This window comes from Uloborus diversus, chromosome 4, assembly GCF_026930045.1.
Source record: "Uloborus diversus isolate 005 chromosome 4, Udiv.v.3.1, whole genome shotgun sequence".
Classification (NCBI taxonomy): Eukaryota; Metazoa; Arthropoda; class Arachnida; order Araneae; family Uloboridae; genus Uloborus; species Uloborus diversus.
Genome location: NC_072734.1, coordinates 7,259,853 through 7,386,128, shown reverse-complemented (window position 1 = coordinate 7,386,128; position 126,276 = coordinate 7,259,853). Strand labels below are relative to the sequence as shown.

The 126,276-nt window shown below is 33.2% G+C and overlaps 2 protein-coding genes and 1 long non-coding RNA gene across 3 annotated transcripts; 2 read left to right on the top strand and 1 right to left on the bottom strand.

Annotated features, from left to right (window-relative positions):
- Nucleotides 1-4,903: 4,903 nt before the first annotated feature.
- LOC129219783 (mitochondrial carnitine/acylcarnitine carrier protein-like) lies at nucleotides 4,904-65,058 on the bottom strand. The gene is made up of 9 exons (XM_054854083.1): nucleotides 64,892-65,058; nucleotides 62,598-62,690; nucleotides 60,274-60,401; nucleotides 53,365-53,455; nucleotides 50,301-50,427; nucleotides 17,321-17,393; nucleotides 14,296-14,405; nucleotides 11,240-11,364; nucleotides 4,904-5,261 (listed from the first exon to the last, which is right to left on the bottom strand). Exons 1-9 carry the CDS (start codon nucleotides 64,991-64,993, stop codon nucleotides 5,199-5,201), a joined length of 912 nt encoding a protein of 303 aa, XP_054710058.1. The 5' UTR covers nucleotides 64,994-65,058; the 3' UTR covers nucleotides 4,904-5,198.
- Nucleotides 18,616-38,629, top strand: LOC129219782 (carboxypeptidase N subunit 2-like). The gene is made up of 2 exons (XM_054854082.1): nucleotides 18,616-18,755; nucleotides 36,871-38,629. Exons 1-2 carry the CDS (start codon nucleotides 18,696-18,698, stop codon nucleotides 38,317-38,319), a joined length of 1,509 nt encoding a protein of 502 aa, XP_054710057.1. The 5' UTR covers nucleotides 18,616-18,695; the 3' UTR covers nucleotides 38,320-38,629.
- A 24,197-nt stretch (nucleotides 65,059-89,255) lies between the features above and the next one.
- On the top strand, nucleotides 89,256-96,909 carry LOC129220161 (uncharacterized). Its single transcript, XR_008580453.1, has 3 exons — nucleotides 89,256-89,310; nucleotides 92,960-93,012; nucleotides 96,799-96,909. It is a non-coding gene; the product is annotated as an uncharacterized LOC129220161 (long non-coding RNA).
- Nucleotides 96,910-126,276: the final 29,367 nt, after the last annotated feature.

Genomic DNA, 126,276 nt, shown 5'->3' with positions numbered 1-126,276 from the left:
GTTTGGTGGCGTTTTCGACAAAACACAACTTAAGCTATCTTTGCTGTTAGCGATATTTAGGAGCTCTTTTTCCAACAAACATTTTTGAAGCCATTTTTGATGACTTTAACGAGGAAATTGTTTGTGATCAAAGTAAAATAAAAAAAAAAAAAAAAACCGCTTTTTATGTATGTTATAGCCAAGTTAAGGGAGAAGGTTTTGTTTGGAACCACTAGAGATCCGGGGAGCGGGAGGGGGGGGGGGAGCTATAAAGAACTCTCCTCCAAAAGTTTTCCAAAATTGAAGGCCTTTAAATGCAACTTTAGGTATCCTTTAGTGCTTTGGTCTTGTCAAGAGGGACCTCTAGAGCGACTAGAATTTATTTTCTAAAGGAAGTGGTTTTTTAGAAGGTAGGCAGCTGTAAGTTAGATGATAAGCAGATACTCGGCATTACCATCTGCACATGTGTCTACAGTAATTTGCAATTTTTTTTTGCATTAAAACGTAGGTAATTCGTTCCTTTAATCATTCATTTAATATCATCTGGTTCCACAAAGGAGCTGTCAATAAAAATCGCATTTTTTCAGCATATTTAATCCCCCTCCCCTTTTGTCACAACCTTACTCCTTCCTCTCCCTTTGTTACACGTCACGCTGCATTACATAAATATTCGAAAAAAATCTTTTATTTTATCCAAAACGAGTGATGACACTTCTTGTTCCCTCCTTCCAAGTTGTCAGAAATTCACAATTTCATGCATCCTCCTCCTCCCTGAAAGCAGGACATCATTTGTGAATGATTCCTAGTTGGTTTTACTGAAAGATTAACCGATGTTTTAAAAATATTTAGCATTTTTATTTTCATGGGACAAAAAGGCTCATAGTCGCCAAATTTTTATCACTGTGTGTTGTGCAATGCAACAACTTGATTATCTCAATTACTGTCGCAGGAACACTACACCAACACATATTGCTAATTCTTAAGTGAGATTATATCCATGTAAGGACTGATATGACCAAACTCTTACCTCCCAGAAGGTAAATTCCAGCTGGGTTAGTTTGTGGCACCTTTTGGAAAATCACCCAAATCTTTTCAGCACTATGAAAGGGAAACATAGAAAGAAGTTTAAACCTTAGAGCAGGAACTAGTAAAGGAAGGGAGCAAGTCCAAACATTGGCTTGGTAAAAGCTCACCCAAAGATCTCAAGTCACGTGACTCAACAACGACGAAAGGTTTGCACGTTCTGCGTGAAACAAGCGAAAGAAATCCGATTTCTTCCAATGCTTTGCTTTAAAAATCTATCACGCAACTTGGGACCTTGGCTTCAAGTCTTCACTTCCTCCATTTTATCTCTTCTCAATGGTATAAACGCTGCGAAAAAAAAACTTTTTGAGATAAGGATCAAAATAACAAAAGAATTTTGCTTAGATCTGAAGTAGTTTTTTTTAAATGAATTTTTGTACCAGAACAAGACTTTACAATACCTTAGAGCAGGAATTAGTAAATGGAGGGAGGAAGTCCAATCATTTGCTTAGCAAAAGCAGAGGCAAATGACCCCAAATCACGTGACTCAACAATGACAAATGTTTGACACATTTTGTGTGAAACTAGTGAAAAAAAACCCCGATTTTGATTTTAACTTACAGTTTTTTTTGCACTAATGAATGTGTATGCAAGTATAAATCCAATGCTTTGCTTTAAAATCTATCAGATGACTCAGGATCTTTGCTTCACAAATGAGTCTTCACTCTCTCCAGTTTATCTCTTCTCTATGTACAATACCCCATATATGGAGGCAAATTTGGTAAAGATTCAGTTTTAACCAGGGCTGCGAGTCGGAGGGAATTTTAGAGCCTTCAACTTACAACTCCTTTACTCCAAAATCAGTCCAACTCTGACTCTGCAAGGATCGGTGGGGAGGGGGGGGGGACTTTAGGGGGAAATGATCCATTCTGACGCTTGAAATTTAAAACCTTTGACTCCAGACTCCTGTACCCTAAAATCGGTCCAACTCGGACTCTTGTGCGGATTCAGACTCCAAAGCCCTGGTTTAACTAAATTTGTCTCAAGAACACACCCACACACAAACAGAGATTCTTTAAATGATTCCTATTTAACATATATGGCCGGTTTAGTTTTTAACTACTGCACTCCAACATTTAACTGTATTAAGACAAAACACATATTTCAAGTTTAAAGAAACAATTTAATTGAACAAAACATGTCATATAAAATCCATTTCAACAATAAATTTTCCAAATTTATTACTTTGATTGCCATAAGAAATATTAGTACAATTTAAATAATGAAAAATTACAGCTGCAGTTAAAAATTTGATGGAAAACTGGCATCAACTCCTTACAACTAATTTTGTGAAAACTTTCGAAGTCTAAGTAATCTATTAATGATAGTTACTATTGGTTCTATCGATGACAGTTATTTATGAATTGCAATTATGAAAACGTCGATGAAATTCCAAACGCATCAGAAAAATATATTACATTATTTATAAATGAAAGATTAAATTCATATGCAATGCAATCTATTACCTCCTGCAGTTAACTATAAAGACACTAAATACCTCGCTTAAGTTTAAGTGCAACCTATATTCATTATACTTCTTTGCACTATGAAACACTATAACCACAATGGAACTTACCCAAAGTTCACTTAACTTTTCATGTCTGAGTATTTTGATTCTGTATTTAGTGTTAGTAGTGTTAAGGAAACACATTTTATTTAATGATCCATGGATTTAATATACAGGGTGTTCCATTTTAACCTGCAAGGCCTTTATTTTCCCAACCGTTAGTCTTAGCTGCATACTTCCAATTGCAAAAATGTTCAAAATCAGATGCAGAGTTAAGGTATTGAAAGTTTGAAGCAAAAATAAAAATGAGTCAAAAAATACGAAATTTAACTTTTTATACAGGCCCTAGGTACTTTAACTAATATCTAGAGAAATAATCTCCGTTGAAAGATAATATAACACAAAAAACTTGACACTTGTGTGACCAGAACTCAAGGAGATATTCCAGTTTAAAGTGTTAAGGGACCATATAGAAGATGAGATTGAAACTTATCGCTCTTTCAGAAGAATGACAGGTCGTCAAAGTAAGAAAAACAATGTATTTATATTTTTCATTGCTATTCAAAAACAAATGCAAACGTTATGCGGCGATACACAAAAACAGAAATACTCGCACACAAAAACCTTGAATAATTTGAAAACTCACCCTCTATGCACACATGTTATTTTAAACACTTGTTAATCACTATATTTTCCCTCAAAAGGTGTTATTGATGGGGAGAGAAAAGTGATGTAATCCACAAAACACTGCGTTCCATATCTCGGTGAATATTGGTCGTACTAATTTCAAACTTTTTGTGTTGGAATTATTTTTCAATGGAGAATATTTCCCTAAATATAAGTTAGGGGACCTGGGGCCCGTATAAAAAGTTAATTTTTGCATTTTTGACGCATTTTTATTTTTACTTCAAACTTTCAATATCTTAACCCTGCATCTGATTTTGAACATTTTTGCAATTGGAAGTGTGCATCTAGGACTAACGGTTGCGAAAATAAAGGTCTTGCAGGTTAAAACGGAACACCCTGTATAAGATGAACATACGTAGGGCTTATAACAGCCTCACAACTGTGTTAAAACTTTTGAGAAAAGTGCTACATAAAAAGAGAATCAGTTTTTAACCCATTCTTTGATGAGGAGATATGGGGCTTAATATCGGAAAGATATGATTAAAAAGAAATTATGTACCAAATGAATCGTTCATCATTTCTTTACAACATTTCTCAGTTAAACACATTCAAAATACCTCTTTTTTTACACAAAGAGTTTTCAAGCCGAAAAAATGCATGTGTTAATGGATGCCACAGAACTGATTTTTTTTTTTTTTTCAGCTACAGTAACCTTAGTGAGTTAATATTCAGTGACATCATGCAAATACTGTTCGTTCTTTGAGCGACACAGATAAATCTTAAGATATTGCACATAAAAAGAAAATCACACATAAAATGCAAGAAACGTTTAAATGTATAATTATGAAATTTAAATTATTAAAATCCACATTGCATAAAGACCAACATTATTATTTTAGCTCTAAATTGAGATGGACATATTGTATTTTGAGTAGGCGTGGAAAAGACGAGCTTACAAGTTTTTCTGATACCAAAAATAAAATGTAAGAATGGTTGAAAATAATGTTTAATTAAAAACTATTGATGTCAAATTGGCCGAATCACATAGTTTATAGAATGAAAAAATTGAAAAAAGTAAATATTTATTAAATTTATTTTATAGGATATACTGTTAATACTAAAACAGAGAACAATCACGAAAACTTCGAAAACATATGAAAAATGAGTTATTGTGAAGAAATAAGGAAGAAATTGAAATTATGAAATAAAACAAATTCTCTGAAGAAAGAAAGATGGATTTTGTCACTACTCACTACTGAAGCAATATGGAGGGGGGGGGGGGGGGGGGTTGAGAGAAAAACATAGTTAGTGAGAAAAATTTATATTATAGTCACAAAAATAACAGGACATGCATAACAATGTTCATTCAAAACGTATTTGAAGGGAAAATAAAATAAATAATAAAATATTAATTTGAGCTCATAAATAAAGAATTTTAGTTCTTAAAAGAATAACAATTACTGCAAAAATACAAATCATGGAAAACCTGAGAATTAAACATGGTATTAAAAGGGCCATTCCACGGAAAACAGCCATTTTGTCCTGCATGTGATACGTCATATATGCCATTAAAAACAATAGTTAAAAATATTAATGAACAAATTTATTCTGCTTAACAAATTAAAAATTTATGTGTGATATCTTGAACAAAAAACTTAGTCTGGTACCCTTTAAAATTATTACTTTTTAAGTGAAATATATGAACCGTCACATGCGGGATAAGCGGTTGACTTTTTCGTGGAATGGCCCAAAACCAATACCTTGCGTAAAAAGCTACACAGTGTATTTCAATGAAATTAAATAATACATTTCAGATTTAACATAATTTATCCTATTTCTTATCATATCATTATTAAAACAAGTCATTAAAATCTTATAAAATGTTTAAACTAAATAAGTGCAAAAATATATACATTTCTATATTTTTGTAAAGAAGGCACTATGCACAATGTTTGCACTTAAGAAGCATCACCATTTATTTATCTCTAATCTTGGGGTTACGTTAAAGATTAGGAGCGGTCCAATTCAGAAACTTCATTGTGACTTCATATCCCATGAAGCAAGCCTATGAAAAAAAAATATTCAGGATTTTAGGAAAAATACAAATAAAATTAAAAAAGCAACACGTAACTTGAAATCTACAAGTTAGACATCTGTAACATTCAATCTACAACCATTTACATGCAATATACCAACATCTCATCAGTATGGAATACTCTATAACCGAGATGGAGGCAGATGTCGTCTCATCAAAGCTGAGATCACTTTCAATCTGGTGACTAAAATGGATTTAATGCTCCAGCAAGAGTCCGCAAGTAATGGTGCCATTCAATTCGTGAAATAAAGGCAAACTCTTAGGATATAAGCAGTAATTTACTACCCTTAAACCAGGGCTAAGGCAGAACTACATGCAATGTACGGACAGTATGGCCATGACATCTAGAGACTGCAGTTTCGTCATTGTTATGGACTCATCAGTCTGAAATATTCAATAACCAAGCTGGAGGCAGATGCTCTCATATTGAAGCTGAAATTATCTTCAATTTAGAGCTCCAGCAAGAACTCCCCTTAGTCCTGGATTAAGGGCGGTAACTTATTGATACCATTCGGTTGAGATAATTTTTTAGGAAAGAACAAAGCCAGAATATGAATTTCAATCGAGTGATGAGGATGTCAAAAAGTGATGAATGCAGTTCTTTAGTCAATAAACATCTGGTCATACTTTCTAATACATTTGATATTTTTATACAGAAAATTAGGTTTTAATTATAATGATTCCATTGTACAGTCCCCTTTACCATTGCCGATGCTTGGTAAACAACAAAAATCAACCATTTTATATAAATGGTGCTAGCAAAGTTGTAAAGCAGCGAAGAAAACTTGTTTCTTCACTGCCTGATTTTAGCAACCCTGATTTTCCTTAATCCCAATTGTTTTTGAAGTAGATTCACTCCAAAACGAATTCCAACAATAATAGGTATACTAGGTATACTAGATTGTATTTGTAGTTGTACTATTCGAAATCCGCAATCTTCTCATAAATAAATTGTCCTGACAAATAATAGTGGTTTTTCCTTCAGTAAGAAAGTTAAGGTAGTGTTAGAACATTATAATACGAAAAAGGACAAAACATCTAAGATAAATAACTGAGAAAATATGTAGATTTTAATACTTATGTAGTTTTAAGAGTATTAGTGCAAAAATGCCTATGCAAGAGATAATTAGAAACATCAATATCCTATTAACTTTGTCTTATTTTCCTTTCTTAGTGTTAAACTCTCATCATACCTTTCTGAAGTTATGATGTTTTTAAAGTTTTCACGACAAGGGGCTGTCCACAAATATCAAACTTTTTTTCACGATATTTGACCCCTCTGTCACAAAATGTCACACTTTACCCCCCCCCCCCCCCCCCCCCCCATTGTCACACACGTTATATTTCACTAACACATTCTTGTAAAAAGGTCTGATGTCACACCAACGCAATACCAATATACCAAATGCCGGTATTTCGAGCAATTTTGCAATTTGGAAATACCAGTATTTACTGAAGCAAAATGCCAGTATATTTGGTATTAGCTGAAAATAATAAATAAGCTTCAATTGAAGAATTTTTAGTTTAACTTATTAAATATCAACTTATATTTTAAACTAGCTGACCCAGCCACACGTGTTGCTGTGGCTAAGGTTTTTGTTGTATTTCATTGTATTAAATTATTAAAAGGGGTAACGGTAGGAGAACACCAGTCATGGGGACCGTTTTTTTTTTCTTTTTTTACATAGATGCTAGTTGTGAAAGAACATGGTTGTTGATATTCATTGCCTTTCCCTCTGTGACATAAGTGATAGACATCGGTAAACGATATTTGTCCGCGTTCTCATTCCTAATGTAATGTAATATAAAATTTACTTTATTCAAATTAGATTAACTTCTCAACTCTTTCGGCACATGTAAAGTTTCAGTTTTAGGTTGGCATCCTTTGATGCCCAATCATATGCAAATGAGGCAAGTATAAATAGTGAACGATTCCAATCGTTCTCTCTTCTTTTGTGTTCGTCAGCCTCTTGTGAGTTAGGTCCGATAGGTGTTGGGGAGTTGCGAACTCCGCCTCCACTTATGGCCAGGGTTTATTCTTATGAACTTATTTTTGTTAGTTTATTTATTTTAGTTACTATGAACCAATAAATTTTTGGTAAGATTTTAACAAGTTTCCAATGTTCATTTCTTCACATTAACATTTGATTCTGCACCTTCCACTGTGTGATATTATCTCTGCTTGTATAAGCATGTAACATTGTTGACTGACTTACGAAATTTAGCCCTTCGGCTTTTCGTTTAAACATCGTAAGTTATCAATAAGTCGCTGTAGACGCTCAGTGCCTGTTTGCGAGGTTCTAGCATTTGTTCGGCAAGTGTCAAGGATCGTTTCCTCGCGCGAGCTGGTGAGGTTCTGTCATTCTTATCAGCAAGACGTCGCGAACAGTCAATGTTCGATTCTCTAGCTTTCGACTGTAAAGCATACTGCCTCAGACTTGCAAAGGCGATTGACATTTTCTTCTGAGGATTCTCTAAGACGACGTATTTTGGCTCTCCTCGCCGTGGACGTATGCTTCGTAAGTTGAGATCTTCCTCTTTTAGGCTTTGTTACCGCATCAAAAAACGTTTGTAAGACAATGTATTTTGGCTCTCCTCGCCATGGACAAATATTTCATAAGCTGAGATCTTCCTCTTTTACGCAGTTACAAAATAAACACAAATTTACAAAATAAACACAAATGTTGCCAAATTGCAAAAAAAAAAAAAAACTAGGCTAAAAATAAAAGTAGTTATTAATCTCTGGTTTAAAAAAACCTTTAATGTATTGTTCTTCAGAAAAATAAATACAATTATTGCCAAACAACTATTTAAAATTAAAACAAATTACAAAATTAAACCCATGAAAAAGTGCAAAATAAAGGTTTTTCAAAATTTCATAAAAAAAATACAAAAATCGCTCTATCTGAAAAATTGTTTTTTTTTCATCATAGTTAAAACAAAATTTCCTACAATTTAGTATAAAATTTTTTTATCTGGCTCAATTGGTTCGGGGTCTGTTGGGTAAAAAGCACTAAAAATCACATAAAACATAAAATCACTTTTTTAAACTAATTGTTTTTGAAATAAATTACACCCTATTATAATTCTTGATAATGTAGCTCTCTAATGGTGAAAAAATGGTTAAAATCGGTCCAGTAATTTTAGAGCCTACACAATACAAACACACAAACAAATCTTTTTTTCTTTATAATAGTAGTATAGATGTACATTTCTTTTTCCCATGCTACAGAACCAAAATCAATCAAATTGATGTAAAAATTTGGCTTCAAAAGCACTAACTAGTATAATATCATTAAACAAAAAGTAGCGGAAAGATTGCAAAATGATACTTTCATTACTAGATGGTGAGATTAATCGCATTTTTGTGCGTTTTTTTTTTCCCTTTTCTATTTTCCTGATCACTCATTTTCCCTTTTGTGAAAGCTAATTTCGAGTGTAATTTTAAATGTATTTGCTCCATTAGTAATTTATTCCAACCATCAATTGCAGTAATACCTTATGATATTTTCTTTAAATATTTGTCTCAACTGTACTGAATTTCGGCAAAAAAACTTGTTCTTGTTAATAATGGTAATTTATGTAATAATGGTAATTTAAATAACTAATGGTATTTTTTTTTTGTCACTGGTATTGGTTTGTTATCATATCTCGATTTATACTTGGCAAGATAATATTTAGGAATTATATAGTGCTTTGAAAGCTTTCATAGATGATACGCATAATCATTTAACACATATTTTCAGATATTTACATAATTATAAATTGTAAAGAATTTTGAAAAGAACGCGAAAACAAATAAGAGGAAATAATTTCTAAGATCAAATTTCGTCAAGTTTATCGTAAATTTCAAAACAAAGATCTAATAATAAAAATTAAGCGCAAAACTCTCCTGCTCAAGAGAAAATTATTTTAATATTGGAAAAGCATCGTCTCTCGGAAAAAACCCAAAAAACAACTAGCTATAAATAAAAAACCACACAGACATAAAAGGATTTTTTCAAAAATAACACGCAAGAGACAGTCTTATTTGAAGATGACGCACTTGTTAACAGTACCACCGACCTGCGTGAATTTGGAAAGAGAATTCAACTGTTGTAAGGTTGAGCAGTAAATGAGTTCCAGGCTTAGAGACAATTCAGAAGAAGCATTATTTGTTTTACTCTTATTGTATTTTGTCATGACATTTGTTCCTTCTTTTTATATTTGTTCACAATATGTTTTCATAAATAATACAATTTTTGTGCAAAATTATGAAATATGGCAACAAAGCAATATCCTTTTAAGCATTTTTTGAGAAATTTCAAATACCGGTATTAATACCGTTATTCCGGTATCATGTTTTAAAAATACTGAATACTAGTATTGAATTTTTGCTCCGGTATTGCAATCGCTACACACAAAATCACTATTTCACAATATCCCTTTCCTTTCAAAACGTGACATCATTTGTAAACAGCTTCCAAGCCAGGTTGGCAAAGTTTTGGACACTTCGGTAAAAACTACATTAAATACCATGGTTTTTACTGTCCTATCAAAAACTCAGAGGTCCAAAACTACATTTTTAGAGAAACTATTTTGTAAGAAAGTATCAAAAACAGAACAAAAGTTGTTAAAGTTATGTTTTATGCTGAATATTTATTCAATGGGAACGCTCAAGTATAAATATACAGCATAACTTGGATTTAATGATACCCAAATTAATGATTTCCTCAATATATGTAAAGATTTGACCGCATTGAATGTCCATGCTACTTGATTTAACGGTACCCTTGATTTAACAATAATGTTTTCCAGTCCATTGACAATCGTTAAATCGAGCTTATACTGTATTTTAATATACAATAAATGACGATTTTTTGTAGTTACAGAATGTATTAGATTAAAAATATGCATTAAAAAAAAAAGAAAAAAGAAATTGCTCTCAAGTTTTAAAATAAATGTGCATATATTTAATCATCAATAATTGGACTTTAATTTACGATTAAAAAAGAATTTTCCTAAAAACATCATGTAAAACTTATATGCAAAAATAATATTACACATTTAATAACATTCCTTTGTGTTATAAATGGAACTGAAATTCCTTGTCTTGGTAGTGGTGTGAATTTTCTTTCATAACTCTACCAACTGTTACAAAAGGTTTATGTAATAGAGTTATTGGCAATTTTTTTAAGTCAAATATTTTTTAAATGAACATTTTGGAGAAAATTATCAAATACTCTTTAATTAAAACTTGTTAATATTTATGCATTACAAATTTTGCAGTAAATATGAATCAATTTGATTACACTTCTTTAGCTTTAGCATACTTTTGGACGGTTTAAGATACTTTCTGACACTTTTAGACAGTAAAAATTACTTGTCCCTCCTAAATCAGTTTTGGACAGTCCAAAAACCCAACCCTGCCTCAAGACATGCATACTTCCCAACTCTACTGGTTTTTCTGGGATTTGCCTAGTATTTGCGCACTTCTCCGAACTTCCTGATTTTTCTGAAACACATCCAGGTCTTATGAACCTCAGAAAAATTACTCTATTTAGGGAATTTTGAAATGTTGAAAACCCCTGAATTATTATATTTGGCAAAATTGTCTCTCTCTTTTTATCCACAATCCTTATTTTTATTAATTTAACTGTTGTTCTTTTGTTTCAAGTTTCAAATAACTTTCCTTGATTTACATGACATAAAGAGCTTGCATATGATTGTACTTTGGTAGATAGCAAAAAATTCTTATTTTCCCCAAAATAACAATGAATGATTTTGTTATCGTGGTTCACCATAAACATCCACTGGATTTCGTTCTTGGAATGTTAGGAGGTATGCATGTTTAAAAATTTAGATGCAATGGGCACTAAAATACGCAAATAAACCATGCAATTCAAAATGTTGCTTGAAAATTTAAAGATTGTGATGACAACATAAAATATATCAATAGATATACTCACAGCATTTGCAGGAAAAGCTCTTAGCATCACAGGTGTAGCCCCCTTGTACAGTGCTCTTATACCTTCTTCTTTCATAGTGTGCTTAAATACATCTCTAATGCCGTTCGGGTAAGTGCCTTCAGGCGCTGTTAAAAAAATAAAATATATATATATATATAATGATTAATAATAAACAAGTTGAATACTATTCTGCAAAATGTTGAAAAATTTTCGTGTTTCACTTTTTTTTTTTTTTTTTTTGAGCAATCGCGATTGCTTATTGCTTTCATTTGACTGTTTTTGGCGTGCTATCGTTTTATTTTCCCACCAGCACCCTCCGCAGCATCGCCGTCGACCGGCTCCTCACGATGCTGCTCCTCTAGCGAAAGCCGTCTCCAGGTTGCATCCATGTCCTACACACACAGGCATACATACACACGCCTACACACACACACACACACACAAACACATACACGAATACACCTACACACATACACCTACACATACACCTACACATACACAAACACACACACAAGCACATACACACACGCATACATACAGACACCTACACAAACACATACATATACACAACTACCCACACATTCATGCCTGCACACAGACACAAACACATATGCCTACACACACACATACACACACACAAACACATACACGAATACACCTACACACATACACCTACACATACACAAACACACAAGCACATACACACACGCATACATACAGACACCTACACAAACATACATATACACAACTACCCATACATTCATGCCTGCACACAGACACAAACACATATGCCTACACACACATACATATACCCCGCCCCCACGCACACAAATACTCACTCATACACACAACTACCAACACTCATGCCTACACACAGACACAAACACACATACCTACACACAAACACACAGGCCTACATACACACACACACTCGTGATTGCGAAAAACATAATTTGAATTCAAGATGTCGAAATTCAAATTAATGTCTTTCTTTTTTTTTTTTTTTTTTTTTTTTGCATTTTTGTCATCTATTGCACTTCAGCTTTATTGTACAAACTTGCTTATTTGGTTTCACTGCAAAAAAATGCGCTGCCCCAAAAATTATCACCCACTGAGTTAAAGCAAATTTCATTTGATAGTGAGAATTAGTTGTTAGAAGATACAAGAAAGCCGGGTACTCCAATCAACTCAAATCATGGTAAGATTAGTATGAGAGTTTAAAACTACATCCCTTTAACTTTTTTTTTTTAAATCCTAAGTAAGTACTCACACAGTTGAAGCAAAAACATATATTAATGTAACTCTGAACAAATATAATAAGGCTAAAATTGCTCAACGCATAATATCTCAGTGGATGGCACAGGCTGATTAAAAAGGATGGCAATGTCGATGGAGACTTTTCACACATCAAGTTAAAGAATGACTTTGATGTCAAATTAAAGATGAGTTGAATAACTTGTAATAAATTAATTCCATGAGTTCAATGAATTTTTCTCAACAAATCAAATTTATCAGTGAAACTGATTCGAAATGAACACATTTGTTTATCCTTTTACTTAGAACAAACTAATAAAAGCTAATCGAGAAGAAAATAGTAATTAATAAATATAAGAGATGCTTTTTTTAACCGTAAGTCCACATTTCAGCTGATTTATAAGAGGGGACATGAATCAGTTATTTAAATTTATTGAAATGAAAGATGTTACAGGGCTGAAGTTTAACACTGAAAACAGGACAAGGGGTCATTGTTTTAAACTATTTAAATCTCAGGCTAACTTGAAAATTAGGAAAAACTACTACTTTAGTAGGGTTGTGGGCACTTGGAATAGCTTACCAGAAGAGGCGGTAATGAGCAAGGAGGTGGATAGCTTTAAGAGGGTCATTGATCTTCATTGGGGACTAATTAATTGACTAGGACCAGCCCAGCTGGGCCCAGAGCCTGTTGCTGGTCGTCATATTTGTATTATTGAATTACATTTATTTTAAAATGATAATATAATACTATTATGTTAAGCAGCAAATTATGTCATTCTACACAAACAGAAAGTAACCATAGAGTGCAGCTACAGGCACATTGTTATCAAAATAACACTGTTTCCATGCATTGTATGAACTTGCCAGTGTGTTTATAAAATATCCCAACAAATACTGCCATGTATGAGTTGTAGCATTCACAACAATAAAAAAAATCTCCCTTTGCAAGCCATCTTCTTCAAATTTGAACTAGACATTACATTAAACTGCAATCTCAGAACTCAACTGAAGAACTCAGTTAATTTTAATTTTAGCACTAGGCAGGGGGTGCCACAGGGGGGGGGGATTACAGCGCAAGTTGCGCCATCAGCATTTATGGGGGGGGAGGATTTTTTTAATTTTTTTACATTAAACTGATTTATTTTTAATTTGAATAATTTATTTTATTTATTCTGTTTATATTCAATTCAATTTATTTATTTAGTTTGTATGTGTGTGTATGTGGTATGTCATAGGGGCAGAGCACAGAACTTTTCTAATAAAATTATAATTTTAATAATACTTAAACGCAAAAAAAAAATAATAAAAAAAATAAATAAATAAATAAAAATATTTAAAAAAATAAATATTAAAAAAAAACTAAAAAATTAAAAAAAAGGGTTGAGAAAATGGGGGGGGGGATTTGAGCCATTGAACTTCGGGGGGGGGGGATGAGCACCCCTGGCACTAGGAGCATTTAAAAATTTTGGATTCAGAAAATATTTGCTCTAACATAACAGCTATTTCAATGCTTTTTTTTTTATAGAACCAAACCTTCCGCATACTTGAAACTTCCTGAAAGTGCTTAAGTTCAACATATGACATCATCATTTGTCAAAGAATTGCCCATGATCTGTGCCTTTTCCCTAGGTCAGGCTCTAGTTTGGCCTAAAGGATAATTCAGGGCTGATTGTATCCAGATTTACAGAAGTTCTACTCAAGCAATTTTTGTCAAAACTACTTATTGCATAACTTTGGAGCATTACTGCATGTGTAAAAAGTGTGAGGTGTACAGAAATATAGTCACGCATAAAAGGACATACCTGTCTGTAAACGAGATTTCAAAACATCTGCTGGTATAGCAACACTCCAGTTGAAAATACCAGCCATTCCACCAGCAAAAAGAGTTCTCCATACACTGATTTCACTTCGACTGAAAAATAAAATTTTAAAAAGTTACATCAGATTTTTTTTTAAATTGAAAATAACTCACAATTGCATATTTAACATTATTTAAACAGTAAATATAATAATGGCGCTTGTTGTACAGAAAAATGAAAGCATACCATAACCCATAAGAAAATCAACCTTTTAATAATCAAGTTGAAGTACCTACACATTTTAATTAAATTATAAATGAATTTTCCTTTTTATGCCAATTTTGAAGCAAGTGATAGGATTGGAGAACTTATTTCAGTTTTAAAATATTTATCTTAATCCTTATTGAGAGCCTGGCTGCCCTAATTTAGTTGTATAGAACCAACTTTAAGTAAAAGAGGTGAAACAAGAAATCAAGCCATAAATATTTAAATAAAATGTAGGTGGTTGAATTAATGGTATTGTTGCACTTGTGGAGTTATTTAATGCAAGGTAGACACACCATCAGTGACCAGTAATTCAATAGTGGTCACTTCAAGGTTTAAATTTGTAAAAAAAAAAAAAAACAAGCTGATGTGTGCATCACATAACTTCCTTTTTACACCAATTTAAAGTTATTTCCCCATTATTGGCAATTTTAATGTGATTCAATAGTTAACTCTTTAAATATCTCCAACAGTGGCCAAATTGCAACCAGATTAAAAAAAAAAAAAAAACGCCAAATTTGTCACCAAGTTGGCGACAAAACTTGGCGACCAAAAGACTGGCGATATATCGCCAAGTGTTCGCCAAATTGTAACACCACTTGTGTTTACATCAAAATTAACAATGATTTTCCCCCAAATAGGGGCAAAAGACCCCCTTAAAAACACCTGAATGCAACCAAAAGGGGAGGTGCACAACTAGACCCCAGTAGGAGTCTAGGTACCAAATTTCTATTTTTTAGGACATACCGTTCTTGAGTTATGCGACATACATCCACACTTACGTACATACAGACGTCACGAGAAAACTCTTTGTAACTAACTCGTGAATCGTCAAAATGGATATTTTGCGTGTTTATACGTTCTTAGGCACTTATCTACGTGTGGTCGAGTCGAAAAAACATCAACATTTATTCGGGGGTGAGCAAAATAAAAATTAAAGTCGATTTTTGAGTGAAATTTTTTTTGCGAATACAACACTTCCTTTTTTGTAAAAGGAAGTAAAAAAGGTTCCAGGTCTCCCAATGGATTCACAAGTGCATCAAATGTACAGGAAGTAATGCCTCCTGCACATTTAAACCCACTGGGAAACGTGGAATCCTTTTTTTTAACCCTTGAAGTGGGCACTACTGATACTGAAGCACTATCAAGCACCGGCCACTACTGGTGTGTTTACCTTATGTATTTCACAAGACTATTCACACTGTTGGACCCCCCACGCTAGTCAAAATGTAAGTAGGAAATTGGTTTTACTTTCAGAATTCACTGAAGGTTCAAGGATATTTTCAAACATCTTGAGGAACAAGTAAAGCAAAAATTGCTTGATGAAAATTACAAGCAAAGCAGATGTATATGTGCACAGATCTAGAGGGGTTTGTCATGACCTCCACCATCACCTGTTAAGGGACCAAATGTGGCCTAAAACTATATTTTGGGCGTTTTCATTTTAAAATCTTTGAACCAGACTCCTCATTTTTGCTCGAATACTGCGCTTAGACTTCCTATCTTTCCAATAATGACCCCTCTAAAACCAAGAGCTGAATCCACAATTGGATGTATGAGAAGGTAGATGACCCTTTGGAGAATCTTGAATCAAAAAACCAAAACAGAATCGGAACATTTCACAACGTTATAAATGCAGTGGAGTCAAGTTTGGCAAAGAGATCTTCAGTTTGTAACGATTGAAGTTTTTTTCTTCATACATCGAAGCTACTACAAAATAGATTCAACAAGAAAGATTGTTTTATGTCAAGCAATTATGAAGATCTTAACAGAAATTTTGTAATGTGAACTCAAGCATTTCCACCAATATGTTAGAAATAGTCAAGTGCAAGGTTCAACAGAGAAAACACATCAAAAAACTTCTTTGGTAGACTTGAAATTTCAAATTTTTAGCTAGTTGCCAGTGGCGGGTCAATACTTCTAGTTTAGTAGTCACTTTTCTTATCATTAGCAGTCACTTTATCAAAAATTATTATTTATTTATTTATTTATTTATTATTATTATTTTTTTTTTTTGTGAAAACAAAAAGGCAAGCAGGGGAAGAAAATATTGGTAAAGTAGTGTGAATGTACTGCAATTTATTTTAGTCACTACTCCCCCCCCCCCCCAAGTTTACACACCCTCAAGTTTGTATTTGCTAGTTCATGAGAGAGGTGGGGTTAGACAATGGAATAAATGATAGTTTTTCTTATACATTAGCGATAAGAAGTACTGTGTGAGCAATTGGAATTGCTTTTACTTTACTGAGTGCAAAAAAAAAAAAAAAAATGATTTGTTTCAAAAAAAAAAAAAAAGTTTTTAAAAAGTGATCCGTTGGTTATTTTATTTACTTGCCACAGTAAGATGCTTAGTTAACAGGTGGCAACTGGCCTTTAGGTAATTTTAGCAATATTTAAAAAAAATTCCTGCTTTCAATCCATTGATAGAACAGTCTTTCTGTTTCCTTAAAAGAATTAAGAATTGTTTTTAATGCTTTGGAACAGAGTAAACTTAAAAATCAATCATATTATCAATTGAAAGTGATGTAACCAATCGTGACTTTACTGACATAATTAATAATTTTGCTGCAAGAAAGTTTGAAAATAAAGTGTTCAAATAAACATAGTAACCATCTGTGTGTAAGATTTACCTTGTTAAATATCAATAAATGTATACATTAACTAAATATTCTGTATAAAAAGACTGTACGTTTGGTGTAAAAAAAGGGCAAATTTCAATATTTGAGAAGTCCACAAACATTCCTTCTCTTATCAAAATACTTACTCTTTTCCAGCTGGCGTTAACACCCTCTGTAACCATTCATACGACATGAAATACATTCCACTGGCAGGTACATCTGAAAAAATACATAAATTATGAAATTCTCAAGAAATTTAGAAGCTCAAAAAATTTAGGGGACATTACCTAAACAAGGTTGAGGTAAGATAAATTCAGTGAAATTTCATCCAAGATAAAATGAACCAGTAGAAGATTTATTTATATTTATTTTATTATATTATATTTATTTTTCAACATAACTGCAGTGATAAGCAATATTTCAAGAGGATACAGTAGAACCTCCATTAAGGGACACCTCCGAACAAGGGACACCTCTATTTAAGGGACATTTTTTTTGGTCCCAGTTCCTTTGAATAGGAACTTCCTTGTATTTACCTCTAATTAAGGGACACTCTGCTTAAGGGACTTTCACAGGAAAAAAAAAACAAAAACAAAAAACAAGAAATAATGCATAAGCACATAAGAAATAGTGAATTTACTGGAATTCAAGTTTCAATTTTCCTCTAAAAATTAATTGAGGCACGTTTTACATAAACATATGTGAAGGAAACAATTAATGTATTGTAAAAAAATAGCTTAAGACAATGTCCCCTTATCCTGCTTTCTGTAAAAAAATATTAAACCCACTAACAACTGAATATTTCTTTCATTTTGATAAATTTATACAACTGAATGATGTTTCCTGTGGCTCTCTTTTGCTCCAGGCTATACATATTAAGTCTTTTAAGTCTGGTATCATAATCTAAACTCTGAAAGTCTTCTTACTAGCATAGTAGCCCTCCTTTGATCCGTTTTTAATCAAGAAATATCTTTCTTGAGATAAAGATATCAAAATTCAGCAACATACTCCAAATTAGATCTCACCAAACTCCTGTATAAAGGCAGAAAAACCTTAGAATTGTTTGAAATAGATCTATTCATGAACCTAGGCATTCTATTGGCTTTGATACTTGCTATGCTGCACTGTTGACTAAACTTGAAGTTCTGATTTATTTCTTTTTCATAATCAGGTGAAAAAATAATCACAAATTGGTATGATAATAACATTATGAAATTTCACCAACTCCTCAAATAAACAAACCTATTCTTATATCAAAGGAGGAAATGTAGTAGTTGAGCAGAGAGGAGTGTAGTACTCATAAGAAAAAATAGCAAGTCAATAAAGGAAGCTGTAGTATTTGATCTTCGAACCACAGGAAACAGGAAGTCGCTATATCCGTTGATTTTTACGAGTGGACAGAGCAGAAAATGGTCTCAGGCAAGGGTCAAGAAATTAGAAATGGGGAATGTGATGCCATCAAAGATATGACTTCTGTACATGGAATAGGTCTATAGCAGACACAGATTCAATAAGAGCATCATGATATTTTTAGTGTTATTTAGTGTGTTGCTTGGAGTATGGAACTGTAGGTCACAAATGGTAAAGTACAATTTTGTCTTGTAGTGTGAAATAAAAAGATAAATTTACATTAGAAGTTAACTTATTTTATTACTATTATTATTATTATTATTATTTGATAAACTGGAACATCACTTTTAAATTAGTAACTTGGGTATCTGAAAATAATATGATTTGAATTCAATTAAAATTATCAATTATTAGAGAATTTATTATTGTATTATATGATAAACTAAGAAAATACCTTTAAATTAATAAGCTATTAATATAAAAATTAAAATGATTTTGAATATAACCTAAACAATTGTATAATAAAAATATTTTAAGGCCAGCATCAATTGAGATTCAAACTAAAAGATTGGCAGTAAAATGTTCCTGATAAATTTCCCATGAAAATAATGTTTCTTATTCCTACTTCATGCATTCATTTCTTAATTTAATTAAAATGAATTGTATGAGAACACATAAACCTCCACATAAGGGATGATTAACCTTACTTTTATTGTAAGAAGGAAGTTTTAATATTACTTTTATTACTAAAAATAAAACTTATATTACTTACAAACATTACTTACTTTTATTACTAAAAATAAAATTAAAATGTGCATTGAAGAACATTGTTTAATGATTTTTGATGCCAAACTGAAAATATTTGTTTTCGTAGTTATGAAAATTAATGTGATTTCGATTTAGTTACGGGGAAAAATTGTTCCAATAAAACTGTTCAGTAATATTAAGCAGGTCAATATTTAAGCAAGTTACATAGCTAGGTTATGCATTCATTAACAAGCTCTTTGCAGTTTTTATTAGTTGCATTAATGTTGAAACATAATGTTTCAAATTCAATATGAATTTGATAATGTTTAAGATTTTTTTATCTGATATGAGTAGGACATTATTTTATCATCAAGGCAAGTTTCAAATGTTTAACATTTTTAAGGTAATTGTAGATATATATTATTTGAAAATCAGGCAAAAACGGTCTTCTATTATAATGATAAAAGTTTCATAGTAAATTACGCTACTTGAAAATATTTTGTCGTTCTTTGAATTCTACGATGATTGAATAAGATATTGTTTACAATTGAAAAAAAAAATCAACAGGAATGATTTCTAATTTCCCCATTAACGCAAGAAAAAAATCCAAAAACATAAAATTATCCTTCATACATTTTTCAAAGGACTGACCTGAAACAACCTATAATTGAAATATCGAAAAATAACTTTGATTTTTATAATTTTATCTCTATTAAAGTAATTTTTTTGCAAATACAAGTTTTAAGGGTTCAAATCAAGTTTTTTTTGATAATATAAATTATTATGCATTAGTTTAAAACTTAAAATATACCTTTTAAGCAAGGGTGCCAACCTAAGGGAGATCGTGGCGCAGACTGCGTCATTGAAATTTTTAGGAATATCTCTTTTGTTGGAGGACTCTTGCTTTTGGGGATTTTGTAGTATTGGGGATGTATCCTTGCTCTTGGGGGGGGGGAGGCATCTCTGTTTTAAGTTCAAAATAGCTCACAAATCTTCAGTATCTACACACTGGGACCAGAGCATGTTGCTGGTCGTCACATTTGTATTTGTATTGATGTAAATATAACAGCATTATTCTCTCTATATACATGGTGCTCTATATACCCTATCTATGGACATCACTCAATCATTATGCAGCATTTACTTTTTTCAGTTTCTTCCTCATTGACATTTTCAAATACTGTCAGCCCCGCTTAATCCAATATTGTCGGTTCTAAGAAATATTTGATTAAGCGGGAAAATTTTCTTTAAATTCCTAAATTAACAACATTTGTCTTAAAATGGAATAATTAACGTTATTGGCAAAAAGGTTTTTGAAATAAGCTAATACAAAATAATAATAATTTAATAATTAGTACATACATTACAAGTATGTATGAAAATTATAAAAAGTAACGTACAAATTGAGGTATGAAATCTTTGTTTTGGAACTTTTTTTCAGGGCATTATTTTTTGAAAAATTCCATAATAGTTAATTGCTTGCTCAAGGTCTTTTGGAAACACATTTTCCGATTCCCTTTTCCCCTTACCCGTCTACGGTGTTTCACATTTAATATTCATTAATTTATTGTTGTCTATCATTTTTTTTTTTTGTAATGGCAAAGACAAATGATATTTGATAGAATGGTGGAAATGTTTTGATGGAATATGAATGTTGTTTTTCTTGCCCATTGGCGAAAACTATTTACGTTAAAATTGTTCTTGCTTAATTTATTTCTAATTTATTCAAAAGTTTTCTCAGCAAAAATATTTGTGAAAGCTGATCACTATTATTCGATTATCCCGGGAAATTATTTGTTTAAGTAGGGACGTTTAACATTGCGTCTATGGGGAAACATTCTGTTCTGGGAAGTTTTACTCGTAAAAAGGGGGGGGGATTCATTTATCCGTTACCGATTAAACGGGGCTGACAATATAAATTAAATGACTTTGTAGTTTATAGATTACCATGTTGTACATTCATTGAATTGGACTTTAGTTTTTTTTAATTACTGAATCGTCAGATTAAATTAATTAAATTTTAATGAAACTTGAGACTTTCCATTGTTGACATTCTCGTAACTTACTCTCATTCATTATTTTTCCAAAATAAGGAGCCTCACTTTGTGCAATTTCTAGAATTCTGCATAGCTTATTTGCTTCAATATTCATTAAATACATACATTATCTACTATCTCAGTGATTGTGAGGGCTCTTTCTGACACAAAAAGAAAACATATGAGGCATTCAAAAATTATTGAAGTTTTTAAACAGACCTAATTTAAGCATTCTATTTTGTTGTCGTACATTAAATTCATTTCTAAACAATAAATATTTCATAAAATAGTTTTATTACATCAATCTACTTCCATTCGCATTACTTTTTAGTATTTAATTGATTCACCCCTCTATAACGTTTTCCCACCTCTTACATTTTTTCTCTTCAGTACTACAAAACGTTAAATCAGGATTCAACTGTATATTTATCTCATTACTTTGTTTCACTGATAAATTCATGAAATAAAATTTTTATTTTACTTAATTTGTTTTCAAATAAGCAGCATTTATTTATACTTAAGTTTTATATGGAATTTTAACATGCTTTAAATTTCCATTTTACTAACTCATTATATTTAAATATTATTAAATTAAGAAGAAGTTTCTAGATAAGGAAAATTAATAGCAGCATTTTCCTATTAAACCAGCAATACTATTTACTGCTCAACTATTTTAAGAAGACGATCATTTTTAGAGGCAAACATTGCAAATCTGTTAAGTTGATAGTATGGATTGGGGTTAGTAACAAATGGATGCCTATGCACATTATGCAAGAGTATTCAACTTAAAATATAAATTCTTTCAAAAACAAAAATTTGAAAAACATTGCAGACACATGTTTTGGGGTTACAAGGAACCAGTTTTAGATTAGGAAGCAGTGGCGCAGCCAGAAAGTTTTTCTGGGTGGGGTTTCAAAATCGAAATTTGTTGCTTTCTTTCCCATTCATTTACAATGCGTAATTATTCAATATCAAAGAATTTTTACAGATTAGTAATTATTCATTCTAAGTAACTTCTTAAAACAATTAATAATTCGTATTGATGTCACTATGAAACGAAGAAAGTGGGGAAAACCACAGAATACTTATATTTAGTTTTACTTTAATCTTATATTTATTCTTTGTGTGTTTTTCGCAAGATCATTTAAAAGCTCCTCCTCAAATACATTCATGTATTTTTGAATGTCAAATGCTAGCCAATAACGGTTTCGATCTTTCGATGAGAATTGGTTAAGAGCCTCAGAAAATCGGGTGCGGTAGGCTTCCTCTCTCTAGATGTCCCTAAAAAGCATTTGTGCAGAGATGGAAGTGCTGAGGGACCATGATACCCTGTAGAGCTTTATTTATAGCACCATTTTAGCTATCTTATACCAGTCGGGATGTGGGGTGCTCATCATGAAATACAACTTTTATATTTAAGAATTGAAAAGTAATTTCTGACTGCTTTCAGATTATTAAAAGCAGTAAGATATATTGTTGAAACCTCTTCCGCTTGGAAAAGCTCAAATACTCTGATTTTTCCCTTGATTTTAAAGGAGGATATAAATGTGCTTGTGTTCTGGGAGGGGTTTTAACCGGCTGCGCCACTGTTAGGAAGCAAGCATAACATACAACCATAAGCTTGTATCTTTTTGCACTGTAAAAGGGGTTTCTTGAAAGCTCAAAACATATGTTCATAATTTATTTTTGCACATTTGTGTTTTTATAGCAGCGTTGCTTATATTTTAAAGCATAACAGCCTTTATTTTACATTTAATTAACTCTTGAGGGAATTACATATAATTAAAAAATATTAATAACAAATCATAACTAGAAATGGAAATAAAATTATGTATTGCTTTTTGGATGTCGAAAGTTTGGTTTATATAGTTTTATGGCACAGCATCTGTACTGAATCAAAAAAATATATATAACTTTTAGAAAAAACGATTGTAGTAAATTTCTCTGGAAAAAAAATGTAAAAATATATGAGTAAAGATAATGCAAGATGTTTTAAACTGTTCTTTCTTCATTTTGTGACTTGTTCAAATAGGTCACAAGTAGCTCCCAGCTTTGAGGGAGAAAATATTTAATTTTCCTTATTTTTAATTTAGTTATTTATTTCAATTTTACTTTTTTTTTTTGAACTTTAATCTATTATTTATTTATTATTATTTTATTTTTGATTTTATTAATTTTTATTTTTTTGACAGGCACTTTTTTATATCTTCATTTATAAGGGAAAAAATATATAAATATATTTTTTTCCTTTTCTTTCACTTGTTCTTTTTTATTTATTTATTTACTTATTTATTTTTATTTTTTTTTGTATATAGTGTTAGCTAATGTTTCATAATCATTTTATTTTTACTTACATAATTAAGTAATTTTACTTGAAACTGTTTCTGAAATAACTCTACTAGTGATTGTTAATTTATTTCAGTTTAATTTAGTTACTAGTTTTCACTTGGATTTTAAGACTTAATTTTAACTTATGCCATTTAAGATTAGATTATATAAATATTAACTTATTTAGATTGCTTGTAATGTAGTTTTGGTTAGGTATTGCCACTTTGTCAATCTGATAGTTTACATAAATGTAAGGATTGTTATAACTACTCTCCAACCCCTTCCAGAAGGCAAAATTTGGCTGCGCTATAATTAGCACATTTTTTCAAATTTAAAAACTAGTAGATCACTAAATGCATGATACAAAGTTACAACAAATGTTTCATCACTTTTCATAAAAAGTTTTTGATTGCAATAAATCACATCAATTCATTTTTTACTTCTTTTATTTTGTCTTACTAATTGAATTTATTATATTACTATTAAATTCTATTGTTATTCAGATTTGTTTCAATAACAATGGCATTATGTAGCATTTGTTAATGTATTAATTAGCTATTTTGCAAATTTCTTTGACTATCTTCTTTTTCTTTTCTTTCTTTCTTTTTTTTAAAATAACTTAGGAATCAGCAGGGTTCCCAACACATTTTAGCCATAGAAAAGGGTAAAAGAGGACCACTTTGAATCAAAAAGGGGACCAAAGGGGACCAGTTAGGATTAAAAAGAGGACCTAGGGAGGACCATTCATAGTTAAACCCAGGGAAGCACCAAAAGGCAAATTAGCTGCCTGGCACTAAATACATGAAGATAATTCGTTAATTAACCACAATAATGATTTTTAATGATAAATCCTTATCACCTTCTGCACAACTGAATTTTCTGTGCATTCAATTATATTATTTACACAAACATTTGGATGGAGGGGGGGGGGGTGACAAGCAAGCATGTAACTAACCATCTTACAGAGTAACTTTAATTGTAAAAATAAATTTCCTACTAATTAACAGGTAAAAACTGGCTAATTAAAAATAATCACCTAAGTGACCGATGAATTAGTGCATACCTAATAAAAACTTTTTAGATAGTTATTACAGTAAACATCATAGCACCTAGTAGTTTACAAAAATGACATATACATATGAGAGTTTATGACCAAACACCAAAGCAGGAGGTAATTTCTGGCTACACTACTAACTAAGTTCAAAAATATTAGAGGATTTCAAATCATTTATTAGTATGCTAAGTATCCAAATCATTTCTTCATATGTATGTATTAGTCATTCGGGCACCAAAAAATATTGTAATGTCTTCATGTATGTATAAAAATTAGTGAGAAAGAAAATTTTTTATTAAAGTCACCACACCCAAAAATATACAAATGCTGCTCAAGCAATAAATACACTGAATGTAAACTTGAGTCTGCTTTTACTGGATAACTTAATGTAATAAATAAATGTGTAATTTCAGATTCATAGAGATATATTTTCAAATTGAAAACTCATTATGAGTATTTTAAAAAAAATAAGGATACAAAGTTTTAGTTTTTAAAATAATATAATTTGAGGTAACACATGTCAAAACAGCTTCCAATTTTCAAAAATATTAAAATAATTACATGATACAAAAGGATCGAAATATTGAACACGAGAATAAAATTTTCGCGAAGTATGTTCACTGTTGGCATAATTTCCTTAACAAATATTCTCTAAAACTAAAAATGACTAAAATTGAACATAAAATATGCTAGTCTAGGATAGTATATGTAAAAATAACATTCGATTGTGCAAAATATCAAAATATGTTCAAGATGCAAAAAGATTGAAATCTTAAACACAAGAAGCAATTTTTCGCGAAGTTCGGGAAAGTCCAATGCTGCTATGGTTCTAAAAATAAGAAAGTTTATTATCTATTAAAATTAAACAAAAAATAAGCTAATCTATGGTAGCGTATGTCAAAATAACTTCCGACTGCCAAAAATATCAAAATATTAACAAGATGCAAAAAGATAGAAATCTCAAACACGACAAGCAATTTTCCGCGAAGTGCGAGTAAGTTCAACGTTGCCATGGTTTCGAGAAAAAAAGTAGTTTATTATCTTTTAAAATTAAACAAAAAATAAGCTAATCTATGGTGGAGTGTATCAAAATAACTTCCTATTGCCAAAAATATCAAAATATGTACAAGATGCAAAGATTGAAATCTTAAAACACAAAAAGCAATTCTTAGTGAAGTTCGAGTTCGTGCAATGCTGCTATGGTTCCAAAAATAAGAAAATTTATTATCTATTAAAATTAATCAAAAAATAAGCAAATCTATGGTGGTGTATGTCAAAATAACTTCCGACTGCCAAAAATATCAAAATATTAACAAGATGCAAAAAGATTGAAATCTCAAACACGATAAGCAATTTTCCGCGAAGTGCGAGTAAGTTCAATGTTGCCATGGTTTTGGGAAAAAAGTAGTTTATTATCTATTAAAATTAAACAAAAAATAAGCCAATCTATTATGGAGTGTGTCAAAATAACTTCCGATTGACAAAAATATCAAATTATTTACAAGATGCAAAAAGATTGAAATCTCAAACACGACAAGCACTTTCCGCGAAGTGTGAGAAATTTCAATGTTACTATGGTTCCAAAAATAAAAAAGTTAATTGTCTATTGAAATTAACCAAAAAATAAGCTAATCTAAGGAGGTATAATGTTAAAATAACTTCCGATTTCCAAAAATATCAAAATATTTACAAGATGCAAAGAGATTGAAATCTCAAAACCCAGCAAGCAATTTTCGGCGAAGTCCAAGAAAGTTTGATGTTACCATGGTTCCGAAAAAAAAAGTAGTTTAATATCTATCGGAATTAAACATAAAATAAGCTAATCTACGTTAATGAATGTTAAAATAACTTCTGACTGTCAAAAACATCAAAATATTAACAAGATGCAAAAAGATTGAACTCGCAAACGCAGGAAGTAATTTTTCGCGATGCTACATATCGAACACAAGTTCAGAAATTAACACTGATAAAACATGCTTGATTTTTTTCAAGGTTTTTTCAAGGGCGTACGAACTTGTGAGAAATTTCGGTAGCAAAATGCTTTGATTTGACGTCATAACTCCTCCTCCAAACCTTTCCATTTGCTAGATTTCCATGTTACAGCGGTTGAAGGAGGAGTAATGACGTCAATCTGAAGCGAAATAATACCAGAAAGTCAGGTTCAATAGAAAGACGGCGCGGCGGCCGCGTGTTCGGGCGTAACAAACGTCAGCACACAATATCTTTTAATGTAATGAAAATTTTTAAAATCTGATTTTTGAGTAAAAACAATATAAAAGCGGACTAAACGGACCAAAATGTTAAAAAGCGGTCTAAAGCGGACTTTACCATAAAAAACGAACTTTGGCGGGAAAAGCGGACCATTTGGGAGCCATGAATAAGCAAGCAGAATGAATTCAAGAAAAAGTCCAAATCCTTTTCACCTTCATTATAAAGCACAGCTTGGAATTAATGGTGGAACACATGAGACTATAAAAGTGCAAAGCAGACAAATTTAATATAATTAACCTCTTTACTGTGGGAACTTCTTCGCCAAAAAAGGTCATTTTATGCGTAAACATTTTGAAGAGAAATGTTCACTTCCCAGCAATGCATTTGGTTCCGGGACCTCCTGGGTTGCTACTTCTTTCGTTTTACAAAGGAGCTTCTGCTTGATCAATCAAGCCATTATGGGGATCCAGCGTGCGATAGTTTCTAAAGAGTGGGAGGGGACGCTGTCCCTAAGGTGCAAGGGGTAGGTTGAGGATGACAGCTGGAATGTATTCATTTGGCTTTCTCTTTTCTTAGGCTTGTTCTGAAAACCATTTTGAAATTCTCCTAGCTTCAAAAGGACCTCTAAGCATTTTACAACGAAATTTCAAAATATTTACTTATGTTCAGACAGACGTTATATTTTCTGTAAATTCTAGTCAACTAGTTTAGTTATTGAAATTTGCTGTTCAACTTTTAAAACTGCGCAATTAAATCAATTTAATTTAAAAATTTAAAAAATAAGAAAAAAAAAATTGATGGAAGTTGAAATAACTTTCCCTTACCACAAACTTTAACATTAAGTTCTTTATAATCTATGGACAATTAGATTGCTTATTAAAACTGCGAAGCTTAGTATTTGCTACATGATTATATACTATGATAAGCAATGTTATTTTATTTTTTTTACAAACTAACGGTTTATAGTTTATCTGCATAAATTTTTATATGGTAGCCAAAAGCTGGGGCATTAACTTTCATTACGTATGGCTTGAGTCAAACCCATTTACTTGGGTGTGCTAGTGTTTCCTTGGCTCCAACCAACTTAAAACCAAAGTTTTCTAGCAATGAAATTAAGACTGAAACATTTATAATTTATCATGTTCTATATTAATAATTTCAAGCCGGTAAAAAATTCAACAGCAATTTTATTTTTGTTAAACGATAAACTTGAATGCTTCGTATATGTTATATTGTCATTCGGAACCGACGTCTACAACAAATTTACAATTGAAGAAGAGTCTGTTTACAAAATGTAACTGTAGATGGGGCAAACCTAACCTGGCAGCATTTTGAAGGCTGAGCAGATCCTAATGACAACATCACGACGCTGTCAGGTTAGGTTTACCTCAACTGTAACTGAAATCAAAATCATATGCAGGATCCGACTAAAATATGGGGAGATAGGCGTAGATAGACCTTGATGCCCCCCCCCCCGCAAGATTTTTTAAAAAATTCACCATAGAGCTTATTTTTCTGAACGTACTCCCTTATACCGCACTGCACCGCGGGGTTGCGGGGGTGCCATGTGCGCCATTGGCTAAATCAAAATCGTAGCCCCTTGGGAGCATTTCAAAAGCAGGAGCCGTAGGCTACGTCCCAGTTCCCCAGATTGTAATTCTGATTACGCCAGTGACTAACTACTATGATACCAACCGTATTTTCGGGATTAAGCGCCGCGGCGCATACAAGAAAAAAAGTTTCAAAAATGTGGATGCGGCGCATATAATGGGAGCGGCGGGTATAGTGTTTTTTTTTTTTTTCCCCGATCAAGTTTTAAAAAAAATCCGAGTTTGCAAAAAAGTTGAACATTTTACCAATAGATGGCGCCACACTTTTCCCTTTCGTTTTGCGAAATGAGCGACAAGCAAAGCAAAGAGGGGTAGCCATAGGGGAGGTGAGTCAGCGATTGCTGGTGTTGCACCATAGAGAGAAACGCTAAACCACGTGAGCGCTGAATGACGTGAGCGGCGAGGAAGCCTCATCGAAGCGAAGGGGGACGGAGGGTCAAGGAAAGGAGCTTGTTAGCAAGACTAGCAGGGGAGGGGGGTGGAACTTCCAGTTTTCTAAAGGGGAATCACCCCTTTCAACAAAGTGGGTTGCTCGGGGTGGTCAAGTGACCTACTAATTGAAAACTTGTTTCTCCGTCTCCCATCCCCAATTTTATTCACTCACATCGTCGCTTTTGCTGTCGTTCGTGCGTTCTTTTCTTTCTTAAAGTTTTTACATCGAGTTTCATCTGAAATGGCTCCTACTAAACGACTTAAGAGTTACACTGCAGCTTTCAAGTTGGAAGTTATCGCTAAGGCTGAAGCGATCGGAAATCGTCCTGCTGCCCGGGAATTCGGAATTGATGAAAGATGTGTTCGGCGTTGGAGGTCCGAAAAATCAACGATCGAAGCGATGCCGAAGACAAAACGTGCCCGACGAGGAAGATCAGCTCACTGGCCGGATTTAGAACGGGACCTGAAGAAGTGGGTAGTGGAGCAGAGAGCTAAAGGAATTTCCGTTTCGACTGTCCGGATTCGAATAGAAGCCAGGTGCATCGCTGCTAATTTGAATATTTCCAACTTCAAAGGCAACGCGAATTGGTGCTTCAGATTCATGAAGCGGAATCATTTGTCCGTCAGGCAGCGAACAACTGTGGGGCAGAGTCTTCCAGCTGATTGGATGGAGCAGAAAAAAAAGTTTTTAGACTACGTCGAGAAGCTGAAGAAAGAAAACAACTTTCAGCCTCATCAGCTTATCAACATGGACGAAGTCCCTTTGACTTTCGACTGCCCTCCCAACAGGACTGTCACATCTACCGGTGAGAAGAGCGTCGCCATTACAACCACGGGGCATGAAAAAACATCATTCACGTGTGTTTTGGCTTGCACGGCTAGCGGAGAGAAGCTGAAGCCTATGCTGATTTTTAAGCGGAAAACGGTCCCGAAGGAGTCTTTCCCGTCCACCGTTGTCATCCGCTGCAACGAGAAGGGGTGGATGAATGAGGCCCTGATGTCAGACTGGTTTAACGAAGTTTGGAGAAAAAGGAAAGGCGCTTTTTTCCAACCAAGTGGAATGTTGATTATGGACTCCATGGCGGCGCACAAGACCGACCCTGTGAAGGAAGCGGCGCGGCAATGTTTGGCGTCCCTGGCCATCATACCAGGTGGGCTTACAAAAAAGTTGCAGCCCTTGGATTTGGCCCCCAATCACAGTTTTAAGAGCCACATGCGTCAACAATGGGAGTCCTGGATGGTGAACGGACTGCACGAATACACGAAAGGCGGCAACCTGAAGAAAGCGTCGTTCGCGGAAGTGGCGAAGTGGGTAGCTGCAGCTTGGAATGCGGTAAAGCCGAGCACCATAATTTCCGGCTTCACCGAGGCGGAGATCATTCCCCGAGTCCCGGATGTTGCTGCGGAGGACGATGGCTCCGATGACGAGGAAAACAGCCCGGAGCTCGATGCAGACTTTCTAGGACTATTTGCGTCCGACAGCGAGGACAGCGATTTCGAAGGATTTTGAATCGCCGATCCATAGTGGATGCGACCCACTGAAAAAAGCGTGCTTATAGTGGCGCCGACCACTTAAAAAAACGTGGAGCGCCATGAGGAGAAGGGTCCGCGTCCCGCGCTCTGGATAACCAACCAATGTCTCCTCCCAAAGTACGAAAATTTTAATTATAGTAATAATAATATAGTTATGTTAATTATATTCTTTTAAATTTTATTTTCATTTTATTGCAAGTTTCTGAACGTCTAAATTGCGCTTTTAAGTTGCGTTAAGTTGGATGCGGCGCTTATAGCGGGCGCGGCGCTTATAATGGGTGCGGCGCGTACATTAATTTTTTTTTCCGGCGACGATAATTTTCGATGCGGCGCTTATACTGGGTGCGGCGCTTAATCCCGAAAATACGGTAAGCACCAAATTGATTTTTCTTTCAACCTTTTTTGACCCGCGGGCCGGCAACATCTTTTTAAAAGAACTCCCGGACCGGTCAGTTTTTTTTCTCTTCTTTATTTATTTATTTTTTTTAATATGAAAAAAAAAAGAAATTAACTCGCAGAACCTGAAAAATCTGCTAAAAAAACTTTTGGACCGGAGAATCCCCCCCTTCCCCCCCCCCCATCTTTTCTTCTTATTTTTCGTTTTTTTTTCTCAAAAAAAGTGTAAATACTAGACTTGCGGATTGTTGTGGAAAAAGTTAGTGGGCAGCTGAGTTTTTTTTTTTTTTGTTTTTTTTGTTTTTTTACTACATATTAAAGATTTGTTGCAAAACATTTCATAGCAAAGGTTGTAGATAGCTAATTGTTGTAACAACTATCCATAAGTAAGTGAACATTTGAGAAAAATCAGACAATTTTGAAAATTAATCACCAAATTCATGCAAAAACCGTTACATAGGATATTATTAGACTTTTATATTTATTTCTTTATTTGTTTTCGAATAAAGAATTTTTAATTTGTTTACTTCATAGCTGCGTCGCCCGGGCTTCACTCGGTCTACCTCGAAAATAAAAGTAATGTCAAACGATCAGGCTAAAAAATATAAAAAATCTGCAAAATTTCCTGACGAATCGAGGAAAAGTAACCAAAATAGAAAATTTTTAAATTTCCCAATTATTGAAAAAGCCACAAAACAAAACGCAGAATTTTATTTGTTCATATTCGAGAAAAAAAAAAAAAAAAAAACTGCAAGAGATCCCTCTTCTCAATGATTTTCTTCACGCTACTAATTTTAATTTAAATCATTGTTCAACAATGACCGTAAGCAGCAATGAATTTCAAATTGAAGGCTTGCCTACATTTTAGATTAAAATTAGTTAAAAACAGTTGTACACTCACGTTCTAATCACCTTGAGACATTGGAACAAATGATGCAGAAAAATCAGAGGTTTCCATGGATATTTTATTCTAATTTTGGTGAGCATTATTTTGCCCTCATATTATAGAAAAAAGCCATTTTGGGATCTTATTATTTGAATTCAAACGGTTCGGTTCTTTTTTTGGCGTTCGAAAACCCCCTTACGTTCTTTCGTGGGTGCTCAATTAAATCCCTGCCAAATTGTTCGAGATCCGACGTAAACTGTGGATTTGTATAGGGAGCCATACACACACACATATATATATTGAATGTTTTATTTATATAGATTTTAAATCGAGGACAAGCAAAAACCCCTGAGGACCGGCAAATTTTCCTTCGGACGGTACCGGTTTACACAACCACCAAGAGAGAATCGCTGTTCTAAACTTATAAACAATATAAGCAGGAGAGGGGAGGGCCCCCAAATAAAGATGGTGACTAGCGACTCAAGTATCGTTGTCGGATCGTGGTAGTACGTATTCTTTCGGCGGAGATGGGGGGGGGGGTATTTTGCTATTGCGATACAGCCTATTACAAAAAAAGAAGAAATCCCGTTGGGCATTAACACTAAACCCTCTTGCTATCTCTCTTCGTACTGTCATGTTTTTTGATACGCAACTTTTCTACAATGATACGATTTTTAAACTGTTAATAAAATGCTTGGAAATAATGATGATTAATAGCAAATCCGGGAACATAAATGTGCTTGATTTGTGGCAGAGGACTTTGACCTGGGTTCCGTGGAGGGTTTCCACAAGTGAGAAAGAAATTGGAATGTCTAAAAATAGATTTTTGTTCCGTTCAAATGTATTCATTTATCTTCATTCAGTTAATCATCGCTAAAGAAAAAATGTAATAAAATAACTTTTCTTTTTTATTTGTGAAAGGCCGCAGATAATCCACCCACGAATAATCGGAGTTTACTGTACTGAAACATATTGGGCTCGCAGTATTTATCAGGTTGCAGACTTGTAGATTTCAACTATTATTCCTGATGTAAAAAAATGCTTTGAAAAAAACAAAAAAACAGTTACAGGAGATCAGAAGATTCTTCTTCATCAGAATAAATACTATAATCAGAGCTGTCGTTGCTCGAATAATCTGCGTCTGACATCATGAAGCATATAAGTATTCTCTAAGAAGAAAATGTTCTAAATTCATCGAGAATGTTCAACAAAGAATGAAGTCCTTCTCGTTGTAGATACATCAATGTAGCTACTGTGAAGTGCGCATGCTCAGCCATTATACAATTTATCAGTCAGACAATGCACCCATGAAAAGCAAGAGCAAAGAATTAATCCCCTTTCAAAAGAAAACCTGAACTATTGTAGACGAATCAACATGGGAATTTGTGCTTGAACGAGCAATTAGAATCTAGTTTCTGTGGTTAGAATTAGTATTCGAAAAAGCTCTGGGTTGTGTTTGTATATGTTTAAACTAATGCATATATAATATACGTGTATATATAAGTAAGAGGGGAAAGCATACATTTTAGTATTCTTATCCTTTCTTCTTTCAAACTATTGAACTTTATTCTTATTTCTTAATTTTTCATATTCATGGCTAAACGTCCCAAATGACGGTGAAAATTTGATCATGATAAAAACTAAATTGCTTGAAATCGGTTGAAGTCTTTTATTCGCATCGCATTCTAAGCCTTTCTGAATAGATATCTTTTTAAGGTGCAAACAGCTCACACACTCGTGTTGTATTTTCTACCTTGTCACTCTATAATAGTAAAAGTGACGCGATGTGATAACTTACTTTTTAAATCTTATTTTTTTTTTAAGGAAAAACAGGAAGAGAGAACATATTGATTAGAAGGAAAACTACTAGCCTCAACTTGGGTTTTGGGACCACAAAAAGCAACAGCATAAGTAAAGGTGGTTTTGAACGAGTTTACATTACAATATGCATTATTTTTACAATAGAAATCCAAATATTTCGAGGGGGGGGGGCAGCATCTCTTTCCCTTAAATTACATCATTGCAGATTGATACATTTAATTAATTCACGTTTTGCCGCGATTTTACATTTTTTTTTTTTTTTTTTTGCACTACGTTTAGTTTACACAAACTAAAACGCCGCACAAGTTTAGATTCAGCTGACTCTTTGTAATAAAATAAAAACGTCCTACTAGATTCTCTCTCTGTTTAAATATTTTTATAATCGACTAGTATGGGGGACAACTGCTCCCTTTTCTTTCAAAAGAAAAGGTTCTTATTATTTTATAAAAATTAAAAAATGTAGCATCGAATTGAAAGAAGTACTATATGACCCGGACATTTTAAGAGAAGGTCAGTTAGTCAATAATGACGTTAAAATTAAATTTTAGAAAAGGTCACTTGTGAGGCACCACCTACCTCCCCCCCCCCCCCCCCCGTATCTCCAACTTTTTTGCGCACCAGCTGCTTATGTTCTCTCTAATTATATCTTTATCTCTCGCACTCCTGCAAGGAAAGTGACACAACTCAAAATTGGAGAAAAACGTACTAGATATTTATTTTAAATCTAAATTTATTGCTCTTTTTTTGCCAACAAAACTCGCACAATACTTCTGGCATATGTCGAGTTTCTCGGATAGGGAAAGAATTTTCGACCCCGCAATGCGATATAATTTCAAGTCGTCAGGATGCATCCTACCCCTCCTAGGAGCTCTGAAACATTCAACTAAAACACCCTGAATATATTATAATTCATCATGTTCCTGTGTAGTTTTTTCCGGTCGAGCTTTACTTAGGTGTATGAGAAGCGTTTTGCAATTTCACCTTAAAATAATTAATATTTTCCTTTGAAAACATTTGCATAAAAGGTGCAATATGTAACATTTTTCTTTTTTAAATAAAAACTTGAAGCACTTGGTGATTTATAAGTTTAACAACGTTTAAAACAGCACTCATTTGCAGAAAAATGTCGCAGAAATAAGGGGATTGCAGTGAAGAGGAGGAGTGCATTGAGAAACTTGTAATATAGGAAGATGTGAGCTTTGGATATTATGAGTTAATCAGGACATCCAATAAAGTTCATACCTAAGTTTAAAAAAATTTTGCTATGAAAAAGGTCTTCCCCTTTTCCCGAAACATGTGACTGAAGTTTTTGGTAAACTTGTGCTGCTTCCAAAGTTGTTGATTTTCCCCCCATTTACTTTTTAATTAAGATATTTATTTATTTCATAATAGGAAATTTATTAAGAACTTGACGGAAAGGCATTCTGTAGAGAAAAAGAAAAGCGCAGAACAGATATACGTATAGCAAGTTAGAATTTTATCTTGAGAGGGGTTTGTCGTAACAGTTCGTAAATAAATATACTTCTGAAGACTTGAATTGCAAATATCAGTCCAACTTTAGGAATAATTTTAAGTGATAAGTGTTGTAGACATCTCGAATGTTTAGGGGAGTACTCTGAACACATTGAATTTGCTCTAAAAACCCTTCATACTTCCTTTACAAGAGTTGATAAAGCAAAAGGGCTTCGTGATGGTATTACATACTTCATAAAAAATAATTTAATTAATGGAAAAGTATGCATTTTATACCAATAAGCTCGTACCTTTTTTGCTTTGAAAAACGGGCGGCTTGTAACTCCAAAACAGATGTCGGCATTGTTTTTTTTTTTGGGGGGGGGGGGGACTTTGCATTTTTTTAAAACCAAAATGGTGCTTATATTTCATTATTTTAAATCGCTTGTAAACATGTTCTTTTTTTTGCACATGTTTTTGCAAATACTAAAATTTAATTTTACGGAACTGTGTTGTGTGACAAGAAAATTTTCCTCTCAATTCTGGATTTAGCGCAAAAAATCGAAAAGAATTAATCATCAAAAAATAAGATACATGACATAACCCACATTATTAGATTAAGTTTATATTTCATCGGACAATGGTGTCACTTAGAGTTCCCACCTTAGAGTCGCTAGTGCCATGAACTTTCATTTTATAAGAGAGATTAAATTTATGATATTTTTGAAAAAGTATCATTAACAGATTATTTATAATTGAACAGATTAATTAAGATTTTATGCTGGCACGCTAGTTATACTTTTATATTTATTTCAGACTAAGATTTCTAATCCAGATCTTTTTGTATTTGATAATTAATTATAATAAAAATTTCATTTTCAGCATTTTGCTAGAATATTAGTACCTAATTTCAATCTAAAAATACACAATTTCTGAGTACACATCCATTTCAAGCAGCGTTAGGATGAACTTACTCATAGCTCTGGAACACGTGCGCCTGTCCAGTGAGCGGAAATAAATTAGATCGACAACTGACTCTCCACCTACTCGCGGTTGCTCCTTTTTCGGAATTTATCTTAAGACACCCGCGGTTAGTTGCTTCGAGTACTGCAGGAAAGTCTACTGCCCCTACTCAAGGGGCTCGGGCTACACAGTTAAAGGCACATAAACCTCACCCCGAGCTCAGCTCGGGCTACGCAGTTAAGAGGTTAAGTGGTCCATAGAACCAATTAAGTTTTACTCTGATGCTCTTATACTCAAAGAAAAGATTTAATAGTCTTGAGAATGCAATAGCTCTTAGTGGGCTTATTTAAAAACAATAATAACATGTTAATTCACACAAAGCTTTATTTTAAAATTAATTTGAAAAAAATACCCCTTTTGTAACATATAAATATATTTGATTTAAAATTTTCAAATATTTTTAAAATTTTGAAAAGAATGAACAAGCGAACGAGTAAAGTGTGCATGTACATTGACCACTGACATTTTTTTGAGTTATAAGCCGTTCAGATAGGTTTGATTGTATTTTTTTTTTATTTTTTTAAATTCCAATTCTTCTTCTTATTTTTTTTTCCTGTTTTAATAATTTAAAAGAAATTCACTCATACTTTGATAAAATGTATAATCCAAAGAAAATCTGAAAAAATATATTTCAGACTGTTTTTAGTCGTAGTTTGAAAAATTAATTTTTTTGTAGTTAACGACACCTTTGTTTCAGTGTAGCGATTGCAATCTGCTTGCAGCACTCATATTTTCCAATGCTTTATTGTCTGAATATTTTTCATTTATTGCTCTCATGCTACAGTTCCTATACACTATAAAAAAATTTCAATTCCAGATCTTGAATGACATGTCCTGGATCAATACCTGTCCATCTGAATGTGAATGTCAATACTCACAATCATCACAAATGTTTTTGTCCAAATGGAAAACGGAAAACAATGATGAGCACCTAATCAAGAGCGCAGTGTGTGTTTTTAATAATCACAACATCAAATTCACATACAGACTTTCTGACGACATTGAATCAATCACATTTCTTCAAGAAAACGACACACAAACAATCTTCACCAACGACATACTGAAGCATTTCCAGAAAGTTCAAAGCATTGATTTGCAAGGATCGCTCAATAGTGCAACAGTTCACATCACGAATAGTGCGTTTCACAACCTAGAACACCTGAAGTTTTTGGCACTCCAAAGAGTGGACATGACAGGAGCACAAAAGGCTTTTGCAAAGCTGTCAGAGTTGGAAGTCCTATACGTTATCCATTGCACAATTGGATATCTGAAATGGGAAATGCTGGATGGCCTACTGAAACTCAAAGAACTTTATCTACTACAAAGCGGAATCAAAGAGCTGTATGGATTTGCATTCTATGGAACACCGGAACTAAGGCGACTGTTTCTGTCACACAACGATCTGCTGTCAGTTGATGCTGACGCATTTGTTGGTCTGCTGAAGTTAGAATATCTAGATTTGAGCAATAACCAAATTGATCATTTATCGGGTTTAACCTTCCCACCTCTGCCACATCTACAATGGTTAGAACTGAAGCACAATCCGATAAAAGTCATATTCCCCCACTGCTTCCAATTCCTCAATGGAACTCAACATCTAACCTTAGGGCACAAACAGCAGCCAGTTCATCTGATGAAATTCAGTTTCCGTGGTCTGTATTCTCTTAAGTTTCTACACATTCCCAACATAGACAATGACATACTGATAGAACACATGTTTTATGACTTGCGTGCACTGATGCACTTAAACTTGCAAGGAAGAATAAAAATCATAAATAACAGAGCATTCAACGGAGCGCACAAGTTGTTGAAGAAATTAATCTTGCACAACTGCCAACTGCAAAAATTGTATAAAGATTCATTTCATGGCTTAGAAGTTTTGCAGGTTTTAGATTTATCTTTAAACCATTTGCAGAGTTTGGAAGAGGAAACATTTAGACACCTAAAATCCATCCGATATATTCTGTTGCATAATAACAAATTGAAGCAAATGCCGAGTGAACTATTCTTTGAAAACCATCAACTGCAAGCTATTTCTTTACATGGAAACCCTTGGAATTGTTCATGCAACATGAAAGAATGGAAAGAAAACATCGTTATGTCGAATTATATAGAGCCAATTGCTGAAAACTGCACAAATCAATACAACTGCACTGAGGAAATGGTACCCATAACTGATATAAACACATCACCTGTCTGTGAAAATCCAGTTATTTACAAAGGAGAAGAGTTATTCACAGTTCTAAAAAGTTTAAACTGTCCATGAAAATGAAAAATAAATTTCAAACAGTTTTGAACAATGTAAAGTGTTAGATAAACAAATGCTTTGGTAATTGTAATAGTACATGGCAATATACTTGTTCTATGTTTTTCAGTCTAAGTAAAACAATAACCTTCAGGGAAGTGAAGACAACCTTAATAAAGCTAAGGTCAATGAATCAAAAAAAGTACCTTTCCTTATTTCAGTAACAAACAAATCTAACAATGTCTTACATAACTAACAAGTAATCCTCCCCAAATGTCACTCACCGATCGGAATAAAATATTGCACTCACATAAAATACGTAAAAATGTTAAACCTGTGGCTTTTCTTTTTTTTTTTTTTCTGGCAATAAACACTTTTAACGGTGGGAAAAGCACCCTTAAATATTGGTTTACTGAGATAATAGAAAGTGCAATATACTACATGATTCTTTTATTTTAAAGTTTAACAGTAAAATTCAAGTAACAAATAAAAATTTCAAAAAATTATATTTTATAACAAGAAAACAAACAAAAGTTGAAGTATTTCAGAATGTTTCTGAAAAATTTTTTGACCCAGAGAGAAGGTTTAATCTAAAAAATAGAATTTACAGAAAATCGTAAAGCATGCAAACTTAAGTTTGTTTTTCATATTGTAAAATAACATTTTTTTCTTTTGAATACTTAATCATTCTTAGCTTTTTGTAATTAAAATTTAAAACATAAGAACATATTGCATCCTCTAATATTCAAACAACGAAATTTTTAGGGGTGAATCTCATTGGTCTAAAAGTGTCTATTACTGATTTATATATATAAAAAAAAAAAACAAGAGTTTAATATTTCAAAGTGTACTATCCAAAGTTTTATTCCAAATAATTTAGTGACCTTTGGGTATGGTCACTTGTAAATGAAAGGGACGACCATTATGACATCACTTTTTAATATTTATATACATGTAATCAACAAATTATAAATTTTGTGCTTATATAATAAAATGTAACATAAAAGACTTTTTTTTTGGTTGTTTGTTTTTAACGACATGTTACTACAAACTAATTTAACTAATGCATGTTTAATAACACAATTAGGATTCCCTCACCCTGCCCCCCCCCCTCCCAAAAAAAAAGTTACACCTAATGTCACAAAAAATTCCTTACCAAAACATTATTTAAATTATAAAGTTTTTTTTTTACAAACCTAAAATGAAGCGTAGCACTAAAGTGAGTTTTTATTTTCATTAACAGTAATAGGAGTACATGAAATACACCGCCAGCTCAGTCATTTCCAGCCGAGGACTGCAGTTTCGTGCATATTAGCACTCATCAGCCTAGCATAGGAAAGTGACTGAGCTGGAGATAGAAAACCTCTTAAGCAAGCCAAGAGTGCCTAACAAACTGGTAGCTAATATAGACTTAGCGCAGACCAGACAAGTGACCGAAGCAATTGTTCAGTTCAACTCGAGGATTGAAGGCAAGGCATGGTATATTCAGTAAATTAGTGTATTTCATGTATTTCTGCTTTAGCCCTGGCTATTGGGCGTAATTGGCCTTCTATCCTCGAGTTGAACCGAGCCATTGCTTCGGTCACACGTCTGGTCTGCGCTAATTCTACATTAGCTACCAGTTTGTTAGGCACTCTTGGCTTGCTTAAGAGGTTTTCCATCTCCAGCTCAGTCACTTTCCTATGCCGGGCTGATGAGTGCTAATAAGCACGAAACTGCAGTCCTCGGCTGGAAATGACTGAGCTGGCGGTGTATTTCAGGTATTTCTGCCTTAGCCCTGGCTATTGGGCAGTAATTTACTGAGTAATAGGAGTATAACATTCCTGATAAACAAAGGGCAGACCTTTCCCCAGGCTTGGGCAGGAGGGCACCATGCCCAACTTGCCCTTTGATTCTTAGGACACGCCCAACTTGCTGTTTTATCGTTTTATCAGTAAAATGGCGCCCTGATTGCCTTTTTGCTCATGAACTGGCACCCTTCGGATTTAAGATTGTTTTACTAGGAAAAGGAAGGGAGCCAGTGTCTCCTCCCCTTGTTTTCCTACAATGACTTTCTTTTAAGTGAAAATAGTGAACATCCGCCCCTCCCCTTCTCCTCCCAGCTTGGATTGCCATTGAGCTGACAATTAGAAAAGCATGTCTTCCATTATCAGTTACCACAAGGAATAAAAAGTGGCCTGGGCATTGTAGAGACTAAACAATGTTCTTCTAAGGGCTTTTCACTTTGGGAACACTACTGATAAGCCACTGCTGAATTCCCAGAATCACTTCTTTACTCCTTGCCTCTGGGTTTTCATCCCCTTTTATTCAATAATGGGAGGTTGTTTACAATAGTTTCCAGCGAAGAATACTGGCTGTCATCCTTCCTCCTTATCGCTTCATGACAAGGGAAGTCTTTATCCAATCGACATGAGTTTTAATATAATTCTAACTTTTCTCTCCTAGCCAGATAAACCTTAAGTTAGCGCTGCATTCTTTCATTCAAATTCATGTTTTTGATAGTGCTTTTCCATTTTGAATTAGAATTAAGCAGGTGCAGTGGAGCTCCACAAGTTGAATGACCTAAAATCCGCAAACGTCCAAAATCCGCGTCATTTTTTACCTTTTTTTTGTGCTACGAGTTTAATTTTAATTTTATGTTTATTTCAGTCTGAAAAATCTAAATCGCGATTATTTTCTGAAACAGTTGATTATTTGCTGAAACAGTTGTTTTAGCGGATAATTTGTGGAAAATACGTTCTGTTTGATTATTATACATTATACGCACACCAAACATTTTTTGGTCAAAAAATATGTTTGTATTTTTGCTCAATTTTCTTCATATTGTGTACTACTGAAAAAATAAGAAATATCGAAAACCGAAAGCAGTTGCTAAAAGGTTGCTGCAGATTAACAGCAAAACGTTAATATTTCGCAGGACACTTAGCATCAAAGAAACGCAAAAATATAACAAAAATACAAAGAACCACATTTGCCATGTAAAAGTCAAATGTTGATGATTTTGGACATTTCAATTGAAAACAAATCACTTAACTATTGAAAATAAATATCAAGTGCTTTCAAACTGGTGCTGTTTATTGGTGTTTATTTTCTTATGTCGGTGGTTAACTCCAAGAGCAGTTATTACTTTTGGATTTAAAAGTCTTTTAAGTTACAGCTATATAGCTGAAAGAATTAGTTATCATATTTTTTTAAAAATTATTATAAACCATTCAAATGTCCTATCTGTATAAAACGTTTTCTTTGCTTCGGTTCGCAACAGACTTGGAATGAAAGCATTTAAAGTGTGTTTTGCTCCCACTGAGGCACTATTATCTTTAAATTGGAGTAAAAAGTCATGTGATGTGTGCGGAAGTCAGCTCATTAAAAAACAGCACCCTTCTCTTTTTTAATCCTCCGGGAAGCTCTGCAAATGGAAACACAACACGGATAAAATTATTTTTAAAGAAAAAAAAATACAGTCGGACCTCCATATATTGAACTTCCACATATCAAAATTTTCTATATATCGAAATTCCAGTACGTTTCCATGTTCATTACATAGAAAAATTGTTTCTACATATCGAAAAAATCTCTATATATCAAAGTTTTTCTCGAGACATTCGTAGATTTTTTTTTCCACTTTAGACTGTTTGTCTCATGAAAAATGAAGGTTAGGAGAGAATATTATGTTCACTAAAGGTTGCTATGAAAGTGATATGGAATCTGGGGCTGAGAGGTGTGTAGATAGGTCGTTGTTCCGTTCTGGAGTTCTTAAATTCTGTCAAGTTCATTTCAAATCTTATTACCAGTAACACTGTAAAATCAGTTTCAAGTTATCCCTTTTGTCTGTTGATTATCATTTTTAGTGTTTTAACTTCAGTAAAAATCATTCAGGTTAAGTAGATTGTGGTTTTTTTCTTTTTCTCTCGATCACATTGTCAAAAAGAAAATACCCTAATGTTGCGGATCAAGTTGAATTGACGAAAAATGAAGATGTGTGAAGATGCAAAAGTGTCTGTTAAATTTTTAATTCTTAACTTTTAATTTGGTGCTCGTATAAATTAGAAATTGGGTTTCATACACGAAAATTAGCTTTAACTTTAATGTTTTAGGAGATTTTTATAATAAAAACAGATTGTTTCTATATATCGAATTTTTTTCCGGCAATTTGCTACTTCGATATATGGAGGTCTGACTGTATTAATATTGTACAGCAAAACAAAATACTAAATTAAGCATAACAATAGTAGCAATTTGAGTTAGAGGAAGTCTTTTAAAATTGTCATCCCTCAGTATTTGAGTTTTAATTTCAGCATTAATTCTAAATTTCAGTTCATTCAGATACAAAAATCATTGATTAACCGTTTACCCGCCAATGTTCCAAAAATGGAACATCATATTTAACTGAAAATTTTCCCAAGAAATAACGTTAAAATAAAAAAGTTTTTTTTAACACAGTTTAATCTTATTTCAAAGTAATTTTTGATTTCCTAATTAATTGTTTATATATTTTCAATTATTTATTGCGATTTTTCAAAGATGGGTGTTTTTTTAGCTTTTTGCAACTTTTTCTTATAAAATTTACCAAAAATTGGCTTTTTCAGAAAATGTGATGATATTTATCATAGTTGTGAAAAATACTTCAATGTATGATTTTAAAATGCTTGTAGAAATGTACAATGATATTTCCAAAAGATGTACCCCTTCAAAATAGCATGTTCCAATTTTGGAACATTGGCGCTTTTAGGGAGTCAAATTTCCAAGAAGTAAATCGTTCGACTTCAAAGGGGAAATTTCATTTTTCGTAATATATGTTTCTTTTTTCTTCTCATTTTCAATGTACTCTGATGTAGGTGTTGGCAAAACCAAGTAAGTTTATGTTTTGACAGGATATGAAGTTTCGTTAGCAAAGAAAATAAAAACAGTCTGCTGTTTGACGGACTATATGGCTCCGCATCCACACCTGCTCGGACAGCTGCATTGTCACGTGATAATAAAAAATAATATTAGTGAGAGTTTTATTCTTCATATTTTAAATGCAGTTCAATAATTCGCTAGCTTTGTTTTCAAGCGAAACAAAATTCTGTTTGACGTATACCAACTGTTCATAACTGTTAAAAAATGTCTACAAGATTTCTTACTGTAGAACAAGCTGTGGCTTATTTAGAGACATTGTCAGATTTGGATTTGTCAGATGTAGATATATGCCAATTACCCCCTGATGAACCAGGCAATATCACTGAGGAAGAAGACATTCTAGAAGACGAGTTACAACCTATTACACCAATTGATGTATGTTTACAGGTGGACATTTTTTTCGCCAACTCTCGTGAAAATTTAACAAAAAAATCGGAGGAAGAACAAAGTCTGAAATCATTAGATAATAAAAGTAAAAAGCGAATGAAAACGGAAAAAAAGAAAAAGTTGGAATTATCAGGAAATAAAAGTAGAAAAAGAATGAAAATGGATTTAACTTGGGAGAAGAAAGCTAATTTTCCGAAACTGATTTCGTCAGAAAGTATTGAACCACTTCGACACGCATTTCCGAATATGGTGGATTTATCTCCAATTGATTTATTTTTTAAAATTTTACCTTTGCAGTATGTTGAACACTTAGCAAATATGACAAACTTGTATGCATTGCAAAAAGGAGAATCAATAGATGTTGACAGAGATGAAATCCTACAATTTTTTGGTTTGCTGCTATTGAGTGGGTACCATTCCGTTCCTTCTGAGGATATGTATTGGAGCAGTGCAGAAGATACATCTGTGCCAATTGTACCAACAATTATGCCTCAAAATCGTTTTCGAAAAATAAAAAACAACTTTCATTTGATGGACAACCATGAATTAAAACAAAATGACAAACTTGGAAAAGTATACCCTATTTACGAAGAATTGTGTAAAAACCTTCAACAATTTGGTGTATTTCATGAAAAATTGAGCATAGATGAATCTATAGTTCCCTACTACGGTCGACATTCATGTAAAATGTTTATTAGATGAAAACCAATAAGATTCGGCTTCAAAATTTGGATGCTGTGCTCTTCAAGTGGATACCCATATTCCATGGAGATTTATTCAGGCAAAAAAGAAGAATCCCCTGATGTGCAATTAGGATCCAGAGTTGTAAATGATCTATTATCAGTTTTGACTGACACGTCTAAGCATGAAGTATACTTTGATAACTTTTTTACATCATATGACTTAATTTCTCAGCTATCAAAAAAAGGTGTACGAGCAACAGGAACAATTCGTGAAAACCGAACTGGCCATTGTCCACTGAAATCCAAAAAAGCCCTTTCTAAAGAAGATCGTGGAAATTTTGACTATCTATCTGATGGAACAGTGTACATGTGCAGCTGGAATGATAATGCAGTGGTTACAGTAGCATCTAATTGTTATACACATGAGCCACTTGCATCTGTAAAACGTTACTCAAATGCGCAGAAATGCAAGATAGATGTGCCACAACCTCATCTTATCAAGAGATACAATGAAGGAATGGGGAGTGTGGACGTCTTAGATAAACTTTTAGGGAGCTACAGACCTCATTTGAGAAGTAAAAAATGGTGGTGGAATCTTTTTAGTAATGCTCTGAATATTTCAGTTGTAGCTAGTTGGTTACTTCATTGTGAGTTACACGAAGTCAAGATGAAGCATTTAGAGTTCCGAAGAGAAGTAACACTGACCTCCTAAGAAGAAAAGTACGATTGGAAAGTCATCCAGGGCCTCGTTGTCATTTACATAAACAATCAAGAATGTCTGACGGACATTATATTGTATCTGCATCCAAAGGACGTTGTGCGGTGTGCAAAAAAAATACTACTAAGAAATGTTTCCATTGCGACAAACGACTTCACCAACAATGCTTCCTTCCATATCATGGGCATTAGATATTTCTGTATTGGATTTTCTGAATTCTGGTATGTACATAAATGCAATTAAAAATATTATTTTTTCCGTAATAAAGTATGCTAAGATAAAAACCGCATTCAAAACCTCTTAGTTTAAAAAAAATCCCTGAAAAAAAAAATTCATGCAAAGCGCCAATGTTCCAAAAATGGAACACACTGAAAAACATAGTAAAAAATTTTTTTCTGGAAATTTTATTTTATTTCTGTATTTACTAGACATAAATAGACATAATTTCAAAAAGTTACTCAAATTTGATCTTCCGTCAATAGTTCGGCGGTTAAACGGTTAAAAAACATTTAGTTCTTAATTTTTTTCAGACATACGGTTTTTCAAATTCAAATGAACCCTTTTAAATGTAATTTATGAAGAGTAAAAAAAAAAAATTAGAAGGGTATTTTGATTCACATCCAACAAACACTTTTGTCACTTAAATGATTTAAGCAAGGAAAAAAAACTTTCTACAGCTACATGGACCAGGGCCGTCCGAAGAGCTGACGGCGAATGGGGCGAGAATTTCCTAGTGCCCACCCCCTCCCCCCATACACACAGAAAAATCAAGTTGGTTAAAACATCAGTGCATCATACGTGTGAACAGGTCATTCTTGCATTTTTTAAACATTAATAAACGAAACAATCAGAAGGCTAGGGATAATACTAATACAAATTAAAATGCAGGCAATGAATCTGTTTCCAATATTTATTATACATTAACACTCCAAAAACTTTTCAAAAAACAGAAATGTTTAAAATTTAAATATTTATCTTGTAAAATGTTACCCCACAATATAAAACAATTAAAACTGAATTAGTTACTCATATTGATCAAATTAAGAACACACACAAAAAAAAAATGTAGATTATAAATCGAAAGTGTGCTTATTGAAGTTTATTACATCAAAATTAAACTTTGATCCTGACACATCCAATTATTCTTTTCAAGAGCTTTTTGGTTTTACTTGCACCAACTTAATACCAGCTTTAATAACAAAGATGTCATTTTTTTGCATCAAACTTTTGGAAGTTTCAGAGGATAGCCCCCAAATACTCAACAACATTGAAAATCGTTTTGTTTTTGGAGCTTTAGTTTTGAAACATTACTGGCCTGAATATTACAAAATATGGTCTTACAATTGCATTTTTAAAACTTGAGTTTCAGAATATATTCGGGCAAGGGCCCGAACCCATACCGCCTTTCTTTAATATCACAAGCAATGGGTTTTTACAAAAATTTGAAGTGGAATAGCCTCTGAATATAAAACACTGCTTAAGTTTTTTGGACCATTATTTTGAAAAACTACTAGGGAAGGGCTTCAGATCCTCCTTCCCTTAAATGTTCAAAGTTTGTCTAAAATTACATTTTTGAAACTTCAATTTCGAAAACTTGCAGAGGGAGAAGGAACTGATTCTAATTTTTCTTTCAAACATGGTTTATAAGGCTTCAATTTTTAGAAATTGCTGCTGTGACATATACCTTTTCAGGGGTCTGGCCAGAGGATATTTGGGTCCGTTAACAGACCTTTCACAAAAGTCCGATCAACCAAAATGAACCTTTCACAAAATCCCGATCAACCAAAACGGACCCTTCGCAAAATAAGAACAGATAAACAAAAATGGATCTTTCACAGTTTTTATTGAAAGAGCAAATCTGAAAGCAAATTTACGCGTATTTCCGTGTATAAAACAGATAATTCTTGGAACCTTTTTTAAAGTCAAATTAGAGGGATCAGCTTATTCAAAATCTGCTAATTTTGCAAAGAAAAAAAAATTGGCACTCTTGTGATGCTCCTGCAAGCAATAAATAAGTGCTACTGCCAAATAAATATAATGCTTGTTGTTCGTTTCTTGGAAAGAAATTAACAGCTGAAAATAAGTTTGGTTTTAAATAATTTTGTTTGTTGGTTTTATCACAGTTAATTAGCAGCGTTGTTGTTGTAAACTTTTCTGAAAAGGCATTGGTAAGCAATATCTTCCCATTCATGATTTAATAAACAATAATAATAATAATAATCAGTTGGCTCTCTGTTTAACGATGCTTGCTCTATGCTCTATTTAACTACTTTTTCTATTTAAAGACCGTTTTTCACGGTCCCAAATGGTCCACTCTAGTTTTAAAAGCATTCTAATTAAGGACGATTTTGTGTGGTCCCTTGAAAGTCTTTAAACTGGGAGCCAACAGTATCAGCGAAATGAACTTAGAACTGCAAAGGGATAGTAAAGGTGGGGGAAAAAATATGATCGCTTCAGATAGGGCTACCAATTTCAAAATTATCGCCACTTAGCAACTGGTGTTAAACCTTTATAATGACTTGATTAGAAAATATTCTCATCATTTTACCAGCTTGTCAATATTTGCATTTTTACGTTGGGGTGCGATGTTTAACTATTATTTTGGGAGAAAATTATATGGGTTTGATTTTTCGATGCTAACAAGGATGATTAACTTTAAATGAACTGTTTTACTTACCCTCTTTTTTCTTTAGATGCCTACATTTTGAAAAAGGCAATTTTTTAACATCCGATATGAGAATAATATTTTGTTCTTTTTTAAAGCTAACTTTGCTATATCAGGATGAAAATAAATGAAAAGTCTCCTTATTTTTGTTAGAACATTCATTTCAAGTTTTTAAAGCAAAATTCCATTTTCAGTTATGAGTCAAATATTAAAATGCTGAATCGAATGTTTATTTATTTTTTTTTTCAACTGTGCCCACAGATATTAATGATATGTTAACCATAGGACTCTTAAAATGCAATTTTAAAATAATTTTATCAAAAGTATTTCTTTTACAAGTCTTTTTATACTTTTGATGCCTTCACTTTGAGAATTGCGATCTCTTTGCATCCGCTATGGGAATCCGATTTTTCGAATTTTTGACGTTTAATACGCTTTGCTAAGAGGTAAACGAATAAAATATCTTTTTATTTTTGTTAAAATCATGGAATTTATAAGTTTTAAACGAAATTCTGTACTTTTCAAGAGTGTCTGAGATCAAAAAGTTAAATGCTGAACCCTTGTTTGAATTTTATTTATTTTTGTTACAATTATTTTAAATACCATACAGAAACGTTTGTAGTATAATTTAACATAATGTAGAATGGTAAATAAATATTGATACTAGAAAGAGCGATGCCGCCCCCCCCCCTCCCCCACCAAATACTAGAAAAACACCCGAGAATGATATTCTCAACATAGAAGAGGCATTTTAAGTTTATATGATGTAATTTTGCCATCTCTAAATTCTAAAATTTTGATTCAACAAAATAATTTTTTTTCTTTTCTTTTTTTTTTGCAAATTCTTTGATTTTCACAAAATTAATTCATTTTTCACAAAAAACGGACCCTGTGAAAAATTCTGGACAGAGCCCTGCTTTTTTGCCCGCAGCATCTGCAAAGAAAGTAAAATTGCGTTTTTAATACTAAAAGTTTCACAATTTGACTGGACCCCCGCTTTCCTATCAGATCAGATTTTTTTTTCTTTTTTTTTTTTAATGTGGCCCATAAAACCTTTTTCAAGTTACATCATGGCAAGCAGGGGCAGAATTCCAAGAAATTTGGCGGGAACTAGACATAGGAGAAGTGCCTTTTGTTTGATTCTAAATAGTTATTTTCTCAGAATTTTTATCTACTTTAATGATGCAAAGGAAGCGAATGTTTTGGAGACTGGGAGAGAGGAAGATTTTTAGCACTGAGAAAAAATAGAGAATCATTTGTTGACCTAACAAATTGTGTCTAACTCCCGCAAGGAAGGTAAACACCAAGTTTAGCAGATGCCTTTCTATTTCACATTTCTGTAGCTATCAAGTGAATGAAATGTCAGAATTGAAGTTGAAAGGCTAAATCATTTTATTTATAAATCTAATAATTAACAATTGTAAATAAACTTTAACTTCGATAAATAGTATAAACAAGTATGAGGGATTTCAACACTACTCAAATCAATCTTCATGTTCCAAAAGAACATCTTTCCAAAAAACATTTGACACCCTAACATGAATTATTCTAAAATGTTTTTAAAAAATTTTAAGTCCCTAACTCTCATGGCCAAATCTTAAAAGCCATCTCCTAAGTGCAGGATGTTGCTTCAACGGCGAACAATCCTCTTAAAAATACGACTATCGTCAGTCGAAAATGAGAAACGCGGGCAGAAGAAGTGATTTCTTTCTCATTCCCCCGGTTTATATCATACAGCGCACTCAATGCACGTCACGCCGGATATGCGTACGTAAGAGCTCAAGTTGGATGTTTCCAGAACATTTGATTTGCCGCGGAGCTATCGGGAGATTACATCACCTCCGCTCGTGCTCTGACGTCACATCCTTCTTCCTGACGAAACACGTCGTTCGAAGTCGTTCCGATGTTTACACGTTGATTCTCCGAAACGCGATTTGAAACAAGCGTCCTTTAAGGGACAAGATTAACTGCCTTTTCATTATTAAAGAAATATAAGTGAGTAAAATCATTTACACCTAGTTTACACTTAGCTTTCAAAATGAATTGGTGAGAATATTTCTCAAATAGACATTTTTGGCTATCATCATTGCAATGATTCTCTATTTTGCAGGGTCTATGATTGTGCATCTATGATACACAAAATTAGGGGCGCTTTGCTGCGCCCTCATTTTGTGGTGCCCGAGGCGATTGTCCCACTTGATCCCCCCCCCCCCTTGGACGGCCCTGACCTGGACAAGAAATAATGAAATAGTTGCTTAAAGTAACATAAATTTTTTATCGTGTATGAACTTTGAGTTTTGAACTTTTAGCTCTCTATGAAACATTTTGGCAATGAAATGGAACTATGTGTATAAATAGATTATTATTAACAACTTTTGTAATTTAAATTTACACAAGCATTCGCCCACTGAAACTGAATCAAAGTTAATAAGATACTAAAAAATGAGGAAAAAAAACATCAATCTCAACACACAGGAAAATTGTCCTACAAATGTTCAACCTGCAATTATTACTAGAAAAGGTATTTACATGCTCAATGCATAAATTTTATAAATTTCTACATTGATTTTCAAAAAAAAAATCCATCATTTTGTTCAAAGCAGAATTTAAAAAATAATTTTATCAAATGTTTATATAGCTACTAACTTACCTCTAAGTAAAGTGGCAGCAGTTCCTTTATAAATACTTCTTATTCCTCCTTCTTTATATAATTTTTTGGCACAGTCAATTGGACCAGCATACTTTGCTTCGTGACTTGAAACGGTAGCTTGTTGAACCTATTTCAAAGTGTTAAAGATAGGTTTTATTACTGAAATAAACAAAACAAAATATATTTAACATTAGAAGAACAGTAATCCCTTGTTATATCACTCATTTGGATAGATAGCACCTGTATCCCCTGAAAAACTAAAGGTAAAGAACAAATAACTCTGCTTTAAATGTGAGTGCAATGAATTCAACATACAGAAGAACTCCAATTAAGTAAGAAAAACAATGTCAAAAAAAGCACAAATTTGCCAATAACAGCAGACACGTGTTTTGACGTTACAGGGAACGCTTTTTTCAATGCAAAAAGTAATGAGCTTATGGATGAAAAGACATCCGACAAAAGTCGGATACTAAACATGCTCTAAGCTGATAAAGCTAAACATGCTCTTTTTCTGAATCTTTAAGTTGCAGTTCAGTCAACAATTTTTAAAAGTCTTTTTACTGAATTACGCTGGAAACTTTTAATTCTCAAATTTGTATGTCAAAAGTTTTTTTGGGCAGCACTTCACATTTGCTCCCCAGGTTTGTCGGATATCTTTTCATCCATAAGCTCATTACTTTTTGCATTGAAATAGGTGTTCCCTCTAACGCCAAAACACGTGTCTGCTGTTATTGGCAAATTTGTGCTTTTTTTAAAGTTGTTTTTCTTACTTTACTGTTCAGCACAAAGGTATTTATTTATTTTAAGAACTCCAATTATCTGAATCATGTTTAATATGTACTGTACAATTAGTTAAATGGTGTAATAAAATTATTATACAATTTGCACACATTATTTATTAAGAAATAAACTATATTTAATCATATTTAATAAATCCATTTAAAAAAAAAGTTATTTATATATTTGTGCAACAAATTTTGGGTAATTTTTACTGTAAAAGTAATCAAATTTAACGAAACGAAACAGCTGTTGAGCATAATTAGCATCATTATATTTCTATTAACTTAAAAAGTAAGGGTTATTTTAATCATGGTAAAAAAATATTTTTAAATAGATAAATATAATGATAATTAATTAAATACAAGTACTGTCATTAGTTAGTTGCAAAGGACAACACCAAGTTAGGAAGATAAATTTAATAAAATAGTGAAGCACTATTTATACATTTTTTTAACATTTTTATCATTTATACGTTTTTTTAAATTGATAACTACAGAGTCCAATACATATTAACGTACACTGATTATACGTTTTTTCATTTATATGCTTTTTTTATGCAGTCCCTTCAACAACATATCAATGGTGCTTCACTGTATTGTACAGAGCACCTTGCACTAAAAAAAAAAAAGAAACACATAGATAAAATAAAGCTAAACAGGCTCTTTTTCTGAATCTTTATGTTACAGTTCAGTCAACAATATTTAAAAGTCTTTTTATTGAATTACACTGGAAACTTTTAAATCTCAAATTTGCATGTCAAAAGTTTTTTCGGCAGCACTTCACATCTGCACCACAGGTTTGTTTGGTTTTTTTTTTTTTTTTTGCAATGTACATTGCAATCTAATACATTTTATAAAATAGAAAAGATCTGTAGTATTGCATTTAATGATCTGACTGATTTCAAAATTGATTTATAAAACTAAGATTTAAGTTTTGTTTTTAATTTTAAACATGTTCAGAAACATTTTTCGTTAAACCACAAGAAGTTATGGTTAAAGTTCAATTAAACATTAAACTAAATGCAAAATGTAGTGAACAGAAACAAAAAAGTTCAGCTTTAAATTAATATTTATGTAATTTAAACCTAATAATTTTTTTAATGGTGGCAATTTCTTAGTTCATTATATGATATTTTAAACTTTAGACACATACATTTCCAATTTTTTGTATTTTAAAACAAACGTGCACTTTTTATGTGCTACAAAATGCACTAAAACCTAATGTAAACCAATATTCATGTTTATGTGCTACCATAAAAATAAATAAAAGCTTTTAAATAAACAAATAAATATATCAAATAATATCATTTGTATATTGCTGATTGCATGTGTGAAAACCTGAGATAAAAAAGGTCCTTCAACGAGAAGTCAATGTATGTATTTGTTACTGCTGGGTTATTCATTTTTAGTCAAGAATTTTTTGTTTACCAAAAAAGGTGGACAAAACTGAGTAAAGATATTGTAATGGATCCGGCGAGACTTCCAACTTTCTTGAAAGGACGACACAGTTCTTGATTAAAAGCACAGGAAATTTATTTCCACTATGTACAGGAAAGATCGTCAACAACTGCTAAATTAATCATCAGCAATTAAGCAAATATCACACAACACTGTAAACTCAACGGTAACACACGTATTTACTTCCAAATACGAAAACAACACAGTGAAATGCCTCGCAATAAACAGAGCTAATACACTCAGTACAAATTCTCAATCGAAACTGAACTTTTTATCCTGCGTAACGGCTTTTATACACACCGAAAGAGAACTCTCAAATATTCCACAAGTTTCCAAATGCTTCTCGAAAATAGTAGACCGTTATTTTATTTCTTCTTTTTATTCATTCACGAATCTTATCAATGAAAAATAGGGGGCCCATATACTTCAACCGAATGTATAGGGGCTGTATATTCATTACGGGAAACTATTTACAGGTTACGTTACTACAATAATTACTATTTACAGACTTTGTAACAATATTTTGTCCAAGGAGGTTTCCCCCCCCCCCAGTTCTTTTCAGGGTGGAAAAAACCAGCCACCCTGGTATAATTGATTCTTAAAATACAGCTAAGCTGTATATTCAATGTTATTGTTCTACAGTTACCAGTAAACATATTGACAATTCGCAATTAGTTTAGAAAGAAGGATAGCACACAAGAAGAAATCAAATAAATGCATACAAAAGGTTTATTTATTTTATTTTTTTTAATAATTCAAAATTAGAAGAAAAAAATGTTAATTGTATTAAAATTAAGAAAAAGTGTCTTTTAAAAAAGTTATATCACCTGTAAAAGGCACTTGATTCTTTCACCAGGTGTCATAATAGTTGTTGTAAAAATTCCAGAAAGCATACCAGCGTTAAACAACTGGATTAAACTAAAGAAAAAAAATCATGAATTTGGTTATTAAAACATATCATTAATGTAGTTAGTTTGTTTGACCATAACAATAAGAATCATAAAACATAATAATCTTAATATAATTCAGAACTAGCAAACCAGGGTTGGCCAGACTGGACCCAATTGAGTTGGACCCAATGGGTTTTTTTTTTTTTTTGAAAAAACCTATTTAAAAAATTCATTATTTTGCCTACTTTTGGGGTTTTTTTAAATTTTTTGAGATTTTTTTTAGAAAATTCAAATACTTTTACAAAAACTTCTTTTTTATTTGTTCTTCACCACAGAGAATGGACATAAAAATGAATTTTGAACTTTGATAGTATTTCTTAACTCTTAACAGCATTAAAAAATACTTCAAAGATTTTAAATAAATATATTTAACTTTTTTCTTTAACTGGTCAATAAATAACTCAAATTATCTAGACTAAGTCCTGTCATGTCTGATTTTCTCAATATTTGTAGATTATACAGAGGAAACTACGCTAGCTAAAAGGCTTTCATGTAAATTATTTTCTGCAAACCAACCCATCACAAATCTCATATAAAAAAGGTATATTTTTTAGAAATTAACAGACGATCAGACAGAAAACAGAATAGGATGTAGAGTATTTTCCTTTTCTTACGAAAAAGTTAAATATTTCTTACTCTGTACACAGAAATAAAAAACAGGCAACATAAAATTCAAAGAAATGTCTTGATTAAGCTGGAATTCAGTAAAAAGGGATTTAAACTACTGGAGGTTCTACAGTAGTTTTGCATAATAAAATGAAATACAATAAAGTAAAATGCAAAAAAAAAAAGTAGTAATAACAAATGAACAATAGATTTTATCACTCAAGAAATAACTCTGCCTCAACTGTTGGTAATCATGGAAACTAAAAAAGCTGTAACTTCATCATTCTTGGGTTTTGTCGTCTTTTTTACTTTTCTTCAGAAAACACTAAATTTTCCAGCTTTTTTTACCCCAAGACATTTTTGTGCTTTGTCCAGATATTTATGCTACAATATGCTACAAGTACCCCACATTTTAACTAAAAAAGACAAAAAACAAAAACAAAAAAAAACATTTCTTTTTTAAAAATGCCCAGCTTTAGTTGGGTTTTTTTCGGTTTTATTTAAAAAAATTCAAAAAACCCTGGGTCCATGGGCTTTTTAAAAAACCCGGGTTTTTGCCAACCCTGAAGCAAACATCATTATCATGCCAGTTTGTAAATAACGGTGTATCGCAAGCAGTTCTACAGTTCTAGCTATTGTGGCAACCTGTTGCGTCATCTGACGAGACCCATTTCTGATCTAATGCCAGTGATAATCAAATGGTGATTTAAAAAAGTTCAGACCAGTATGGAAACTAAATTACTGGAAATTCTGTAAGGGCTATAAGCAGCAGTGCTTATCACTTCTAAGATGATGAGGCGCCACTCTTAAATGCTAAAGTGCCTCAAAAACAATCAACTAGTTTAAAAAAAAAAACGATCAAGACCACCTAAAAATTTCTATGATGCAATCTGTGCAGTGACTCTTGTGTATTACTATTGTAAAATCTCAAATGAAAGCTAGAGCATTCTCACTTTTATTCCAAGCATTTTAAATGCAATATGCAATGGGGTCGTTTCCAAAATGTTAAAAGTATTTTTTCTGAAAGAGCATGCTTAAAGACATAGAATCTGACCATTTTTTAAATAATTTCTTTAAGTTTAATATTAAAAAAAATTACTTAAATTGGTGCTCTTTCATCGTTTAACGCTTCTGCCGATGACATCACAAATGATGAAATGCCTTTCAGTGTTGCCATACACAGTGCAAAATATTTAATTCGCATCTTGACTCACGTGTATTGGCAACGATAGGGTTGATAGCAAGCGTAAAGCACAATTGTAATTTGCTTCTTGATTATCATAACGTGGAAATGTGGTAGAAAGATGCGCCATAGTGCATCATCTGTGATGCCTTGTTTGAAGAATCGGACATTTTAAAAAATTAATTAAAAAATAACTGTTGGTAAAATGAAAGTGTTTTCTGAGTCCATGTTATTTTTTTGCTGATTCTATCAATTTCAGTGACTAAAAGTACTACTTTTGACTGAAGGAAACAACCCGATTGCATATCTCAGAAAAGTGATTGAACTGCCATCATTCATGAGCAGTACTTAACAACAGGGCTGCTGAGTCTGAAGAAAATTAGCCAACTCCAACTCTGACTCCAGGATTTTGAAACATCCGACTCCGACTCCTTAATTTTTTCAACTCCCCCCCCTTATAGGAAGGGGAAAGCCCCAAACAGAGATTTAAATATTAATTCCTTTTATGGGATTTTACTATAAATCCCTTAGGTTTATAATAAAATACAATGAAATTTTTGCATTGTATTTTATTATAAACCTAAGATGCATACAACAGTAGAAATTCAATTTGAAAATCAAATTATCCAATAGTTGCGATTTTTAAAATGAGATTTACTTAAAAGTCCCATTTTTAAAAAAATCAAAAGGATTAATTTGCTCCTCTTTAATGTTAAACAAATAGATGTTGATCAAATCCTGTGCTTTCAATTTTTGAAAGCACAGAGAAGAGTGAGAGAAAGAGTTTTGAGAGAAAAAAAAAACTTTTTTGCTACGTCAGAAAACTTTTCTTGAGAGGGAGCAGTCTCCCCCCCCCCCCCGGGGGGAAACCCATCTGGTGGGTGACACCTCAACTTAATTTCAAAGTTTATAAAAATTGAAATACTTTAATTCTAAAAAATTTCCCCGACAATAAATCTTAAATTTCATTTTAAAAATTTCAACAAATGTGTTTCACTATATTGCGGAGAGAGGTCAGGTATATGTACGTCTGAAGTAAATTTTACATAAAACATGGTAGTATACAGCTTTGTACGAACAGCTTTTACTATACCTACATTTCTAGGCTCAATTTTTAATTTTATGGGCAACTTCAGAATTAACCTTAATATGAAGATTTTAGGATTAACTACAATTATTGAGTGCAGTAACAAATAAATCATGTACTAATTCTATTATGCTGTTTTCGGTGATAACCAAATTTTCTTAGATAAAATCTTTGGATCAAAAAAAAAAAAAACATTTATCTTTTGTCGGATCTTTTGTATTTGTGCTTTCGTGCCAACACTCATTCGAATTTCTGACTTGCCCAGGCGATACATACATTCCTTTTACTATTTTATAACTGAGATTGAGGTAAAAAATATATTATTATTTTTACTTGAAAGTGATTAGAAAATTTTAGGCAACAAAACTGTTTGTTGACAGTTGCTATTAGTTAAATAAAGTTAGAAAATAAGCAAACTAGTAGACGGCATAGGTAGCTGTATCAGAAAGTTTGATAACAATCAAGCCAGCTGGTTATCACAATGACAATTATTTTCTTATTAGTAGGCTTTTATACATGTAATAAATTTAATTGGTAGTCAGGTTTTTAAAAAATGAAAGGAGAGTCTGGAAATTGAAGATAAAAAAAAAACCCCGGAGTCGAGTCGGCATGTTTCTGAACAACTCCGACTCCTTTACCCCCAAATCAGTCCGACTCCACAGCCCTGCTTAACAGGACTCTTTCCCTTCATCTTCATACCACTGCTGTTACCCAATGTGCTCACAGCTTTTCTTGACTTTTTTTGACCTGTGGACCTACAAAAAACTTTTGAAAAATATTTGCAAACAGGTGATGTTCTTCCCTCCCTTTCAAACCTCCATTTTTTCCTTTTCAACCCAGAAAATAAAACTTTGACAAACGGACTGTCAAGAATGTGTGAAAAACATTTTGCAAACTAGTGCTGGTACTTTTTAAAAGTAGGTAATAAATAAAATGTTACTTGGTGTGAAAGAAGTCACAAAAAATATTCAAATGAAATATAAGTAATTATTGTATTAATTATAATGCACAAGATAATAAACATTTTAAAAATCACAGAAAATTATAAAAATTAATCACAAAATTCATGTAAAAAATGTCTTTTGGAATATCATTATTATTCTTATGTTTATTTTTATTCCCTTATAAATATACTTATTTTTGGGAAAGGAATTTTTTTTAATGTCAACAAGCTGAAATTTCTGAAGATTAGTCAAATTACTCTGCAGCCCAGCAATGATTTGCTAGACCACCACTTGAGAATCGTTGCTCTACACTAGTGGCATACTACCTCTACCTGCAAGATCACCCAATGTTATCAAATAATGTATTTCTGGGATATGAAAGAATAACAAACCCAATACCATTCATAACCAGTTAAAACCGTTGCTGATTAGATTGATCCATGTTTGGTGATGTCTCCAAGACAGAAAATATTTACAGCGTCCTTTGTGGTGCCCTATGTGGATGCCCTTTGCTGTGGCGTAAACATTTCATCTCGTTAGCATTCACTCTCAATCGGTGATTCAGATTCAATTATAAGACATTTTAAGAGTGTACATAATTTTCATTCATGCGTGTAAAGTTTGCAAAAAAAAAACACAAATGTAAAAAAAATAACAAAGGGATAATCGAAAATAGCAAGAGAAAAGGCTACATTTTCAATTAGAGACGATTATTTTGAAAATTCAGGGAGAATCGCAAGCAACTCCACGGTCTGCAATGCAGTGAGTTGAAAATAACTGTGTTATAGCTAAAAAAAGCCGAACCGCGCAAGTCTAAAAGCCACTCCTGCAAAAGCAAGTTGCAAACAAAACAAGCCATGGCGGAAAAATCAAGAGAATGTTGATGTAAATTTGTGGTTATGGAACAGTCCAGCAATTAAAGCATAGTTTTCAAACACTCAATTTTTCTTTTTCAAGTAAAAAGTGAAAGAAAGTCATTGAATTTCTTTCCATTCCGACCTCCGTCTCGGAAATTTTGTCCAAGACTGAAATCCGTCCTGAGACAGAAGGTCTTGCACCCATGGATTGACCAAATGCAACTGCCCAACAGGCATTGAACTCCAAGCAACAAAATGCCAAATATCACCAATACCGCAGAAAGTATGCACGTTTTCATGCATATATTAAAATTATGGTGATCCCAAGAGTTGAACCGTTATTTCACATTTCATATGGCTCTTTTGAAGCAACTATAAGCTTGAAACATTAATCAATTTGAGAAATAAGGGCAAAAAATTGGGCTTGAGAAACTTTATAGGCCACCTAATTTAAACCAGGGAAAAGATGAACAGATGCAAACCACTTTTCATTGGTTTAAAGGAACTGGTCAGTGTGCAGATAGGCTACAGTATTGTAAGGTAAGGTATAATTTTATGTATTTGGTGCTGTTTTAGGAAATGGAATTGGGTCAAAAGCTAGTAGATAACATTGACAGGAATCCTAAGAGGTCCTTTGCTTATGTTAATTCTGCAAAAGCTCAAAGTAGTCAAATTGGGCAAATGGAAATTTAATTCAAAATGATAGAGATATTGAAACTGTTCTTAATAACTTTTTTTTCCTGTCCGGTATGTTTAACAGTAAAATTTCAAAAAAATCAAAGCAACTAAGGCTCCGGGATCTGATAATATTTACCCAAAAATTTTAGATGAATGTGCAGAGGAATCAGTGAATGTTATTTTAACTATTTTCAATGCTTCTTATGGACTGCTAGAGGACTGGAAGCTGGCTAACATAATGCCCTTCTTGAAAAAAGAATTTAAAGATAATGCAGGGTATTACAGACCTGTAAGCCTGACTTCAATAATTTGTAAAATTTTTGCAACTTTGATGAAAATCAAGATTATGTAACTCTAAGAGACTAATGGTGTGTAGACTAGTTTGTAGTGTGATTTCAGGAAAAGTAAATCAACAGAATTCAGTCCTTAAATTCGTACATAAATACAATATTATAATACATTTCAATGAAAGCACACTTATACAGGGTCGCCACAAAAGTTCAAGAATGAAATTCCCTGACATTTCCAGGTTCTCCAGTAACTTTTAGAAAAATTCCAGGTTAATGAATGCCGACTTGAGTTGTTAAATATCACTACAATGTATTTTTAAAGTAAGTAAATCTACTTTATGAATCAAATAATGCTTAAAAAATTATCAATAATTGTAATCTATAATTGGGTTAAGTTAAAACAAACTAAAAATTTAATTACATTGATTACAAAAAGACTAAAATCTCAAACACACTAAGCAATTTTCGGCAATGAATCAGTTTCAAATTTGGCATGTTTCCAAAAAACGTTTTAACCTATAAAAGCAAAAATTTTGATGCTTTAAATTTTTATGAACATCATTCACTTTATGAGAAAAAAAGATTCAGAATGGCCCTTAAAATACTTATAAGGCTACAGATGCATTGCGGAAAATACTACTAATTTCTAGCTGAGCATGGCTTGGATTTTTTTATTTTTTTTTCAAAAGAAGCAAAATAAAATGTAATGATGGAAATGAGAACTTCATGATTTTTGCATGGATAGTTCTTTACTTTTTTTTTATTGTAACCTTATTACATTCAGTCTTCAAAAATGAGCTTGAATTTTCTTTCTCTCGCCTATCAGGTAAATTCACCATATCTGGAACCCAACATTTACTGTACTTCAGCTTTTTTGCCCAAATGGCGCAGCACTTTCACCTATCAGATCGAAAAATTGGAAAGGCAGTCCAGAAATTTCAATAATTTGTGATTTTCCTTGACATTTCCCTGAACATTTTAGATGATTTTCATTTTCCCCGACAATTCCAGGTTTTCCATGTTTTCCAGGTGCGTGGCAACCCTGTCATATGACATTCACAACAAAATTTATCTCTATAAATTCTGCAACATTTATCGTCATATTCTAAAACTTCGTCATGTACACAAAGAAAAAAATTACCTTAATTCTTCCTCCGGATGCTTTTGTTGAAGCCTTTTCCCAACTCCAAAGCCAAAAAAACAAACAGCAAACATTGGAGTTACACCAGTTAATGGAGCAGCCATTCCTTTGTAAAGTCCTAGAAAACCCTGGAAAAAATTTAAAAATAAACCAAGGCAACAATACTATGATATAAACAGTTATTCATATTGGATGTATTAAGTTTTCTTAACACAAGAAAGATGGAGGGGCTATGTGGCCTCTTGTGTACTTAGGTGATCAATGACTCAAATAATATCTAACAGAGCTTAATGGAACTTTCCGACATTCATTATATGGCACTATTTGAATGCTTGTTTAATCATTTAATCATTTACCTCATAATAATGTAAATATCATACTTGCCAACCTCCGAAGGGAAAAAAAACAGGAGATTCCACTAGAGCTATATAGGTGATTCACCAGCTACATATCTTCACAACAGAATTATCGAATTATGTTTTTAAATAACATCAATACTAAATTTAAAGCGAAATGGGGATTTTTTGCAAATGTAAACTAATTGGTAGCAGCAAGAAAAATATACTGAGAAGGAAAAACAAATATTAAGGAGTGAATTTGCTTAAAGTTTCGTACATACCCTAGTCTCTAACAAAAAAGTAGCTACAAAAATTTTAATTACTAAAATCCGAAAAAAAAATCAATGCCTAACGAAAATAAAATATAAAATAAGTAGGTATAGGGTAGCACATGTTAAAATAACTTCAAATTTTCAAAATAATTGAAAATTCTTGAAAATTTTTCAAGATGCAAAAGGATTGAAACCTGCTGGAATTTTCGCCAAAGCATGTGCTTTATTGAACATGCAATGTGGAAAGCATCCAAAAATGAATTTTGACTAAATGAGTTATTAATTGGAAAAATTCTTATTCCTTGACATTGGTAGACTAGAAAAGGGCACCATCAATTGAGAAGAAAGTGAAACTTTTTGATGATTGACTGAAAAGCTGCAAAAACGGGAGAAAATGGTAAAAAAAACGGGAAATCAGGAGATGCAAGCAAAAAATGGGAGTCTCCCATTAAAAACAGTAGAGTTGGCAAGTATGAAATATTTAACCTAGAAAGATGGACCTTGGCCCTAAAACTATTACGCAGTAAAGAAAAAAAAAAAAAAATTTCCCTTTCTCCTAATAGTTGTAGCATAAAAAAATGCTATTCACTCTGGCTTAACCTCTAATTTCCTCTTTATGCAGCTAGTTGGATATCCAAATGTTCTAAACATTACCGATTGCTTACCAGCCAAACAGTAGCCATTGCTCCTGAAAAGACAAACTAACTCTACCTTTTAGCGAGTAAAGATGGAAAAACTGAAAATAATTATGTGCAAAGTGTTTTATTTAGTTATAAAAGGAGGAGCATCAGGCATGTGGACTTAACTCAGGAAGAGTTTTAGAAATAATTCACTGCAAAAATGGGCAGGGGACACACTGGTCCCTTCAGTCTTTCAAGTACTAACATGACAATTTAAAATACAGTATAAGCTCGATTTAACGATTGTCAAGGGACTGCTAAGTCAAGGATATCGTTAAATCAAGGAGCATAGACATTCAATGCACTCAAATCTGAACCAGTAAAATGTATCATTAAATTAAGAAAATCGTTAAATCGAAGTTATACTGTACAAAATTGCTTTCAATTTTTTAATCAATATTATGCATCATTTAATGTGTCAATGTAACACAAGTTTTTTTAATCACACACTAATTCTTGAATTAAAACTATGGGTTTAATAGCTGCAATTTTCTTAAATATTCCATAGAAAGCATTAACTTGGCCTTTTGTTCCGAAGTTTAATATTGGATTTTGAAGGACATAATAGTACTTTCTAGAACTTCATTTGGGCATTATAAAAAGACATTAATATAAATCCTACAGTAGTACAGCAAGTAACAAGTCATCAAAGTTCCAACAGTTTTTTTATACATATATATAAATATTCTTCTGAATATTTATATAAAAATTCTGAATATTTATATATTTATACACAAGGCTTTTTAAAATTAATTTGAGTTTATTTAAAAAATGCTTTTTTAAATAATACTTTAATTGTTTAATGCCGATATTGCTGTTTACTTGCTTAGTACTACAGTTATACCATTTCACATTTTTATTAATCATCCTTTTTTTCCATTCTCTGCTTTACACGGATAACCCACAGTCTCAATTAAAATGGTTAACTGGAGTCATAGGTATAAATAGAAATGGGAAACAATTTATTGAACTGTTTTACTTGTACAGGGTAAAAAATAAGCAAAAATATCAGAATAAAAAATTAATACAATTACCTCTTTTATTATAGTTTTCTTGGCACAATCAAAGGTTCCACTATACAAAGGAAGTGCACCCGGTGCTGGTTTTGGCATTGTTTGCAGTCGCACCTTAGAAAGAAGACCAAAATTGATCAGCAAATACTGTAAAGCATTTATTTTGCGAGTCTTTAATTTTCAGGAGCCCGTTGCAATTGTGAAAATTTAAGCCTCACGAAATCAACTTAATTTATACAAACAAACCTTGATATCTCGAAAGAAAATTTTTCCCCTGTATGATACATTAAAAACGCAGTTTGAAGACTTCTTTAGTCTCGCCAAGGACGTCATCCTTTTAGATCATCGTTTTAGACCCACACTTAAATTTGTTACCCGGGGCAAGGGTCCTGTCCTCCTACCTGATCTGAAACCGGGCAGTTCACTCGTGATTTTAATTAGAAAAAGTTGCTGTAAAGGGTGAAGATTAAAAATTTAAGAACGTTGATCATATATGTTTGACTCTCAGGGAGTCGCAATTTTCCATTGTCTCTTCAGTCTCCATGCATCCATGACTGCTGAACACAGAATTTGTTGTTTGAAATACTTGCAAGAGTATACCATCAAAATATTTTTTTTAATTTAAAATATGTCTTCATTGTTTAGGGTCAATAAAAGCTTGGGGGGATGGGAGTAAGCATTAGTAGTTATGAGAAGACACCCTTTCAAACTTCGGGGAAGGGGGGATTTCTGTCATTGCCCCTCCCCTGTATCCATGCCTGATTATCGGTTCTGTCACAAATTTTGCAACCAAATGAAGCATGTGTGTAAAGAGCGGATATTAATGGACCAACATAACGTGCTCTAACATTCCATTTTTCTTAATATGCTATGCTGCTGGAAAATCGGCACTTACTTTGATAATTGAATTTTAAAATTCAGCATATTAATTCGACTTATTATAAGTTATTTTGTGAGAAATTTTTGAGGAATTTTGCTTGATTAAAAGAACTATATAATGTGGCCTACGGCCGTCCCTTGCTTTTGCCGCCCATGTGCGGTGCACACTCTGCACACCTGCTAGAATCAGCTCTGGTTGAAATCTTTGCACAGAAGCAGCTTTTAAATTGTTCTTTTCCCCGGCAATTTTTGTCGCAGAACCAGTTTCAGAGACAGCCGCTCGCAGTTGCTTTTCCCTTCCCATTTATTGGAAAGCATAAGAATAAGAGATTGGTTTTAAGAATAAGTTTTGGTTTTTAAGAGAGAGAACTTATAAATCTCTCAACTCATCCCTCCTTTAAAATCACGCATGATAAATTTTTTTAAAGCATTATCAAAAAAAAGAAAAAAAAAAATCTTTAGTCTAATACCTATTTTCTTTGTTTTAAAACATTTTATCAGTATCAAAATATCACTTTATGAGGGGCAGATTTAGATAACCAGAAATCAACCCTCACCAGCCAAAATGACTGGTTATTTCTATTTATTCAAACTATCTTGTTCATTTTGTGCGCTACAAACAGAATTAAAGGAACTAACAATAATGAGTTCATGAATATTTTCTATGGATATTATACAGTTTTTAGATGAGTTTGTGCATTTTGTAAATTATTGTCTCCTATTTAACTAGTTACAAATGCACAGTACCCCTTCCTTCAAGCTCATCATTTTAATTTTTTTAAGCAAAGGATATACATATTCAATATATCTCATTGGGGAAAACATCAAAATACGTTAGTACAATATGGTTTTAAAATCCGACGGAGGGTCAATTGTCTCCCGCTGATCGCCAAAATGATGGGTCTGCTTTCTTCATGCAAAATGTACTGTACTTTAATTGCAGTAGTTGAAACAAATTATTTTGCATTCAAGACACATTTTTAAGCAGTTGAAACAAAACTTAATAATAAATATTTTCAGTTTTTCAGAATTTTCATTGTAGAAAACGAGAAATTAAATAGCTTAAACTAATTCAAATGTTTCATTTGAATATGATTGTTGTTCAAAATAAAACGATTTTTTTTCCCTGTTCAGTGAGATGTAGGTAACTTTATGTAAGTCAAAACATGAAAAATTACGGCCTAATTTTATGTGGAAAGTCTGAAGGAAAGTACAAGCAAGTGTTGGGTCAACCTGAATTTTTGTAGAATAGTGCAACTCATTTACTTTAGACACTTATCGAATAATGTGTCGATGTGCAAGAACAACTTAAATTGGAGAATTCCTATTTTTTAATTAAATTCTCTAAACTACACATTTAAAAGCAGAAAATTGCTTTATTATAGTAATGAACGTAGTGACAAACAACAAAATATTCGAGGAGTAAGGACACTAACTTTTATAGTGTCCAAAGGATGCCCTGTTGCTACACAACATGCTCCACCAACTCCACCGGCCAAAAAATTTTTGATTGGACTAGTTCTCTGCTTCTCAGACATTTTCAAATATTAATTGCGAAACTAAAAGGTACTACTATATTAACTAAGATTTTTATCTCATTACAATCCCCGCAGTCATTTGTTGACGAAAAGATAATGCCAGATTCGAAGCTTTAATTTTGGAGGCATATTTCTACGGAGAAGAAATGTCATTTCCTGCTTTTGATATGAAATAATATTAACTCAGTTTAGCAGTCTTAGCTACTTTATCATAAAAGCCAATGCAAAAAATTGAAAGATAAACCCATTTTGAAAAGGAATAGCGGTATTTGAAATTTATTCAAGGTTATTTACGATTCAGCTCATACAAATCACTGGCTTGGCAGCAGGCAAGTTATCTTTGTTTATTTATCTCCCGAAATTTGAAGTGTGTCCGAATTTTTTTCTTTTTTGTGTTTCTAAACTGAACTTCGTAATAAAAATTGAACTATAAGTAGAAAAAACTTGTGATTGTCCACTAAACATCAATTTAAATAAATATTGCTCTGAAGTTCTTTCACACTATAACACTTACACATTAAAACTTATGAAAACATTCCAAGAGATCTAAGTTTCTCGTGGTCATGAACGAGAATAAATGATTCCAACAAGACTGAAAAATTGTGGTTTTATAATTAAAAACAACTGAAAATATAGCTGTGCAGTAGGCCGAAAATATCTACATAAACAAACGCGAAAAAGTTTTCTATCCATTTACGAAAGATCAAAATAATATTTCGAAAATCAAAGTTAAACGTAAACTTATTGACAGCTGTATATTGAATCATTCTATGGTGCTCATCAAGTTTTATCTGTCTTCCTCTTTTTCTGAAAACTACCTATATTCGAAATTTCTTAATTTATTGAAACTTTTTGTTAAACAAACGATGACTGAACATTTAAAATATCCAAGAGAAAGTTATAATATACATGAATTGCTGGAAGAACTACGAACCAAAGCTGATAAAGAGAACACAAAAGGACCTGTTTCGCTGATTGTTGGCCCGACAGATGTAGGCAAAAGTACACTTACTCGTTCCCTATTAAATCTTGCTGCCAATCGAGGCAGAAACCCTTTTTTCATTGATCTTGACGTTGGACAAAGTTCAGTTTCTATACCAGGAACTCTGAGTAAACTTCCTATTCAAAATCCCTGTGGAACTGATAAAAGTTTTGACGAGGAAGAACTTATAGTGTACTTTTTTGGTTATAAAAGTCCTGGCCACAATTTGAAATTTTATTTTCATTTAATACAGCTACTAGGTCAAACGCTGAAAGGGGATCTTGTATCATCAAGCAAAAATAAATCATCTGGGGCCGTCATTGATACTTGTGGTTGGGTAACGGACGGTGGTTACGACGCGATAATGCAAGCCGCAGAATCTTTTAAAATTGATGTTTTATTAGTCGTTGGTGATGAAAGACTGTATGATCAATTGTTACATGATGTTTCACCTGATGTGAAGACGATATTCATTCCCAAATTGAAAGGTGCTGTCAAACGTAACATCAATGTAAGAAGAGAAAACCGAAAGAATAAAGTTTATGAATATTTTTATGGATCAAGGAATGAGTTACAGCCACATATATTTGATGTATCCTTTTCTGATGTACAAATATTCACAGTTACAGCAGTGAAAAGGTCTGATACAAAGCAATCAAGTGACTTTAGTATCGACCAAATTGATGTTGGGCCAGAGCTCTTGCATCAAGTATTGAGTGTAAGTTATGCGGACCGGATCGAAGACATCATAGTGGATAGTGTTTATGGATTTATTAGCTTCCTTGATTTTGACTTTAGTAAGAAAATGATTAAAGTATTATCTCCCCAGCCCAGCCCGTTACCAAACAAATATTTGCTCTGTGGAGATATAGTATTGGAACCACCAAGCAGATGACAGCAGGCTCAATAGGAATGTGTGATCAATTTAATTTTGTGAAGTTAATTTATTAATATTTAAGTGGGGATGGACTTGCATTCAGTGTGATGGACTTGCTTTTGCTCCCCCCCCCCCCCCCCCCAGAAAAATTCGAAATGATGGGGCTGGTTGTAAAATTCATAAACAAAATAAAACAATGTCAGTTTTTAAAGTTTTTTTTTTTTTTTTTTTTTTTTTTTTTTTTTTTTTTTATCAGCCACAAACTGCTTAATTACACTCACTTGGCAGAAGTTGATGTTCAATTGATTTTTCAGATTACAATGACGACAGGAAAAATTTTTTTGTTGTCATGGTTACAATTCATCTGCAGTTTACTGTCTGACCACGGATTGTATGGAAAGACAAACATCCATTTTACAGCCAGAAATGGACGAATCTACTATTTTTTAGCGATGCCAGCTTTTTTGAAGCACTCTGATTCAAATGAGCGGAATACGCGCATCAAATTTTTACTTTTCCCCCTTATTAACATAGATTCGTCTTGTCTGGATGTTTGAAAATTCCATGCAATCCGTGATTGGACAGTACATTCATTCTCTCCCTCTCTCTTTTTTTCCCAAAAGGCTTTAATCAAGAGATTTTACTTTAAAAAACGGGTTTTTGTGTAAAATAAGGTTTTTTTTTTCAAGGTAACACTTGCATATAGATGAACTTAAGATATTAAACAAATACACGTTTTCCAGATTACTAATTCCAATCATAAAAATACAGTGAAACTTCAATAAGTCAAAGTTGGAGGGAAAGCAAAAAAATATTCGAGTTACTGAAAATTTGACGCATTGAAAACAAAACTATAGAACAGAATAAAATACCACCTCTGAAACTCATTAAATTTATTATATGAGCAAAAATTGATAGAATAATTTATCAAGATTATATGTGTATGTCTGCTTGACATAATGAACATGAAATTTAATTACTATGCTGAAAAATAACAGTTTTTACTTGCCAAAAAAGATATTTTATAAAACAATCTGTAAACAAGAAGTTGGGAACTTCAGGATAGGATTCTATGAAAATCCACAATACATCTGATGCGCTTCTGCAGGGCTGGATTTAAGGGAGGGCAGGCGGGGCTACTGCCCCGGGGCCTCCACAACAAAATTTTTACAAAATATCCTTACTTTTACTGGTCAGGGGATACTATTAAAGTGCTGATCGAAAATATCGAATATATACATATACAGTGGAGCATCAAAAATCCGCCACCCTGAAATCCGCCAACATCCAAAATCCGCATTGATTTTCCCCAAAACTTAATTTTGCCAGAAAATCATTTTTGCGAACGTAAAACTGCTATTTTTTCGAGCAATAATCCGCCGCTATCGAATTTCGTACCGTTAAGCTCTAAATCACTGGATAAATAAATGATCCCAATGCTATTACACTCATTAGCAAAATGGTTTGCGTTACTTTACATTTTACATTCAACGCAATGACTGCAAGATGACCTGTAGTGGAGTTGAATGATTGGCTACAATTTCTGAAATGTTTTCAAAATGTAAATAGCTAATGATTTGTAAACTTGTATATATTAAATAATGTAAATAACTGTAACTATTATATTTTTATTCCTTGTTGTTTTTATTTTTCAAATTTAAAGGTACAACTCTCACCTATTTCCTTAGCGACCTGAAATCCGCAAAATCAAAAATCCGCACAACCACTTCTCCCAATTTGTGCGGATTTTTGATGCTCCACTGTATATCAAAATATTCGGATATATATAAATCAAAGTATCGGATATTTTCGAAAATATGATGATCTTTTTTCGAACCCTGATTAGGGGCAGGGCTGGATTTAGGAGAGGGTAGGCAGGGCTACTGCCCCGGGGTCTCCACAATAAAGGCCCCCTCCCCCACAGTAAAATTTTTACAAAATATCCTAACTTTCACGGGTCGAAAATATCTGATACATACATATATATAAAAATATTCGGATATATATCAAAGTATCGGATATTTTCGAAAATATGATGATCTTTTTTCAAACCCTGATTAGGGGCAGGGCTGGATTTAGGAGAGGGCAGGTGGGGCTACTGCCCCGGGGTCTACACAACAAAGGCCCCCCTCCCCCACAGTAAAATTTTTACAAAATATCTTAACTTTCACGGGTTGAAAATATCTGATACATACATATATATAAAAATATTCGGATATATATCAAAGTATCGGATATTTTCGAAAATATGATGATCTTTTTTCAAACCCTGATTAGGGGCAGGGCTGGATTTAGGAGAGGGCAGGCGGGGCTACTGCCCCGGGGTCTCCGCAACAAAGGCCCCCCTCCCCCACAGTAAAATTTTTACAAAATATCCTAACTTTCACGGGTCGAAAATATCTGATACATACATATATATCAAAATATTCGGATATATATCAAAGTATCGGATATTTTCGAAAATATGATGATCTTTTTTCGAACCCTGATTAGGGGAGGGCAGGTGAGCTACTGCCCCGGGGTCTCCACAACAAAGGCCCCCCTCCCCCACAGTAAAATTTTTACAAAATATCCTAACTTTCACGGGTCGAAAATATCTGATACATACATATATATCAAAATATTCGGATATATATCAAAGTGAAATACACCGACCTTTAGCCCTGGCTAATGGGCGGTAATTTACTGAATTATATATCAAAGTATTGGATATTTTCGAAAATATGGTGACCTTTTCGAACCAGGGGCCTCTACTCCTTCGTTGCCCTGGGGCCTCCACACTTCCAAATCCGGCCCTGCTCTTCTGGCATCTTGAGTAAAAAGAAATTTGCCACCAACTAAAGTTCTCTTCAACGTTTGAAACATTTTCTCTATTTTCACTTCTGTATGTTAAAATATCCTCATCAGTTGGGTACTGTGTGACTTCTTAAATTCCATCATCAACTGCAACAAAATCTATAAAATCTGTTTGATTGAATGTTCATTTTCTTTTGTAAAAAAATAACTCCACTTAATTTGTAAATTCAAGTCAAATTTACTGTCCAGACACCTTTTTTTTTGTACATACTATTTGGGGAGAGGGAAACAACTTGGACTTACAAGTTTATGTTTGTAAGAAAAATCAAGCCTGGGTCATGAAATAAAATTGAACTCATTGAATATTTCAACTCAACGAAATTAAACTTATCGAAGATGAATAACATTAATACATCATTTAGTCAGACAGGAATTAAAAATTCACTTTGGCTTGTTGAGGTTCTCAGCTCATCGAAGTTCGACTTATCTAAGCTTTAAATATAATCTTTATGATAAGTTATGAGTGTAAATTGGTCATAATAACCATATCTTTATAACCGCAGCCTAGTTACCATTTCTTTTTTATGTATGTGCCTCTTTTCACCTAATCTAGAAAATCACCAGTCCAGTCACAACGTGACGAGTGTGGATTTTTTCTTTATTTCCATTCCATTTGTAGAAATTGGACCCAACAAATAGGGTCCAATTGCAATTTGTGATTATGAGAAACATAATTTGAATTCAAGGGTGTAGATTTTTTTTTTCCACATTAATTACCTGAGCATTTTTTAAAGTAGCGCTGAACACAGGGTTCAAAATTTGCAGTTGTTAAGTCATATTTTGCAGCTAAAAATTTCAAATAAAAGACCGTGATTTCATGTCCAGTCATCAAAATATTCATCTACCAATTCTAAAAGAGCGTGAGTCCCAACCTTTGTACGCAGTAAATAAACATTTTAACTCTCCTGAAAAGTAGTGAAAAAGTGATTTACATTAGTCTGACTTGGAGGTTCAGATATTTATTGGAACACGTCAAATTTGAAGGCAAATCTCACTTAAAAAAGGCAATTGGTCCCCATTACGGGGACGAATTGCCTCTTTTAAGCCTTTTTTATCATACTGTTGTCATCCATGTTCTTCTATCATGATTTTTATCATACTGTTTCATCATTACTGCTTTTTTTATCATACCATGATGGGTTATTTTCTAGTTTCTGATAAACATTCTTTAAAGAATGTGTGATGTCACGCTCAGGGCCCGATCAAGACAACCTGGTGCCCAGGTCCTGAGTAAAAATTGGTGCCCCACTCCCCATGAGAAAATCAGCACAATTTCAAAGTCAATGTTTTATACTAGAAACCTAATACACTAGAAACCTACACATTACTACAGAAACCTGGGATTTGAATACCAAACACTTGATAGTCACCATACTAATCATAGTTAAAATTGCCTTACCTTAAGGTGAAAATGAATTAAAAAACAATTTAAAACTTCAAAAAGAGCAAAAAAAAAAACCTAATTATGACATTAAGCGTTAAAAAGGCTTCTTTCTGGCTTTAACAGAGGCAAATGTGTCGATCACATCATCGAAATCTAATTTTGATGTCACAGAATTTTCAATGGTCAATAAGAAAAACGCTTGTAAATTATCCTGAGAAACGTAACTTCTCAAACGATTTTTGATTCTTTTCTAAGCTGAAAAGGAACGTTCACTTTAAAAGAAAAAAAAAGGAAGGAAGAAAGTTAATTTAGGCTATTTTAGTGCCCCTAAATTTGTGGTGCTCAGGTCCGCAGACCCGCCGGACCGTGTGTTAATCAGGCCCTGGTCACGCTTCTTGTTTCCCCCTTGTTGCAATTTAAGACCCCCCCCCCCACAAAGCGTGACATTTGTGGACAACCCCCAAGGTTGTAATAACTTATGATTTTTTCTCTTTTCATTGGGGCTGCGTTAGAGGCACAACATTTTTTAGACCTAGTGGGATCCCCCAGTATAACATCCATTCTTTCAAGTGGCACCACTATCAGCAGATGCTTTAACCACAAAAATTTCGATGAAGTGGGAAGCACTAGATGGAGGGTGTCTACCTTGCTCTTTTAGATGCGAAACTGCATTAGGAATTTAACTTGATAATACAGTGGAACCTGGATTTTATGTTTTCTGTTTGACTACTGACCAGTGATAAAAAATGTTCCAAGAAGGAAAATTTAAAACAAGGGTTGTGTTACATATCTAAGCATATTATTTAGAAATTGACTCTTATCCAATGAAGTAGTGGGTAAAATGTGTAATCTCTCTCTCTCTCTTTACTTGTCTTCTTTTTTTTAAGATACTAGGGGGCCCCGCCCCCTCCTCACTGACGCTCACTAACCCCCCAAAATTGCTTCAGAATCTTATTTGATTCGCAAAGATTTAAATCCTCAGTTAGAAAGAAAAAGATTTAAAAACCCATTATGAATTCCCTTTGGGACAAAAAGCATCCCTTCCCCGGGCTTCAAAATAACTTGTATCAATTTGCAGAGCCGTAAGGGCTAAGGGGCTCCTGAGCATTGCAAAAGTGCAGTTTTGTATGTTTTAAAAGTCGCTTTCATATTTGTGGTTTCAGGTAATATATTTTGCTTTTAGTTCTCGGCTTAAATTGAGTTGAGCCTAAGATTTTCCGTTAAAATCGAAACCCTTAAAATTTTTGAATAAGAACGAAGAAACGAACGAATGTAAAAGAATTAACTATGGCAATGCCAAAAAAAACATCAATAATTTGAAAGGAGATGAGATTTTTTGAACTGGATTAAAACGGCTAGCAACTTTTTTCCCTCTGAATATAGAAGCTAGTTTTCCAACCATAGGTCGCGTTAGATCTGGAGTAAAATAAGCCGCTTTTTCCAGTGGTGTCAAAAAGAAAACTGTGGGCCAATTTCTTCACTTTTTATTGATAGATTTAATGAAGAAAGTAGTGCCTAAATTTCAGCTAAGCCTAAATAAATTTGAGCTAAAAAGGTAAATAACTCCCGCCGTAATTAAGTTAGAGCATTGAAACAAATTGCACAGAACGCTGAAAATTCCATTCTTTCCAACGATATATAATATTAATGTGTGCAAGTAATTTTCACCCCTTTAATAGGCAATTTACACGAAACATTAGCTTAAAAAATTTCTTACTAGAAAACTCATTCAAAATTTCAAAAACAAACCCCCAGGTGTAAAGCACCGGGGCTCGAAGTAATTTTGTACAAAATTTCAAGGCTGTAGGTGCTATGGGGTCTTCTGGATGCAGGCCTGCCACAGACTTCCTTACTTTTTTTTAATATAAAGAGACAATTCCATTTTTAACACATCAGTACAAACAATTTTTTGCTAAATTTGTTTCTTAGATTGCTCTCACAAATGCACATAGGATAATTAGACAGAACAAAAGGAATGGCAGAGCAGTTTCAAACAGCTATAAAACAAGTTTACCTTTTAGAACATCTAAAGAAAAAAGATTTGTTAGTCTTGTAGATGAAAAATTATTTTGATTTGTTTGTAGAAAAATGTAATAAGCTGACTTTCTGGAAAAGATTTACGTAAAATCGAGAGTATTTTAACACTATCAGCGGGGACCAGCAGAAAATGACGTTCAAAGCGGGACATCGTACAAAACGGACAACCTAGAATAGAGGTTCCACTGTATATAGATTATTATATATTATCATATTATCTTATAAATTTGTGAAATGATCTGTATAGACTGTGTTAAACAGATCATTTCACAAATTTATAAAATAATATCCAGAGCATATCAATATATTTGTATAGCAGAACAAGTTATAACTAAATTAAGTATCAAAATTCAAATAATGTAATTTAATTATTATTCACAAATAAATAAGCTATATAACAGAGCATTATCCTGCCTTTAATGATTTGCATAACTGCAGTGTTTTCAAGGATGATCTAATGCAGTTTTTTACTGTGTACTATTTTTCTTTTAAAGGTTTGTATTGCACAGGAAGATGAGAAACAGTTCCAAAATTTGATTCTGCAGAAATAAGGGAGAGAGAGAGGGGGAGTATTAACAGAACTTATTACATTTACTTCTAAAAAGTTGTGTGGTTTATAGAGAATTGAATATATAGATTGGCAGTTTAAAGGTATTCTACAGTGCATTTTTCTTCTATTGAAAAGAAACTTTTCAATGATAACATAATTATCATAACAATTGAAAGCTTTGCTTAAACAAATTGAATTATTTTAAAATTATACCTAAACATAACATGTTGAAAACTACGAGAAAATGAGCTGATGTGTGCATCACATGACTTCCTTTAGCAGCAATTTAATGTTACTTCCCCATTATTGCAATTTTAATGTGATTCAAGAGTTAACTCTCTAAATATCACCAACAATGGCCACATTGGAACCAGATTTTAAAAAAAAAATCGCCAAATTTGTCGCCAAGTTGGCGACCAAAAGACTGACAATATATCGCCAAGTGCCCGCCAAATTATAACACCACTTGAGTTTGCATGGAAATTAACAATAATTTTCACCCAAAAAGGGGCAAAAGACCCCTTTAGAAACTCCCGAATGCAACCAAAAGGGGAGGTGTGCAACTAGACCCCACTAGGAGTCTACGTACCAAATTTCAACTTTCTAGGACATACCGTTCTTGAGTTATGTGACATACATACACACATACATACAGACGTCACGAGTAAACTCTTTGTAATTAACTCGGGGAAACATCAAAATGGATATTTCTGGCATCTATACGTTCATAGGTACATATGTACGTGTGGTTGGGTCGAAAAAAAACTCACATTCTTTTGGGGGTGAGCAAAATGGAAATTAAGGCAGATTTTTGAGTGAAATTTTTTTCGCGAATACAATACTTCTTTTTTTGAAAAAGGAAGTAAAAAGAGAGCTGGTTGCTAGTGATACCTATCTTTATATGGTTTTCTGAACACCTAAGATCCCGTAATCATTCAATATAATATTTTTTTTATATACAGGTAACTTGAACTTGCAAATAAGTTAGCTTTTCCATTAAGAATCGTGAAAAGATATTTAGTATTTCAGAGATGATCAAAAACAACTACATTAATGCACATTACCTTTTCATTCAAATTGGAATATTTAACTTTAATACATGAGTTGAGTACTTAAAGGCTAAGCTGAAGATCAAGATTAGTAGTCGTCATGTGGCGACTAAAAATATTAGTATCATTCGTTACCAGGTCACCACTTTTCATAAACTAACTCACTGTGTGTGTTGCACAAAAATATTCTTTGTTTAAAGTTTATCTCCTTTGAAAAAAATCAGTAGAAATAAAATACGATATTTTGCCTCTGAGCCAAGACAAATTATTGCATGATATTTAAAAAAATGGCTAAAGAAAAAATACCTCACCCAGACTATCTTCACACAAAAACCGTCGAAGGAATTTAAATATGAAACTATTCATATAAAAATACATTTGTAATTAAAAAAAAAAGCAAAACTAATAATTTTCTTTCTGAAAGCTTTACCTAGTCACAATACTTAAGGAGTTTCAATTTCTTAGCTAAAAATGGTTATTTAACAATAAATTTCTCAGCTGTACACAGAATTCTCATTTTTTTCATATTTCATTTACAGCTTCCAATACTGAAAGCTAAAAATTTGGATGACTCAAGGATAAAATAAGGGAGACTTTCCATGAATAAATTTAGCAATACAAATTTGAGTGTAAAAGGGATTTTTAAAATATAAATAGGAATTTCTTAAAGTAAGCCTGCACAGGACCTAAAATACAGATATTATTACTATTTTTAAGTTGAAAAAACTACACAACTTTTTGGTGCAAAAAAAGTTTTAAAATAGACAATAGTTTGTTTCCTCTTATAAGTGAAAGTAAACATTCCTAACAGCAGGTTAAAGAATTAAGTTCAGAGTAAAATCGGAAATATTTACTACATTTTTTGGGAAATAAAATTCTTAACAAGAAGGAAAATGAAATTAAAATGTTAAAAAAATTATCAGACATATACAATTTTCAAATTTGTGAATGAAAAGATATTGATTTTGGGATTGCAATAGGTACTTTTACCGTAGGGATTTTTCATGGAATTTTAATCACTGGAAAACCCGTTTTTCCAGAATCTTTTGTTTTGATGCACATTCAGAAGATGTTTTCTTCTTCAGGGAGTTTGGGAGAAGGCATCAAATTTCTGGAGTCTCCCAATTGATTCAGTACTGTACGACGTAACTTTGGGACAGTGGGTAATTTTTAGTTTGCAGGATTCCCTGTGGAACACATTGCTTTGATTCAGTCTACAATCACGTCAGTTGAGTAGACCTGTATAGTGCTGCTACCTGACAGCAGTTGTCAGAACCCTAGTCCACTGCACTCGTTGTAACAACAAAGTTATTCTTTCCACTTGTTTTTAAAAATCCTGTTTTGAGTGAAACTTTTGTCTCTCAAGCAGGTCTGTATACAAATTGATACCTCCTCAAGTGTTTAAGTAACCATGTTATTATGAGTTTTATGTGTCACTAGAAGTAGCTGTATGGCTTTGGCTGTAGTTGAAAATTAAAAGGTCATTTTGTTCGCCTGTATATTTACAAATAATGGATGATGAATTTCTCACCAATTTGCTGTGTTCATTTGTTCGCCGATGTTACGGTTCCACGTTATGATAATTTTGTAATTTACTCTTCCACGTTGTGATAATTTGCTCAGTAAAATGTTCTTAAACTTGGAATAGAAAAAGAACAAAATCGAATTTTCGAAAAATCGCTTCAAGGTGCACACCCCCATGCTACAAACTAACTTTGTGCCAAATTTCATGAAAATCGGCCAAACGGTCTAGGCACTATCAGGCGCGCATCACAGACATCCAGAGAGACTTTCAGCGTTATTATTAGTAAAGAAGATAACATCTACATTGTAAATATTTCATCTTTTCACGTTGTAACTTTGTGACTGAGAAATTTCCTGAATTAAAGACCTACATGTTTAAAGCAATCTTTTGGCTTTAGTTGACAAAAACTAAAGTTTACAAAGTGTTTAAAAAATATTAATTACATTATCTGTTTGTTAAGTAACATTTTAAATTACAGTTTGAAAAAAAATCTTTAACCTTCGGTTTTAACCATTAAGTAGAATGTATTGTTCCTATGACCTGCTGAATATATAATACAGGGTGTTCCAAAATTATCTTTACAACCAGGGCTGTGGAGTCGGAGTCGAAGAGCTGGAGTCGGACTGATTTTGGGGTAAAGGAGTCGGAGTTGTTAGAAAACATGCCGACTCCGACTCCAGGCTTCTTTTTTTCTTTCCCTTTCGCTGACTCTCCTTGCATTTTTTAAAAACTGACTACCAATTGGTTCGATTACATGTATAAAAAGATACTAATGAAAAAATAACTGCCATTATGGCAATAATCTAGCTTGAGTGCTTACCGAACATTCTGTAGCTAACCCCTAGTTTGCTTGCTTTTTAACTTAACTAATAGCAACTGTCAGCAAACGGTTTTGTTGCCTAACATTTTCAAATAATCACTTTCAAATAAAAATAGAAATATAGTGTTTTGTTTGATCTCAGTTATAAAATAGTAAACGAAAAGTAACAAATTAGTAAGTCGAGGCCCGTAGCTAAGGTTGAAACGTTCAAGGGTGATCAGCAAATTTAAAAAAGTTCTGGCGCGAAAGCACGAATCCAAAAGATCCGATGAAATAATCTAATTGTTTTTTCTTTATTAAGACTATTTCTATACGCTTGGTTCTCACTAAAAAGTATGGAACAAAATAAGTGTAAATGATTTTTTGATTATAACACTCAATAATTGCAGTTAATCTTAAAATCTTCATATTAAAGTTAATTCTAAAGCAGCCAATAAAATTTAAATTAAAGATTTAGCGAAGGAGAAATTTTGGTATAGTAAATGCTATTTGTGCAAATTTGTATATCCCCGCATTTTGTGTACAATTAGCTCCTGACGTATATGTGCCCTATTTTCGTTGCAATTTTATTCACGAAATATAACTTAAATCACGAAAATTTTCAGAATCAAAATATTTATATTTTTTTATAAACTCTGAAATTAACTTTGGGTGCCATCTACCAGATGGGTGTCACCCGGGGCAAACCATCCGCTCTCAAGAACTTGGATTTAGAAAAAAAGGTTTTTTTCCCCTCAAGTTACAGCTTTCAAAAATTGAACGCACAATCCTTTTTAAATTTTTTAAAAAGAATTTTTAAGTCATTTCATTTTTTAACTCGTAACTATTGGAAAATTTGATTTTTAAATTGAATTTCTGACGTATGCGTCTTGGGTTTACAATAAAAAACAAAATGCGAAATTTTCATAAAAAGGAATTAATACTTCAATCTCTGTTGATAAGTTTTCCCACTTTCCCTGAAGGGAGAGAGGGAGTGGAAAAAATACAATTAAAAAATATATAAAAAAAAATCTGGAGTCGGGCATTTCAAAATCCAGGAGTCGGAGTCGGCCGTTTTTCTTCCGACTCCGCAGTCCTGTTTACGACTTCAAAAATTCAGAACTTGGAAAATAAACAAGATATTCATATTCTGTCTTTTGCATGTATTACTGCAACTAATAAAGTTTTTTTAGTACACTTCAACATGCGCACCAGTGGTGGCCCTAAGCACTTCCAGTCTATAATCAATTTCAAGCCAGGTACGCTGCAACATGTCACCTGTGATTGTGCTAAAATCTTGTGTGATGTGGAAAGATCGAATTTATCACTGGTCCTTTTTTCTTCATAGAAACCAGTTAATGGCTGCGTGTACCTGCATATGCTTCAAAACTTTGCTCTTCTTAATTTGGAAGAATTACATCCGATTGTTTACTTTCAACAGGATGGTGCACCACCACACTAGTTGACAGCAGTCCTGGAACACCTCAAAGAAACTTTTCCCAACTGATGGATTGGCTGGGGTGGCCCGATTCCATGGCCACCAATGTCTCCAGACATAACACCCCTCGACTTCTTGTGGGGTTATTTAAAGGACATTGTTTACCGGACACTGGTTAATGACATTGATGAGTTGAAATTGATTACAGACTGGAAGTGCTTAGGGCCACCACTGGTGCGCAGGCTGCAGTGTACTAAAAAAAACTTTTTTAGTTGCAGTAATACATGCAAAAGACAGAATATGAATATCTTGTTTATTTTCGAAGTTATGAATTTTTGAAGTTGTAAAGATAATTTTGGAACACCCTGTATTCTAGAACTAATATATAAACTCATTTCCCTTACTTTTCTAGTGTAGGTACAGCACCCATCGGTGGGGTAACATTGTTACAAAGTCATGTTTCCCACTGTTTTTAATGGGAATAAATCAGTCCCAATGTTACCCCAATCAATGGTGTGATTTGGACAAATTAAAAAAAAAATATATATGAAATACCATACTGTTTGACCACGGATTGTATGGAATTGGCAAACATCCAGTTAAGGCGACTCCATCTGAATGAGGGGAAAAATAAAAATTTTATGCGCGTATTCCGCTCATTTGAATGAGACTCTGCTTAATTTAGTGGCTACAAGGGTCTGTCCAGGATTTTTCACAGGGTCTGTTTTTTGTGAAAAATCAAATAATTTTGTGAAAAATGAATTAATTTTGTGAAAAATCAAAGAGTTTCGCATTAAAAAAAAAAAAATCGTTTAAACAAAATTTTAGAATTTAGAGATAGCACAAACTGCATCAATTAAATTTAAAGTTGAGTGTTTTACTCTTCTATGTCGAGAAAATCATTCTGGAGTGTTTTTCTGATATTTGGCGGAGGGGGGGGGGGGGGCATCGCTCTCTCAAGTATCAAGATTTATCTAACATTCTGCATTATGTTAAATTACACTAGAAATATTTCTGTACAGTATTTAAAATAATTGTAACAAAAAAATAAATAAATAAAATAAATTTCAGAATAGGGTTCAGCATTTAACTTTTTGACCCAAGACACTCTTAAAAAACACAGAATTTCGATTAAAACTTATAAATTCCGTGATTTTAACAAAAATAAAAAGATATTTTAATTGTTTACCTCTTAACAAAGCGTAATAAACATCAAAAATTCGAAAAATCGGATTCCCATAGCGGATGCAAAGAGATCGCAATTCTCAAAGTGAAGGCATCACAAGTATAAAAACGGCTTGTAAAAGAAATATTTTTGATAAAATTATTTTTAAATTGCTTTTTAGAGTCTTATGATAAACATTTCATTAATGTCTGTGGACACAGTTGACGCAAAAAAAAAAAAAATAATAAATAAATAAAAATAAATAAATAAAAATAAATAAAATAAAATAAACCATCTATTCATCATTTTATTTTTTGACTCATAACAGAAAATGGAATTTTGCTTTAAAAACTTGAAATGAGAGTTCCAACAGAAATAAAGGGACTTTTCATTTATTTGCATCCTAATTAAGGAAAGTTAGCTTGAAAAAAGAACAAAATATGATTCTCATATCGGATGTTAAAAGATTGCATTTTTCAAAATGTAGACATCTAAAGAAAAAAAAATGGTAATTAAAAGTTTATTTAAAGTTAATCATCCTTGTTAGCATCCAAAAATCAAAACCCATATAATTTTCTCCCAAAATAACAATTAAACATCGCACCGCACCGTAAAAACGCAAATATTGACAAGCTGGTGAAATGAGAATATTTTCTAATCAAGTCAATATAAAGGTTCAACGCCAGACGCTAAGTGGTGATAATTTTGAAGTTGGTAACCCTATCTGAAGAGATCATATTTTTTCCCCACCCTTACTATCCCTTTGCAGTTCTAAGTTCATTTCGCAGATATATATTATTATTGTTTATTAAATCATGAGCGGGGGGGGGGGGGGGGAAGTGCTTACCAATGCCTTTTCAGAAAAGTTTACAACAACAACGCTGCTAATTAGCTGTGACAAAACAAACAACCATTATATTTATTTGGCAGTAGCAATCATTTATCCCTTGCAGGAGCATCGCAAAAGTGCCAGTGCCGATGTTTTTTTTGTTTTTTTATTCCCCAAAATAAGCCGATTTTGTATAAGCTGATCCCTCTAATTTGACTTCAAAAAAGGCTCCAAAAATTATCGGTTTATACATAGAAATATGCTATACATAGAAATATGCGTTATTTTGCTTTCAGATTTGTTCTTTCAATAAACAATTTGTGAAAGATCCGATCTTGTTTATCAGAATTTTGTGAAGGGTCCGTTTTGTTTGATCGGGATTTTGTGAAAGGTCCGTTTTGTTCGATCGGGATTTTGTGAAAGGTCCGTTTTGGTTCATCGGATTTTTGTGAAGGGTCCGTTAACGGACCCAAATATCCTCTGGCCAGACCCCTGGGCTAACATACATCTGCAAAATCTGACATCCCTGAAAACTAATAGATGCTTCCATTTCCGCATGTAAACCGGATGTTTGCCTTTTCATACAATCCGTGGTTAGACAGTAACAACTAGAAGTATTCTTTTACCATTCCTTGTAAGAGGAATACTCAAGTGACATATTAATGATATTTTTAGCTTTTTAACTTTGAAAATAAAGACAAGGACAGAGTCAAACTCCAAAAAGTGTCCCGAAGTAACCTCATCTTATGGTAAAATTGGTAACTATGTTCATGAAACTGCAGTCTGGTTTCTCACAACCGGGCTGTTGGTATATTGCCTTAGCCCTGGCTTAAGGCCAGTAACTTACAGATTAATATTTTTATTTTAATTTAAATTTTTTACAAGAATTCCATGAAAGTTTTGATATCAGCATGTACCTGTGAATGCTAGTTCTTATTATCTTTAACCTCCCCCTTCCCCCACCACCCAAAAAAAATAAAGAATGTAATGCTTTTTACGACAATGAACTTCGAAAAAGAAATTCATATCTCAAAACATTTCAATATCAAAACTTACTTTACACGAAAAATTCCAATAATTTTAGGCCTTGTAGCTGTTTTGGGATTTCTAAGCTGCAAATATGTTTTAATCCATTTACAAGCCAAATCATTATTCTAAAAGGTTTTAAAACAGAATAAGTTAACAAAGAAACAATTAGTTTAAGTAATTCTGATTCATTTTGCAAACAAGATTTTTTTTTTTAATTAAAGACTGCATTTTACAAGGTAAAAACTTGTAAGTAATATTGTACATTATGTAATAAGCCTTATATCACCCATGAGTAGAATTCTCTTTGGCAAGGGGCTAGGTTGCGGTGAAAGTACTGTGACAAATTCCTGGTCCATATCGACAGCTGTAATACATATATACCCAAGAATATTGGTGAAAACAATATCTTCTTCTTCAGCACTATTGGCAAAACTTATTCCGAGTACCTGATTGATCAAGTGATGTCCAAAACCAACAGGTTCGATTCTGATATCGTCACGACTGACATCACTAACGACTGCAGAGTCACTCACGGGAATGGATATTAGCTTAAATATTTGTATTTCTGAAAATTTTACTGCAAAGGAATGCGGTACAATCACAGTCCGTGAACCGTAAAAGTATTCTTGCACACGATTATCCCGGATCTTCGTTCGAAGTGGTCTGCTTCTTTCGAGCACACCACCTAACTTGGGAACAAAAACAACTTGTACGCAAGCAGGCATGTCACGTTTCAGTTGCAAATATAATCGTTGTTCTTCGAGTACAAACAGCACGTCAATTTCAAAAGCCATGGCAGCGACGGTTATAGCACTATAACCATGTCCTCGGACCCAGCCGCAGGTATCGATCAGAATACCGGAGAAACTTTTACTCGGATTGCGGCTCATTTGTGCTTTTAATATTTCACCTAATTTTTTTATAAGCAAAATGTACAGTACTATATTATGGCCAGGACTTTTGTAGCCAAAGTGGTGAACCGACACCGCTTGTTGGCCAAATCCATCAACAACATCAGCTGGTTTCTCAATTGGTAGAATACCAATACTTCCAGGGATAGAAATAGAGTTTTGTCCAACATCTAAATCGATAAATAATGGCTTTCGACCCAATCTCGCTGCATAATTTAATAACAAACGACATAGGGTACTCTTTCCGACATCCGTAGGACCTACAACGAGAGCTACCGGTCCTTTGCCGCATTCGGATTCTGCGTTAATTCGCATTTCTTCCAAACAGGCATGAAGAGATACAGGAATCATCATTAAGGTGTCATTTATGATATCCCATTTTTCTACATTGCCAAGCAGTCTTAAAGTACACCCATGCCAAGTGAACACAGCAATCGATGAAGAAGGAGGAAAGGAATATACTTTATTTACTACCATTTCGGAACCAAATATTTCGGCAAAACCACTTAACAGTTCAAGAGTAACATCTGTGGCCTGTTCTGCGACAATTATTCGCATTTCATTCTCCATTTCAAGGTGAAAAACGGAAGATTCAGCTTCAGCTGCAGCCATTGTTACTGAAAAAGTAAGGAGACTTAATGCGTAATTTAATTAGCAACTTAGAAGTTGATCCTTTTATTGCAAGGATCCCAGAGTTTATCTATTTATTTTCGAAAAATTTGAAAATTTTAATTAATTCTTATATTTAGTACAACAAAACCCTAAAACATGCCCAACCATCGAGAGTACGCATGTATTCAGGACTTAATACATAAAAACATTACAAAAGCAGCCACGATGCGACAGAAAACCAGTGTCACAGAAAGTTTCGAAGTTCATTCATTCAAAGGCCGTTTGCAAAAACCGAATACACAGAAGACGATGAGCTTTTCACCAACACAACGGAAGATGGAATTTTTTACAGAATAATAGATTTGTTTATAAACAGTTACTCCCTGGTTACTCAGTAACGACGACGATAGGAAGCCGCCATGATTGTAAACAATGAATGAATGCTGCTTCCACAGAGAAATCAAAACTTTTCATTTTCAAGGCATTCTTCCATTTTCAAGTTTAGTAATGACGTCATGACTGGTTCCAACGTTGGCTAAGTTACTTTCAGATAAAGAGAAACAACACAGATCTTCTCTTTTTAGGGTGAATATAGGGACAGACTGGCCCATCTGCCCGCGGGCCAACACCTTTTTCAATTTTTTTTTAATTTATTTATTTTTAGTTTTTTCGGCGCAACTTGCTTTTTCTTTTCTTTTTTTTAATTTTTTTTTGTTGCGCTCAGAAACCTGTGCGACTTCTCTTCGCTTTTTTTTTTCTTCTTTAAACTCGTAAACTTATGTTGCGCCAGTTTTTCTTTTTTTTTTTTTTTTTTTGAGCAATCACGACTTGCTTATTGTTTTCATTTGACTGTTGAATGATGTCTGTCTTTTTTATTTTCCCCTGCAGCACCGCCGTCCGAAATGGGAAGATTGGGCGCCGACTATTGGGCGCCGGGAACTTTGGGCGCCGAGCATTTTGGGCGCGGAGCATTTTGGGCGCGGGGAACTTTGGGCGCCGGGAAATTTGGGCGCCGAGCACTTTGGGCGCCGGGAACTTTGGGCGCCGAGCATATTGTGCCCAGTATTCCCGGGACCTAAAATGCTCGGCGCCCAATGTTCCCGGCGGCGAATTTTGAAACGCTCTCAATGCTTACGTTACGGTAGCTACCGGTTAGTTAACCACGTGAAAGCTAATGATCACGTGCTCCAATCAACTGCTTAGAACAGTAACCGGTTGATCATAGAATGCTGCGGTTAGTAACCGGTCGGCCGGTGAGGTTCGTCGAACGCAAGGAATGCCTGCGTTCGCCGAACTCAACTGGTAGCTACCGGTTAATCGTTCACGTGACATCTAATGATCACGCAGCGGTTAGCAACCGGTTACTCAGTCGACCGGTTAGGATCGCCGAACAAAACCAATTACAGTACATTGGCGAAATGAGAAATAAAAACGAGCGCGTTCTATTAAACAGCATGGTGACCTGGATACATTAAAGCAACCCCGAGTAAAATGTAAACAGAGCCGCCCCTTTAAATTGTGAGGTAGAAATTGCAATTCGAAATATTGCTGTTTAAAGTTTTAGTTCGTTTTAATTTCACGATTTACTGTTTTTTGTGTTGTGAAATATTTCCGTTTTCGTAGGGTTTTTTCTGAATCTTAATTTACGTCTGTATTGTTGTTATGTTTGGAACCCTTTCCCTCAACTACCAATCACTTCTGAAGTGCTCCAAATTCAGAGTTAATTACAATACAATATGAATAGCAAAACCCCTTCTGCAAGTTTTCCGGATTTTTCGCATGCCATGAATGTAAGGGAAAAAGACGGAAACGAACAAGTTCAAAGGGTGCAAGAATGCACTAGCCAAGGGCACTCACTTTGGCTCCCCTCCCCCCTCTAACTTAAATATCACAGGTGGTATGAATTCAAAGTCAATTATACAATATTTGCTATAAACTTCTTTGATGGGGAACATTTTAATATAATTAAGATTTTGGTGCAATCTGCAAATTGTTTTCAATTATCAGTTCATTCAGGCAAAATTAACAAGGCCAAAAAAAAAAAAAATTTTAGAACTCTGAATATATTATTATCATTAGCATACAAATGAACTCACACCTATTAGACTATAATGATTTAGTACAGTTAAGGAGTGACACAAGCTCGGAGCAGTGGTTGGAAAAACTACATTTTTTTTGTAGCGAACTACAACTACAACTACTTTAGCACAAATGTAGTTAACTACAACTACAACTACTTTTTCAAAATGTAGCAACTACAAACTACTTTTGAAATGTCGTCGCTACTTCGCTACTTTTTAAAAATTAAATAAATAAATAACATACACATACACACCGTTTGAGATTGAATGAAAAAATTAACAAAATTTTCAGATTGATATATTGGCTCATTTGAACATGGAATATTGCTATAAATTATTTATTCTTTCTTCCTTTACTGAAACGATTCGTCAGTCGAAACATTTTTTACCAATTGCACGAATATTCCCTGCAAGAAAGGATTTAAAAGTGGAAGGAGTTCAACCTTCAAATTTTTAATCCTTTCCTGACAGTAAATAGTATTTCATTCAAGAAGAGCAACTCGGCTACTTGAAATTGAGATAAATCCAATCGTAATTTAATTTAAATTTTACATAGACTGGACATACATATACGTAAAATTGATTTAGATGATGAAGTGCATCAACAAAAGAGAAAAACTTAAATTTTCATTATATGAGTTAATTTTAAAGGAACTTATATTTCATAGTTAGGGATTCATAGGATAACATTAGTTATTTCATAGGAATTGATTGCTTTTGAGCTTCAAGCTAGGGTTCCAGACCTGGACACCATCTCTTTTCTTACGCCCCTGATAAAATGAAATAACAGCATTTTTCTATTTTGCCAATAACCTCAAAAACTCACAACATTTAATAATTGACTTTTAATATGTTAATATATCAACACTCAATCAGTAAAAAAGACAAAATAAAGAAAAATGAAAAATATCCCAATCGGTACTACTAATTATCCGAAACATGAAACAAAGCTAAAATGATTACTTTACTTCAATGTGCAATTTTTAACAACAGTGGACTAGGGCTACAACGCAATTCGACTAACGCGAAATGTCTATATAGAGCGAGTTTTACTCGAGGAACGAATTTTGCAGCTGACACGAATTCCTCACTCGCTACACGAAAATTTTCTTAACGGAAGCGCAGGGCTTATATCACCTTCTTTCTTGGGTACTAAATATTAGTTCGACTGCATGTGCAAATGGCATTAATACCGAAAGCTTTTTGCTTAACGGGCAAAGTTTGCAGGAAACGGGGAAAAAATCGTTTCTTTCTTTTTAAGCGATGCTGTATTCAAGGCGAATATTGGGAAAATGTGAAAGTTTCTATGTCAAACAAAGTAATGGCGTCAAACAGATACAACACATGACGTCAAAATTATATGTTAGAGGTCAGCTCGAATTTTTCAGTCTTACGAATCTGATTGGTGCAACTTTTACTCGCGTAAGACTTGCACCAGTCAGATTCGTTTGAAAATGCGTTTTTTTTTAAACTTGATTCAAAAGTAGTTTCCAGAAATCGCTACAAACTACTTTTTTTTGTAGCGAACTACTCGCTACTCTACTTTTTAAAAAAAGTAGTGCGCTACACTACAAACTACTAAAAAATGTAGCTACTACAGTAGCGTCGCTACTTGTAGCGCGCTATTTCCAACCACTGGCTCGGAGCATAAAACAATCGAAATGGAAAAGCTTACAGTTCCTGGGGCCAATGACTACTGATTGCGAGTAGTTGGTGGTAGCCAAACGTGTCATTTTAATTTTTTCTAGGAAATGGGGGGGGGGGAGTGTGCAAAGGCTGACACTGGTCTCTGAAATTCTCACGAACCCCACAGAGCATAGGAGCAGTGACTCAACATCTTCCCACCCATCCTTTCCATTGCGGATAATCCCGAAAAAAAAAATGCTATTAAAGGGACAGAACAGCCGATTTAAATTATTGGAATTGAAAAAAAAATGTGACAATCCATGTGCCTATAGGTTTAACGTTGTAATTAATAATTTAATCAACGGTCTAATTGCTACAACTATATCAATTAGATAACATTATATGCAGTATTGGGGGGAAGTACATATATATAGTGTGAAAATGTAAGTCAGAACAGCTCTTTTATAAAAGTACTCCAATAGGCTTTCTAGTTTATTTATTTATTTATTTATTTTGCAAAACTACTTTTGCACACACACTCTCTCTCTCTCTCTCTCTCTCTCTCTCTCTCTCTCTCTCTCTCTCTATATATATATATATATATATATATATATATATATATATATATATATATATATATATATATATATATATATATATATATATATATATATATATATATATATATATATATATATATATATATATGCCAATGATTTTTTTTTTTTTTTTTTGGTGATGGGGGTGTGATTGCTTCCTTTTGGGGGGAGAGGGGAACATATTCCCCCTTAGTTTTATTTACCCATGTTTTGCAGCATTTTTTAAAATTAATTTTCTGTTTAGTTTGTTCTTTACGTTTTGTCTTTTTTTCACCAATACTTACACGTTCTTTACTTAATTGCTATGTTGGGCCTTTTTAGGTTAAAGATTTTTTAAATTGTATTTGTGTTTTAATAGAAATTGAATTAATTTCTCTTTTGAACGGTTTATACAGATTTAACTTAAATATGCTTGTTAATTTTATACACAGAACTGGTTACAGCAATACAGTGAAGATACAAAAAGTACTTGGCGTGTTGCAACAACATATCCGAAATAAGGGAGATTTAATAAATACAAAATCAGCTATCGCTGTGTGCATAAGACAGACATAAGACCAGGGGATGGTCCTTCAAAGCATACAGGATCAGAGCCTGATTACCGTAGGGGCATGCGTGGCACAATCCATTCCTCTTAGATTTCAGGGGTCCCAAAATCCCCTTTATTTATCATGCTAATTCAAAATAAATAATAATTTTCCTCAGAATCTAGAGTGCAATGATGTCATTGATATTTTTGCAAATGCTAAGACAAGGAAAAAAATCTCTTATTTGTTGATAATAATTCCCCTTAAAAACTTGATCTCTGTGCAAATCCTAAAACCACTCAAAGTTTAGTCTGTATTTACGATTAAAAGTTATACCATAGATAACTTGAATATTTACGGTTTACTGCAATGGGCAAAGTGCAACTACATCTTTAATAATTATTGTATACTATATCACTTCTACTTGTTAAATATATAGTACTATATTTTGACATGAGGTACCACCAAATTTAGCATGGCTGTGCTAATCCCCCTACGCAAGTATCGAAATATTTTATAGCTTCATTACATAGAATAAGCAGGAATAGGAGGGGTGGAGCACAAAATGAATTTCATGCCCAATGTTCTCAAAAACCTTTGTCGGGCCTTAAGGGGGCCCTGAAATAGAATTGTGCCCCATGTCCAATATCAGAATGATCAGGCTCTGTACAGGATGCACTGCTAAATTGACAATTACAATACAAAGGCAAGTTACTTTCAATTAAATGTATATATAATATGTTTATAATATATGTTTATGAAATCCTTCAGCAGCTTTCATAAAAAAAATCTCGAAAGAGTGCTACATGCAATATACCAACAGCCCAGTTCTCTCATCCAGAGACTGCGGTGTTGTCCAGTACTGGACAGAGGGGTGGCAATTTAATGAGAGAATTTGTATTACATTTCTATACACAACTTTTTTTAAATAATCTTCCCTGGCGAATTACGACTGTGGTTGTTTTTCGAGGGGCGGTTTAACAAGAGGTTTAACTGTAGTTCTGCCTTAGCTCTGGCTTAAGGCAGTAACTTACTACTTAATACCCAAGAACACCATTGCTGGTGGTTCTCGCTGGGTTTCTTAATTTAATTTAACTGCCAGTCTGTTGGTACTCTGAGCACCAATAAGAGGATATTTGCCTCCAGCACGGTTACCCAGATAGCATGCTCACTTGCGGCAAGTTTGATTTTTTCTTGATATTATCTTGTTGTGTCAAACTTGACGTGACTGGTTAGCGGCAGACTTTCAGCAAGTTGGGCGGCACCAGCGTAAACAACTCTTGCAAACGCTTGTTTGATGGACACTTGCTTCAATCCGGACACCCAGCGCATGCGCGGTAGTACATAGTCTTCGGTTCGGCGCCAAACACGGAGAAGCAAGCGAAGCAGGGAGCCATGATGGATTGACGAAGTAAGCTGACGTTGGAACAGCAGAGAAAAGGTATTTATTTGGCAGTTTAATATTTATTCAAATGCTATTTTCTTTAAATTGTAATTCAGAAGAATGCACTGGTGTTTATATTTTTTTACTATCACGATTCACGTCAAAGCATTTCTTTGTAGCGTAGCACATGTTTCAAGCTCAATGTTAAGCTTTTTAAACTTGATGTTTATGAATAATTTTGAATATATGCATACAGGATGGCTTAAATACAGTTGGTAGCAATTTTTATTTGACAGATTTTATCAAACCGCATGTTTTAATTTGATTAACTGTCGATGTCTTAGAAGGCCAAAATAAAGTTTCAAACTCGATCTCAAATATACCTTAGGACTCTTTTTTTTTTTTTTTACGTTATGTTGGCATATTGAATCCTTTCTTTAAATTAAAAGTAAATTACCTCATGCAAATAAAATGAAAATCATTCCTAAAACAAAAGTAAACCAATAAGTATAGTTAATGGGAAATTTTGTTTATCTGCAATTTTGCTAAACTGATAACTTAACATTTGACCATCTGAGAACATTAAATTTAACATTAATGTTCTAACCATCTCTTACATTAAAATTAAGTGGAATGTGATAATATTACAAAGCAACAGTTTGAATTTTTTTGTACTATGGTGATATACTACATCAGTCAAGAAAAAAATACCTCTGAAAATCAAAGCATATGATAATACAAGAAATTTTCCAAAATTTATACTCAAACTGTAATGTTTTGTTGTAAGTCAAAAATTATTTTTGGTGTTATTAAATCATAAGGTTCTTGTAATTAACATTTGAAATATTAATTGGGAACTCCGAATATTCTGTGCAGTATTTATTGAATTAATATTCAGCTTGTTTGTATTTTTAATATTTTTCACAACTAGTCAAGTGCATGCGGGGCAAAGTGAAATAATTCATTTTGTTTACTTATTCAGTCATTTACCAAATCACTTACGTATTCATCAATTAACTAATTTTTCCTTAATTAAATAATTCAGTTATTAATTCACTCTTTCACTTATTTTCTTATGCATTCACTCTCTATTTTATTCACACATTTATTTTCTTTGTATCAATTAATAAATTAATTTATTTATTAGTTTATTGTTTCATTATCTTTTCATTTAGTGAATTATTATTTATTTGTTCATTATTTTGTTCGAAAAAAATTCTCACAATCAAATAGAAAATATTTTATTTTTAACTTTGTCCCATGAAAAAAAAAAAACAAAAACGGGAAAAACTATACTTTTTCTTGAAGGCTAAATTTTACTGCCAATAATAAAAAATAATGTTTTAACGCAAGTTTTATTTTATGTGTAATGTTATTTCTTTATATATTGCAATTTTCAAAACAGATTTCCTATTTGTTCATTTTGAAAAAGCTCAGTCATCTTAACCATTTCGCTTTGCCCCACATTCCACTACTATTTATTTTGACTTGTATTTTATGTTTTATATTGAAACAGGTGTAATTTTTTGTCTGATTAATGCTATACGACAAATTCAAATATTTTTATTAGTATAAAATTGAAAAAAAAAAAAACCTGGGTATTACGATATTTTTTTTTTTTTTTTGTTTCAACAAACATGCCCAGCAGGGCATGTTAAAATTTTTAAGAATTTTGTAGCCCTGACCTATTATTGAATATTTAAATTTGTTAAAATTCTACTTTAACTTTTACTCTTGTTAAGCTTATTTAAGGTACCATAGAGTCTCGAAAATCAGATGTAGTTGGGGCTCATGCCTCCTCGGATTACAACATAGCAAAATATTTCAATTTTCAGATGTTAATGAAAATCATTTTACTCTAACTAAAAATGTAGCTAAAAACATTAAGCACCTCAAATAGAGCACAACCCAGAACTTTTAAGACTCTTTTGTATTTGGGGCATTCCAAGGTATTTCCAAGGTAGGCTGCCTTGCACCCTGGATCAATCGTACCTTTTTTTTTTGTAAAAACTTCTTGACAGAATAACTACGAATATACTATTTGTTCTTCTCATTGAAAGAATATTTTTCATGAAATTAAATGTATGATCTTTTGTGAAATATTGATTATAAGCATTTCAAATGAATGTGTTTTCTTTACCAGTCTTCAATCCCAATTTTCAAAATATTGGTGTATATTTCATTCAGTGTAAATTTTGCACAAAGTAAAATACTGCCATTATTGTTATCAGGGACCCTCTGTTTTCTGATAGGAACTTCAAATTTTACCGACTGGTGAAATATGGTTATTCACACTGGGGGGGGGGGGGAGACTTGTGAACAATGCATGTTTTACATAACATTAATCTTGAAAAAATCTCAAATAATAGCAGTCCCAGTACTCGATCTCTTGGACAAATATTTGCAACAATGAGATTTATGTTTCTCAGGTCGAAACTTCTTCCTTTGAGCAGCTGCTTTATGTAATTTCACCGTTTTCTTTTACTTGTGAAAACATATTTTAAATTGCTTAGTCAAACTTCATTATTGCAAATCGTTATTTTGTTCTTTAAAATATGATGCATGTCCTGCATTTTTTAATCATGTTCATATGTGTCCCAGGCCTGTTTATATGTTCTCCCCAAAAAGGGCACGTGTAAGCAATTAAAGACATTTTTTAAAAAGTTTATGACACAAAGAAAAGGCTACCTATTTAATCTTGGAGATATTTTGGTATTGTGAAATTGATAATATTTTTTTGAAAAATAAAGAAATGTAAAAAATTGTTCCCATGTGTCCCTTTCCCCCCTACAACCGATGAAAAGGAATATTTGGATATTTAAAAACTTGCAATTTTATCTCCAGATTTGCCAAATCATCAGCTAAAATTTGCTGAATATGGGATTTTGACTAATGCCTCCTTTCGGGGCATTCTGATTTTTATAAATGTATGTAGTTTTCTCGTGGCAAAACTTCAAGTAAAATGCAGTGCACATATAATGACATACTTATGTGTTCACTTTTTAATTGTTTTGATTTTGTTCTTGCTTTTGTAATCAAGTATTAATTCTACTTTTTCCTCCTTTTTTCGAAAATATCCTACTTTTCGACACTGAAAATGTTCTATGAGCTCTGTAAATTTCATGCCATCTTTCTAGACATGTTTGTTGCACAGCATGATTTACATTTGCACTGATTATTGTTAACTATTTTGAGAAGCTGTTTTAGAGAAATGATTTAAAATTTAAAAGCATTTCTTTGAGATCTCTTATACCAAAAAAAAAAAAAAAAGGAAAAACATAACTTTTGTGTTTAACACTAGGCTTGAAATATACCTGTGCAGAATGATTATTCTGATCATTATTGTAGGATTTTTTACCTTTATCGAAACGAAGTTTGCTTGAATAATTTCTTTTTTGCCTGTGGATTGCCAGATGATTTCATATGTTCAATATATGGCTTTATTTCGGAATTCAAATTAAATTGAATATATGACTTAACTGTAACTTAGTTTAGCTTCTAGCAATAACTTGTTTTTATTATTCAAAATATTAGCTCCATTATTAATATTTGTCTCCAATTTTAAAACTAGTTATATTTCCATAAAATAATTTTAGTCGACAATTTCAAAATAGTATTCTTGTTTGTTGACTTTACTTTGAGCTATGGTTAAATGTATTAGCAAATATAGCATGTCCTATTGTTTATTCTTATGTTTTTTTTATAGCTGCTTGTCAAAGGGTGTATAAGGATATATGGCAGCTGGCATCAAGAAATAATGTGAGTTTTTGAGTACAACATTTTTATTAATAAACTTCATAAATAGGATTTTTTAAAGCTGGGCTGTCAGGTTTTTGACTAGTAACAATCTTTCACAGTGTAAACTCTTGCACCTCTAGTCAAAAATGTTTACCATATCTTAGTAACCGCAACCTATCATATTTCCCAAGTTTTATTGAATGGCTTTATATAAAGCATTCAGCAGCAGAATAATTACTTCCCCTCTTATTTGCTTTCAAGATAAATATTCATTTTCAATTTACTTTTAGGGGTCAAATAGGTGTGCATAGATAATACTTAAATGTATTTAATGTTCGGCAAAAAACACATAGAGGTAAAAATGATTGTTCTTTTTTCTAAATAAGTGCTTTAATTATAAATACTTTTAAGTTAATTGGACTGACTAGATAGTAAATAATTGTGAAAATAACATTAAAAAAGAATATCATGCACTTGTATATGAGGTTAGCTCTTTTTGAAAATCTTATATATACATCGCATTTAGCATGTAAGCTAAATTAATGCATTTCGGCTATATCAAATATATATGCTAGCTTGAATTTTTAAAGAAAAAGGGGGAAAACACAAAAATTTTTGAGTATGCATTGAAAATCAGATTTTAAACTTGTCATTTCATTTTACTTCCTGCCAAGTTTAGACCAACCAATTACCCATTTAAAATTTCAGCAGGATTTATGACAGCTTTTGCTATTTATAATTTGTATGTTTTTTCAGTAAGCTTTTGTTCACAAGCAAATTTGAACGATTGGAGTTTTTTAGTTTAAACCGGTATTGTATTTCCGTCATGTTTACAAACCTAAGCTTGTTTAGAAGTAATAAAGCCTACAATTTGTGTGGGGAATGCTACAAGTAGGTGTTGACAAGTCAGGATTTTTGCTTTGAGGAAAACTCACCAAATTAATTTTTTTAAACTATTTATTGAGAATGTGAAGGCTGGATTATGCTATTAAACTATCATTTCTAAATTTTACTTAAAACAAAGTATGTCTTCTTTCAATCAAAGATTTTCAACAAACGTGAAATATTCAGTACTAGTGGTACCCGCACGGCTTTACCCGTAATAGAAAAATTAAAAGATCTTTTGGTTCGCCTGTATATTTACAAATAATGTATGGTGAATTTTCTCGCCAGTTGACTTGTACCCATGTTACGGTTCCACGTTATGATAATTTTGTATCTCGCCAATTGGCTTGTGCCCATGTTACGGTTCCACGTTATGATAATTTCGTAATTTACTCGTTCATCTTACGAAAATTTTGCTCTAAAAATTGGAATAGAAAAAGAACCACATTGAATTTTCGAAAAATCGCTTCGAGGTGCACATCCCCATGCTACAAACTAACTTTGCCAAATTTCATGAAAACCGGTCGAACGGTCTAGGCGCTATGCAGAGATCCTGACAGACAGATGAACTTTCAGCTTTATTATTAATAATTTTTTTTTAAGTTTGCTGATACAGTGAAACCTGTGTAAGTTGACCACCTGCGGTGCACTACTTTAATGGTCAACTTACAAAGTTTGATTTATATGATAAGGGCTAATTCCGTGCGTGAAAAAAGCAGTCAACTTAAGACAGGTGGTAAACTTACAAGGGTGGTCAACTTCACAGGTTTTACTGTATCTACTTTTTGTTATTCTCTTAGGTGCTTTGTTAGGTACTTGGTGCTTGGTTAGGTTCTTTCATACATAATTTTCATCATGTTCACCAACAATTCCATCAATGTTAAACTTAAATTTTTATTATTATTTTCATACTTTAGCTGAATTAAATTTTGAACTTCCATATGAGGCAGTGAGATTGCAAAACTCCGTAGCTCTGCAAAAAAAGTTATTTTGCTCCGCATTTCACAGTCGAGCGTTCAAAAGCATGAGGCATGACATAGTGCTTAAAACGGTCTTATTAAGTAAAAAATAATTATTTTTATGCTAGTGTTTAAAATGATTATTGTAGCTCAATAATAATTTTAGATAAGTGTTTTTGAGATTTAAAGTTAGTTTTTTGTTCAATTTTATGCAAAATACCGAGCTGCTCCTCAAATTCACCACAGATCAGGGTTGAGTTTTGGACTGTCTAAAACTGGTTTCGGACAGAACAGGCGTTTTTTACCGTCCAAAAATACACTAATCTGTCAAAGTATGCTAAAGCTAAAAGTGTAATCAAATCTCCTCATATTTACTGCAATATTAATCATGCATAAATAATAATAAGTTTTTATTAATGAGTATTTGTATTTTCTCTGAAAGGTTCATTAATAAATATTTTACTTAAACAAATTGCCCATAACTCTTTTTTGCAAAAACTTTCTTAGTAACAGTTGGTAGAGTTATGAAAAGAAATTCACTGCACTACCAAGACAACTAGTTTCAGTTCCATTTATAACTCAGAAAAATGTTATTAAATGTAATTTTTTGGTGGAAAAAAAAAATATTTTTTTAAAATGGTTTTTGCGTTCAAGTTTTACATGATATTTTAATTTTTTTTTACGATAGATTAAAGAATAATAAATTGATTAAATACATTCACTAAAATTTTAAAACTTGTGCATTTTTTTAAAAATTCATATTTTAATATAATATACAATCTGTAACTATTTATTGCATTTCAGTCAATTATTAAACTATATTTTGAACACTTTCTTTTGCACACGTGCATAAATGCCAAAAAGTTTGGTTACTATTATGAAACAAAAAAAAAAAAAAAAATGCATACAATTTGGAATGTTTAATGATGAATTCAACTTCTATGTAACTAGATTAGAATTAGCTGTATCATTCAAGTACGTATATTTTTTATACTTGAATGTTCACCATTGAATGAATATTCAATATAAAACATAACTTTGATGCATTTTGTTCTGTTTTTGATATTTTCTCACAAAATAGTTTCTCAAAAAATGTAGTTTTGGACAGGACGGTAAAAACCGTGGTTTTTACTGTTGTGTCCAAAATCTTGCCAACCCTGCTACAGATGCTTGTCAAATTGTTTCTCCAAGGTTGGCAACCCTAACCCTGGAAGGTGCTGCTGTACAGCATGACTTTAAAAAAAATCAATGTTAGTCCACTTAGTCATTTTATTCAAAACTTGCATATGTCCACTTACATCCCTTCGCTTCTCACTGCTTCATATGATGTACTTCTAAAAGAAGCTTCGCACTGTTTATATATGCTATCATCTGAAAAATTATATTTTGGTACTGGGATTTTAAACTATTCATATTAGCCGAGACTTGTTCATTCTATTAGAAGGCTTAATCTGCTTTGCGCCCAGAGTTTGGGGATCTGTAAATCAGTTCCTGGTCTTGTAAAAATGATCGCTTATGTTAATGCCACAGGACCATAATGTTTTAACGGGTCTAGTTTGCATTTCAGTGCTGGCGATTATTTTTGCATTAAATAGTTTTGAGAATACAAGGCTAATTTTTCTTTTAAAACATGTTTCAAAAGTGAAAATGTCTCCAAAAGTAATGAAATTTACGAGCAAAGATTCTTCATCATTTTTAATAGAAGTAAAAAACAGAAATTGTGTGGTAACAAAAACTCTCCATTGAAAAAAGATTTGAAAATAGATGCAAATATAACATTAAAAATATATTTCTCTTTAAGTTAACATTAGCAATTGGTGGTTTTCAAGTAGTTCCTTTAATGGGAGTAGGGTTCATAACTGGGGAACTATAGTTTATGCCTGTCTTTAAGACTACTGTTAGCAGAATTCTTTAATGAAAGTAAAACTTATAATTTTTCTACAATGCTTTTTTTTTATTTTAGGACACAAAGAAATGAAGAAAAGTGTGAAGAATCGATGTATTATAATATTCTGTAAATACTGTTGGACGATTTGTTTGTAATTATTGTTAATAAACAGTCTGTATTGATTTATTATAACTGTCTTTTTAAATTTATTTTGTGTTTGCTGAGGATAGGGTTATCACAAAACTGAAAAGTCTCTGTAGAGTAAAAGTTTATTTAATTGATGCTTGTGCCATATATTTATATCATAGAAAAAAAAAGTCAAAAAAATAATTTACTAGTAATTTATTCTCCATATAATTTAGTTTGAATTGTACAATTTAACAAGTATATTTTATTAAAATAATAGCAAAAATTAACATTTCTGGAGAAGTCTACTGTATCAATTCAATGTTATTCAGTACAACTTGTACAATTTGACTTATACCTTACTTCCTGTGCTCAAATTTGTTAGAAGGTCGCTATGAGACCGTGAACTAAATGCCAGTTCAATATCCAAAAACAAATAAATTTATTTAATAATAATATAATGTCATGTTGAATTTGGGATTTGTTTTGTGTTCATCTGCTTGATAATCAACTGTTCTTCATAAAATTAGATGAATGTATGATCACACATTAGCAAACTTTTTACGCCTGAATCAGATCCTACATAGTAAATAATAAAGTTAAAAAAAAGTCTTCAAATTTACTTGCAAATTGGGATTAAGTTTACATTCACCTGTATATAATTAACATTGTATTTACAGCATTCGATGAATGCATGAGAATTTTTGTTAAAGAAAAATGAAATGCCCTATTCAAATTTTAATTGGTAAATAAAGCTAGTACAGTGCAACCTGTATAAGTTGACCACCTGTGGTGCATTACTTTTGTTGTCAACTTAAACAAGTGTTAACTTACAAAGATAGATTTATATGATAAGGACCAATTCTGTGCCTGAAAAAAGCGGTCAACTTAGACAGGTGGTCAACTTCACAGGTTTTACTGTATTACGTTGTGTAAATTGGGATATAAAATTTTGAAAAGATTTTAATCCTTTATTAAAAAACAAGTGAGAATTTGTTTAGAGAAGAACTTTTATAAAATTAGCAGTTGTTAAGCTTTGTGTTATAATTTCTGCAAATTTTCTGAAAACAAAAGTTTTGTTGTATCAAATTTTCGTGAATCAGATCAAAGGTACTTTTAACTTATTCCAAACTATTACAAACTTCTCTTGGATGCATAACATAAGTGTTCATTGTTTAATTTAATTTCAACTTTTAATACAATAAAGTTTGTTCAATTACAAATATTTCTGCAATGAATACAATAAAAGTATGCTCTAGTTTGCAGTGGGTTCACAATACTTTTTGTTAAAAAAAATGGCTACTTATTCACTAATTTGTGGGAAATTTGGTACAACAAACTTTTCTATTAGTTTGCAGAAAATTTTCAGAATTTGATGCACCCAAGCAAATTTGCAATGAACCTGCAACAGTTTGATATGACTTACAGGACAAACTTGCTGCAAGTTCAGTTCGTGGGGACTACAAAGCTTGCATCAGACTTGCAGACTTGTCGCATCCATTTTGATGCAAGTTTGCAGAATTGCAAAGCAAGTTTGCTGCAAGCAAAAAAATGCTATGCAAATTTGATATGAACTGGTAGCAAATTTGATATGACAAAGCTCAGTTTGAAGCAAACTTGTCACAGCAAAGCTTCAGTTGCTTTGAACTTGCAGCAAGTTTGATACCACAAAAATGACTTTCCTGCTGGTTTGCAACGAACTTGCAGCAAACTTGATAACACTTGCAGGACAAACTTGCTGCAAGTTCACTTCGTGGGGAAAGCAAGGCTTGCATAAGCTTGCATCTCGTTTGCATCTGACTTGCAGACTTGTCTCATCCAATTTGATGCAAGTTTGCAGAATTGCAAAGCAAATTTGTTGCAAGTTTGCTGCAAGCAAAAAATGCTATCTGGGTATTGACTGTTCCAAACTGATGAGTTCATAACAAGGGCAAAACAGCAGCCTCTGGGTGGGATAACCATGCTGTCTGGAGGATATGCATGCAGATTGCATGAATAAGACCAGCCTGGTTAGTAGTTTACAATCCAATACCAGTTTCTGGTTCTCAATTTGCCTTTTTATTTATTTATATTAAGTTGATAAGGGTAATGATCTTTTCTTGAAATTATTTTTGAGTTCATAATCAGAAATATTGAAACATAATTTGTTTTTTAATTTTGATAATATAAGAACTGAGGGGGAGCAGGAGGGACAGAATTAAAAGCATGATTATTTGAATAAAACAGAACAGATTTTTTTTTCAAAAAAATAATCATTTTCATTTTATGTTAAATGCCCATTGTATATGAAAAAAAAAAGAGCCAATGTAATTTTCAACATGAAAAGTAAACTTTTGAGCATTAAATATGTGTTGTACCCGTCATAAAACCTATCGACACATGATAAAGTATCATAGATCATTTTCTCTTGAATTTCTACATTAAGATTTTTATTTTTTAATTTAAAAAAAAGATAGTAATCATATTAGCTATGAAGTTATAAGATATTTTATTTCTTAATTAATTGGTTAATTACACATCAATAGGTGCACTGACTGATTACTTTTAATATCTTCTTCTCACACACTAAAAACAAAGCTAAACTGACATGAAATAAACAATAAAATAGTGGTGCCATCTAGTGTTCCCGAAAGAATTAGCACGTCTACAGAATTACCGCTTGGGATCGGTCAATATGCGGCAGAATACAAAACATTGTATTGAGTTCGAGTCGACTAAAAGATTTTTATTCTGCTTTTCGCCTTTGTTTATGTTTTTAAAATGGTGAAATCTTGTTCATTATGGTTGCACAAACAGAGCAACCGCACTCAATCAAAGTTTAAACATTTTTAGATGAGCAATTTAAAAAAAAACTTTATTCATGCTTGTGTTAGTGTTTACAAAAGTGAATAATTTTGCATTTGATAAAAATATGTTTCAAACTATTATCGAACTCTATGATAACAGATGGTTAGTGAAATATGTGGAATTAACTTTTTATTGGTGATGTGATTTAGTAAATCTGTCCGAAGTTTACTCAAAGGCAACACAGTATTCTTGTTGGATACAACATACAGAAGTAATAAATAGTGCAAATAAATTTGTTTCATGTTATTAAAATTAGAGGATCATCTTACAGACTGTTTGTTTTGTTAAAAATAAATGTGACATTGTAAATAAAAAAATGATGCATAAAAGTTTTATTTATTTTTTTCTTATGAAGCAGGGCTGAGTGATTTAAATCAGTTGATTAAAAAAAAAAATCATTGATTCGCAAAAATCATGATTTTTAAAGATAAAATTTTTAAAAGTTCAAAAGGCTGAATTTGATGGACATGAAGTTCAGAGTATTTTTATTAGAAAAACAATGAACAAACAAACATTAGTTATAAGTATTCTTACTAAAAGAAACAAAAAAAAAAAAAAAAAAAAAATCATATTGTTATTAAATAAATTTAATTGAAACCCAAGAAAAATATTAAAAAAAATCATAGTAGCAATTAACATTAAAAAAGAAAGAATTCGCAAAATATTTTTTTTTTTTTTTTTAAGACTTACAAATAGCATTATGCTGTAAAAGTTTCAGTTTCTTACTCAAATTTTAAGAGGGTGCTCAATTTAACATTAGTCGTAGCATGGAAAATGTCCTTGATGAGTTTTATTAAAATATTTAAAACTAGCAAAAATACCCGGCGTTGCCTGGGTCAGTAATATTATTAGAAAAAATCGTTACTTGCTTTTGTTTTCTGTTTTAAGTAAAAGAATTTAAAACACATCTTTTTGACGTGATTAAAAATCGAGTTTCTTCCTTACCCATAAAACTAAAATAGCAATAAGTATAAAGAGCAAAGTAGTATTGATTTAGAAACGAAAGCACTATATTTAAGCATATACAAATTTTAAAAACATGAAATTAATCTTCTCATGTTTAAAAAGATTAATCTGTTGATACTTTTTTTTTTAACATGGAGTCTAAAACCTTCTCTGTATGGCTAATGTAGTACGAAGTGATTAAAAAAAAGTAGCTGCGCTCGTAATCCCCTTATACTTGCTTTAGTAATTTCGGGAAATTTCAATCATTGTGGCTCTTGGTGCGATTTTACCGAATTTGCGAAAGTCGTTTCGGGGTACCTTCGATGATGCTCCCCCATTCTTTCCTTACTTTGTAAAACGATATGATATTAATTTTCGTTATAGAGATATCGTCGCCAGATGCAGAGATATTTTTGGTCACCATAAAATGGCGCTAAACAGTTTCATCCGAAATGTTACCAAAATAAGAAATAAAATTTGGTGATTGTTTGAAATTGTGCAAAAAGGAAAATTAATGAAAGTTTTTGTGCTGTTTATGGATTTGCCTAATTTAGTTGCTGGATTATTTAACACAGTAAAAAAAGTCTTTTGAAAATTCTTTGATTGGCGATATTTTGTTTACATGGTGAAGGCTGAGAAACATTATGACGTAGTCTTCGGCTTCAAAAACAGCAACGTTGAAAAAACTGCCAAATGCATCAGCTACGGAAATCTTTCTGCAAAAATTTTGGCGATCTGCTGGTTGTTTGGATAATGAGTAAGTGTTCAATCAGCATAAATAATAATAAAAACCATTAATTACATTAAAGTTCCGTTTAAATGGAAAATCATCAGCCAAATCATGTATTATTTGCCAATCTTGTGCAAAAATCTTACTTCAAGATTTGACTTGAGAAAAGCCTTGAACAATCACGAAAAGCATAGAAAGTCAACAATACAACAATTGTCGCTATCGACAGGGAGTTGAGATGATACACTAAATACTGTATTGAGTTGAGGAAAGCCTTCGAACATGGATCTAAAAAGCTCATAACTCGTTTTTTTATTCTACTTAGAAATTTCGAACAGGTGCCATCTTCAGCAGAAAAAATCAGAGCTTTCGATGGACAGATAATGTAAATATGTGCAAGTATTTTTTCATCCCAATATTAGAGAATTTATACAAAAATTGTGTTTTATTGCCCCCCTAAGGGGGTTTTGCTCCCATAACGGGACGAAAACTACCCTATGTGTTATTCTGATGCATAAGCTATATTATTGTAAAGTTTCATCAAAATCCGTTCAGTAGTTTTGCGTGAAAGAGTAACAAACATCCATCCATACATCCATACATCCATACAGACAAACTTTCGCATATATAATATTAGTAAGATACAAGAAGCATATGGTTTCCTTTTTTTCTTCGTGCATTTTATTTCAGGTGTTATTTTTCCAAAAAAAAAGGAAAATAATTCATTGTTCTGCGCTATTTTTATTCTCTCTCAGTTTATGTAATTCCATAATATTTCCTTTTTTTTCTTAGAAAAAAGGAAGGTGTTATTTATTTTGATTGTAAAAAAATGTCTGGGAAATACACCCATATGGATATGGGACTTTATATTGTAGCAAGATTTTATCAAGCTCTGATGTGTAATTATTTTTTACTGATTTCTGAATTACTCAAACTTAGATTTTATGAATTTTTAACAATATATAGAAAAAGAATTATCTAATTTAACATCTAACTTGGGCATTTTAACTTGTTAATATCAGATACTATATTTAAATAAATTTAAATTTCAAAAATTCTATTTAAATCAAAAAAATCCGATTTAAATAAAAAAAATCCGAGTCTTTATATATATATTTTTAAAAATCCTGATTTTTATCAACCCTGTTATGAAGTAAGATCCAACAATTTAAACACTATTTTATAATCTGTTTAATAAAATATGTAGAGTTTTTTGTTGTTTTTGAGCATTGATTAAAAAGTTCCCGATTTATCTGTTGAAAATCACTGTATTCTGTCAGTGCATTATGTTTTTATACATCATTCATTAAAACTTTTTATACAATTTAACCTCAAATTATTTGACAAAAATTCCCAACAGATTCCATCGTTATTTCCATTTGAAATTGCATTTGAGGAAAAATATCAGCAATTTGACGCAGTAAAAAACATTTATCGCCGCAGTACGTTTCATAACGAAACTACCGTTCTTGCCACTCTAATCTCTCTCAAACCGGCCTCCGTGCTTGGTCATGGCGGCCAATGGAAGCAGTATACGAGTCCGTTCCTCTACCCTATTATAGAACTCTTTGATTGAGAGCGTTTCAAAATTCGCCGCCGGGAACATTGGGCGCCGAGCATTTTGGACGCCGGAAACATTGGGCGCCGAGCATTTTAGCCCCCGGGAATACTGGGAACAATATGCTCGGCGCCCAAAGTTCCCGGCGCCCAAAATGCTCGGCGCCCAAAGTTCCCGGCGCCCAATATGCTGCGCCCAATCTGCGGCGCCCAATCTTCCTAGACCGCCACCGTCGACCGGCCCCTCCCGATGCTGCGCCTCTAAGTGAGCAAAGTCTCCAGATTTGCAGATCCATATCCTAAACACAAGCGTACATACACACATTCACACGCCTGCACACACGCACGCCTACACACATGAACGCTTACACACACACGCGATTACATACACTCACACACTCACGCCTACATAACACACATGCGCGAACGCCAACATACATACAAACGCGCGCGTACATACACGCACACGAGTCTACACAAATGCACACACGCTCGTGATTGCGAAAAACATAATTTGAATTCAAACTGCCAAACCTTCAAATTCCCCCCCACCCCCCTTTTTTTTACGTCCTTTGGAGGTCAAAGCTGGCAGCCCCCTTGCAGGACCCAGTTCGCCCCGAGTGAATACGATATTTATTGCACTTTTAAAAGTTGAAATGCTCTAGATATGTTTCGAATGCATTTTTATTCTTCTGAAACCTGTTTTGCATTATTGTGAGATTTAGACGGCTGCAATGATTTTTTGATATTTTCCTTCGATTCAGTATTGATCTGAAAATACAAGTGGAAAATATTCACGTCCATTCAGATTTTTCTATGAGGGTGAGGGAGGAGTCAAACGGTACATATTCAATATGCATTTTTCTTTTTTTTTTGAAGAACAACAAAACCACGCCCATACATGTTAATATTTTTATTAAGTACTAAGGGGCTCTGCCCCCTGCTCGCTAACGCTCACCAACCCCCGAAGACTGCTTCGCAATCTTATTTGATTCGCAAAGATTTAAATCGTCAATTAGAAAGAAAAAGATTGAAAAAGCAGTATGAGCTCCCTTTAGAACAAAAAGCACCTCGGGTTTCAAAATAACTTGTACCAACTTACAGAGCCGTAAGGGATAAGGGGCTCCTTAGCATTGCAAAACTGCAGTTTTGCATATTCATTGTCCTAGTAATGTATTATGCTTTTTAGCTGGGGGCTTGAATTGAGTTGAGTTTAAGATTTTCCGTTAAAATCGAAACCCTTGAAGTTTGTGAATAAGGGAAGACTACAGTGTACTATAGTTTGTTTGAATTTAGAATGAGAATTGTAGCTGTTTAGATAGAAAGTAAAGTGACTTTAGGTTAGAACTTTTTTCTAAAAAGGCAAAAAAAAAAGAAAAGCAACAAATAGATCTTTATAGAAAATAATCTTCTATTGTCGGATATCTTTTCATCATTTTATTAATTTTTGTTTGCATTGAAAAAAGGTTTAATTTGTTGAACGAGAGAACTTGAAACTTCTTCCCTTCAGGCACGTAGCTAGAACTTTGTTAAGGGGGGGGGGGGTCCAAGGTTGAGCGAGCTTCAAAAGAGGAAGCATGCTAAAGCAAAATTAGTAGCTCATATTCACGTTAAAAAAATAAATCCAATTAAAACTAATTATTAAAATATGATAATTAACTAAAATTAATTAAATAATTGAAATTGATGGAGCAATTGTTAAAATTAGTAAACAAAAATTTTACATTAAGTGGCAAAGAAATTATTGACAGTTTATAAAATTAACGTTAAACTAAAAGTTATCCCATACTAAGTTTCCAAACATGGATAGAAAAATTCCATCACATAAGCTTCCTCTGTTCTGATGCTTTGAAAATGAGGGATAATATAATAATTCCTATTAATAAAAAAGTCACAATAAAAAAAAATCGGAAAACGAAAACTGTTCTAGGGATTACTTGGAAAATGCAGGTGATAATTTAATAAAATATTAAAGCTTTGTAATATATTTCAACAAAATATGTACAAGTCATTTTATTTGAAAAAATAAAGAAATCTATATCTATCGCGTCGAATGTATAACTGTATGAATGCTAAATAACGTAATTCCGCCACCCTGCCCGATTTGATCAAGATTTCTGGCAAAATTCAACCACCCTCTCGACGAAAATATTAGCAAGGTTTCATTTAAAAAGCTTGTACTAGTTCTTTATTTATCTACGTTTATAACATTCTTTTGATAATACGAAATTGAATGAAATTTCTAATTTTATCCGTTTTCTAATTATCATTTCTAACCATCATTCAAAATCTTGAACAAACAATTGTATCTCTTTGATGGACGGAGACTTACTTCCTTTGCTGGAATCATTTTTTTTTAAAAAGGCGTATTGCCGTTTCTTTTTTTTTTTTATCGTTATTATTATTATTATTTTTTTTTTTTGCAACGAATTGGTAAAATAAGCTATCTTAGGATCCGCTATGGTATTATTTTTTCTAATGGGGCTTCGTTAAGAGGCTTTAGCCTTTTCGGACCTAGTGCGAACCACCGATGTGGCATCTAGTCTTTCAAATGCTACCATTAAGGCGCAGATGTGACTGGCACAAGAAATTTTGATGCCGAGTTTCCACCAGATGGAGACACTTGAGCTCTCTTCGATGCGAAACTGCACTAGGGGTTCAATTTTGTCAAGCCAAACGACTACCTGAGAGATCTTTTACCTATCGAGTAATGGAATGTATAATGAATGAAACTAAGCATCTGTGTATTTTTATTTTAACAACATTTTGGAAAAAATGCAAATGATTGCTTTTTATAAATGTTTTTTATAAGGTCATGAATGATTTGAACATTATTGGCGTTTTTCCTCTGATGTTTTCAATTTGATGCTTCATTTAAAAGATCAAGAGGAGGCATCGCACCCACCTATCTCACCACCAAACACGAGTTCTGTTTATTCTGCTGATACAAAACAACTTCTGTACTTCAGTCTTTTTCAAATTAAAAATATAATTGTAAACAACTACAGGGAAAATGACAATATGCTCTATTACAAATTATCGTGACAATATTTGATTATAACCTGGTTACTTTACTGTCTTTATTAGCAGTAAGCAAGTGTCAGACTCGAAAATTTCATAATGTGGAGTCAAACGTCAAATTTTGATCATTAAGGTAATCTTCGTCCCGTTTGAGATTGCGATAATACCGTAGCATCAACTTAGATACATTTTCAACTATATGCAATGAATAAAGCTAGCCAATTTTTGGAATCAAAACTTATAAGTTTCTTATAGCCTCTGTTTGTAAATTTTTTGCTCCTCAGTCATCTGATGTTCCAAAGTCTAAAGACAATCTTTTATAAAAAATTCTTAGAATGATTGTGGTTAAAAATCCAGTAATGATTTAAATCTACCTTCCAAAATTCAAATAACAATAATAACACTTCTGATTCTCTCATTTTCAAATTGGTATAACTTCCATTTTAGAAGCAATTTTGTAATCATTCTGTATTCTCGAAAGCATATCATATTTTATAACGTAGGTATTGACTTTTTTTTTCTTTCTTTTATGTCATGTTAGTAAAACATATTCTATTGCAAGAAATAGCAAAAAATTTTAACTTGAAGAAATTAAGAGTTAAAAAGAAATCTGATATAGAAGTGAAAAACACAAGAAAATTTACCTCGCATTCACCTTTTTTTAATTATTTGCTTGTAACTCAGTAAATAGCAGAAATTTTCACCAATTTATAGTTAAATGCACATGTCCGTTTTTTGTTACATTTAATGCTACCATCGCAATTTACTAATGATGGATGCATAGATGCTTAGTAAATAAATCCTCAGTACAATGGCGGTAAATAACGATTAGATAATTTATTCCAATGAAGCAAATACAAATATGCTTCTCTTGAAAAACGGAACAACATCGAAGAAAGATTTTTTTCTTCAGTTAAAAATGACTAACCGCTCTTCTCTTGGGACCATAGACTCACAATTCAGTAAGATTTAAAAGTACGAATTTCAAATAACTACTTTTAAATTACATGTGTTTATATGGCCGAACTTGCAATTTCATAAACTGATCACAGTAAAATATTTGAGTAATTTTCAGTTTCATTCTTCGCTTTACAAAATTTTGATACAGCGAAAAGTAATTTCGTTGCAATAACTTCAAATTTTATTTATTCACTTATTTTACCTTCAAACAAAAATACTTTTTGGACATTTAATATGTTTCACGGTCATGTTTAAATATTGAGTGGAAAAACATCCGTAAAAATCTAGTTTGTGCTAAAGATAAGACACAAATGTTCAACAAAAAAAAAAAAAAAAGAATTTTTCAGGATTACAGTTTAAAAGTTGTAAGCTTTCGGGGAGATAATTAATCTATTATTGTTAAAAATAAACTAAAAGTTTAAATAGGATTATTAATCAAAATGTAAAATAAATCTGAAATGAATCATACCAAAAATATAAAGAACAAAAATTAGTTAATTAATAATTAATGTTTATTTTTTTCTCATCCTCAGACACGCGAAATGTGTAGAATTTCTTTTTCGTTGCTGTCTGAACTTAGTTTTTAAATGGGAAAACAAATTAACACATAAAATTGCTCGTATTATTAAGAAAACTTTAAAAGGAAACACTACAACTTACCTAGTTTGCGTAAACTTAATTTTCTTCTGATTACAATTTCGTTCAAGATATGTTTCCTGTAAGTGTGTGGTAGAAAGATACTGTGTGTTAAAACAGAAAATAATAGGAATTTCAATTACTGATTCACCAGGGATGCACCTCACTCTGGCTGTCCTTCGTGCAGCATGTGTCTAGGAAATCAATTCCAAACGGGAAAGGAGTCGAAACAAAAAAAAAAAAAAAGAAAGAAAGAAAGAAAGAAAACCACCCCAAAGAGACTGGGGAATGTTTGTTGACAATTACTTTGCCGATGGCAATCTGGTGGACTGAGGGAAAGGGGCCGAATTTCAAGGTCACAACCCTGCTGGGTTGAAAGAATACGGAAATTCTTCGTTTTCGGACGCAGTACGCAACACAGTAAAAGACAGGCACTGGGAAACTGCAGTTATTGCACAAGGTTCTCGTGTTCTGAATTGACTCGGATGCGGGAAAACTGCTGATTAATGGGAATATTTAAGGGGAAAATACCGGGTTTCATAAAATTTCTCTCTTTGGAAAATTTTTGTTGACGTGAGGTGCAACAACCGAGAAAAAGCAGACAATGTTCTTTCGGGAAGGGGGGGTCCGGACCCCATGGACCCCCCCCCCCTTGGCTACGTCCTTGTTCCCTTGCCTATTTTCCTTCAAATAGTTTTTACTATTTTTATTATTTTTCTTTCAAGTGAATTTATGAAATGTAAGATAAGTTGAATACAGTCGACTCCCGCTACAACGCGATCCGACTTACGCGAAATGGCTATAACGCGAGTTTTTCAGGAGCAACGAATTTTAGAGCTAAACCGAATTTCTTGCTCTCAACACGAAAATATTTCGAATGGAATCTTGATGCTAAATTTCGGCTTTGTTATTGACTACTAAACATTAATTCGTGAATGTACTTTCATCCTTTCAGCATCAACGCAAGTTATCACATACCGCACTAGAAACATAGCATTGTTAGTGTGTATGTATCAACACTTCTCATATTTTTCATTTATTTATTTTAAATATGAAAGGTGATGAATTATTGGGGCACCTACGCACGCTGTTTCATTTAAAGGTTGAAGATGGAAACAAAAAGCGAAAGTTTGCGCCAATTTAAGAAAAGGTAATTGATACGCTTGAACAACTAGAAATTGGGTCGAAGTTAGCACGACAATTAGGTATGGGTGAATCTTTCATAGTTAAAAGTCAAGAGAAGACAATCCGTATAGGTCCCGGGGGTTCCAGAGGTGTGTTACCATAGATGTATATGTTATAAAAGTAAATGCGAAGCTACTGTATTTAAAAATATATTTGAATGACGATCAGAGTGCACAGGATAAATCATCATCTTCAATTTTTAAGTTATAAATGTAACTTATTGTATCTACTGTATAGTAGCTACTCTTACAGTGCAGTGATTTATTATTGCTGTTTTTTTTATTATTTTTAGTTTTTTTATGTCTCTCTCTCCCATTGATCATTGATTTTGTGCATCGTAACAGTATTTTATGTTGAATAATGCAAATTTTTAAAAAATAAGGTAAAAAATCAGCTCTTTATGTAAAACACCGTAATACATACATGAAATACACCGGCAGCTCAGTCATTTCCAACCGAGGACTGCAGTTTCGTGCTTATTAGCACTCATCAGCCCGGCATAGGAAAGTGACTGAGCTGGAGATGGAAAACCTCTTAAAGAAGCCAAGAGTGCCAAACAAACTGGTAGCTAATATAATTAGCACAACCAGACGAGTGACCGAAGAAATGGTTCGGTTCAACTCGAAGATTGAAGGCAAGGCATGGTATATTCAGTAAATTACAACCCATTAGCCAGGGCTAAAGCAGAAATACATGAAATACACCGCCAGTTCAGTCATTTCCATAGCTACCAGTTTGTTTGGCACTCTTGGCTTCCTTAAGAGGTTTTCCATCTCCAGCTCAGTCACTTTCCTATGCCGGGCTGATGAGTGCTAATAAGCACGAAACTGCAGTCCTCGGCTGGAAATGACTGAGCTGGTGGTGTATTTCATGTATTTCTGCTTTAACTCTGGCTAATGGGTTGTAATTTGCTGAATATACCATGCCTTGCTTTCAATCTTCGAGTTGAACCGAACCATTGCGTCGGTCACTCGTCTGGTTGTGCTAATTATATTAGCTACTAGTTTGTTTGGCACTCTTGGCTTCCTTAAGAGGTTTTCCATCTCCAGCTCAGTCACTTTCCTATGGGCGAGCAAGGCTCACACATTGAGGGGTAAACTCCCAGCTTTGCTGACGCCCAGCACGGGGACCTTCCCCGGCGCAATAAGCACCAAGACCGTTAGTGGCTCAGATGACTATCGACCGTCACACCCAGCCGTGCGGGGGGCCCGCTACGCGGACCCCCAGGGCGGTGGAACCTAAGGCTCACAGCTAAGTGGTGGGGTGAGCGGAGAAAAGTCACTTTCCTATGCCGGGCTGATGAGTGCTAATAAACACGAAACTGCAGTCCTCGGCTGTAAATGACTGAGCTGGCGGTGTATTTCATGTATTTCTGCTTTAGCCCTGGCTAATGGGTTGTAATTTACTGAATATACCGTAATATATAGTTGAAAAATTGTCAAAAACAGTTTAAAAGGTGTTTAAATGTTTAAAATGATTGGGTATATTAATAAAAAAATCTTTTTCACAACGCTTTTCCACAACACGAAATTTCGACTTACGCGAGGAGTCTTGGAACGCATCCCTCACGTAAGTCGGGATCCGACTGTACTCATAAATTCTTTATGTGTAATTTATTGCTTTGAAAAAACGATCACAAAGATAAATACCAAAAGTTACAAGTCCTAAAAACAGTTTTAGATTGTCTTTGGTAATCTCAGAGGTTATAGTGAGAGTACCGGGGGATATCCTCCAAAATGCAGTATAAACACAGTTATAGTCAATCTTTGGGGGGTGTTAGAGATGGTCGTAAAAAGGCTTCAGGGTCTATTCCCGAAGAAATGTAAAAAATTCGCATTTTCAGTAAAGTAGATTGAGGTTCCCTCCCCAAATTTTTTTCAGAACTGAGGTCAACTTTGGGTCATTTTTGGGGACATCAAACGGGTTCCTCCTCGGAACTTTTTTTGGTTTCGAAAACAAAATTTCCTTTTCTTTCTTTGGTGATCGATGCGGGGCTCCCTCCGGTGCATTTTCTGAGATGTTCTGGGAGGCGACTGCGAGTATCCTTCGGAAAGTTTTTGAAATGGCCTGAAAATGCTTCTTTAATTCTCTATTAGGGGCCGTGGTATCCCGATCGGTAGAGTGTCGGATTCGGGGCCGCAGGGTCCTGGGCTCGAACCTCGATGGTCGAAGACCCACCGTCGTCATTAAAGGCGACTGGGCGACGTTAAATATGCTCGTGGTCCCAATGTCCTCCAAGTGAGACGATACTTCTGGGGGTGCTAGCACCAGGTAGCTATCAACTCCTGGACTAGTTCTAAATTCTCATTAACTGTTCGATCCGGTGATGGTGCTGCCATCTATCGGTGTAAAAAATAATGGAGGCAAGGCACTTAGTATGCAGCACAATTTTAAGCTACCTTCGATATGTTCTGATAAGGGATCAGAAATTCGTAGTTTCCCTAATTTCACCTAGCGATTATTTTTAATTTATTTTTAGCGACGTTATAAAAGGGAGAGGAGGCGGAGGGTTCCCTGCTCTGGAAATGGCTAAAATTAAAGTAAAAATTGACCATTTCAAACTATTTTTTGCTAAGGAAAAAATCAGAGGTAAGCGGCTCTCCTTCAGAAATTTTTCGAAACTGAAGTTTGAAAAATGCAATTTTAAAATATATTTCGCGACATTATAGAGAAAAATGAAGATCACAGATTTTCCGCTATGAACAGGCTATTGCCCCTCCCTTTCTCGGTCTACGCCCATGCTGTTTGGATGGCGGCAGGATTTCAGCAGCACAAAATCAGAAGAAAAAATGTGATTTTTCGCGCGTGCACTCTGTTGTATTATTTATTTATTTACACAGAAGTTAAGCATACATACATAAAACTGCGTCCGAAACGCCTTCCCCCCGGACACACACACAACAAAGATTTACAGAACAAGAGAAGGAAATCAGAGCACCGGCGGGAAATCGAACCCACGACTTTCGACTTAGAAGACGAAGATTTTACTACCCGACCACCAGTTGTAGTTCAGTTGTAGTGATGGTAAAGAGTAATGAGTGGTTGCATCACTTTCCCAACATTATAAATGAAATTGATAGTGATAGGTAGATGAGATTCTATTTGCCTCGTAGTTCCTTAGCTTCGAACGATTTGACTTCAAATAAATGAAAATTTTAGGTCATTTCGTGATGGATGGATGATTTGACGATGAAAAAAACCATACGAATGGTTTAGCCACCATGTTCTCTCTGTATAAAACCAACAGAGCATGTGCGTTCCGAACACGACAGGCATACGAGATGCTGTCAAAATATTTCTCCCACAAACAGTTCTACATTCGGGAAAAAGTTCTTCAGGTGCAATGGGAGTATCCATGACGATGCTTTTTCTTCTACAGGCTACAGGTATTCAACGTTGCTGTTAGTTTTAAAGAACTATAGCCCCTGTCAGAGACATATTTAACGCCTCTACAATAAATACAGTAGAACCTCTCAATAAGGGACACTAATGGGACCAGGCATTATGTCCCTTAAATAGAGGTGTCCCTTCTTAGGAGGTATATTTTAGTTTATTCCTGCAATGTGTGAACTCAGTATATATATATTTTTTAACAAACTATTAACATTTAAGATTAAATACTATACGTTTTTCACACACAACTAAATAAGATTCACACTTAATAAATATTTTAAAGTTTTTATTATTTTATTAACTTTATTCAAGTCAAATATTTGGTAAGTCCAAAGCTTTGCCGCATAAAGCAATTATTTTGAAGTAATTCATTGCATGAATTTTGTTCATGTCATGAAATTTACAATGCAAAACATCGTGAATTACAATTAGTGTTCACATTTCAATTTTTATATAAAAAGCTAGTCAGTTTCTGTGCCCTCTTCCTTGTCCTTGAGCCTACTTGATGAATTATCTGGGTGGGCAAATCATGCATGTAACTTTCTGCAAGACTTTTACATTATATGTTTGTTTCTTTAACATATGTTACATCTTAATGTTAAACTCTCATCAATTAATTTTTAGAGGAAAAGGTGTACCTGAACTCCAGTAAATTCATTTTTTTTTTATCCACTTATACATAATTTTTGGTCATTTTTTTCCCTCTGTGACTGTCCCTTAAATAGAGTGCCCCTTAATTAGAGGCAAATACATGGAGGTCCCAATTCAAAGGGACTGGGACCAGAGAAAATGTCCCTTAAATAGAGGTGTCCCTTAAGGGAGGTTCTATATTCTTTTTAGCAGTTCATGCTTTAAAAATCTGAAATACGACTCAAAAATTTAATCAGGCTTATTTTCACGTTTTGAATTTTAAATGAAATTTAGAATCGTGCAAAATGGGAGGGAAAGCAATTAGAATTTTTGAATATTACGTTATTTAAATTTTTTGTTTTGTTCTGTTTTTAGTACAAAATTTAAGTATTTTGAATGTCGTAAGTACACATCATTACTTTCTCTGGAATTTTCCTTTTAATATTCACAAATCACCCCCCCCCCCCCTGTTTTGTTTTGTTTTGTGAAATTGATCACGATCACCGTTTTCGTTTATTTCATCACTCTAAAATATTTCAACGGATGCTCCCCTCCTTTCTTTTCTTTCTTTTTTCTTTCAAACGCTGTTGTTTACATTTTTATTTTATAGCACAAAATATTTATTTATTTTGTTACTTCAGACTATTTGTTCATAAGTAAAGTTTTGAAAGATAGATAGATAGGTAGATAGAGAAATAAATAAATAGGCAGATAGATATGTGAATATGAGTACATATTAATAAAATATAAATAGATGTAGATAGAGGTAAATATAGATATAAATAAACAAGAATAAAATGATAAATAGATTAATGGATATGAATAGATATTGGCAGATAGGCATAGATATAGATAGGTACAAATAGGTATAGAAAGTTAGATATAGATAGGTACAAACAGGTATAGAAAGTTAGATATAGATAGGTACAAATAGGTATAGAAAATTAGATATAGATAGGTACAAACAGGTATAGAAAGTTAGATATAGATAGGTACGAATAGGTAAAGAAAGTTAGATATAGATAGGTACAAATAGGTATAGAAAGTTATATATAGATGGGTACAAATAGGTATAGAAAGTTAGATATAGATAGGTACAAATAGGTATAGAAAGTTAGATATAGATAGGTACAAATACTTATAGAAAGTTAGATATAGATAAGTACAAATAGGTATAGAAAGTTAGATATAGATAGGTACAAACAGATATAGAAAGTTAGATATAGATAGGTACAAACAGGTATATAAAGTTAGATATAGATAGTTACAGGTATAGAAAGTTAGATATAGATAGGTACAAATAGGTATAGAAAGTTAGATATAGATAGGTACAAATAGGTATAGAAAATTAGATATAGATAGGTACAAATAGGTATAGAAAGTTAGATATAGATAGGTATAAAATAGGTATAGATAGTTAATTGCAGATAGATAAGTAGAGTGGCAGACACGTTTAGAAATTGTACTTTTTTGAAAAGAAAGTTGTATTGTACTTTTATAAGTTTTATTTCTTCATGAATAGGGTTATAATCCTCTCCCCCCCCCCCCCACCCACACACACGCCAGCACTTCTATGTCTGGATTTTTCGAAAGCTATCGGTTTCCTGGTTCTCCTCCATCACCAAATAACTCTCGAAATATTGGCGGCGAAGGGTAGCACGTAAATATTGACTTGGTTCTCCGGAAGGGTGAAGGACCGATCTTTGCTGGAGATTTCACTGTCCTTCTACGAGCGAAAGTGGGGTGAAATGAATACATCAGTCGGTGAAACTGCTGTTTGTGTTTGCATTGCTTTGCTATGGCGGAGTATATTCGCGTAAGAGAAGTCATTAATAAAATCAGGATCACATGCACTAAAAAATCATGAAAAAACTCTTGAAAATTTTCAGGTGTGGACACGGCCCAGCATTTTAGGAGAGGGGGGGGGGGACATCGAAAAATATAGAGTTTAGGTAAGAAGTACGAAAAATTTCTGGAAGTGTTCGGGTGTCGATAAAAAACACCGAATCGGCGTGAGGCGCCTTGTAGGTTATCAACTTGAGTCATTCATTTCAGAAGCAATAAGAAAGTATTATTTCAAATATTTATTTTTAAATAAATAATTAATAAATGAAACAAATTACAGCAACCACTTACCGTAAACTGGGGTTACTTTAATACAGGTTTCGCATATTTTGTATTGTAGCACCCTCATTTTTCAAAATATTTCAACAATTCTTGAACCAAACGATAGCTTAACATCTCAGCTTTAAATTGCCTTTTGAAATTCTTCGATATATTGAATAAGGAGGGGGGGGGAGGGTCATTTCTTTTTTAAATTAATATTACCCCATCATCCGGGGTTACTTTGCAACAACGTGTTTTCTCCATCTAAAACGATTGTTTCGGTGATTTGTAATAAAGTTACCCCATCCAAAAGATAGCCTGAGTTTTTTTAAATAACAAAATTCAATTTTTCCATTTTTTTGGGTTTAAAAAATTGGTTTCAAATGAAAAATGGTTCTTAAGTCACGTAGAGTGGTTCCTACCACTCTAAGCATGCTCATCGAGCAGGAATCAGGTTTGAATCAAACTAAAAAGAGAGAAATTCATAGGAAACTTTTTTTATTATAAAACATCAGTTGAAAAAAGCTTGAAATCACATCGAGCGTGTTTTTTAAAATGTAAAACCACAGCCATCGTAATGTTTTTCTTCATTTCTACAATAAAATATATCAAGGTAACTACTTAATTAGAATAAAATAAAACTTGAACTAGAACTTGAAAAGAATAGATTCAAAAATTATAAACGCTCGAAAGGAAATTAAGAATAAGGCACAGAAATCACAAAATTTTAAAAATAAATGAGGCACATGAGATCTTTCTCATATCGTGAACATTATCCGAGGTGCACTCACAGCAGTCTTTGATCTGTGGCTTCAAGTCAACTGAAAACAGTGCATTCTCTCCAGGTATGATCCTTGGGATTCGAATCCTGCAGCAGATGCGGCGAGATTCAGAATTTCCCATGTATCAAAGTTACCCCTCCAACTTGTGTTGTTTTATGTTTTAATTCATAGTAAATCGTAGAATTGAGTTACAGAAATAAAAAAAAAGACAAAATCATCTTAAATAGTTGTGTAATCAGAAAATAACTCGTCCGAATTCAAAAGGTTGCTCAGTTGGTGGCACCAGAAGAGGTTAGGACAACAAACTGAAAACAGTTGATATCACGGATAACACATAAATCAGTGTTGCCAACACCATTTTACTGTTTCAATCAATTGGCGATGTCAGCACACTCTGAAAAGTGATTCTTGAAATCCTGAGACCACCAGGGGGTCGCCAATTGTAAAATTAAGCCCACCAGAACGGTTCAAAAATAAAAAACAGGTTTTTATAAAGTTACCCCGTCAGTCTAAAGTAACCCCGGTTTACGGTACAGTTTATTTTGTGATATTCTTGTAATAATAGTTACCAGTGGCGGCAGAGGTTTAAATTTTTAGGAGGGCGAGAATTCTTCACTTACCGAAAAAAAAATCCCTCCATATTTTGCTGAATTATAAAATGCGTGCCCGATTGCACACGAACGTACATTTAATCAGAAGAAATGTAAGGATCCTTTTTAAAGAATCTTAAAAAAATATACATAAAATTAAAAAATTAAAAAACTTTTTAACAAAAAAATTGAACCGCCGAAAAAACTGAAAAGCAAAAAATAATAAACCATTTTAATTAAACCTTAATAACTAAGTTCTTAAACTGATGTAAGTATACCTAAGTATACATTTTTGTAATAATTTAGAGTTTTTAATTAACCTTAATAACTCAGTTCTTAAATTAATGTAAGTATACCTAAGTAGTTTTGAGTCGGTGCCAAACAAGCAAATTAATTATTTTTGTAAAGCGTGAGGCGCAGCGGTGGCGTATGGCGACACGCCCCTTCGCCGGAAAATGCCGAGCGTTCACGAAGTTAAACCCGAACGTCGTCGAGTGGTCTCGAAGAAGCACGTGTCGAGTATTTGGCTGCTACTGAGCTTTTGCCTCATATACAACAGTCAAAATGTTTATATCATTGTTCATCATACTGAAGAAGGATTTCTCATCTTGTTAAAAGCTCAAATAAATGGTTTTGTGGGTCATAGTATTATTCAGCGTAAGTATGGCATAACAACTGTAGCCGTTAATTGCATACATGATCCTGAAGATTTTTCTCACTGGTTGTTTGCCTCTCTCGTGCGAGGTCCCAAAGGTTTCAAAGCTCCAACGAGAGGTACTTTTTGTTGTATACGATCTACTAGTATACATGATTTAATGATGGCGTGTGGAGGGAGCATTTTTTGAAACATTTATGTTTATCGCCGGACATTTCACATTACATTGCTAATTTTATTTGGTTATTTCTTTAAATTTAGGTAATTTAGGGATCTTTGTTTATTTATTGTTTGGCACCGACTCAAAACTACTTAGGTATACTTACATTAATTTAAGAACTGAGTTATTAAGGTTAATTAAAAACTCTAAATTATTACAAAAATATATACTTAGGTATACTTACATCAGTTTAAGAACTTAGTTATTAAGGTTTAATTAAAATGGTTTATTATTTTTTGCTTTTCAGTTTTTTCGGCGGTTCAATTTTTTTGTTAAAAAGTTTTTATTTTATAATTTTTTGTGGCTATAAGCTACTAATGTGGCTATAATCTGTATGCTTATATTTTTGATTACTTTTAAAATAGCTACCTACCTTACTTTAGATATTAACATATATATATATATATATATATATATATATATATATATATATATATATATATATATATATATATATATATATATATATATATATATATATATATATATATATATATATATATATATATATATATATATATATATATATATATATATATAATCGTATTTTAACAATTATCTGTTGTGTTACATAAATAATTTTAAAAAAGCAGGCTTTATATACTAACATGGGTAGGCCTACAAAAAATGCTGCTCGGATGAGGAAAAGATGTTTAGAAGAATCTATTAATGAGAAAGAAAAAAGGTTGGAAGCAAAAGAAAGAGAATTACATTAACACGTTCACAGGAGAGTTTAGGTCAGCGCGAGGAAAGACTGTCGAGAACGAGAAGCTACAATAACGATAGGTTATTGCAAGAAGGTGATAAGCAGCGCGCTCGTCGTTTAGATATGATAAGAGAGCGACTTTCAAATGAGAGTGAAGAGCAACGCGCTCATCGTTTAGATCTGATAAGAGAGCGACTTTTAAATGAAATTGAGGACGAACGTATGCTGCGTTTGGGTGCTGCTCGTAACCGTTCAGCAATGGTGGTACTTCACGAATCTTCCGAGGAGAGAACTAATCGTATGAGCGCCATGCGACAAGCAGCTCGCGAGCGAAGAAACCAGTGTAACGCAGAAAACTTTAAGAAATCAATTAATGTTTATGCTGACTTGTCGTGTTCAATATGCAAAAAAAAATTTGTATCCTCAGCAACGTAGGAAATTGCAAACTAAAAATTTAGGCTCTATTTTGCCTAACGAACTGGTAGCTTTAGGTAATATAATTACTTGTTCACGATGCTCAAACAATATTAAAAAACATAAAACTCCACCCCAGGTCTATTGGAACAAAATGTCGGTAGCTGCAATACTTACAGTTATTGATGAGTTATCGGAAATTGAGAAACGTTTTATTTGCAGAGTAGTGCCATTTCTTAAACTAATAAAAGTTCAAAATCGTTTGAGCCAAGACTGGTGCAAAGGGCAGGCAATCCTTTTTGCTCAGGATGTGGTCGAGCTGGCGGAACAACTTCCGCTTGAACCTAATCAAACTGGATTAGTGCTCGTAGTAGAAAGTCGTGAAAATTTAGAACATTCTAGGGAGTTTCAAATTGATATAGGTAAACTTCAAGTGGCATTGCAGTGGCTCCTAAAGAATAATGCACTGTATAAAGATGTTCGTGTGCATTTTCCTACTGTGATCGATATTTCTACGATAACACAAATTGCTGACGAATTTGCATTTTGTCATCTATTGTACGTTAGCTTTGTTGTACAAACTAACTTATTTGGTTTCCGCTGAAAAAAATATATAACTCCAACATTTTCTTATTGTTAGTACTACTGAATCCAACACACATTTCTTCAAATATCTCGAAAACTCATTTCTGCAGATACTGCCGCTTACCTGCCCACGGCAGTACACACGAGAGACATACAGGTCTGAAGCTCATTCATTGTGAGCTTTTTTTCTTTTTTTTGTAATACCCAATTCAGAATCAAAAAATCTTGGAGTGAACAACTAATCACCCCCTCTCCCCCCCCCCCTTAGGAATTTTCCCCTCAAATTTATAGGGGAATTACTTCAGGCTATACCCTTTCTAATAAAAAAAGAATATTCAAAATCGGACTATTCTGTAAAAAGTTATGTGTGGTCATACATTAAAAAAATATATATACTATATATATACGTGTCGACTTGAGAACCTCCTCCGTTTTTTCGTCGGTTAAAAATGGTATGTCACCATCACTAAACTTCGCCCTATTTTTTCATACAAATCCTGAATATAAAAAATGTTTGATGACTAGCACTGAAAACTAACCCTAATCACAAGTACCAGAGATTGAGAGGTCTACACTGCCGTGTGCAGGTAAAGGGCTATAACTGCAATTTTATTTTATTTTATTTTATTATTATTTTTTTTTTTTTTTTGCATTTTGTCATTATTGTTTGTACGTTAGCTTTGTTGTACAAACTAACTTATTTGGTTTCCGCTAAAAAAAAATATAATTCCAACATTTCCCAGTTGATAGTACTGAATTCAGCGCACAATTCTTCAAATATCTCGAAAATGCATTTCTGCAGATACTGTCGTTTACCTGCTCAAGACAGTACACACGAGAGACATACAAGTCTGCATCTCATTCATCGTGAGGTTTTTTTTTTTTTTTTTTTTTTTTTGTTATACCCAATTCAGCATCAAAAAATCTTAGAGTGAACTACTAATCACCCCCCTTTCCCCACCCTTAGGGTAGGATTTTTTCTCTCAAATTTATATAGGAACAACTTCAGGCTATACCCTTTCCAATAAAAAAAAGAATATTCTAAATCCGACTATTCTGTAAAAAGTTATGTGTGGTCATATATAAAAAAAATCTGTGAGTGAACAACAAATCTCCCCCTTTTCCCACCTTTAGGGTAGGAATTTTTTCTCCAAATTTATATGAGACCAATTTCAGGGTATAACCTTTCCAATAAAAAAAGAATTATCAAAATCGGACTATTTTGTGAAAAGTTATGTGTGGTCATACATTAAAAATCTGTGAGTGAACAACAAATCAACCCCCTTTTCCCACCCTTAGGGTAGGAATTATTTTTCAAAATTTTTATGGGACCACCTTCGGGGTATACCCTTTCCAATAAAAAAAGAATTATCAAAATCAGACTGTTCTGTAAAAAGTTATGCGTGGTCATACATTAAAAAAAAAATATATATATATATATATACGTGTCGAATTGAGAACTCCTCCGTTTTTTCGTCGGTTAAAAAACAATATTTCGATGCTATTTCTAACACTGCCAAATCGGTCGCGGAATCGGAGTTGCACTGATTTTGGGGTAAGAGTCAGAGTCATTAGCCGAGGGCTTTAAATTCCAAGAATCGGAGCCAGAGCGTAACCAGAGTCAGTCATTTTGTCCGCAACTCTATCATTACTGCCGGAGTCCGAGCCGAACTGATTTTGGGGTTGAAGAGTCGGAGTCGGAGTTGAAGGCTCTAAAATTCCCGGAGTCGGAGTCGGTCCTTTTGACCGCAACTCTGCCATTACTGCTCGAGTCGAAGTCGGACAGATTTTGGGGCACAGGAGTAGGAGTCGGTCCAAGTTACCACAACTCTGTTATCACTGTCAAGTAAGAGAGTCGGAGCCGGACTGATTTTGGGGTAGATAATTCGGAGTCGGAGTCGAAGGCTCTGAAATTTCCAGAGTCAGAGTCGGTACTTTTGACCGCAACTCTGCCATTACCACCGAGTAAGAGTCGGAGCCGGACTGATTTTGTGGTACGGGAGTCGCAGTCGGTCCATTTTACCACGACTCTGTGATTACTGTTGAATAAGAGACAGAGCCGGACTGATTTTGGCGTAGAGGAGTCGGGGTCGAAGGCTCTGAAATTTCAGGAGTCGGAGTCGGAGTCGGGATCGGTCATTTTGTCCGCAACTCTGCCATTACTGCCGAGTAAGAGTCGGAGTCGGACTGGTTTTGAGGAAGAGGAGTCGGAGACGAAGGCTCTGAAATTTCAGGAGTCGGAGCTTGAGTCAGTCCGTTTCCCTCCGACACCGTAACCCTGCGATTAAAACATAGTAAGTCCGATTTCAAACTGCATCATGCACCCAAAATAACTTCTTAGTTGTAAATTTATGATTTTGCCAAAAATCTCATAAAAAAACCTGTACTCTTTAAGCAATTCGAAAAAAACGAAAAAAAAAAAAAAAACGAAGGTTGCAGCAGATTTACAAGCATCGCTTGATAAATAGCAGATTGCCATTCAAAAATAGTGCTCCGCTGCCTGGAGCATAAGCAGGATAAGTATAAGTTCATAAAGTACTTGAACTGGAATAAGCTATCATGGTGGACAAACATATGTGGAAGAAGTAACGTCCTATAAAGTAGATTTATTACTTATTTGTTTATACTGTGTTAAATGAAAGTTTTCATGACCGTCATGAGTTACGTCAGTTACCCTGATAAAATGTTTTTTAGAGTTTTGGGTTTTCAACACCTAAAAAAAAAAAAAAACCCCGCTTTCAGTTCGGGAAATAAAAAGCGCTACTGATTGAAAGAAAAAGCGAATTCTCAACCTCTTTTGACCCGCGGACGAATAAAATTTTGTGAAAAAAATTCATAGATTAAGGGGGATCTTTTTTTTTCTTTTAGTAAAAGAGGAAAAAATATGAAGCATTAGTTTATATGAAAAAGCGAGGTTTAAAAAACTGTTTCACAAATTAATTGAAATATTTCAATTATGATTTACTTGCATTGATCAGGGTTTAATTTACATAGGAACTCGAGGGAACGGAGTCCTGCACTTCTTATCAATATCACGGAAATTTTAAAATTTAAGGCGTTTAAAAATAAGTAATTAAGACTTATGCTCCTGCAAAAATTAATAGCTCTGACACTAAAGCTCTGAAATTAAGCTCTGACATTAGTACTTTAATGTAAAGGTAGATAATGGGGTCGTTTCCAAAATTTTAAAAGTATTTTTTTCTGAAAGAGCATGCTTAAAAACATAGGATCCGACCATTTTTTAAATAATTTATTTAAGTTTAATATTTTTAAAAATTACTTAAATCGGCGCGCTTTCAATGTTTACACTTGTATCGTGTGACATCACAAATGATGAAATGCCATTCAATGTTGCCATTCACAGAACAAAATATTTAATTCGCATCTTTACTCACGTGTATTGGCAACTATATGGTTGATAGCAAGCGCAGAGCGCAATTTTAATTCACTGCTTGATTATCCTAACGTGGAAACGTAGTAGAAAGACGCGCCAAATTTCATCATTTGTGACGTCATAAAGACCACGCCTTGTTTGAAAGATCGAACATTTTAAAAAATTTATTTAAAAAAAAACTGTTGGGAAAATGAAAGTATTTTCTGGGATAATTTTTTTTGCTCATTCTATCCATTTCAATGACTAAAAGTAGTATTTTTGACTGAAGGAAACCACCCCATTAACGTAATTATAAGTTGATAAATCTTTGAGAAAAATAAAAAGTTGGGGAGACCGGGGTTAATTGGCATTGTGATTTTAAAAAACTCCACGGTTGATTCAGAGCGCCACTGAGCCTATCACATGATCATCATGGATACGTCTATCTTGCATGAGAACGCCAGCTGGATTCAGCCATTGCTTTGAGTGGAAGGATTCAAAACATGATTTTCGTATCAGTAAGTAAAGTTTTGATTACTTAGCATAGGCGGATTTAGGACTGAGTTCCTGGGGGGGGGGGGGGGGGGGGGTAGGATTTTTTTTAGCAACATTTTTATTTTTCCCACTCCCATGTTTTTGTCTGTTTCCTGTGATGCCTAAGTCCATGCTTTACTTTTTTGTGTGTCGTTTTCATTAATGTGTGATTTCATGCTGTGCTTTTTGAATTGACCTTAAGAGAGGCAGCTGGTATCAAGAGAGTGACGCAGTGCTCCCTTTTAAGTGGATAATAGAATATCTTCAATTTTAGGGGGCCGGGGGTTTCTCCTCCAGAGATAATTTTGTAAAATGGATATAAAATTCTGCATTTTGAAGCCTTATAAAGGTTAATTGGATAGACATAGAAATTGATAACTAAATTGTACAGTTGTATTGTTCAAACTTTGTTAGAAACAGTCATTTTAAGTTTGAAAGAAAAAATAAACTATAGATTTCTCATAACAACTTTTTTTTTTTTAATTATAAGTAGTGCAGAAAACGAAAAGGAATAGAGGTAGTGCATCATTTTTTTTCCCTGGCTAAACAGATTAACAAAATGCAGTAGAAATTGAAGCTCACTTTGCTTATTATTTTCAAAGACTTATCTAATTATTTTCAAGGACTCTAGAATAAAAATTATTTAACACACTTCATTTGTACTTTCCAGTCTCTGATATTTTAATATTTGATTGTAAATTTTTAGTCCTGTTCTAACTTTGTGAGAAATAGCTATTTTAAATTTAAAAGGAAAAAGAAACCATAGATTTCTCATGACAACAACTTTTCTTCAGTTGCAAGTAGGGCAGAAAACGAAGAGAAATAGAAGTAGTGCGTATTTTTTTCCGTGCTAAATAGATAGACAATATGCAGAAGAAGTAAGATAAAAGCAATCAATACAAAGGAATTTCCAAAATACTGCATTCGGGATTGAATAAATAGCAAGATATGAAATATGTGAGTCACAAAAATTTATTTCAAATAATGTTACCAATGAGAGAATCATGATTTTTACATTTTTAATACAGGATGTGGCAAGGAGCTGAATTTGACATATTTTGTCATTCCACCCCTCTACCATTTGTTAGAAATTTTAAAATTTAAGGTTTGTAGCCACACGTTTTCAAATATTCAAGGTTTTCAAGCACTTAAAAATAAAATTAGTTTTTTCAAGCAATTTCCATCTCTTAAGGAACGAATCATGAATATTTTTGAGAGTTAGGGACCCACTTCAACGCAGGGGCCCTAAGCAACAGCTTGTTTATCTTATAGGCAAATTTAGCCCCGTTTGTAATTCACTCTTACCTGCAAATTTTGTTTGTTTTTTTTCGTAGTTTTTACGAAAATTCGTCAGTTTTTACGGTTAATGGATTTTTACGATTTTACCAATCTTTGTTAGGTTTTTATAGACTTTTATTAAATTTCAGCAAATTTTTAAAAACTTTTGATGACTCTATTTAGATTTCAATAATGACAAAGACTGACTCACTTAGGCTTAGATGATTATGACTTACCTTACTTTTTAAGCAGTATTTATAAAGTAAGTAAAATTGTACTCTCCCTCTAAGTAAAAAGATTCATTTAATCAGAACACTCAGATAATTGAAATTTATCAGTTTGCGATAGTATTTATTTTCTCTCTCTCTCTCTCTCTCTCTCTTAAAAAAAGAGAGAGAGAGAAGGAAAAAAACTATGTTTTTTAGAATTCCTCAAAAGGCCAATTAATCTACTAAGAACATAAATAAAATATACTTTAAATGTGGACAAAAATTATAACGAGTAGATCGTTCTGTTAGCGCGAATAGGAGGGGGAGTTTTTTTCCGTTTTGCTTTAGGTTCTAATTTGTTAAAATTATCGTCAATTATTATAAGTGTTGCAGCTTAATGTATAGCTCGTTTAGCCTATATTTTCATTCATATACTTGCAAAATGGTTTTCAGTCCAAAATAGTGAATTTAGACACATTTTCAGCACCCCAGTGCAGTGGCGTAGCTACAGTGTTTTCCGCCCGGGACGGTTCCTGAATTTGCCGCCCTTTGTGAAATAGCTAATACATAAAACTGACAAAGGTATTTAAATTAAAACTAGAAATTTAATTGAAGAAAAAATAAGACTTAGTTATCTATATATATAAAAATGAATGTTTGTCTGTATGTCATCCATGAACTCAAAAACTACCCGGCAGATTTGGCTGAAACTTTCACCGTTTGTTATTTTTGGTACTGGGAATGTTTATAGACCAGTTCGAAAAAAATCCGATCGATAGTTCCTTTTTTATTCCAATTTAAGTCACAATCCATTGGATAAATACGAATAAAATTATCGGCTGCAGAAATTAATTCGCGTGAAAGATCTCATTGATAAGAAGTTAGCTGTTGCCATTTTTCTTGAGTTTGAACAAATAAATTCTTTCTTTATTGTTTTATGGCTTTTCATGCAACGGGGGGATTTAAAACTTTTTCTGTTTGATATTTTTAGCGATGGATTGATCTTGCAAACTGCGTGAGTACAAAATTTGAGTATAGTCACGGCTTCACTTGACACCTGAACCGATTATTATGAAAATGCTATATATATATGTATTTTTCCACGGAGAAGGTGCATAATATGCTCGTTGAAGCCACTCGCCACCAGGTGGCACTGCAGAGTAGCAACTTCCGCCCCGTTCAACCGATTGTCATGAAAATCAGTATAATGATGTATTTTTTTGTTGGCGTAGCAACGCGCGTCGGGTACAGCTAGTTCTCTATATTTTTCAGAAGAAAAAAAAGTTAAGGGGGATAAGGGCCCACACTTGGAGAAAATTGCTAAATTTAAGTCAAAAACTGCAATTTTAGTGAAGTTATTAGAAAGAGCGCTTTGGGTTTGCTGCCAATTTTTTTCAGAATTAGTCTTTTTTTAGTGTTTCTTAGTTGACGTTAGGGGATCAGTGGGCAACGAAAGGAAATTTTACGAAATTTTAAAGTGCAGCTTAGGCTACTTAGGAGAAGTCAAGGAAATCGGGAATGGTCGGATACTCAATGCAGCATGCGTATTCTAACGCAGTTGTAGGCATTAGGGGAGATAGAGGCGCTGAGGTCTCTTACTGAAATGTTTTTTAAAATTGAAATCAATTTTTGGGTATCTTTGGTGGTTGAAAGGGAAGGTTCGGGTTTTTTCTTTGGAAATTTTTCGGCACTGAAGTCTCACCACGCTCTAAAACGCAATTCTAGGCTGTCTTTGGTGACGTTGAGGGGTTCCTTGAGGGGTTCCCTAATGGCATAAAAAATGTTGTGAAGCCAGTCGGTTCTTTCCTGAAAAATTTCCGCAATGGACGTCCGACTTTGGGCTTTGTTTCAGAATGTTAGGAGGAAGAAAGGACAGAGGGAGATTTCCCTCTCAAGCTGAAGTTCATTTTAGATTTTCTGTCAGAAAGAAGGGTTAGCAAGCTCTCCTACTCACGCAAATTTCTAAGAAAGAAAATTTTGTGCTACCTTTAGGGACGTTAGGAAAAGGGATAAAGAGTTCTTCCCTAGGAAATTTTTCAAAATTGAAGTTTTCAAAACGCTGTTTTAATTT

Excerpts from the sequence above, each read along its gene's own strand:
- LOC129219782 (XM_054854082.1), top strand. The coding sequence starts at position 18,696 with ATGATATTTTTAGTGTTATTTAGTGTGTTGCTTGGAGTATGGAACTGT. Across the intron at positions 18,756-36,870 it reads GGAACTGTAGGTCACAAATG|ATCTTGAATGACATGTCCTG; the intron begins GTAAAGTACAAT and ends TTTCAATTCCAG.
- LOC129219783 (XM_054854083.1), bottom strand. The coding sequence starts at position 64,993 with ATGTCTGAGAAGCAGAGAACTAGTCCAATCAAAAATTTTTTGGCCGGT. Across the intron at positions 53,456-60,273 it reads CATCCGGAGGAAGAATTAAG|TTTAATCCAGTTGTTTAACG; the intron begins GTAATTTTTTTC and ends TTTTTTCTTTAG. Across the intron at positions 17,394-50,300 it reads TGCTGCCACTTTACTTAGAG|ATGTACCTGCCAGTGGAATG; the intron begins GTAAGTTAGTAG and ends GTATTTTTTCAG.